We start from the raw sequence: 121,143 nt of genomic DNA, 5'->3' as shown, positions 1-121,143 counted from the left end.
AATCCAGTTTGTACCCACCTGTACTGTATGGCTAGTGTTCCAGCTAGTCTCCACCTAGAGATGAAATATGGTGTTACTGAGTTACTGTAACGTCTGAGGTGCAACCCCTGAGGCAGAGTCAGATGGACTGAACACAACGTCCCAGCAGTGTTCTATTGGATTTATTGGATTTATGTAGTAAGTCAGTGGCATCAACACCTTCATCTTCCAGGAACTGCCTGCATGCTCTCGCCACATGCAGGTGAACATGTTTCAAGCATGTAGAGTGTATGGGTGTGTGTGTTCCTGCACGGATATGCCTCCCCAGATTGTGACTCACTCACCACCAAACCAGTCATGAATGATGATTCTGGCAGCATAATGATTTCCATCACTGCACCAGACCCTTTCACGTCAGTTACATGTGAGCTGGGTAAACCTGCTCTCAACTGTAAAAAAAAAAAGGCCTGACATAAGTAGGGGAGCTGCTAATTCTGGTTTTCCATAGTAAATACGAATCTGGTTCCGCTGTGTTGAGCAGAAACCGGTTTTTTTGAGTGTTAGGTCAGACATTCAGGACTGCTGGAGGTCGTTTTGTAGGGCTGTGACAGCGCTCTACAGCCCGCCTTCTGGAATCTATTCCATGCTGGGAAACACAGCAAACCTCCTGGCAATGGAAACTGTTTTTTGTGAAATCCTGGAAGACCTGTGTAACCTTTGTTGGGTCTATGTGTTGCCTCAGGCTATCAGTAGTGACAATGACCCAAGCCAAATGTAAAACTAGGGGGGAAAAAATGTCAGCGGCCTCCACCTGTAGAGCCATTCCTTATTAGAGGTCGTCTCACTCTTTCCCCTGAAGCAGAACTATTATTGATTTCATTAAGACAAATCTTATTTATACTGACTTAAACCAGTCTGCTGCCATAGATCAGATCATTATCCTGTGTGAAGCTATACTAGGACTCTTAAAGTGTTACCTACATTTATTTCCAAACAGTGAATCCAAATTTACCAGCTGTGTGAACTACCAGAAGTTCAAGTAATCTGTTCTTAATTGCAGCTATTCCTTATTTTATTATCCAGCCATTTTGGATTTACAGTTTGTGTTGGAGTTTTTGGATTCTGACTACTTTTTGGTTCGTGTTTGTTCTTTCTTTATGTTTGGTGACAAAAAACCAACAAAAACAAAACAAATGCAAAACTCAGTTCTTAGTTCTGAAACTTAATTGTGAAAAGGGAGGTGATAGTTAAAAAGTTTGAGAGTCACTGATGTAAATTTTATTTCGAAAGCCATAAAAGTGTGATGTGATGGTCCAGACATCCCTGCAGAAGCCCCGCTGCCACTGAGAAGAAAACAGCAGCAGGAAGGGATTATGATGTGAGATCTAAAGTGGCAGAAACTGTAAAGTCTTCCTGCCTTCATTATCTATACTTCCAGCAGTTTCTGTAAAAAGAAAAAAAAAATCTCTCCATTTACTTTACCACTTTAAGATGAAAAGCCTGGACATTTCTTTCTTCTTTTCTGTTCTCAGATATTGCAGCATGTAAACACATTCACAAATGTGACAAAACATCAAAACTACTGCAGAAACTGCATCATAAAGTTTCAATTTGTCCTTTTCTTCTCATCAGAAATCAAAGTATGTCGAAATTCCTGCAGTGTCTTATCCTAATGAAAAAAATATGTCTTTCTCACCCACTAAAGTCCCACACAACCTGCCTTGAATTTACAATAAGATTGTGTGAAGTGTGAAGCGCCTCTTTGTCAGATAGTTGAAGGGTTTTTTGTGGGGGGGGGATGAGCTGAGCAAAATGCCTCCAGGTGCACATCGGCTTTGAAAACCCAAAAATCAGTAGAGTTATGTAATAGACCCATCATTGTTCAATTACTTTCTAGAAGTTGGTCAAAGTTTCAGGCTGATGAAACAGTGAGCCCATATTAGCACATTATTTCAGACAACCGCGAGGGAAATAAAATGATTTCCATGTTTATTTGTGAATTTGCTGGTAGTTTCACATGAATTTAGTCCGTGCATCACATAAAAGAACAACGATTTAGTCATGTCTTTCATTTAAACTTTAATTCATGCCAGAAAACAAAACAAAAGAAAAAAACAAACAGAAAAAAAAACCAGCCCAAACAGAATCGATATAAAACACAAAAGAAATGATAAACACTCCAAGTAAATGAGTGGCCATGTTTACTCCCCATATTAAACCTCAACTTTCACATACTAATTCAATGTACGTACACCAGAGTTATACCACAGTTACATCAGTCCTACGGCTTTTAGCTACTGTACACAAACTGGGGTTCTTTCTAGCATAATAAGACACAGAACAAGTCCAGCAGTATTCCCAAAATAAAAATTTCTTATTTTTTAACGTCTAAATTCTGTTGGTAACACACTGAGTATGTAGAGTAATGGCTTTTTACTTATTTAACGCTGAGAGTAACGTTTATCTGGTGACTTGTTCTCCACTTGGATATGTCTTAGCTTTTTCATAACAGCGGATTGATTTTACATTTTACAAAGAGACGATCAAAAAATTAAAAAAAATCTCATTCTCCACAATAATGTACATGTTCCATATAGATATATTTATTAAAGTGCAAGAGTGACACAGATGATAGATGTTCAGATACAGGTCATAATTATTCAATAGCTATTGTCCTATGAGATGGCTGTCTGACCTATCTGTATAAAGGAGGAGACAACAACGCACAACAGTACAAGGAGAACACCAAAGCACGAGATTTATTTTTTGTGTGTGTTTTTCTCTTAGTGTGGAGGAAAAAGCAGTGGATGGACTGGTAAGATTTTATTTTTGCGTCTCTTTTTTTCTTTGTTGTGCCATTGCTGTCATATCTATCTACTGCAAGATGCAACTCTGAGAAAAAAAGAAACAAGCGTTCAGAGAAAAAGAAGTCATGCACATCCTATTTTAATCATCTCTCGTTGTGTTTCAAAAAGGTAAGTAGATTGAAATGTGCCAGTGAGTCTGAAATGAGCACTAGGCTTTCGATTGCCCAGTTACACACTGGTTTACCTATTTTTTTGTGGTTGTTTTTGCAAGCTGAGATTGTTGTTTGCGTCATAGTATTGCACATTTTTCTTGGCTGTCCGTTTTTAAAACTGAAAATGTTACAAAAGCAATCCCAGTCATGCCAGAAGGGGGGTAGGGGGTGGGGGCGGGGATTGGTTTCAAACCGAAAGGACGCAGAGGAGGTTCCTTCCTTCTTCTGCTTCCACTGTGTTTTGAGCAGCTGTGTTTGTTCAATTGTTGTTCATGATCCACCAGGAAGCTGGAACATGAAGAAATGTGTTAAACAATAATGAGAAAACACCTTGCAACAGGCAGAACGACAAGCAGAATCTTCTAAAGCTAACCTGTGTACAGTCACCATGATGTTCTACATTATTTGGATATTGGGATAAAAATGGGGAACATGTCCAATTCTGGACATGTTCTTCTGTTTGAGGGAATATCACAAACTACATGTTTATGCTGATTATCTTGAAAACGATCATTCTTCCTGTAAACACTTAACAGCAATTGTGATAAACCTTTATCGGACCATGTCAGAGCTTCTACCTCATCCTCCCTCAATGTGGCAGTGAGTCGTTTTTCCTTGTAATCATGAACAGGCGCTTTGTTTTGCTTGTGACTACCCATAATCCCTGGCGTTGTGTTCACCTGAAGCTTACAAAGACCCGAGTTTTCTTCTTCTAGCCAGAGAAAAGTGCAGTTGCACGTTCACCTTCAATTACAGAAGGCTGGTGTGAATGGGGCTTAAATCAACATACATATCTTTTCGTTTCAGGCATTGGTTTCATGAGTTTATAGTAAAGATCCAAAAAGTTGACTGCCACTGTGATGTCAGTGCCTCACTTGGCGACAGAGGGTCGACTTCAACCACCCTTCACATTTAGGTCCTTTCAGAAAGCCAACGTGACATCTAAGTCCCAACTTGGACTGTGTTTTTTCCACTAGTAGTGATTAGTTGAGTCAACTAATGTAATAATAATTTACTGAACACAAACTATGCATTTTTACCCACAATCTGTATGGTTTCTTTCAGTAGGCAGAGATTTCTTTTGTCAGTTTGTACCTGGGAGAAGCATAGTGGAGACTATTTCTGGCTCTTCCAGCGAGTCGATGATGCAGCGCTGAAAGGTTTTGCTGATGGACGACTGCAGATAGCTGTAAAAAAAAAAAAAAAAAAAAAAAAAAAAGAAGATGAAAACTATCAGTAGTGCACTTCATAGTGAATTTATTAGCAGTTCTGTGCACTTGGCAAATGTTTGTATAGTCCAATTGGAAATAAAAAAAAAAGGGAGCACACAGTACCTCATCCAGGAGAGACGATCCTGCCAGAACTCATACATGATGAAGCATGATCTGTCTGGCAGGTTTTGGACTGAAACGCTGTTGACAACAAGGATAGAAAAACAAAAAGAGAGAATGAGGGCAGTGAGAGTGGTTCTGGGTTGTACATCTTCGAGGACTGGAGCAGTTGGAAATGGACGCATGAAATCACAGAGAGAGATCCTCAGGCGAAAACAGCACAGACGCAGAAAGGAGGACATACTGTAGGTTGTTAAGCTGGCTGCTGGTGGCATCTGTGTAGATTTTGAGAGCTTGCTGGAATTGCTCCACGTCTCTCTCCTTCACAGACATCTGCCTCTGAACCAGAAGAATGTTCTGAGGAGAATATTGAAAAACGATGTCAACAAACAATGAAAGGGGATTAAAAGTGGTAGAAATTGAGAAAATTCTCACTTTAAAAATGACTTTCTCTTTGACGATTGGCAACAATTGAGTTTTCGGTTGTTCTCTTTCTTATTGAGACTTTCTAACCTTCGTTCACAGTTTACCTAAGATATGCTCACATTTTTGTCTGGGTCACCTTTTTGAAGGACAGCTGCTGCACCAGAACCAATATCTTGGGCAAACAGATTTCGGTTTTTCTTCACAATCTTCAATAAGTCATCCATTTCTTTTATTTTGTTTATCTTACAAAGGGAAAATGGCTGGAAATTGCCAGAACTTTCAAAAGCGTTTAACTTTTATTTGGTGCAGCATTAGAAAGCAGTTGGACTTTATTATGAGCAAAAAAAAAAAACAAAACTGCTATATTTAACAGTCTAACAGATCATCATAAACCAAATCAGTCTTACTAGTTAGGAATACCATATGAATCACATCTTTTTATTAAGTCAACAACTAAATTTAGAAAGTAGAAGAGCACATTTCTTCAGTGTTCATAAATATTCAATGTGTGGGAAATCGGTGTGTTAGGAAGGTCAATCGAGAGCCTTAACATTTCCTGATTCATCCATTCCAAAGGCAGCGTTGATCTGTGTTTGGGATTATTTTAAACAATTTGAACTCAAGGATCCGCCTTAGGCAAAAAGAGAGTTTATGTTCAGGAACAACACAGGAGCCACCGAGACTCAAGCCTAATATGAAATGGATGCTGCTGGAACACCAGTTTCACTGTCAAAAGCAAAGCAAATTTTACAACGTCATATTTGACCAAAAAAAGTGGTAACTGCTACGTTTGGGTCACGTTAAAGTATTTGACTCTTGACTCTTGTAAGAAAAGACAAGAGGAGTCAAGGTGAGATTTTAAAATCAAAGATTGCAATCGTAGCTGACAAGAGAAATTACTCAGAAATGACACCAACTATGCAATATTAAGTCTCTATGAAAAACATGCACTGGAAAGCACAAAAATCTTACAATTTAAATAAACTCCCAAGTTTTTTTTTATGAGGAGTTATGAACTATCAAGCCAGTTTCTGTCAGGAGGAACCTATACCATGACTGAAATAAGCAAAGATTTTTGCAGCTTGGTATGGGAAATTTATCCAAATCTTAATGGGTGTCAAGATCAGAGAAACCACAATACATAAAAAGAAAATAACAACAAATGATTGTTCTTAAAACTTGACATTTTTTTGTTGTATCAAAAATAACCTTTTGTATAAATCATTATAAGGCGAGAATTGATGTGACCACAATTTCCACGAAGAGTCCATGCAAATCTGTTAGCTGAAACATTTTGCACAAAATAATCTGCAGATGTTAAAGACTCACCGATTTATATGTTCCTGCCAAAGTGTCTTCATTAAGCGGTTCAAGACGTGGACTCTGAAAACGGAGGACACATTTTTCTTTATGCTGTGTCGCAAAAACACAGATTTCACACAATTCGAGTCAGCCCTCCAGTGAATTATGTTAAAATTCTCCAGGGCATAGCAGAGCTCTGTAATGCCATTATTACCATGCTGGAGGGCGAGCGCAATAAATCTGATATCTGTGCTCTAAAATCTTATCTAAGTTTTAAACAGATGCCTAAAAAGAAGAAAATAAAATAGATCAGCACTGCAAAGCTTTTTTCTCTTAAATCATCAATCTGCTTTTCACTTAATCTCCACACAGTCTGGAGTTCATATACATAAAAAAAAATCAGCCTGTCATGTTTGTATGTGTCATTGTAAATGTATTTTGGCAACATCTCGGATGTCAGATGTTTTGAAGATAAACTGTGCATCTGAAGAAAAATAAAAAGACAAACAGTCGTGCTCAAATAGTTTCTCTAACATTGTTATTGGTAACAACACAGCTCGCATTGAATTTTTTTCTCCTCCAACGCAGCTTTTGGCTGAAACTTAACGTCTTTCTGGCACATTTAACTCTCCGGCTTAATGGAAAAACTCCAGAAACGTTGCAATGAAATGCTCAAGCTGATTTTTATGCGACTGCTTCCTGCCACGTCTCAGTAGCAACATAAAAGATCGACTTATTAGGCGTCTTAAAATAGGATGGCGCTAAATACAGAGTGAAGCTCTTGCTTTGAGACAAGAAAAATACTGCAGTATAAATTCTGAAAAGAGCTGATTTCCCACCAACCTCACAGTCCAGTTTATCCATGAGCTCCTCCAGCTGGTTAATCTGGGAGCCCCAGTGGTTGTCCGGCTCCACGCTTACCCCTGACACCAGAAGTAGAGTATTAGCACAGCAGCGAACCCGTCTTGGTCCGTTTCCTTTCTCTCATATTTCACCTGTGGTGAGCATCCCGGAGTAGGGGTCCGTGGGAGAGAGACACATGTTCTTCTGGATGCGTCGGTTGGGCCGCTTGGCGACCCTCTGGATGGGGAGGTCCTCGGGTTTCTTCACCATCCTCCTCCCTGTGCAGCCGTGGTCATGGACAGCCTCTGTGGCACAATCCAGGGAGGACTGCAGGGACTGAAGCTGGGAGGAGGTTTCCCTCAGCAGGAAGCGAGTGACAAACTGGCCAAGCACTGATGAGCCTTGATACTCCTAAAAAAACAGAGGTAAGGTAACCTTTTATTATTAATAAAATAAATAAAAGAAAAAGTTACAGCCTTGCAACCTTGAATTTGTAAGTTTTATCTTTAAAAATACAATTAATCTGCTTTTTTTTTCTTCTTTTTTTTTTTTTGATGAACCCTAAATGAAAAAGGATTTCTTACATCAATAACACATTTCTGGCTGCTTCTTCTGGCTGCTTCCTGCCATCATCACAAATTGATGTGGGTAAATCAAAGGAATAATTAATTTCAAGGACATTAAGTTAATATTTCAAAGATAACATGCAAACAACTGTTGGAAAGCTACATGTGAAGAAAACGCTTTGAACTGGGCAGCACTGAGTTCTGAACTGATTCCCAGTAAAATCTTTAGAGAGTTTTCATGTTTCAGTGCCAGGGCAAGACAGTTAATGTGATACTTCACTTCAAAAGGAGCGACTGTCCTTCCTTTTCAAGTACTTTAATATTTAACTGATGGAATAAAAAAAAACATAGCTATCACCTAAATGCTTGTATTACGAAAACTATTCAAAAGGACAATAACAGCTCATATATCTAAATACATTTCCACTGGAAACTACTTATATCCACTGAACCTTTGTTAAATATTCCAAAAAATGGAATGTACCTTGGGATTTCATGTAATAGATCACATAAACACAAAGCTTCCAATTAATTGGAAGCAAAATAATGCAAAAGTGCCTTTATTCACCCCTTTACTGTGATGCCTTAATACAAAATCCTGTTCAAACAATTGCTCTAGAAGTCACCAAAAAATGTTTATAGGGTGGATGTCTGTGGGTAATTTAACTTAGAGCACTTTTGTGAACAAACAGCAACATGAACACCAAGGAACACAGAAGACGGGTCGGGGAAAAGATGTGGATACGTTTAAAGATTATTGGTCCAATCCAATAAGCAAAAACAACTTGGCACTACTTTCCTGCCAATGGACATGGCCGACCACCTAACCTGAGAGCATTAATCAGTGAAGAAGCAAAAAGGGCCATGAAAACTCTGAAGGAGCAAGTGTTTGGATAAAAGAACATTTTGTTCTGCGTGCAAAACACTAATTGTGAGAGAAAACCAACACCTCATTTGGGCCTGAAAGCACCATGCCTGACATGAAATATGGTGAGCACGTCACCAATATGGGAATATTTTGTCTTCAGCAAGACATTAGTAAAGAAAATTGGCAGAGCTACAGGGCAATCCTAGAAAAAATACTCAAAGCTGCAAATGACTTGAGACTGAACTCTAACAATGAAATATTTAGCATGTGAATGATGTCCCTTTTTACATTACCCATGATTTAGGAATGCAAAGCCAGCGAGATTTTATAGATTTATTCCATAAAGAGACACAAGATCTCAGCAGGATTTTATGAAGCTCCAGTGAAAAGGCTGTTTCAGTAGATAATACATTTTTCCCAGCACAGTTTTTGTCAAGTAATGAACCCCATCATTCTCACTTGCACCCAGTGGTGCAACAAAATTGAGTTTAAAGGGGGGGAAAAAAAAACAAATGTTGGAGAACTGTTTGAAAAATGATGATTGAGATTGTTAAAACCTATGTACTAGTTTGTCTCAGCAGTGACAAAGCAACAAGACATGAACGACGGACTTTTGTTCTTTCCTGCTTTTCTCCATTATTTCATTTTGAAACAAGTGAGCAGCTGCATGAAGGAGGAAATATCAGCTGTACGCAACAAATAAACGATCATAAAGATTTTATTCTATATATTTTTCCTAAAATGCAAAAATGTCTGGTGGTATCTTAGCACATCTGAAGTTATAAGTTAATTTGTTTATTTTACCAACCAAGTCCATGCAAGTTTGTTGAGCAGATGGCTAATGCCTCCCAGTGCTCAGCTTTAGTACAGGCTTAGCAGCTATTACACTGGTAATAGCTGCAAAAGGTAGGGCATATCCTAGAGGTACCTCAAAGTTTTCTTCAAAAACTTGGACCTCAAAAAGACTAAAAATAAGCTCTTCCCCTCAGGGCTAAAGAAAAAAACAACTTTCTGACCAACTATCAGCAACATGAAAAATGCATGAGATGTAAGACGGACGGAAGAAGAAAAAACGCTGCCAGACAAGGAGACCATGTTGGAAATGTAGAGAGATGGAAGAGGCAAGGAGGGGGGGAGTGAAAAGCACCCTCCAGAGTAAAAAATTAAAAAAAAAGATACAATCAGAATACAAGAGGAGAAGAAAGTTCAGACATGACCACAGGTCTGTGTTCCATTTCTTCAAAGGAAATCTGACGTCAGTTCAGCTGAAGCGTTCGGGCGGGTTGTCTTTGGTAATTATCATCTATAATTCCCTGTTACCCATCATCCTCTGCAGTGAAAATAAACTGCTGCATAACACTGGATGAAAAAACAAAACAGAAGAAATACCTCATTATAACAGCCAAGCATCTGTCTATTCGCCATCCGAACATGACTCTCCTCCTGTGCCAAATACTAAAATTACTCGCTAACTGGCTCTGCACAGAGGGCTGCTGAGCATCAATGCAAACCGGGCTTAGCTATTGATTACGTCTTTAGGAAAAGTTCTCTGATGCTAATCTTTTCTGACTGCACCTTAACCCAGATGATTACAGCCCTCTCAATGGGCAGACGCATAAATCCATCGCTTCATCTCATGGAATACGATGTGTTCGGCTCGACTGCTCCTCAGCAGGATTTCGTGAGAAACTAATTAGCATCGAACAGAAACCGAGGCTGGAGATTTTATTACATACCAAGTCTTGTTATCTGAAAATGCAGATATGTATATAAAAAAAAAAGGTGTTATACCTTGAAAATGAATGGGAAACAACGTTTTCTTGATTTTACAGATGAATGAGAAGTTAAAACAAAGACTGGATAGCAGCAAACACAACTATGTGATGGTGGAGTTCTGATTGGCGGGAAAAAAAGATTTGTTTGTTAGCTAAATAATGATTCATTCGGAATATGTAGAAACCTGCATCAGATTTGATGAACATTTAAACTCAAAGAGGAATGTGCTGATGTCCCTCAGGTCAAATATTGTACCATGTATTTAGCAGTTTTTGTTGTCTGTGTTTTCCCTCTGATGGGCCTGATAACGAGGAGATCTTAAGGTGAGGTCATTTTATTTACATAGCACATTTTCAGCAACAAGGCAATTCACAGTGCTTTACATGAATTAAAAGGAAATACAAACAAAAATAACAAACCAAAGGAAAGAACAAATGAAGAAAAAGAATCTAATAATGTTGATCCAAAGTGTATAAACTAGATACTCTGCACTAGATAAAGCTGAACATTTTGTTAATCATACTATAGCTCATGTTTGAAAGTATTGTCACTTAGGAAAAGAAGTGCAGACTAAATAAGAGATCATGCTAGGCTGCACAAAGTTGACAAGTGGGTCACTAATGAGCAGCTTTCAGAGGAGGAGAATCCTGAAAGCTCTTATGTTATGTTTCTATGAAGATTTGACAGGGAAAATTCAGCTCAACGACCTGACAAAAGCTTTAATCACCTACCTCTTTAGTTTTATCCATGGCCTTTAAAATGGCCACGTTCAGCTTTTCCAGTGCAGACAGGACATTGACATATTCCCCCAGGTGAGGAGTGAAGTACGCTGTGGGACAAAACACTATAATTAGCCTATCTGTGGCATTTCCAACAGGCTTGACTGATTACCTCTCAAATAGAGATTAGCTGACTAGTCATGATCAGCAATACAGTGAAGCTTAAGTTGGCAACATTTAAAATAGTTAGTTAGCAAAGTTGTTATGAGAAGGTGAACAAGCATCATTACCTGAGAGCTTGTCTATGTCCAGGTTGCTGTGGAAAGATCAGGAGGTGAAACTTAAAAACCTGCAACACTTTTTATAAGTTCTGTATTCAGTGAAACGAAGATTAAATGAGGAAGACTTTAAACAGGAAACCTCTCGTCATAAACAATGCCAACTATATATTGATTTATATTTGATGTCTATTTTTGGTACGTTTTATTGTTTTTCTTTTTGTTTTACTTTTGATACTTTGTTTTCTAGTTGGTATGCCCTTTTATAATCCCATGCTTGCTGTGACATTAATTGCCCATTTGGGGACTTGAATAAATCTGAATCTGAAACCCCTCAAAAGAAAGTATGAAATTAATATTTTTGCCACGAGTCTGCATATCAAAAACACAATCGCCATAAAAAGATATTACAGATACCATCATGAAGACTGTTCAAATAAATGTCACATCAGAATCAGTAGGATTAAATATCTCTTTTCTGTGTTCAATAATAAAAAATAAAAAACAATTTTATCTAAATGCTGTGAAACTGTGGTATTTTACTCAGGATTATTGTCAGAATATGCTACCCAAAAGTGTCATGTGAAGAGGAAGTCTCTCTACCACTTTCTAATCGGCCGCTCATCTGTATTTTTGAACATTTCTGTCAAAAATAATGAGCTGCTCCTTGGGTCGTTTCAGGCTGACAGCCAATGGGGCTCCTGCTAATGGTGCTGTGACTCCTGGCATATATCAGGATTTCTGTTTGAAGTGATCTCTCTCAGTCCATTTCCTACTTTGTGCAAACTCACTGTGTCCTCAGTTTTCCTTTATTATTTTAATGTTTCCTCACAGCATCTACTTCAGCAAATGTGGTTTTTTTTATTTATAAGTCATGAGAGAAAACCCTTCTGTGTGTCATCAGGAAGTAGCGATAATGAGCCGATGCAGTCACGTGGCCTTTAACTGGGGTCTAATGACCAATCACTTGCAAACCAGTTTGATAGATTGTTGCACAGTTGGAGCAATAAATTGCTCATCTTGTGCAGTTTTTCTTATTTGCAACAGAGAGTGAAACTGGCAAACACATAAAGTCAACAGTCTGATGAAATGTTGGTATGTTTTTATGTTTTTCATTCTTCACACTGCATTTTAAATAATCATCCAGAATGTAGGCTCTCTGTGGACATTCCTTGCTGAAGTGAGGAATTAAAGTCTTGCAGCCAGGCAGCAAAATAAAAAATAAAAAATAGAGAAGCAAAAAGCAGAAGAGCTGGATGAGATCCAAACAGGAGAGCTGGAAGAGCTTACTCTGTCTGCTGCCTGTCGATGGAGTAATACAACTCCTGCATCTGCTCGTCAGTGAGGACGCCGTCAGCGAAGTAGGACTGGAATTCCTCCATGGACAGCTTGCCATCGTCTGCAAGGAGACCAACAACCAGACTGTCTTTATAATGAGGCCTCAGCAGCTTTACTCGGTTAGCAGTGCCACTTTCTGAGATACACTTGTTAATCCCATCAATCCTTAGCTTGTAAGACATTTTGTATTGGGGGAAAAAAAGGAAGAAAAACAGAGAGCTTAGAACACAATTCAGTTGTGGCGTTGAAAGATTGGATTATGGCGGAACGTTACGCCTGAATCTATAGCTGCAGCTGGGAGACGAACCTATACGAAGAGATTGATCTTAATTTCTCTCATTATTTCATGTTCCACATCATGTAGGAGTAAATACAGTCTGTTGCATCTCTGACTCATCATCTAACTCCTTCAGAGGCAGAACATTGGTTTGGTTTCGCACCCGATAAGACGCCCAAAATACAGAGCAGCTCAGATGGCACGTTACACAAGCGTTCACTGTTTCTTCGATCGGCGCTCCAGCAGAAACCCAGAGCGTAGTGCTGTACATACACACAGCTTATCGGTCAAAACCGGGCAGCCGTGTTCTGTTGAGAAATGTCGCAAAAAAATGTCAAAAACAGTAAATATTAACAAGCGGTTAGTGTGAATGTACAGTCTGTTCTGACCCAAGGGGGCGGGGAAAATTAAGAAGCAGTGTTGATTAACTGTTGGCTCGCCTTAGGATAACTCTTCTTCTTTCTTCGGCTGTAAATTGATCAAAAGTCTTTTTTATAAAATCCAGTTTAGAAGTTTTCTTTTTGTGGAAACAATTTTGGTAATTATTGACTGGACAAAAAATGGCAAAATGTTTAGAAGTTTTAGTTGTTTCTTTTTGAGTTCATCAATGGCAGAAATAGGTTGATAACTTTAGCTAACAGGTATTTGACTGCATAAAGATCTTCTAGGCGAGGAGAGAAAGCAGCTGCACAGCCTCACATTATATGCATTGGTTTTACACAAATGCACTGGGAGCTGTGCAGCTCTTGGAAGATGTAGACTCAACTAAAGAAGACTGGATGTAGAAACAACATTAAAAGGTGATTTAAGGGTTTTTAAGTTTTCTCCTGTCAGTACTGTTATTACAGTGCATCTTAATTTCTGCACACTAATTTTACTAGCTTCTAGCTAGCTATCGGTTTTACAACTGCTTCTATGATTTTAATCTCTTTCCTGGTGATTTTGTGTAAAGAACTGTGGATTGTAACCTTACCCTGCCTTCTGTTTGGATTGGTTTGATTTTCAGTGGAACTGTATAGGGTATGTGTCATATTCAACATATTGGGGGTTGGGTGGGTGGGGAGTTCGGAAATGATTTATCTTGATCTCATTATTATTGCAAAAGCTGAGCCTGTTATCATGGCTGTGTAGACGTTAGAGAGCCAGTCTTTTTTCATGCTAAAATAAGCCAGTGATTCTAAAGAGAGCAGGTGTTGTTGTTGTTTCACAGATAAATATTTTACATCCGAAAAACTCGATATTTTAACAGGGATGCGTAGATTTATATTCACTATGCTGATTTGTATTAATAATGCATCTTAATCACACTTTCTCCACTCTTTTGACATAAAACACGATTTATGTCCACACATTCAGAATGAGTGGAAAACAGTTAGCCAGATGGAGAGACTTGCTCTTTCAAAAACATGCTGATGTTGCTGCAGCTAATCTGAGGGAAGCTTTGTGTCTATGCACCAGCACCTCTTTAGGGAAATTAAAAGTGTTGTCTGCAGCAGCGGCCGTGGTGGGTTACCTACCTGCCTCACATCGCCCTGAATAAAACCTGCAGCTCAAAGTGTGGCCTGAAGGAATAAAAAAGCTCTTTTTGCTATTTTTTCTCAAGGATCTCTTGCGCACTTCCCTTAGGACCTTCTACAAAGGCAGCGCTAACGATTCAGAACATGCATCAGAATAATTCAATAGAATATTAAAAATGTAACACAATAAGGTTCCTGACTTTGAAAGGATGGGATCGGAGTCAGTCAATACTTTATTAGTCTTGAATATTATGAAAAAATATTAAGAGCTTTCTGTGCATGTCGCTAAAGAGTAAAGAAGTCTAAGGCTTTAATGCAAATCGAATGCAGCTTTTGAGTTTGACAAACAGAGTTATTTTTTAAGAATGTTTCCCTTTATAAGTATATTTTATTATGTTTTGTAATAGTCAGTTTAGTTCTTGTAAAAACTTAAGTGGTTTTAAATTGTATCTTCAGTTAGGTGGCTTTCCCCCCACACACATACAAACACGCAGACTTCAGAGAGGAAGAACTGACACTCTACTGCAGCACTGTGCGTTCCTGCAAAGCTAATGGGCAACCAATATAATATGCACATCCTGTCCTGCTAAGCAGAATATAAAAGGCAATGTTTCAGTGCTGATGCATAAAAATTAAAAAAAATCAACAGGCAGAGTAAATCCCGCAGTTAAGATAATGAAGAGTGCAGTCGAGATGTACTTGAGCACGCTGGTTTCAGCAACTCATAGCCAAAATCCTTTCCAATTTATGTCAATCTAAAACCTTAAGAGATTAAAAAAAGCTGAAAGTTTGCATCTAATCGGCTGCCATCTGGAGCTGCAGCATTTCTGCGTCCTGGGAACAACAGGGAAGCAGGAGGATAAAACTGAGACCTCGCATTTGTTGTTCGCTTTTTGCACTGAGATATCTCACCTGTACCGGGAACAAATCTGTTTTCTAAGTGTGCAGTTTTCTCAGCCGTAGTGCTGCGATAAAGCTTTCGCCCCTTTATGTAATTTCTTCTGACATTTTCGACCACGCTTTAATGTCTCACCAAGCCGGAGCTGCACAATGTACAAAACACAATCCACTTTGCCATTTCAGTGGGTGAAACGTTGCAATCGGAAATGCCTGTGAGAGGGCAATACTTTTATTTTTGTCAAGCTGTAATGTTTTAACTGTGATGTATTCAAACTTTGCTGGCCAGTTGGTCAGTTGGACGGGTTTCCACTGACCTTCATGTTCACATGAAGGAAACATAGATTTTGTTTCCTAAAGCCCAGGGAACGGGGTGGGGACATTGGGATAACTTTTTTTAAAGAGGACAGCAATAATCTACACATAATATTGCAATGCCATGTCTTCCTCATATTGTGCAACCCTTGCTTTTGCTTAGGTGTTCCCTCTGATATTTTAGTTGTATATTTTTGAGCTGTATTTTAAGAAAACATCTAAAGCGTTTTGTTGCGTCTCTCACATCTCTCCTCGTTTAGAGATTTTTATGTCAAAGCCTAATCATTGGCTTGTCAATTTTTCATGCCTGTTTTTGTTTTCTCTGGATGATAACTCAGGGCAAGACTGTCAAAATAAATCATAATATCACTCATTACTCTTCTTGCGTATCAGCAAAATAAAAAAATAAAAAAAGACTCATTTCTGTGCAGGATCACCGAGTGGAAGCTTTGTGTTTCCCATGTTGCTGCACTCATACGGTTCACTGTTTCTTTTAAATCCATAATAAAGGCTGCGAGGATATTAGTATGTTAGCCAGTTGTTGTTATATTATAAATGCATGGCACTCCAGGCGTATTATGGCGGCCTACGCAGAAGCTTCTGACTAGAGAGGCTGTTTATTTGCATTCTTTGGGTGCAAGGATCATTGAGTTTAAAAAGAGGAAAACACAGAGCTGAGCTCTGCTGCAGACTGATGATAACAACCTCAAACACGCAGGAACATTTCCCCCTTTTTTTCAACAAGGAATGAAAAACAATAGCTTGGTGTGAGTGCTAAACTTTAAAACCTATTCTTGATTTGCCTAAACTGAAAACTTCGACCACAGAGTGATAATGCAAGGACTCAAATCCATGCAGAGAAAGGAGGAATCCGACCTCCCTCTTCTTTTATCTTGCACACAAAAAGCCCTGGTGAAAAAAAGAAGCAGCTTTTATTGTCTTCATCTATAATTCACAAACGACAGAGTTTTCATCTAACGGCGTATCGCTAAAACGCGAGCCCCAGACGACCCCTGCTCAACGCGTTGCATCGTTATTCTCGCTCTTACGCAGCACACCCAGCATTTCTCTGGAGGAAAAGCGCGCGGAGTTCGTGGATGCCTCACGAGCATTAATCACTTCCCTTCCTTTCTGCGTTTCGCTACAAGTAGGATGCAGCGCATGAATAAAAAATTAAGCGGGAAAAGATTTCTCTGTTTGTCAGCGCGGCTTTTTTTACGGAGAGCTAAACGCCCCGTGTTCCCCTATGAGGAGGAGACGATTCTTTGAAGCAAAGTGGCAACGCTCCAACAAATTATTCCAGCCGAAGAGTGAGATGGGAGAAGGGAAAAGTCTCAGGCGGGTTTCATTAGGAGTTAAAAATTCTGCTGGGACGCCAAATAGTTGTGCATTTAGCGTTGGTGACGATTTGCGTACAGCTCTTTGGCCTTATCTGCTCTATTTCTACATTGCCTTGCGGAAGTATTCGTACGCCCACAGCTGTTTAAGTTTCACACAAACAAGCTTCAAAGGATTTTATCGTGCTTTTTTAATATGTTTTTTTTTTTTTTACAAATAAGTACCCAAACAGCAAGACGTGGTGTGTTGTTGAGAATACTTTTCGTTAGCAGGATATGGAAGACAATGGAAAGATGGATGAAGCTAAATGCCAATAAAGGGCTGTAAAAGTTTTAAAACTGGGTCAGTAGTTCAGCTTGTAGCAGGACAACAAACCTAAAAACACATGTCATTCTCCATCCACTTCAAACGTTCACAAAACGTTGCAGCTCTGCATCTGATATGGAGAGCAAGAGGGAGGGTGCCGAGGGCACATACAGAAGGAATAAAAAGGTTTCACTTCTGAACAAAGTTCTTCTACAGATTTTTAGCATGCAAAATTACTTTTAAATATTATGCATCTCGTTGCCCGTCAGTCCAACTGGGTCAGAACTCACCGTTTTTGTCCGCCCGACAAAAAATCTGCAAGAGGAAATAAAAAAAGGATTAGTAAAATTTGAAGTTGACAAAAAAAACATGCATACCACAGAAAAAGCATCTACATACTTCAACACAGGCTTGAAATGTAAGCTGTGGTCTAAACTGAAGGATGTAGGAGATGGAAGACATGGCCTGCCACCATAAGAGGGAGCGCCACTTATTTAAGAGAAAACCTAAAAAATGTCCGGATTAGTAATCAGCACTGCGATTATCAAACCTTAAGCAACTTTTGGAAATTTCCTTTTTAATTTAGGTATGACACATATTGTCTTGCAGAAACTTAAAAGATACTAGCCCTTTGACAAAGGCATTTTAAAACAGGATTAATCAAACATCTATTGGTTTTATTTGCTGTTTTTATTGCATTCTTTTGATTATTTTCTTTGTTCATGCTGTTATTATTTTTTTGTATTGCGTTGTTTGTTTTGTGGGACTCTGCTACAGTATTTGTAGGTGCATTTACAGCAATATTGTACGCTCATTAATAAGCGCTGCACAAAACAAATAAAATCAATTCAATTTAAAAGCTTCTTGGTGATAGAAGAATACACTTTTTTTTGTTGCCACCACAAACTTTGGGATACTAGTCTAATACGTAGCTCTAAATGAAATTCAGTACTTAAGAAGTCATCTAATTTATAAATGTATTTTTTTTCTTGTGAGTAATTTAATCTCAGTATAAATACAGTAGTTCTGCACAAGCCTTCAACATCCACAGCCCATGTGGGAGGATCTGTTGACATGGTAACCATTAGTCGATGCACTCCACAGAACTGGAGTAGAAGAAGTGGCAAGAAGCATCATGGTGGAAAGAAAGTCAGAAGTCGTCAGCAGACAGATGGTTTATACTTTCTGACCAACTTGCAAAACATTTTCTGAGGGGGGAATAAGTTCACATGGTGGTGGCGGCATTATGCTGTAGGGAGGATTTTCATGGTATTCCTGGAATAAACTCTTTTCGAGGCCGCAAAGGATTTGAGTAGGAGAGCAGATCTAAACATACGGCCAGAGCTGCAGGGAATGGTTTGGATCATAGAGTGGAGTGGTTCGGTCAAAGTCCAGAACTAAATCCGACTGAAAATCAGTGGCGAGACACCAAAATTGAATTTCACAGAGGGTCTCAATATAATCTGAGCTACTTTTTGCAAAGAAAGCCAAGCCAAGATCTCAAGAACTCAACAGCATAAATACTAATTCAACTTCGACACTGTATCATACTTGCATAAACAGAAAATAGGATAATCTCAGTGAGTCAAAAATTCTTCATCTCTAAAATAAGTGAGACATCACAGGAAATGAAAATCTGACATTTTCATACAATGCAGAAGAGCTTCAAACAGATACATCTCACGCTTTCTTCTCTCTCTCGACACTAAAAATGTTCCCACTGCTTCAAAATGTCTCCACAGTTCTATGATCAACCAGTTCAAAAGTGACATTGCTTCATGTTCATTAATCCATGCTATGAACTTGGCCAGAGAAACATCCTCCCTCACACATACCAGGACACTAAATCTAAATAGATGCTAGATTGTAGTGTGTGTGCGTGAATGTGGGCGTGTGTGTGTGTATGAAATGCAAGATCAAAGAGGCTGTTTATTTCCAGCTTTTTTCCTCTCTGCTTAGTGACTTTGAGTGAACCTGAACAGATCAGTGGTGGGTTGATTAATTTCATCATCAAACAGGAGTCCTTCAAAAAGCACGACCCCCTTCAATTTCATCAGTTTCAAGACTAACTTCTGCCTTTTTCCAGTTTCTAGCAATAGCAATATCGTGAATTAAACATGACATAAATGATAAACAAAGAAGATACTTGATGATGTGATCCAGACATCAGCAGTGCGTGTCCATAGGAGTTCATCAGTGGCTCTGTTTAGACTTTGATCAAAAGTGAAAAATAACAGAGCAATATTTAACAAACATAATAATAATAGGGCTGCACAGTGGCTAAGTGGGTAGAATTTTTGCCTTGCAGCAAGAAGGTCCTGGGTTCGATTCCTGGCCCGGGGTCTTTCTGCATGGAGTTTGCATGTTCTCCCTGTGCATGCATGGGTTCTCTCCGGCTACTCCGGCTTCCTCCCACAGTCCAAAAACATGACTGTTAGGTTAATTGGTCTCTCTAAATTGCCCCTAGGTGTGAGTATGTGTGTGTGTGTGCATGGTTGTGTGTCCTGTCTGTTTCTGAGTTGCCCTGCGACAGACTGGAGACCTGACCAGGGTGAACCCCGCCTCTCGCCCGGAACATAAGCTGGAGATAGACACCAGCAGCCCTCCTGAACTCACTAGGGACAAGGATGTAAAGAAAATGGATGGATGGATGTATGGATGTATGGAATAATAATAATAATTTTAAAAATGCCAGGTTTAGGCGTCACATCTTAGAGCCAGCAAGTCTACATAACAACCATTTCTTCTAAGACTTTTATATAAACCATTATCAATAATTGCGAGAGCTGAATTCTGCAAAACATTTTATGCCACTGCACTAAATTACTTTAACTTCTGGCCTACACAAAACTGAGGCTCTTAAAATGTCATAAGCTCTGTCACAGTGAACAATAACGTCAGCTATTAATCTTCCTATTTAATTACAGTTTTTTCTTAATTATCTTGAATATGTTTTGTTAAACTGTTAAATGCAAAAGGTTACTTGCGGTATTATGAACGATAGATTCAACAGAATGGGATCCTAGATAAGAAGCTCTACAAAAGATTAAAGAGTTAAAGATGACGTTCCATTTGAACACATCTGACACAATGTAGGAAATGAAAAGGAGCCAAGATTAAAATTACAATTAGTATCAAGCTTAAACAAAGGAAGGCATGAGATGTTCAATAATAAAAACATTTTATTTGTACTCTTATTTCTTTTGTTTGAAATATAAACAAGGGAAGCACCCATAAAACTTGCGTGTTGGCAGTTTAAACTGAGAAGATGCTTGGTTTGTTCTGCAGGACGTAGCAAACTGGTTCAAAACAATGCACAATGGTCAGCTTGCTTTAAAATTGTAAAAGGATTTACAGTAAGCTAAGCCATGAATGTTTTCAGCCAAATGGGGTTGAGTTATGCTGAAGCACAAGCACAAATTTCAGTTTAGGGTGGCACTACAAAATTGTACCACGTATTAAAAACAAAACGTTTGAGCTATTTTTAAATAAAAAACAACACTAGTTTGTGTTGGTCTCTCACGTTAAATCCCAGTGAAACACGTGAAAAACTGTGAAAAGCTTCAAGCTTTATCAAGACTTTGTTCAAATTCTCCATTTTCAACAAACTACAAAATCAATTAAAACGACCACTGACTTCATCTTTCTCATTCTGACTGAACGTAATCGCTGTGTCACAGTCACAGTAATTACCTACCATAAATGTGGCTCTGTGACAGATTCGGGCTACAGCTGGCAGATGATCTGCAGCTTGCCCTCTGCAGCCTCCTGTGGAGTGACAAGCTGCTATGGTGATGTTTGGGTGAAGGTAGGAAGCCCTATCGCTGTCAGATTCCCCCCCACAGGAGCTCTGAGACCGCATCCCACCCAAGACAGCTGACAGAAAAGCTAACAGGAAGCTTGGACAAGCGAACATGAGCCAGGGAAGAAATCTGGGAGGAAGATTCAATTTCACTGGACTATATTACGCCTGACTCGAGGGATAGACAGACTTCGTGCTTAAACTGTAATTATGAAGAAAAAGTAGCAAAATAGGGGATAGGTTCTCAGATTTATTTATTAGGTTTTCTTCTGCTTTTGTAGAAAATCATATCGTAAAGCACAGAATGCAGAGGCGAAGTATTTTGCCAAAAAAAATCTCATCTCAGGGATGTAAAGAGGATTTATAACAGAATGTTGGTACAACCAATCAATGCTTGCAATTAAAACAAGACAGACTAACAGGTCTTTTCACAAAGAGGATGAAACAACACTAAGAGCTTTTTTTTAATCTCTTTTGGGAGCTCTGGAGAGACTGAAAACCTCACACTTGCCTCAGTTCCCTGTGAAATACTGCAAATATGTGCGTGTGTGAGGGGGCGTGGGGGTGTGTGTGTGTGTGTGTGCTAGGTTGATTTAATATTGGAAATCTATCCAGTGCAGCTCAATTTCATTATTTTTGGAGTGGCAACATAAAGAGCTACATGAAATCAGGTTTCCTTCCATTGAGGATATGTGAAAGTGTCTGTTAAAAGCAACAGGAAAAGCCCATATTCATTAGCAAGTTTAGATGGTTGTGAAGAAATGAAAGGCCGTAGGATGGGGATTGAAAATATACATTTAAACCAAATGCTCACTCACCGCAGACTGATTTTCTTTTCATATGCAGTAATCCGCCTCGAGGGAACTGAATTACATTTACTGCAAGCAAGCAAGTGTCTAAAGATAGGAAATGATGCTGATGATGGACACTTGGCTCTTTGGTGGTGGATCCAGTAACTAAACTGAAATCGGCTTAATTTAAAACAACAGAAGAAGGAAGGAGGTTTTAGCGAGTATAAGGAAAATGCACTGGTAATAGTTGGCTCTCTCATGGTGCATTCTGTAAATTAAAACAAATGAAATCAACTTTACCGAAATAAAATTTGGAAGCCGTGTCATCGGGAAATGAAATAAACTTTACTGCAAGTCAGCTGTTTGAAGATTGATGGCACGGTGCAGATAAACTGTTTCCTCTTCGGTGGTGCATAAAGTAAAATACAATAAAAAAGGTTATGAATGACTACCTTCCAGAGGACTAAGCAGATGAGCAGCAAGACATTTCCTTAGTGGCGATATCCTGTTTATACCCTAATAAATAATTCAAAACGTGTCTGCATTTAAAAAGCAGCTCGGTTGGAGCTTTTTTTGAGGGAGGTTCCTCATAAAACATACATGTTTTACAGGCAGATTTTCTGGTGCAAAATCATCATTAAGATTCTTATTTTCACGTAAATAACCTGACAAGAATAACGATGCTGAAATCGTTAGCACGCCAATAGTTTTCTGCGTGCTAGATGATCCGAGTCGGACGGGCGTTTGTTCTTAATGCACTCACCTTTCTTACGTAAACGTGTCGTGAATGGGCCGTGTTTTAACTCGGCAAGAGCCATTCATAAAGAGAAGAGTGAAGGACAGTGAGTCAGGCGTACTGTACGGTGAGGAAACGACACCTCGACAGACGGACAGAGGCTGAACACGTTTCGATAAAGGACCCAAACATGCACGAGGCTCAACTGAAACCCGTCTGCGTTTCAAACGCTGTGACATCTGATGTGTTTTACTTACATCCTGGAATAAAGCGAAGCCTTGGTTCTGATTGTAGTCGAGCTCCTGCTGCTTTCTTAAGTGTTCGTGCTTGGCGGACTGGAGACACATGGTGATCAGCTCCGTGCAGGCCAGCATCTCGATGCTTCAATATTATGCTTCTGATAATGGAGGGGGGGAAAAAAAAGAAAGAAAGATCGTCCTGTTTCTTGTGCGCCGTCTAGATGAAGAGCTCGTCCTTGTGACAGAGGGTGGTGGGTGATGCTGATGAGGATGATGATGCTGCTGCTGCTTGTCCTGTGTGATCCAGTCAGAAAGAGATGGAACCTTTTGCTGCCCCCTGTCTGCCAGTCGGTAGCAGCAGAATTAAGAAAATTTAAAAAAAAAATAAAACAAAAACTCCGCCTCCGGAGGCAGCATTGATTCAGGAGTCCGAGAAACGCAACATTTGTGGGCGTTCTAACTATCTGTGCTACCCATTCATCCGTCCTACCTTGTGGTAATGCGCATGCGCACATCGATGCTAAGTCACACACTGCTTACTCGGCAGATTTCTTATAAATACATCCTACCTGCGCACCAGCACCGACATAGCTATCTATCCGTGCTACTGTAGGAAAATCTGACGAGAAGCAACTTTGCGCGTGGGCGATTCATTTCCAATGTGGACACAGAATGGGGTTCAGTTCAATTCAATTCAAACTTATTTAATCAAGGACAGCACATTAAACAGTGCTACATGTGGGGGGGGACAGAGAAACTGTTGTTTTGTGCGTAGGTTTTCTAACCTACGCACAAAATTCATTTCTTTTGCACCTTTATTTAAAGACTGTAATAGCAAAAGTTAAAAAATCCTGTCATAGACACAGACACGTGGTGTCCCCCATCTTACTCCTGGGCATATAGATAGAGATAAAAACAGGAGAACCCTGCAAGAAAACTTGATAGTAACAAGTTTGGTAGAGGACTCAAATGCATCAGGACAGAGGCAAACATGGAAAGATTAAGAGTTTAATGAAGAATTGGATGTATTTACTCAGAAAGCCACATGGAAACCAGGATGACAGGAACAGAATATTGGAGGCAATGGCGGTTTCTGATATGGGTGTCCGCCCAGGGCGTCATCTTGTGGGGTCTGAAATATGTACTTTGTGTGAAGGTAAATTAAAGAAAAAGAATGGAATGAATACAGTCTCCGATGTATAAAGAATACACTAGTCATTGCCCTTTTAGTCTTTCTAACAAACAGAAATGATTTGCTCAATATGTTCCGGTATTGATCAGTTTGCTTTTTGTACATGTCCTAAACTTGTTAAAACATCTTTATTTTTAAATCCTAAAAACTATCAAATTAGTTTTTAGCAAGTTGTAGACCATATTTAAAGTGTTTTAAAAAAAAAAACACATACACATTCATCTGTTTTAAATTAGGCTGTTGTGATTAAATGAAGATTACATTAAAAGTCGTCTGAGATTGAGCTTTTCTTTTCAGTGGCATAAAATCCTTCATTATGACATTATCACTTATTGCCAGTCCCAACTGAAACTGGGTAGGTGAACGGCACATATCTGCATCTTTGCACCTCCCACACATACGCTAACAGCTCCCTGCCCGGCCCCTTTCCAGGCTGAGCCCCAGACGGCCCTTCAGAGGAACTCAAGATTGCATAATACTCTTTTTAACGTCTGACGTATAAGAGTCGATCCTCTCTTACTTTCTGCCTATTTGCTGTTCTGAAGTTCGTCCTCAGTGCAGGTCAACAGGTGAGTTCACGTTTGCTTTTTTAAAATTAATTTATTTATTTATTTATTTATTTATTCAGTTAGTTAGTTAGTTAGTTAGTTAGTTAGTGTTTATGTTTTGGTGAATAATTTCAGGAATGTACATATAAATATAAATGTATTTATATGTTATATTTAATTTATTTAGTAATTTAGTAAATATATTTACTTATTTGATGTTTGTTTTTATTTGATAGTAACACGAGTGCATTTAACAGTCATTTATTTATGGTTGGTTTCTTAGATCATTTTACATTTTTATTTATTTACGCATTTGTGTTTTTTATTTTACCCAATAATACCCAAGCATATTTTATTTAATATTCATTTCACATTACAAGTGTCATTTGAAGAAACCATTATTATTATTATTAGTATTATTATTAGCATTTTACCTTTTTGGGGTCTATGTGTACATAGCTGAATATGACTGACACCAATAAAATGTCAGGCATTAAGAAAACAAAACAAACCAAGCAGTTACTAGTTTCGATATTGTTGGAGCGTTTAGGCCTAAACCCAAGGAAAGAAAACATTTGACCACAAGAAAAGGCCACAAATCCCTAGAACTGCTTTATCAGTTGACCACAGCAGATAGGGAGAACCAGCCTTTTATAAAACGAAACAACACACGGACATACTATTTAGAAAATTAAAACATTCATCAATCTTTATATAGTGATAAAGATTGGTCAATCGACTATTGAGTCAGAAACTCATTTGTTCCTGTCTTTATGAAATGTTTTGACAATAGATGGAAAAAGGGGTTTATAATTTAGAAAACTTTGAGTTTTGCCGTGATCAGCTGGCGATATCAGTCAGAACGGCCCTTGAGCATCTGCACCATGCAGATAAGCAGCAGCTGAATGACACACCCTTGATTAGACCCTCCATGCTGAACCATTACACCACTATCATCCCTCTAGGGCTATAGTTTGTCTTCACAAATTCACTAAGACAATAAATTGCCATAACAGATGCAATAACTTCCTGCTTCCTGCCTTTCGTCAGAATAAGAACAGCTCCGGTACGATGGCAGCCTTTCTTCATCACTGCCCCTTCCTGAAGTCTGTCCCACATCCAGCTTTAAGAAGAACTGGAGCTGCTTTGCTGTCCCTGGCAGACCAATGTCCCATCATCGCTCGGCAGATCACCGTGAGCGGCACGTCCTCTCTGGAGGCCAAGCTGAGCTCCTCGCCCACCAAACCCAACGGCCAGCTTCCAACAGTGGAGCAAAAGAGGAAGTTTGCTCAAACCGCAACTCAGGTGGCAGTGTCTGCATCGAAGGGCTGCCCCTTCGTCAGCTCACAGATTGGGATGGTTAAAGCTAGCCCTGAGGTTCAGGAGGATGTCAAAGATGGTAGGGATTACGTGAATGTCACAAGTTTAACTCTTAATGGAAGCCAAGTTCACAAAAATGCACAAATTCCTCTCGCAGGTTTGATGACCTCTCTGTTGAAAGGTATAAAAGAGCCTGTGTTTTCAACTTCTCATCAAACCAGCATGGCCATCCAGCTCAATGACAACATGGGTAAGATTTACCATTTCCAACGTGCTCTTTATTTAACATGATAAATTCCCGTCATATCTTAAAAATACGTTGTTTCTGATGGCTAATTTCATGTCAATGTGACCCACAAACCAGTTGGACCCAGTTATGATTATGATAGCTTCTTCAAGGAAATGATTGAAGAGAAAAAGAAGGACCACACTTACAGAGTGTTTAAGACCGTAAACAGGAGCGCCAAGCAATTCCCCCATGCCGAGGATTACTCCCTTTCTGGAAGAAAGGCCTCTCAGGTCTCAGTGTGGTGCAGCAACGACTATCTGGGAATGAGCCGGCACCCAAAGGTCCTTGGTGCCATCAGGTAGGCAGACAAAGCAACAGGTAAAAATTGTCTGTATTTTAGGTCTGTTTCTCTTACTGTTCACTAATTGTGTACTACTAAAATTCAGAGAAAAACACAGATATTTTAGTAGTTTACGTGGGTCCAGAAACTGCATTTCTTCAGGAATCCATCATCTGTATAACACTGTCTAAATAATTTGAAAATATTAATATTTCAATTAATATGTGTTTTTGTTGCTGATTCTTTTAACGTTCTTTGTGAGTGATAACCCCTTTATGATCCTTTTAACTCTTGCGGTATGGGCTCCCAAATCACAGGCCTCAAAACTTTTCTAAAATAAAACAGACAACAATATGGGCATCCTTCTAAGTGTCAGACCAATCACATCCATGCATCAAAAGGCATGCAGAAAATGCAACAACAAAAATTGACATTTAAATTTGCAATAAAATTGACCTACACAAGGAACAATCGCTTCATTATAAATTTAAGTCCAAGCTTAAATTTATCTTTAAATTTTTGACCAACATGTTTTTTCTGACTTTTATTATTAACAATTTGTAGCATCCCAGACCAAGTCAACTTGAATCTGATAGAGGATTTCTGGAGGGAGCTAAAAATTAGGGAGATGCCAAACAGGTCCTCTTTCTAAAATGTAAAAAAGAAAAAAAGTGTTTTTAATTGATACCTTTTTTTGTCTGTTAAAACAATGTGATCAGTTAACACCCTACAACTATAAACTTATTTCCTAAACCTCAGTTCCTCTAATGAAACTGACAGGTTAATTTCCATAAATTAAAACAAAATATTATAACAGTTACAGATCATCATAGATCTACTTAAAATAAAAAAAAGCACATTTTCTTTGATTAATTCAAAACTACTTTTTTTTTCAAATCCAACGAGAGATTGACGTTGCCCTTACCACATGTTAGCATGAGCTCATCCCTGCTAAAATCTAACAGGGATGCTTAGTACTTGGATTTTGCGTAGGCTTACAACTACAAGTCTTATTGTATTTTAAGTCAGAAGACACACAAACAAAAAAATTGCAAGGACCATTACTGTGGGCAAAAAAACAAATTGCCGTGTTTCATTGAGCCGGCCATTTAGATGAGATCATTTTCCAATCATTGTTCTTGGTTATGGCCGTCCTCAGAGATGCCCTGGAGAATCACGGTGCAGGAGCAGGAGGGACCCGGAACATCTCCGGCACCAGCAACTTCCACGTTTCCATGGAAAACGAGCTCGCCCAGCTGCACAAAAAAGATGCTGCTTTGGTGTTTTCCTCTTGCTTTGTTGCAAATGACTCCACCCTCTTCACTCTGGCAAAAAATCTCCCAGGTCAGTGGAACCCATGAGCTGGATGACTACATTCAGTTGATGACAGGAGGTCTGAGTTGGAGTTGCTTCATAACTGTTTTCGAAAAGCCATGTTTAGGACATAAAATAAATGAGGGATTTTACAACGGAACAACGGTTTTCATGCACACTACACCAATCTCAACCATAGCCCCTGACCCCTAACTGTCCTATCTAGAGTAGCCTCTCATTTCATGAGGTGTTCCCTCTGCCATGCAGGCTGCGAGATCTACTCTGATGCAGGGAACCATGCATCAATGATCCAAGGCATCAGGAACAGCAGGGCCAAGCGCTTCATCTTCCGCCACAACGACAGCCGACACCTGGAAGAACTGCTGCAGCGCTCCGACCCGAAGACTCCAAAGATCGTGGCGTTTGAGACTGTGCACTCTATGGATGGTGAGTCCACTGCAATGACAACAAACTTTATTTTAGTCTATTCTCTACAGTTGTTTTTAGTGTGTGTGCTTTATGGTCGCTGTCTGTGTTTGGATCTGCGTCAGATGTTCACTTAGTCATTTCTTTAACTTGGTGATGTTAACAACAATTTTGATTCCAATAATATGTATTGGCTTGTGGTCTGATTTGAAAACACAAAACTAAAACTTGTTTTGGTTCAGAAAGTTGTGGGATCCCTGCAGGATACTTTGAGATACTGTCTCAATCTTGCGCTAATTCACCCACGTTATGAAGTCTCATGTTTTTAAAGAAAATTCCAAGTGTTTTAATTAGTTAGAAATCTAAGTTTATTATTATATTACTTGAGGTTTTTTTTTTTGGGGTTTTTTTTGCTGCAATGCCGAGTGTAGATCCTGAGGGTCTGATGAACAGGCTTTGCTCTATAATTTATTTATGCCTTATACTTGACTTTTAGGAACTTATAATAAACTAATTATCTGGTACAAAGTCTACTTTTCCTCTTTCCTGGGTCCGTTTTCCAGAAAATTAGCTCATCACACAATCTCAGTCTAATTTCATTCCATGAAAGAAAATGGTGGAACAGCTACAAATTAGCATGTGTGAGTTTTTTTGTTGTTTTTTTGCTAAACTTATTTCCAAACTGAAAGAAGAAATTATACATATTAATTCTCCTTTCTTTGTAAAAAAAAAAAAAAAAAGCAAATAGTGGAGCGTTAGCATTGTGTTGTTCACTATAAAGAAAATAATATTGGAAAATATGCCCGAATCAGTAATCACATTCAGAAATGCATAATTATGACAAGTTTATTTTTGTAATCAAGGTTTTTTTTCTTTCTTCAACACCATCTCCAAAGTGGGAAGAAATTTTTCTCCAGCTTCATTCTCTTTTAGTAATATCGCACATTACTGAGAACTCTATCACACAGGCGAAGTAATTTTCAAACAAAATTCCTTAAAGTCATTTTGAAAAATATATACCAAGACAAAAATACTACCCTGTATTTGTCATATAGTTTAATTTATGCACAGTGATGATATGTGTAGCTACAGGGATCCGCTGTTCACCTACACACATCTAATTTTGTCATGCTTTTCTCAGGGGCCATATGTCCTTTGGAAGAGCTGTGTGACGTCGCTCATCACTATGGGGCCCTGACGTTTGTGGATGAGGTCCACGCCGTGGGTCTGTATGGAGCCCACGGGGCCGGAGTGGGAGAGAGAGACAACGTTATGCACAAGATTGACGTGGTTTCTGGGACCCTAGGTGAGTTCAGTTTGAATGTAGTGTTGTCTGAAATGCAGAAGTTATTAAGTTGCTTTGCTTTTTATTTACTTTGTGTTTTTGCATGAAAATGCTTCAAAAAGGCCCATTTTTGATTTAAAAAAATAAAATAAAATTGTTTCCACACTTGCATCAGCCATCTACTGGCTGTCATCGGTAAATTGTTTGTCTGCTGGGCTTATCTCCCATGTGTAGACACTTGTATACAAACCGACACTGTCCTAAAGCCAAAATAACTGCAACAACTTTCTTCAAATGGCTCCTTTGGCACTGGTCAAATGAGAGCAGGACGGGTGAGCATCCATCGGAGGAGCAGAAGTTTTATCAGCTGGGTGTCGGTCCTCCTCCCTCTCTGGCAGCGATGATAAAGCACGCAGTTCATACTGAGTGTAACCTAAGAACAACTGCAAGTTTTCAGATAAACACCCATATAAACTAATCCTGGATTATACCATATGACCTTTTAATTTCCTTCCTGTTAGTGTGACCCTGTAAGTGGTTTACCTTCAAGCAATCAACTAAAAAAATTAAATACAATTGAAACCAAGATTTTTTTTATTTTTTTTAAAAAACTGCTACATACATTAGCACTGGAGTGCATGCATGCAATACTGAAAATAAGTTTACAAATTATTTGGTAATTAAAATATTAGTGCTGTTAGTTTGAAAGTACTGTGTCTTGGGCTAAAAATGCAAACGTGTTCGTTATTTTACTAATTTATGTAGCTCAGACAAAATCCGTCTTCTCTTTCCGTTTAAGGAAAAGCCTTTGGTTGCGTGGGAGGCTACATTGCCAGCAGCGCCGCCCTGGTGGACACGGTGCGCTCCTACGCAGCCGGCTTCATCTTCACCACCGCTCTACCCCCAATGGTCCTGGCAGGAGCTCTGGAGTCTGTGCGGGTCCTGAAGAGTCCCGAGGGCCAGGTGCTGCGTAGGGCCCACCAGAGGAATGTGAAACTCATGAGGCAGCTGCTCATGGACAAAGGCCTGCCTGTCGTCAATTGCCCCAGCCACATCATCCCCATTCGGGTAGGAAGCGTTCCCTAACATTTAGGAATTGCAACATACAGCGTTTTAAGCTTCAGTAACTTTCCTCATAGATTTCACGTTTTGCCAGGTTTGTCCCTCTTATTACAACACATTTCCTGTGATTACACACCACCTCTTCAAGGTTTTTACACTCTGTCACTTTAGAACAACCAATTGAAGTATATTGGATTTTGTGTGAAAGACCAATAAAAACAATCACATTTGAGAAATGGAAGAAAAAGAATACACAAATTTAACAATTACGGGTATACAGAGTTTTACATTATTTATTAGGATTAATGAGCTACAGTACGGCTTCCCACAAAACACAGTTTAACTTGGAGATCAAGCATCCAAAGTCTATTAATTAATTCCAAGTCATTACCACTCAGACCCTTACAGACAAAAGCTGAATCTGCCGGACCAGTCGCTTAATTAAAGTGTTTCTGTTCTGTTTTCCAGGTTGGCAATGCTGAGCTGAACACCAAGGTGAGCGACATTTTGCTGGAGAGACACAACATCTACATCCAGGCCATTAACTTCCCCACGGTGCCTCGTGGGGAGGAGCTGCTGCGCCTGGCTCCGTCTCCCCACCACAACCCCAGCATGATGGAGGACTTTGTGGGTGAGTGAGTGTGGATCTCTGCCACAGTGAGGTCAGAGACATACGAGTTCAATAAGCTTAAGAAAAGACACAACGATTGACGATGTAAATTGGGAGTATTTTTACAGGCCTATGGTTAGGTATGCAAACTAACCCAAAAAAAACAACACTATTGTTGCAAAACTTGCTTTAGGTTAATCGTAGAAGTAAAATAGCTAAAAAAATATTTTTTTGTACTGTCTGTTTTGTGTTCACAGGGAAACTCATGGAGGTTTGGCAGGAAGTGGGTCTGCCACTCAACAGCCTAGGCACGGCTTCCTGCAACTTCTGCGACCGCCCACTACACTTTGACCTCATGAGCGAGTGGGAGAAATCTTACTTCGGCAATATGGAGCCCCAGTACATCACTGTGTCTGCTTAAAAACAAAGTCTATGCTCTGTCTCGTCACAAGCTGCGCAGTCGAAGCATAACTTTAATGAGTGCTACCGGGTTTTCGCAGACGGGCATATTAACGCACAGGCAAAATTAAACTAAAACTAAAACCCAGTATTTATTTTTTGGGCTTTTCTGTATTTTATTTTTACATATATATATATATATTTTTTGGCTTTTTAATGAGTGTTTTCTGCCGTGAATATGATTAAAGAAACGCCTCCAGCATTTTAAAAACATGAAACCTGCACATTTGGCACTTTCTTAAATCTCCTGTGTTAAGTGTTAAGACAGTTTGAAATAAATATTCAGGTTTGCAGTCTTGCCTTCAGTAAAATAAGCATCTATTGTTTGTTACAACAATGTCTTTGCTAGTGCTCTATGGTACATGTATGTACAATAACAACATTATCTGACTGTGCTGTTTGGTATCTAAAAAATAATACATTTGCATCATATTAAACATTATTCCGTCATGAAGACACTGATTCTAAAATTAGGCTGAACTTGGAAGACACAGGGTGCTTTGAATTGCCATGACTTGTCCTATAAGGACTTAGATGATGCTTTATCAGTTTTATCCTTCCTCCAGCAGGTAAATACCATAAAGGCTTCTGTGTCCACCTGAATCTTTTCTATCAGAACTAGTTGACATTGCACGGGCTGGCCACCTCTCGTTTGACCCTTGCTCTCAGCCTGCGTAGCTCTGCGTTTTCACTGTCCACAACCAGGCCGCCTTCAATCAGAGTCCAGGCCTTATCGAGCTGCTGCTCCCCGTACTGCTGCAGAGCCGCTCGCATGAAGCACTCAGCCAATCGCTGCCTTCCCAGACCTGCCTCTACACACTGAAGGGCCTGCTCCCTGTGGAGGCCCAAAGCTTGGGTGAAGTCTTCCAGAGCTGCTCCCTCTCTGGAGCAAAGCACCAAACTGTGGCCTCGCCGACACAGATCCTCCACGCAGATTCTGGGGTCGTCTGAGCAGCTAGGCGTGTTTCTGGATAACGCCGTCCAGGTCAGCTACCGCCAACTCATGAAAGGCGAGCTGCGCGAAGCAGGTGGCCCGCTGGCGAAGGTACTGTAACCTGCGGTGTCCCGTCGCTTGTACTGCTACTGTCAGGAGAGCGAGAGCCTGATTCCACTGGCCAGCCGATGACAAAACGCCGGCTTCCAGAGCTGCTGCCTGTTATAAAAACAGAGAAATTATTTCTCTCTAACCTTGTAAAGTTCATCAAATGAAAAACTAACTGCAATGATTTTAAAACAAATCATTGCAGTTAGTTACAGTGCAAAGCTATTCACGCCTGTAGAACTTTTCCACATTTTCTCACAAATGATGCTTGACTATAGAGCTTAATTCTGCTTTTCTAAGGAGGCTTCTAAAGCTAATCATTTATTATTAGGTGTCAGATTAGAAGGGGCTGATCATAAACACATTGCACTTTCATTTGCCTTTCACTTTACATTTATGCAAAGTTATGGTGAAAAAAATGTTTAAGAAAAAGTTCAACGATATGAATTATTTTCCAAGTCAGCGTATATGAATAAAAGCTTTGCTGCAGTTTCCCTCAAGTTTCTTGCACAAAGGCTTACCTGTGCCATGCATTTTCGCTGATTAAATGGGATCAGAGCCAGCAAGAAGTCCAGAGTAGATGAATCTTTCTCAGTGACTTTGCTGAGCCTGTAGGCTGCGCTACTCCTGTCCTTCTGCTGCCAGGTCTCCACCACTCCCAGCCTGGCCTGGGCTGCTGCATCCCTCGGTTCCTTGGCCAAAAACCTGGCAGAGGTGGCTGGAAGCTGCCTTAACATCACCTGAAGGAAACAGACAAAAGCAGAGAGTTACAACGTATCTTATTATTAACATCAAACTTGCCAGGAAATTCTGATTGATATCACCAAGCTCCACTATTCTCTGCACAATTTGTCAAAGATGCTGTCCCACCTTTGGCTAAAAGTGTGTCCACATAGAGAAGATGCCATCTGGGGTCTCTGCTGTCTGTCCTCATCAAAGCGCCACCAATTATGAAAGCCTCCCTCAGCTGCTCATCGTGGCAGGGGACCGACTGGGTGATCACGGTGTTTGACAAACTGGTGCGACAGAACTGATGCAGCCAGTCACAGATCAGCTTCCGGGCTTTGTCTTTGAGTGACAGGATCTCTTTGACGACCGTGTCGGCTTTTATCTGAAGAGCAGTGAGGATGTCGTGAACACATTCCTTGGTGAGAGGAGGAGACAATTGTGACACTGTCAGTTGATTGCGTTAAGACAAATATATTTTATTATTTCCCACAAATGTTGATGTCATGAATGAGCATTGTCGAGCCACTGATAACTTTTTAGTAGCTTTTTATAAATAATTGCCATTATTTCAGCTGAAAAATACCTTTTGCTGGTTGAGCATGAGGTACGTGAAGCCCCTTCCACAGAGAGCCGGAACGTGTTTCTGATGCTCCTTCAAAATGGCACTGAAGTCGAAGATGGCCGTCTTTCTCTGGCCCAGTAACACGTAACACCTCGCTCTTTCCAACAGCGAATCTTCTGCCTCCCCACCTAAAAAAAAAGGAGTGCATAATTTTCAAATTGTATTAATTTATGCTACTAATTTAAAACAAATCATGATTTTAATTCACGTGTCGCCGAAAATGTATTTGGTCGACAATATCAAACGGACTACTACAAAATATCAAGAACTCTTTAGCAGAGCTGATCACCAGAGGCCATGATAGCAATAGAGAGGTACGCCACAGCTTCCCTGACAGAGCTCTCCTCTGTCGAGGCGTCCAGGACGCGTTTAGCCGCTGTGTGGCAGTGTCCCTGCAGCAGCGCTCGGTCCTTCGGTTGTGCCACAGCCAGCAGGCTGCGCAGGCAGCTGGTCTCCCCGCATGCAAGGAGCTTTTTGAGCAGCTGAAGAAGAAAAGGATAAACAGTAAATGTAGAAATAAACGTTGTAGTAATTTGATGAGAATAGATCCTGGGATAGAATTTCGAGGTGTGTTTTTAGTTGGATGGCACCCTCAGCAATCTCTCCCATCCCTCAAGACTTAGAATGGCTGGGAGTTAGAGACAATATATAAAATTAACAAAAAAGCTACAAATATTTAGCCGGTGCCTTACAGCTTCCCAGAAACAGAATTACAGACGACTGGACTGACTAAGAACCTCCTGCTGCTAATTTGGAGGTGTAGGAAGGTGAAATGAAACAGGAAGAGATTTAGTTTATTTTTCTGCCGAGTAACCAGATTTGATCAACTTCTTATAAATTGGGAAATCTAATTAGAGTGTAAATGACTTCTTGTGGGGCTCCATTTTATGAATCATTTGAGACAGTGTATAGGAAGCTGTTTGGGCAAAATTAAAGGATAAAGGATTGAATTTCCTTGCCCAACAGCAAAAAAATTACAAAATTAACTTCTGTACCTGATTGGCGTCATAGTGAAAGCCCCTGTGGAGCTGCAGGAGTGCGAGGCGAGCCAGGAGAGGAGCCCGAGGATTGGGGGAACCCACAGACAGCAGTAACCTGTAGGCCTCCTCCACTCGCCCAAGCTGGTACAATACATCTGCTGTGAGGATGTGAGGCCCGTCAGCATGGGGCTGAAGGTCCATGAGCAACCCGGCCAGAGAATGGACACCAGTAGGAGTTCTAGAGTGCAAGGCAACCAATGATGCAGCATAACTATGAAGACATCGCACTAAAAACATGATTATAAAACACTGTTTTACGAGAAGGTTTGACCTGCTATATTTACATTCATGATCTTGTCTAGGGCTGAAACGGTTAATCAAATTTATTGTGATGAAATGATTATTGAAATAGTAATTGATTAATTGTTAACTGGCGTATACAGACTAAAAAAAAAGGCAATTTGCATGAAAGAACAACACTCAGAGCTGTGATTAAGCTAAAACTGTTGTTACATCTTGCATTTAAGATAAAAAAAAAAACTTTCTCTGCAAACATGTTCTACCCTTAACTCTTCAAGTGGCAGTTTTAGCTTCACCTGGTTCAAATTCTGTTTAAAAACAACTTTTGCTATCAATTAATCAGAAAGAAAATCACAAAATCAGTCCCCACACTATATTGACATCAACTCAAGCACAAGGAGTGAAATTTTTACATGTTAATGTTAGAAGTATTTTGTAGCTGCAGATGCATCCATTGCTTCAAATGATCAAGCATGTGATAAAGAAATGTAATGTTATTGCATTTTAGGCAATAAAATGTGTATTTTCTTACTTTAAAAAGGTATTCAATTATTTGTTTATTTGCCTTTTTAATGTATTTCTAATACTGAACAAGATCAAAATGCTGTTGGTAAATGATAAATCTGCAGAGGGGGCAATTTTTATTATCCGATTATTCGTCCGAATTATTGATAGAATAAGGTATTACGAAAATAATTGTTAGTTGCAGCCCTAATATCATAAGAGTTTGTACCAAGATATTTACGAATATCTACGAAGCTACTATCATGATATTACTTCTCTTTTTCTTCCTCAAAACGTGTGTGAACCAATCACCCTGTCAGTGGGACAAATGTCATACCCTGCTGCTGTGGTTTTCTCTCTTTGATGGCACCTGAAGTTGCCCCTTATGTTTTGGATGCTGTGGATCTTCACTTGAACCGGACTCGGACTTGTCCTTTACGCACCCCTCCAGCATGACTCCGCCCTGCTCGAGCAGGACTGTAAACAGCAGACCCCTAAAGTTCCACGGCACCAAGCAGCGGACTGTCAGAGCCGTTTCCCGGGGATGCAGCCTGCTGGCTGTCATGTAGTCCAGAGCTGTGAGGTAATTTGACCCAGCCATCATGCGCAGCAGCCCCCTGCCACAAAGTGCCCGCACGCAGCTGGACGGGTGCGGCGTGTTGTGCTCTAACACAGCTTGAAAATCTTCTAAGGCCCCCTTGTGGTCCCCAGAAAGAAGCCGGGCGTATCCACAAAGAACTTGGACTGTGTTTTGATAGCTCTGTTGTCCCTGGGCAGCAGCTAGTTGGCTGCAGATCGAGAGAGCCTCTTTGTGCTCCCCTCTGAGGAGCAGACAGTCAGCCAGCCTCACCCGCAGCTCTCTGCCTCCTCCATCAGGCTCCAAATGGCACAGAGTGCGTAGGGAAGTGATCACAGGGTCCAGAAGCTCTACTCCCTCTGTAGATCTTAGGTCGGCGCGGATAAGGACCCTCTCTCTGAAGCCAGACAAACCCCTCTCAGCCTGCTGACGCAGATGGTTGCGAGCTGCCATCCCTGTCCCGTAATCGGTGAAGAGCTTTTTGAAGTAGGTTCTGGCAGTGGCAGGGTGGATCTCAAACGCCTCTCCCAGATCTGTGCACTCCTCTGCCGTTTTGCCACCTACTGAGAGACAAGCAGCTGCTCGACAGGTTAAGAGTCTGGCTTTCCTCTCTGGACCACCCTCAGGTAATTCGTCTGCAGGCTGTGGTGACAATTTCTGATGTAAAAGAGAAGTGTAGATCTCTGCACTTTCCACGAACCTGCCCGTCAAGAACAAATCTGCTGCTTGAAGTTCCTGTATTTCTCTGTCATCAGGGGAAACGGCCATTAAAAACTCAACCGCTATAGAAGCATCCTTTACATTTATTGCATTCTTCTCCATTGGGGTCGCTGACCTCTTGTTATCTAATGCAACATAGGGGACCTATAGGCATTACTTGATCTTTGAAGGCTTTTACTATTTTGGGTAGGTGTGCAGCTTGTCTGCTACGGACCAGAGAGGCTGTTTCTAATTTGTTATACCGATAAGCTGCTAGGTAAAGCCGTAGTCCCTTCAAACTGTGAGGCTGTGAAAAGAGGCAGGCCAGCGCTCGCGTTATCTCCAGCAGCACCTGAGTCGAACCTTCCTGATGAAGATTACGTTTGCCTTCGAGCAGAGCTGTGCAGCGTGCAAAAATCTCCTCACAGCCAAGCCCACCACTCTGGAGGAAGGGATTCCATTTTAAAAATGGTGGCAGACAAATTGTTGGGGCACAGCGTTGACAGGAAAACAGCCGCAAGACCCTTATTGATACCCTCGGCTGACTGATTGTCCCCATGACCGTTCAGCCAGCCTTCTAGAGTAGAGATGACCTTAACCAGACTGGGCCTTTCCAGTTTCCTCATGTGGGATACAGCAGAGGTGGCATGAGTCCTGAAGGCAGACATGTACAGCTGTCGTGGCCTTCCCCGTGTTTCCACTTTGAAGGAACCTGTCTCCATCTGCACACAGCTCCGAAACATTGACTCGAGGACAAACCAAAGCAGTCATGCTCAGATGTCAGTCCCTTTCTCTTCTCTCCTCTCTTCAGCTGTTCATACAGTAAAGTCCTGCGAAATCCCACTGCGAAAGGGAGAAAAAGACTACTTTTAATAGTGCACTGATTTGAGAACTTCACCAAGTATCAATTACAAGATATATTTGTGTGTGACTGTGTATAGGCATTTCTGAATACAGCACCGCTTTTGAACTGTTGCACATTCAACCCCATCTACTCTGATAAGTCTGAATAAATCCTGAGCATCCTGTTCGTTCTACAAATGCGCTGTAACACAGACTGCTACAGGAGATCCTTCCTGCCCACAGCCATAGATCTGCATCAAGTCCTTGAAGAACCATGAATAATATGAGTTACAACAAAAATGTAATTTCCCTTTGAGATCAATAAAGTATTTTTTTTATTTGAATTGATTTAAAAATGATGCTGAAAATAAAAAGGAAAAAGTCTGCTTCTAATCTGACTTTAAAAAAAAAAAACATCTTAGAGCGCCCCCGTGTGGGGTCTTTGGCTTACATTAACCCTCTTAAGACATTTTGTTTCACCACCAAAAGCCAACAAAAGTTTGTACTTTCATAGTGAGCAAAACCACCAACCCACCTCTGTGGTAGCCTTAGCCTTGTTTTGATTTTTTTATTTTTGTTCTCTTTCACTCGGGTTGTAAACAACCCGAGTGCAGGGAACTCCCGGCCCCACTTATGAAACTGAATCGCTGTGGGTGCGTGGTTGCCACGACAACGCGAGCGAGTCCGAATAACAGGGACTCCAGTGTTTATTTTTTCGAAGATTTAGCAATTAGACGATAGACAGAAAGTGGGCGAAGACAGAAATGAACTGACCGCGATAAGCTTCGCATATCGGTGAAGCATTTCCTCGCTTTGACTCCTCTCTCTTCTCGGAACGGGTCAGTTCTCCGCGGCAGTCGTTTTCAGGAGCTCGGCTCGTGGTTGCCATTGGAAACCACAGACGCCCGCTCTCAGACTATGATAGGCCGTGGGGTTTGCGAGTGGACTGGAACCTCTCTGTGGTACGCTTATCTCAGAGCTAAAGCTGGTGTAAAAATAGGAAGAGTTGCAGAGAAAGCAAAACATAAACTAAAAGATCATCAGTTTCCTTACTGCAGAAAATATAGAAAACATATATTTTGTGTTGGCATTAGTATTTAAGCACATGTTGGACCCATTTAATGACCTCTAGCAGTTAGAATTGGTTTAATTCAGAAACATTGAGGGGTCATGCCACAGCATCTTAATCAGATCTTAAAGTCTTACATTTAAGGCCACTTTAAAACCATTTAATTCTTCCTCCTTCTCTTCTTTTTTCTGTTCTGAATCATTCAGAGGTGGACTTACTGGTGTGCTTTGATAAACTGCATAACTGCATAGTCCAAATGTACTCTAACTCAAGGTTAAAATTGTCAGCTTTCAAGATTTTAGCTGGAGAGCAGAATTCATGGTTTCATACCTTGAGGCAGTAAAGCTGCCCCAGACAATCACGCTATTATAATTGTTCTTTAGTTATCACCTGGTTGACTCTTCATTCCTCTCTGAGTAATCTTAGTCGACTGGTCGCTCATGAAAAAGCTTCTCCAATGTTCAACTTTCTTCTCACTGTAAATCACTGATGTCCCAAATGGTTAGAAACAGCTTTGTAACCCCTCTGTCTACAATAATTATAAATGACTTTGTTTCTCAACTTTTCATGAATTTCTTTACATTGAAACATGACGTGTTTTTAGCCCTACTTCGTTCGCCAGACTGTTTCTATTTTAGCGACACATTACGTTTGGCAGTAAATATTGACCTGAGTGGGGCGAGGAAAAACTCAGCCTTCCAAAAATGATTCATGCTTAATTTTCTGAACAAAACATATTTCATTGCCATGATAGCCAGGCGGATTTTTTTTTTTTTTTTAACTGATTGTGACAACAGTTCCTCCATGCAGCTATAAATATATAGACAATCACCATCTTGCATGTAATTTCCAGATCAGCAGTATATTCTCAAAAGCGTGAATGATGTCAGAGGTGTTCAATTGAAAAGCTTTTTTTTTTGTCACTTTTTCCTTTAGCTACATATTAGTGTTTTAAATATACCGCATCCTGTGTAAAGAATACAAAGACTGTAGTGCAGCTGTTACTCATACTGAGGGAGAATTTGCAATTCATGAGATTTAACTACAAAAATAAAAGCCCTTCCAAATTCCTGCCCAAATTCTTTTGACAGGGTTCTATTAAACAAGTCTAGTCCACAAAGCTGCTGCAATCCAAGTGTACTCACTCCACACACCAAGCTTGGCTTCAGCTTTTTTTATTCTTTACACATCACACGTAACCATGTGCACATGGTTTATTACAGTACCGCTTTGTTTTATAAATCTATCAACAAGACCAGTGAGCATTCAAATAAAAAGAAAAACACTCAAGATAACATTCATAAATAGTTTCATAAAATTAAGAAAAGGAATATCTACAACACAAATTATAGGTTCCGAGATCAAACACAAATACTTGTTATTAACCTCCTAAAAACTGGAAAGTCCAAGTCCTTTCCTGTCAGTGAACTGAACTGACACATACAAAAAACAAAAAAAAACCTCTCAAAGTGAGATACTTGAACACCACAAGCCAAAACTATCATTTTGAATGGAATAAGTGTGGTGAGGAAAAACCCAGCCTACTGCACACTGACACCGTTTTGCTTGCAGGAAACTGAAAATCTGACGTCCTTTGGGGATTTCAGTCGTCTCCTTCTTGAAAAGGTGAGTAACCAGAATCAGAATCAGTGGCTGAGTTGTACTGTCAGACTTTTATGCTGAAGGAGACCATGGGCAGCTGGCCTGCTCAAGCATCACAGATGTACTTAAAGTCTCCATTCAGCGTAGTCTTTATTTAACTAGTCGAATAGAAACAGATAAAACTGGAGGGTCAACTCCCGGAGCTAAACGAACACAGGAAGTGCAAACACGATGCGAGTCTTACTCATATTTAAACGTCAGTGCACCGCTGTGAAACCACAACTCTCTACTGTTGAACTATAAACGATGCCCACATGAGAGAAAAAGAGGTAGAGTGGTGTTTTCTTGGAGGTTTCAAGACAGAAGGTTAACAGTTGACAGAGAGGCATTACCCTTGTTTATATAACTTTTTTTTTTCAATGCCCTCAACGGGTTACTAGGATGGAGAACACACCTAAAGAAACAGAAAGTGCTTCTGAGAATTGTTACCGTTGGTGCCTTCATTCACATGATGAAGTCTTCCTCATGTGATCTCTGACTGACTGGCCTGGATCAAACCTACATCCAGTGTGTACAGTGTATATCTTTGGTTAGATAACACAAAAAATACATGTTGTGAGCAAGCCTATAAAGAAATCACACTGCTCTCCATGATGGTATTCACCTCCACAATTCAAGAAATACATGATGTCGTTGCAGTAGTCTGTTGGTGTTAAACTTTAGTTGCCAGTGTTCACGAACACCCAGGAACAAACTGAGAATTTATATTTCCTATCCCGCCTGTATCACAGACGGCTTTGTACTCTTTGCGTTTAAAGCTGCAGTCTCAGGAGCCGCCCCTTCCCTTCAGTAGCCTCGTCAGGCTGTGAGCGCCTGCTTCGCTTCGCACCTCCACTGCAGCCTCTCCAGGTTCTCCTGCAGCTGCTGGACGCAGCCCGACAACTCCATGAGGTGCAGAGAGTAGTAAACTTCATTCAGGCTCGCCGAGGAGCGCTGGCTCCACAGCCTCAGCATCTGGTACTGCTTCTCCATGGACCCGAGACCGGCCTCCATCTCCACGCGCTCCATCTGCTGGTCGGGCACGGACAGCAGTCGGAGGAACTCCTTCCATCTGCGAAGAGGCACTTCCTTGATGATCGCGTAGAGCACGATGGCCGGCCAGCGGTCACAGTGCTCATATCGTCTTGCATCTGGGGGGGGGGAAAGATTTTGCAAGTTTTCACTTTGCATCTTCAGCAAGTCCAACTTCTGGTTCAGGCTTATTTCCATTAACTTGAGGTAGTATTGAGGCTTCTTCTACTTGCTCTACTTTAATCTTAATATTTTATTGGGATTTTATGTGGTAGACCAATGAAAAATAGCACTGCAGTTACCTTTAGTAGCTCCCTTTAGCTCCCTAAATAGAATTCACTCGTTTTTAATCTAATCTCAGTATAAATGCAGCTGTTCTATGAAGGCCTCTGAGATTTTCTAGAATATCAGAATGAACAAAATGTATCGTGAAGATGAAAGAACATAGCAGGATAATAAATGGATGAAGTTGTGGGAAAGCTTAAAGCAGGGAAAGGTGATAATAAAAGTCGTGAAAGCCGATTGTGGAAAGAAAGCGACACAGTAGAGGAAAGATGTGAAAACTGTACTCTGGTCAGATAGGTGGAAAAAAATTAACTTTTGGCCTACTAAACTAAATGTCATTAAAAAAAAACTAACAGCACATCATCAAAACACCACCGTGTGGAACACGGTGACAGCATCATCTTGTGGCGAATGCTTTCCTCAGCAGCGACAGAAAAGCTAGATCAGAGATGATTAAAAGATGAATAGGACTACATTCTGAAAAGAAAACTTCTTAAGACTTGCGTCAGGGACAGACGTTTACCTACAGAGAAGATATCAGCTCTAAACATACAGTAAAGAGCTACAATGAGATGGTTTTTAATCAGAGCGTGTTCATATGTCAGAATGGTCCAAAGTCCAGACATAAATCCAACTGAGGATTTGTCTTCTGAAGACATTCTCCAAAATCTACTTCAGTAGAAATGCTAAAATTGTAGCTGGATTTGAGGCGCTCCTTTTGAAGCTTGATAGGAGGATGTTTCACATTTGTCGTATTAGCCTATTCTTTATAGTTTATCCTGTGACTGTCATACAGTCTAAGGTTAATTTCCTACAAGAAAAAAACCAAAAAAACCTAACCTGATAAACTAAGTGCCTGAGCTGGTGTTTAGCAAGCATGCAAAACAAAGATATGCATTGATTATCTGATTTCCCTTCACCTAAACTCTTGACTGACAGGCAAGAGACAGGGCGTCCCGTTTCCTCCTTTCCACTTAAACAGCGAATGACTGATTACAGATAAATTTTGTGTTGAGCAAGCACAGTTGAAAATGTGAGAGGACCAAACATTGAGATAGTGCAACATGAAAACAATAAGACGTGCAAAGCACTGCCAGATGCTCGATCTCACACACATCAGACATCCTACCAACCTTGTGAAGGTGACGTTCATCCAGACAGATAAAATGGTTATATTATCTTTGATCATGACAGTGAAATCTTCATGAGTTCATACAAAATATTAATAAAACAACACAGCATGATATTATTTCTGCGGTTTTATAAAGAGCTGCAGCTGGAACCGTGCAAAGCGATTCCTTATTTCCTTTCATTTTGCCTTCAAGTTAGGAGATTTTGTCCTGATTTATTGTTTTAATCTGGATGTTGTTTGCACTTTTAACTGTTTGATCGTTTTTTTTTCTACAGTTGTTTTGTTGTTTGTCCTAACTCTGACCTATGATTCATCCAGCCTGTTGAATCAGTCAGCAGCTTTAATCTCAAAAGTAAGGCAGCCATTTCTATTCTGCCTCATTTTCAGTCCGAATGAATGTCTTCAGAAGTCACACAGGTGAGCTGGTGCCTATCTCCAGCTAACGTTCCGGGCGAGAGGCGGGGTACACCCTGGACAGGTCGCCAGGACTGTCGCAGGGCGTGCATGTACATGTGGAAGAACGTCCTCTGGTGAAACTGGTGTAACATTGAGCTTTTTTTGCCCTACCTACGTATCACCATGTGGCGGAAAACTCACAATGCGCGTCACCCTGACCACACCGTGCCCACAGTGAAACTTGGTGGTTGCGTCAGTATGCTGTCAGAATAAGTTTCTTTAGCGTGGCCAGCGAGAGTTGACGGGGAAAAAGATGGGACTACCAACAGGAGAAAAGCTGTTGGAGGCTGCCAAGGATTTCAGCTCCAGTAACAACCATAAACATAAGCCAGAGCATATCCGTGTGTTCAGATTCATTCGTTTCCTTCCAGTTTAGCTGAGTTTGAGGTATTTTGCAAAGGCGAAGAAGGGGGGAGTGGAGGGGGAAACTGTTCTCTAAATTTGTTAGAGACACTCCTCAAAAATGTGCAGCTGCAGCAAAAGATGGTTCTGTACAGCATTGATTCAGGGGAGCTAATTACAAAACCATGGCAAACTTTGAAAAAAAAAAAAAAAAAGAAAATCGTGTAATTTTCATCCCACTGCTATGCACTATCTTAAAACTAGTCTATCAAGTAAAATCCCAATAAAATACATTAAAGTTTGTGGTTGCTTTTTAACAAAATGTAAAAAAAAAAATTTAAAGGGGTCAGAATGCTTTATAAGGCAATGTGGACATAGTTACTTCTATTTTCTGCTGCATATTAAAACAGTTTCAAAATCCTTCAAGGAATTTGATCTGTTTTGGAGAAACTCTCTTTAGTACTTCAAGGAGAAAGTAACTTTTTCTCGTTGACGAGGCTAAAGATCACCATAATTATGTGGCCAGCTTCATAGAGAGTAAAACTGAAAGGGGGCCGACTTCCTTAAGCGGCTTCCTTTCTTTTAGATGTGTTGCTTTTGTGTTATTCTGTGACTCATTTAGCATTTTTTGGTGGTTAAAACCCTCGTAGTAACACAGACACACGTCATGAGATAACGCCTGATAGGTTCCCACCTGGTGGGTGTCATCTGTACTTATTTTTTGTTTTCATTAGTAAAACAAACAGTAAGTAAACCAGTTTCTCTCTGGTCTTCTGGGATGCGTCATGGCACTAAAGTCGTCCTCCGACGTCCAGGTTATTTGGTCGGGGCTACAGTACGCGGAGAACAACAAAGTTCCGTAGAAGTGAACTAGTGTTGGGAACCAAATGATGAACTTTACCCGTGTGAAGACTGTGCCGCACGTGGCCGCCGATGTGAGCAGGTGGTTCCTGACAGAGCGACATCATGGGAGTTTCCTCAAAAACTGTAAATGTCTGTAAAGAACAAATAGCAACGAGTAAAACACAACTCCCCCGGCGTTCTCTCCGAATAGCAAAATTCCTCTGTAATTTTTCAATACAGGCAAATTATCTTTGGCCTTTGTCGCAAATGTTCGGTAACTACACCAGAGAGATGCTTATCGGCATTTCACTTTTGTTTCTTTTGACCTTTCTGAGTGTGCGCCTGTGTATGTGTGTGAGTGAGTGGTTTTAAGATCAGTCTTCCTCCACCTACAGTGCTGCAACTGTATGTGTTGTACTGTTAGGTGAACAGAGGATAAAGATCATGAGAGAGAGCACAAACCTGTGTGGTTGGGCTGCTACAGTGATGACTACGTTGTTCTGTAAGGAGAAAAGCCGATGATATCAGTTAGTTTCCTGCATATATCTAGTCACATTTAATACAAATTTTAAAAAAGTATTAAAAACAAGAAATAATGCTACCAGTGTCTGAAATCTCATTCTTCTTTTGTTGTGGTTAGTATTTTTAAGTATTTGTTCAGAATTATGAAATGACGCATTATTATTCATAAAACAGTCAAGCTAAATGGAAGGGCATGAATGTTTTGACATTTCCATTGCAACTATGACATGCTTAGATTATCAAAGGGCACATTTCATCACATTTTAGCCCCAGATAAGTCACACATTTTCACAGCACATGCATTCAAAGTTGGTCTAGTTTTTATTTTATTTTTCTGAAAGAAGGCAGTTCATTTGAAAATGCACTTCAGTTTGAAGCATAGTGTTGTTTAAGATGAAGTCTAACTGCATGTAAGGACTTTAACTTCCGTGCAGATTCAACTCAAAGAGAGTTTTAATGTTTAATGTTGTGAGAAAAGCAAATGTAGACAGGCCTTCAGGAGTTCGAGTGGGATGGCAGACATTGTTCTTGGAAGAACGTTTTGACGCTTCACCCTCACAAGTAAAACACAGACTGTTTATGTGTAAAAATGTGAGACCACAAGTCTCTGGATGAATTATCCTTGATGAATAAATTACCGTATCAATATTCGCTTTCTGAACTCTCACCGACACTGGAGACTTTGTTGTCACTCTTTTTTTAGAGGTGCTCACTATGTTATCAGCTGATGTTTGAGTTTTGTGTGTTTACTGAGAGCGTCACACTTAGAAAACTTCTGACATGTTCCTAGCTGCCTTGTTTTCTTCTCCTTCTTTCACACTTTTTGAAAAAATTTCTAGGTTTTGGAATAGTGAGATCCAAGTCCAAATAGAAAAGGAAGAAATTTATAGTTCATCAAAGCAATGTTAGAATTAAGTTGTCATACAATGTCGGGGGATAAATAGTGAAATTATCACGATATTGCTGCGTTTGATTCAGTTGGTTGAATTAGAATCGCCGTGTAGTTACCGTCCAATTTTGGTTCCTGAGGAAGTCTTTGCAGTTTTTTTTGTTTGTTCCAGCAGGGAAGAACAGCTTCCTTTCTGAGCAGGTTCCTGCAGAAGAGCAGCAGGAACCAAAAGAGCAACAGAGATGTAACAATCCCCACAAAAGAAAGCCAGAAGAGTGTATCTGCTGGAAAAGGAACAAAACAAAACAAAACACTGGCATGAGTTCTTTAATCCCAGCCACTAACATACAGGCGAAAAGTTAAGGCTACATCAATCTCATTAAAACTACGGCCACAGAGTTAGCTAATGCTGCAAATTAAGCTCAGATATAATGAAATTTATGGTTGAAATACATAGTTATAACTAACATTGACTTGGCACTTTCTCGATAGTTGGACTTGATGTTTTCAGTGTGGTGGGAGGAGTCGGTCTTCCTGACGGTGAAGCCGGGCTGGCAGTCGAAGCTTTAGCAAGAAAAAGAGAGGCACAGAATTGCAATCATAGTGCAAAGATAAAAAGGTGCAGTGCCATAAAAATACAGCACGTGTTCCTGAAAAAACGGCTTTAAAACTCTCACATGAACCTCACTTAAACATGCAGAAGAACTTCCTTTCCAATAGGAAAAAAAAACTCCTAATGTTTTTTAGTTGTACATTAAAAGAATTTCTGAAGATATGCAGAAAATAATAGATGTTTCTGGAGTGTTCACCTAATGTCCCCGCTCGAACTTCAGATGGAGCTGAACTGGGACTTGTCTTGCATCTTGGGTGCTTCATACAGTGCCCGCTAAAATAGAAATTAAATTAGTCTTTATTGCTTTATTCCACAGAGGAGGAAATTCAATTTTAACATGTCACATATGTTCCCATATTTATATATATATATATATATAAGATAAAATAAGTAAATATGGACATCTTCACTTCGATTTGCATTCAAATTACAGTTATTGTGCGCAGTACTTTCTTTTGTTTACAGGACCTTTCTCACTATGTATTCAGTATGAATGGTCAAGAGTCAAAAGCAGCACATGTTTTTAACCAGATATATTAAATACATTCTGAAGCTAGTGAGGTTTGAACAGAGTAAAGCAAGCGAATCTCTCCAGCATTAATTAAATACTAGAATTAAGTTCCATTTTCGACTTTGAATCGTTTCCCACTAAGTAAAGTAACAAAAACATATAGAATAAGGTGAGACGGCTACCAAATTTACCCAGTTCAAACATTTGAAGCCTAGTGTCGGCAAAAGGAAACTTTTTTGACAAATATAAAAGCAGCCTGCGCAAAGGAACGATGCTGTCATGTTTGACATTTTATTTTTAAAGCTATCAACACATTCTGTTGAAGTACAGAGTTAGAATAGTTTTCTTGAGTGTGAATCCTTATCAACCTTATCAAAGCTTCCTGCATACCGAGACATTTGCAGTAAACGGTGTGCAACCCAGGCAGCGCAGGGCCTCAGCTAAACCACAGAAACTGGTTGTCCTCAAAGAGATGAGCTATATATACGAGTATGATATATGTCTACTTACTAAGTATATAATTTGACTTCAATCATCACAAACTGTTTTCATGAATTATTAAACTGTTATACAATTGTATTGATTTATTTACTTTTATAAACAGCATTTCTAAAAACTAGAATGGTAACATATAACATTTCAAATTTAAGGCATTGCCAGCTCTGCTTATTTTTTATGGCTGTCATGACAAAGCAATTGCATGACATTTAAAGTAATTGAGTGTCTTTATGTTCTCCTATTTTCTGATTGGCCGAAGGCTGTTAACAAGCAGATAACTGGACAACTAAGATAAATGCCACCATGTCTGAATGTCCCTAAATGCACCGTCTCTTACCTTTGGCAGGTCTGGCACATATCACAATAATCTTCATTGATGTCGTTGATGGAACCTGAAAAATATATGATCAGACTTTTTTTTCTGATTTGGTTCTGTTTTTTTTTTTTTTTAGAAGAGTTGATTTTGATCAAATGGAAGGGGCCCTGAACATTTGGTCTGGCTTGACTCACTGTTTTCGGAGCATTTCTTGCAGTCGCCATCCTTTGAATAGTGTCCAGAAGGGCAGATGCACACCTCATCGCTTCTAGCTGTGCATGGTTTTTTAACTCCCCCCCCATCAGAAAAAAATAGACAGGTTATTTTTTATATAGCAGACATTAAATGCCCTTTTTTGACCATACTGTCCATCTGATTCATTTAAAATATTCTTACATTTCATGCGTTTTCCTAATGTCTTACAAAATGACTGAAGATACTTACTACCACAACTACTGCACCGAAGACAGAACGTAAGAGAATGGCTTCTGTCTGTATATGTGCCCTCTGGGCATAGCTTGCAGGAATGATTTTTAGCATCTTTATAATATCCTGAGAACACGCCAAAAGAAGCAGAAGAAATGTTAGCTGAACTTGTACAGATTGGTAACTTGTGTACAGAAGGCTAGACTTGCATTTTGCTGTAACAACCTACCAGCTTCGCAGTTTGAGTCTTGCCCTGTCGCCTCAAGGAGACTCACTCTGGTGGACATGAAGGCTAGTATCAGTGAAACAACCTGGAACAAAATTGAATGTGAGATTTCAGGGTTGATTTTTCTCATAAGCAACGTTGACTCAAACACAAATTCTGTCGGTCTATTACATCATTGAGCCTCAGGAAATTAGGAAGATCACGCACGAGGATTTATGATGACCAAGAAATCCAAATTAATGCATTAAAACCCGCTTTTATTGCTTTTCAATTCAGTCAAAGCCAAATGTTTTCACTTATATTTGACGACTGATGACCTCCAGGTCTTTGAGGTTGGAAGGACTCATTTCCATCACCATAAGATTGTCCACCAGCTTCAGGACTCTGACTCGGATGCTCCAAAATGTTTATATTGCTTCCAGTCAGGAGAAACATGTTTAAAAAAAATGGCTAGGTTTAATTATGTTTTTTAACTGTGACTGAGATTTTTATATCAAGGTGTCCATCACTGTGAGTAACTTTTATCACAGTAGGTTTGTGTAATCTCTGGAGGTGGTGTAAAAGCCACCAAGTACTCAGATAACTTGCTGCAGATAGTCCCAGTCAACAAGACATGTAGCTCTATTGTATCCTAGAAGAGTAAAGAGAAGTAAGAATTACCTTAAGGCAGTTTTTGGGCAGACATGAAAGAGACTTCACAAAGAGGCAAGTAGCCGAGTCTGTGGGCAGCAAGTTGAATCAGTACTGGTGGGTTGTGATTATTAAAGACGAGCTCATTTGTTAATGATTTACTGGAACATCAACAGAACTCCCCAGTCAGTTTCTGGAAGCATTTCAAAACAAAGAGTCTTCACTGCACACATTAAAACACTCCTCTTTGGGCTGCTACTACCTAATAAACCTCTACTGGTATCTACACAAGTACACGCATAGTTTAACAGCAACCTGAACCAACATCTTGTTTGACTTCATGCTTCCGAGGAAACAATTACGTAGTAAATGGCTTGGGTGATTCTCACAGTATGGAAAGGTCAAGTAAAAACACAAGTTCATGCTTTCTTATCTAAACTTAGTTTTTTAGGTAATTGTTGCACAGAACACTGAATTATATCTTCTCTGGGGCGCTGTGTGGTGCAGGGTAAAGCACAACCCACATATGGAGGCCGTAGTGCTTGGCGTGGACGTCAGAGGTTCGACTCCTAGCCTGATGACCTTTGTCGCATATCTTCCCCCTCTCTTCGTTACCCTCCTTCCTGTCAATTCACTATCAAAAATAGGCCACCAGAGCTATTAAAACGTTTGAATATATATGTCTTCTCTCAATAGAGAAAGTGAGGGAGTCTGTGAACTTCATAAAAGTTCATATCAGCTGGATAATTAGTCTTGCTCTCTGCTCTGGTAGCCAGCCTGCATTCAGCTGATTATAGCTTGCCATCTTCTACTTATATAAAATTGTTCTATGAAGACCCATGGTGTTTTTGTGCTTTGGTTAAAAAAATAAAGATCATAAACTTTTAAGAGAATGAATACATTCTCTTTTATTCATGAACATAGAGAAAAACAAAAAGCAGTCTGTAGCTTGACTGTAAAATGACAAAAAAAAATGTTTTCCTTTCCTATTTGTGCCATTCTGTTTTGGAAATTCAGCCCAGGTATTGTTTAAAACATTACCTATAAAATCTATTAAATATATATTGTATTGCTTTTCTATCAAAAACCAGTGCTGAGTTCAATTCTGGTTCCAGACCCACAGGTTGGCGACCAGGGGTTGGATCCAGGAAAAACTTAACTTGAAGGTAACTTAATAACTACTCAATCATTAGACTGTTAAAAAGACAATAACAAAAATAACAACAATAGATACATAAATAAAACATAAATAACTAATTAATAGGGTAGATTGAACAGCAGACTTTATTTTATTGATTAATGAAAAGGGAATAAATCATTTTTAATTTGCCATTTCTGTCACAATGTAAATAAAAATACATTAATTTTTTCCTCTTTTAACTTATACTCCCATTACATTCTTGTACATATTTTTGGGAGATACTTCATTCATTTATCATCTCAAACTAAATTCTTGGTTAAATGAAAACAATGTTACATCTACATCTGTCGAGGACGCAAACAGTTTTGGTCTGAATGTTATCAAGAACCAAACTGGAGAGGGTAGTACATTAAAACACTCTAAAGAGCCAAATGTTGCTCTGGAGACGCACATTTCAGATCACTGCCCTCAAAATACATCTCACACTTCTTAACGAGTCAGCTATCCAATGAATGAATCAGAAAAGTGTTAACTTCAGAGGATATTCTAAAATCCGATTAATCGCAAAAGGACTTCTAAAGACATATTTATGCAAAACCTGTCAAAAAGGACAGTTAATATAAATAGCAAAAACTAGTTTATCAACAAAAAGGTCAGGACTGTTTGAGTTATAACTTTTTAACTGGTATAGTTGGGCTGTACAAATCTCCACTACTGTGATTTTTCTTTTCAGTGAAAAAGTGAAAAGATGGTAACCACTGACCTAGATTCTAAAAGCGAAATTCAACACCTTGCCCAACTACATTCAGTCTAACAAGTCAGATTAAGTCACACCATCTTGAAATTAAAATGAAGTACTTAACTTTTCACACTTTTTTTTAATCACAACTCAAAACCAAGCCGCATCAGTGTATTTCATGCTATCTTGTGAATCATCACCGTTCAAGAACGCTTATCGCATTTCCTAAAACTCTAGAAAAAGACAGCCAAGCACAAAAAATAAAATAAAATCATCCTTCTTATCCAACCAGCAAACGATCCAAATAATTCAAAGTCTGGATTACTTACCCACACAATGTCCATATCAGGAGCCCAGAGTGTAAGAAAGTTTGTTTTTTTTTCTTTTTAAATGAAAATAATAAATAAATAAAAAATGGGGGTATCTAGTCGTCACTGCGTGTTGGTCCCACCGCGTCAACTAACAGGATGAGGCATTCTGACTGTAACTCATCAGATTTCCTGAATCTGACTCCAACAGACTGCTAAAGCTGGACTGTTGTTGCATATTTGTGTGTAAGGGCTGTCACTTCTTTGGAGAGATGTGGTGTGAAAAAACAGGAAACGTAATGAGATCACTCACCTCCTCTCCCCCTCCTCCCCACTCGCACACAGACACACAACAGCGTTCAGAGCAACACACCGGTTCCTCCAACCAGTGGCTTCTCACAGTTCCAGCGAATCTTCAATTGCTGACATATGTAGGAATAATGTGTGAAAGATACAAAGTGGTTAGTCTAGCAGATGTTGGTTGAAGTGCAAAGGGAGGAATGACACACTGTAGAACTTTAGCAGCTTTGATGTAAATCTGTTAGCTGGACTCAAGCCAAGAAGAAGAAAAGTACTTTAAAGAGGGCTCACTGTAAGAATCAAAAGAAGCTCGTTTAAAACTAAGATGCAAATGCAAACAGAGAGATCTTACCTTAGTTTCAGAACACTTTAATACAAATTATGTGAAAGTATTGTAAAGTATTGTAAAGTATTCATTCTTGGCAAACTTTTCCACATTTTGTCAAATTAAAACCAGAACCTTCAGTTAATTTTGGGGATGATTTTACATTATAGACCTATTACAAAATAATGCATAATTTAAGGTTGTTGTTTGTTTTTTTTTCAAATGTTTTTTACAAACTAAAACCTAACCTTTTTAATCCAGATCAATTTTCTAGTATTATCTCAGGTTCTCAGTTGTCTGGACTTTGACTGGGCCGTTTTAGTGCATGAAGACACTTTGATTTATGTCATTCTGTTGAAGATGTGTGTATGTTTAATGTTGTCCTGCTCAAATATTACCCTCTGCCCCAGTTTTTCTAATCTTTTGCAGCTTCTAGGAGGATTTCTTGCAGGACTACACTTTATTCATCTCCATCCACCTTCCTATCAACTCTGACTAGAGTCCCTGTCGCTGCAGAAGAAAATGCTGTAAGTGTTAATTTTCTGCCGTGCCTAAGTCATAAAGTTCTCTTTTGGTCTCACCAGAAAACCTTCCTCTCAAAGTTTGCTGTATGTCTCATATGGCTTGTGAAAAACGTTTTGTAATTCCAAAGAAGAAGGGCAGATTTGTGTGTTGAAACAAACTTCTCCTGATGACAAATTGTCCCAACTGAGCTCTGGATCTCTGCAGCTCCTCCAGAGCTACCACAAGCCTTTTTGGCTGCATGCTTTCGTTGAGCGGACTGTTGTGTATTGGTGGAGTTTTGCAGTTTCTCATGCTCGCTTCATTTCCAGATTAGGGATTGAACAACTTCAGATGTTCTCTGAGAAAACCTCACAGAGCAACTTGACTTTTGTAAAATTAAATTACAAATGAACGGGACTCCATTCACTAACTGTTTACTGCTGAAGGCCATTTTGAATGGATTTTAATACATGGGAATCAAAGTAATGGAGTTTGAAAATAGTTTTTAAACCATGTATCCTCCTCAAAATAAATTGTGTCGGCTTATCACAACAAATCAGTTTGCATTTCTAACATGCCAAAATGTGTAAAACTGCATTATATGATTAAAACTGAAATCACGAAGTAATTAGCACAAATCCATTCCCAGGGCTGCGAATGGCCCCTAGTAGGACATCTCTGTTCAAACTGTTTATCTTCCACATCCAGCATGGCCTAGATACTCCTCTAAATTTCAGATGTAATTTCCCCCACCCCCAATGTATTCTCGTTTTATTTTTTTTTATTTTTTTTATTCTTAAAGCACGAATGAAACTTAACATTACTTTGCATTTGCAAATGTAATATTGCACTGTTTTTTTTTAAATTTCTTTTCTATTTTATTTATTTTTTTCTAAATAAAAGAAGCACAGTAAAATCTCTATAGTGATATTTTCTCTGGTTTATGTTGAAGTTCCACCACTGTCTCCTAGGCTGTCCTGCTCTCTAATCTCAAGGCATTGTGCAAATTCACTTGCGAATGTGAAATCCGTATTTTATTGCAGCATAATTTAGCACGCCATACATTTTGTTGTAGTGGAGTGCTCCATGTTGTAGCGTCCGGGGATATTGCAGTGCGTATGTGGTGGATAAATACGCCTTAAAATATCGCAACGTTATTCACCTGGCAAGCACTGCACAGTAAACATGAATAAGGTGAGCTGTGAGGTTAAAAAAAAAAACAACACACACACACAACATCCAAAGCAACATTAGCAGATTTCCTTTCTGTAGCCGCTGTGTGTGAGCCTTGCAGCAGCACCCAGAAGTGAACAAAGCGACCCGGAAGCGGTGGTCCGACTGGAGGCAGACAGAACATCAACCTTTTATATTATAGCTGTTCTCGCAAGACAATATCTGCAGCCAGGACACAAGGTAATTTGTGCATGTCTCATTTCGGTGTGTGTGCGTGTTTTGCCCTGCTAAAGCGTTTGCTCTGTTGGAGGATCGCGTCCCGGACGCGTTACAATTGTGCACAAAATGTGATTTCCCTCCTTTGATTCGCCCAAAAGTTACAGAATGTGGGGGGGAAAAGAAAAGTGAAATTTTCTTAACACGGCTAAGCGTTTTTACGGGATGTGGAGGGCTTGTTCGCTTTTAGTATTCGCACCTTAGCGGCATCAATGTGCTCTTTGAATCGGCGTGATGAGTCCAGCTTGTCCGTTTCCGTGCTGTTTTTTTTTTTTTTTTTTTTTTTTTTTTTTTTTTTTCGCAGGGCATGGTTGTTGTAGGAAGTGTCAGTTTTTTTAAGAGGTGGGGAGGCCGGGCTATTCAAACCTGCAATTCGCCGTAAACAATCATTCACGCCTTTGACGTGATAAACACACCTTTGTGTCCTGCTCCCTTTTTTTTTAAGGGGGGAAAAAAAAAACCGCAGCACCTTATTATGGTACAGGCTCCTAAAAAAAAAAAAATTGGGGTCTGCAGAATATGGCGTCCCGCCTTATAAAAATAAGGCTGCCATTTTTGTTTCTCTTTTGTCTGGAAATGTTTTAAGAAAACTGTCTGAGAATGTCTGGGCAGGAGCGGGAGGGTTCCGGGGGTGAACAGTCCTCCTCCGTCGGCCCGAGTCCGGAGCTGCTCCCCGGGCGGGCAGGACGGCATGTCCGAAAAGTCCAAGAAGGCAAAGTTTAGTTTGGTTCGGCCGAGCTTTTAAAGCGACGGACGCGTAGTTCCCACAAATTCAGACAAAAGGGGCCGAGGACAGCTGCAAGCTACACGGCTACGGCTCTCCGTGTCTTTTTATAGGCGTCCACACATTCTCAGCTGACATTTAGACGCTGGAGCTGAGCAAATATAAATGTGTCGGCGTGGTTTTAAAAAGGCAGTTTTGTCTGCAGGCCCAAACTCACACTCAGACATGCCTGTGTTTGCTAAACAGTTGTACCGCTTTAGTACTGGATTGACAGTGCTTAAATATTACTTTATTTTGTACGCAGAATGTTGAAGCTTAAATCGTACTACTTCTTAAAAAAAAGAAGTAACTTATATTGTTTTCATACCCATCATCTGCGTCTTCCTCCCGGCCATATGACCTCATGGGGATGTTACTGATTTGAGTAGACCTGGGATAAAGACGTGAGATGTTGCTAATTGATGTCTTGATCTATTTACACCACTTTGCAAAAAAATAAAAAAAATATTCACACTCCTTGAACGTTTTCACGTTTCGTCACAACCAAGTATTTAATGTAATTTGTGTGATACAGAACAACACAGAGTATGACTGTGAAGTGAAGGGAAAGTGAAATGGAAAATCAGATGGACAGCACCTGAACATTGGGCTTAAACTCTTGCCCCAGTTGAACTGAGTTAGGGACTTTGACTAGGCCAGTTCAAAACATGGATACATTTTGTTTAAACTATGGGTGTCCAACTACAGTCCTCAATGGCTGGTGTCCCGTATGTTTTAGATGTATCCCTTGTCAATAAAGCCAAATAAGCTCCTCGGCGTGTCATCAGGAGGAGCTAGCTTCTAGCTTCTTTTCTATAGTGATGTACTGTGTTATTTTTCTAACATGCATTGTATTTTGCATGGAAACCAAAATGTTTAAATGCCCTCTTGATACTCTTTGTTTACTTATGTTGTCTAACAGAACCTCCGCGGTAGCGCTGCATTTATACTGTGATTAAATTAATATATATAGCTAAACTTTTTCTCATGAATTACATTAATACTGAAGGCAACGGCTGCTGTTAGATTTTATTCAGGGGCATAAAAGTTAAAAGAATTGATACGCACTCTTAAATTTTCAGATTTGATTTTGCTGAACAATTATGAACACTATCATCTTCCTTCTTCTTAATGATTATATACTACTTTGTGTCAGTCTGTCTTATGGAATCTCAGTTAAATACATCAATGTATGTGGTGCCCTTGAAAGGGTTCAAGTTGCGTATTACATGGCACTGTATTCTCGTCACAAATAATAATGTGCAAGAGATTTGAGTCATGCCTTTTCTTTTCCGTTCCGTTAAATGAACAAGACTTCTCTGTGATTTTTAAAATGGGTCTTATAAGCAATATTTCATCAGGCTTTCTGAAGCTCTACTTGACCGTTTTCAGAAGAATGTTTTCTGTTGCCCTGGATGACTGGTGAGTCATCCAGGGCATGAAGGGGCTCCTGTGAACCAGCATTGACTCTAAACAGGAAACTTAGATGTAAGCCTGTTTCAAGTGTAATCTTTCAAACTGTTTTTTTTTTTTTTTGCAGATTGTGAAAAACACAAAGAAAGTGTTGGTATCAGCAAGGCACAGACTGCCTTGAGATTCTCAATGTATGATATTAAATAAAAATTGCAACAGCATTTACATCAAACCTAGCACCAAAATGAACTGTGTAATTGAATTTCTTTTATTTGGAACAGAAAGCAAGTATTATCCCTGGTGCTTCTAACATTTATTGTTATTTTGATGTAGAAACTAAAGCTAAAATTGAGGAATAAAACACTCTCTAAATTTAATTGGCATTTTCAAGTAAAGGTTTTGACAGTGCGGTGGTTTTATGGCAATCTGTATTTTGTTGGGTGACACTGGGAATCTGACGGGCTAATTTTAACCGGCTAAATAGTTGGACTATCATCTAGCCTGCAGTCAACATGCTGTTTGTAGTTTGCTAACTATGTCCAATTTTGCAATACTTTTAGGCGAATCAAAAGTGTAGTTCCTAGATTTTATTTATATCTGAAGTCAGAACCTAGTTCTGTGAATATTAATCTGAACCATGTAATAGTTGCAGATTCAGAAACCAAAGGGATTTACCAGTTATTGAATTCAGTGACCAGGCTAATTACTTTTAGCAAGTGCAAGCTAAAAGTCTATTCAGACACTAAATTTATGTCTAGTCAGAGCACAAGGTTATACATTTATTTAAGGATGTGATAGATTTAAATACACAAAAACTGCCTGGTATTGTAAATAAACAATTTATTTCAGCACAGCTCTCTATGTTGGCAAGGTGACATGTTGGATTTTTGGGCCATGCTTGGAAAGAAACCTTTCTCTTTTTCAATTTGGGGAATGGCGAGGAAGGAAGCTTCCCGCTTATTTTTTACCTCATGGAGCCTGAAAATTTTTACTTAAACTTGCAGTGGGAAAAGTTTTTTAAATTATATTTATTTAAATAATATGACAATACATAGCAAATACAAAAAGTCCAGCTGCTGTGAGATGGCTTTCCTTATAAAAAGCTAGAGAACCACTGCTCTGGGTTTAGTTCATGCTATGAAAAACACCAGTGATAACAATTTGACTCATAAAATAGTTTTTTTTAGCAACAACTAGGTGATTTCCAAAGAACTGTCTCTTTGCATGATTACCAATTCTCAGGTTCTGTGACTTCTGCATTTTTTCAGGATTTTCTCCCGTATAAAGACATCATTTGTTTCCCATGTCCTCATTTTTAAGCACATGGCTTCTATATGCTGCCATGGCCTTTTGCAAGCACTGGACTGAAAGGGAGAGAAAAGAAAGGCACTAAGAAGTGCAACAAAAATACAAAGTATAAAGAAGTGAGCATAATGAAGGTGGTTTAAAACTTCTGTGTACCTTCTGAAGATATTAGTATTTATCAAAAGGGGAAATATGTGGGGTGATGGTGATCATATTTCACAATCAAACGAATGAATCTTTGTGGAGCCGTTCCTTGACTCAGCTCTGCTGCTACGCATGCACCATGCATGATCTGCTACATGGACTGCAAACTTTGCTGCAAAAGTATGATTAAATGTCAAAGGTGACTGACTAAAGAGACGCATAAACCTTTTTTTTTTAAAAAATCAGACCAACGTCTCTTGCTTCAGGTCAATTAGAATCACCAAACTTATTTCTATTTTCTCAATGCCAAAATAATGAGAGAATATGTCAGAGATTACAAAATCAGACGTTTACCTTTGCAAGATAACTGTCTCTTGAAATAATGAAGGAATGCCCATGTTATTTCATTTCCCTTTCGGATCAATAAAGTTTCTTTGAATTGAATTTGAATTGAATATGATGATGCTTCTGACAGGTTTGAAAGACATACCTGTGGATGCCTTCTTGTTTGATAGGATGGGAAAGTTAAAAAAAATTGGCCAAGATATCAGGAAGAGAATTATGGATTATGTCCAACCATTTTAAGAAGCAGTGTCCGTGTCCCAAAAATTAATATATTTTGGCCATAATGACCATCGTTACATTTGGAGACAGAATGGGGATATCTGTAACATCCTAACTGTGAAGTACTGTATGTGGGCGGCAGAATCAGGTTGTTTTGTTGTTTTAGAAACTGATCTACTTAATTAAATCGGTCATGACCAAAAAAAAAAAAAAAAACACATTATGTAGAAATAATGAAGCAACATCTACAGACATAAGCCAGGAAGTTAAAGCTTGGGTGCAGGTTGGTCTTCCAGATGGACAATAACCCTGAGCATGCAGCCAAAGTGACCTAAGGACTCTGGCTGCATGCTTTGTGATGGCTTTGTGTGGTGCAGCCATCACAAAGCCCTGATCTCAATCCTATGCAGAAGTTGTTTGAAGATCTGAAAAAGACGTGTGTGAGTGAGGCGGTGTGCAAACGTGTTCCATCAGTTCTGTCAGGAGGAATGGGCCAAAACTTCAGCAAGCTATTGTGAGCAGCTTGAGAAAGGAAACACAAAAGGTTTGACCCAAGTCATAGAGTTTAAAGGATAATTATCCCTGACACTGACCAAATGCATGTAAACGTATGAATTTTAAAAGTTACAAAAAATCTAGAAAAAAAAAAGTTTTTGGTAATTTTTCTGGCATTTAGCAAATAGAATTATTCTAATCTTAAACACAACAATAAGTATGGTGTGTTTTAACCTGAAACAGTGAGAAATGAATGTGTATCTTTGTTCTGGTTTAAACTCTTCCTAACCTCTAAATTTAGAGGTTAGGAAGACCATGCTACTCTATCTAAATTTAGATAGAGTAGCATGGTGTCTACTTTTGGTTATGAAAAGCTTCAAATTGGACCAAATTTAGCTAAATTATACAATTATACTAAATTACACTATAGGTTTTCCCATGCTCTGATACAATCAGGAAATAATCCTGTTTGGAAAATAAATTTTTAAAGTTGATCAAATATCAGTGTAGAGTGTCGTGTCTCCTTAGAGATGTTTTCTGCTTTTTATTCAAGTTGCCAAATGGGTTCTATTTAAAAGTGATTTGTTGGTAGTACAGTTGTGCCAGTAATCACATCTGGGTGTAGCATGCAACATTATACTAAGCTTTTTAAAAAGTAGTGATTTATCAAAACAGATGAACTGTGTAAGGGGGTAAATATAGGCCTGTGATTCTCATTACAGTATCCTGTAATAATAAATTGTTTTTCAGTATATTAGAAGCAAGTAAGAACGATGACTGTCATTCAGCAAAGACATGTACGCTTTTGGCTGGTGAGGTAGTTTTTACGTGTTTGGAGTTCAGCTTCAGACCCCTTTGCCCACATGTTGTGTTTGTGATCATTCTGGTGATTCAGCAGCTCGCCAAGTACCACTTCTGATCATGACTACGTGTCTCTTGTTTCAGGATGGCAGAGCCTCGATTTAACAACCCCTATTTTTGGCCACCACCTCCCTCCATGCCAGGCCAGGTAAGTCCATCCACAACACGTCACAACGGCAGCATTTCCAGCCTAATTGCCGCATTTGTGTCCATGTGTGAATGTCATTTCCAGCCTTCACTGAAAAGCAGAACCCGGGTTGTGAAACTCCCACAGGTCACTGAAGTAGCTGTAGTAGAACTGAAGCTCTTTAGTTTACGCTTGTTTGGGGTTTTTTTGGCAGGGGGGCCTACAAATGACATTCACACAGGGTGGCTGTTTTCTGTTGAGCATGACCCGTTAACCCTTTCAGCTGGATAACCTGGTCCTCATTAACAAGATCAAGGAGCAGCTGATGGCGGAGAAGATTAGACCTCTGCACCTGCCGCCTACCTCCACCCCGTCCCAGCAGCCGCTGCTGGTGCCCACCTCGTCGCCGGACGGCGGCGCTCCGCACGGCATGTCGGTCCCAAAATCTCAGTCGCAGCAGGTGCCGGCCCACCACTCGCAGCCGCAGGGCTCTGGGCAGCTAGACATCACTCTGCACGCTCGACCCGCCTCCAGCTCTGGTCCAGGTAGTTTTCACTTTCGTTGTTTGCCTCATCTGAAGTTTAAATAAAAATCTTTAAAAATATATATATATATATGCAGTATATATATATATATATATATAAATTCTGGTGCCTAGCAAACATACTGGTCATTTATTGAGACATATAGTTCTAACATATAGTTCTAAAAATACTTCAGAAAAAGAAAAAAAACTTTAAGAGTGGTTTGCATTTGTTTTCCATTAAATATGTTATGTATAAGTCGTGGGGTGTGAATACTTTCCTAAGGCACTGTATGGTTGTTGCAGTTAGTAGTAGAACTTTTCAATGGATCCAACTTTCTAATTCTGGTTCTTTTTCATTATAGAACAAAACTAGCAGTTTTGCAGGTTGAGAGTAAAAACTGGCCGACTAATGCTGTTGCACTATCTCTCAACTCTAAGATGGAAATCTGGATGACAAGTCATCGGTAAAAGCCAAAGGATTATGGGAGGACTGGCACATGAGACAGCTCACCTGAGCAATCGGGCCGGGTCAACCATCGTTCAGGTACGCCCATCCCGACAACAACGCGCCCGAGACGGAGCAGCTTGATTTCAGCTCTGGTTCTCGCCCTCCCCCAGGCCTGGCTCCCTCATCTCGACCCGACAACCACAGCACCTCGGAGGCCCTGACCCCCACCACTCCGACCTCGAGCAGCCAGAACCGAATGGGCGGGGCTCCTTCTGTGAACATCATCTCCGGACTGGCGAGCGGTCCCGGCATGGACCACATGAAGGGCGGACTGGCCGGACTCCTGGGCCCCCCACCCAAGGCACCTCGGGGGAGAAAGAAGATAAAAGCGGAAAACACATCTGGGCCTCTTCTGGTGGTGCCCTACCCCATCCTGGCGGACCAAGGCTGCGTCACTGTGGCACCTAAAGAGGGCAAAACCTACAGGTTAGGCATTTAGAGTTACTATACATCTCTTATTTACAGGCTTATAAGCATTCTTTTGGTGGTTTACAGTTTTTTCATGCCTCTATTTCCTTCTCTTTTCAATCTTTCTGTCGTCAAGATGCAAAGTCTGCCCGCTCACCTTCTTAACCAAGTCAGAGATGCAGATTCATTCCAAGTCCCACACAGAGGCCAAGCCACACAAGTGTCCCCACTGCTCCAAGACATTCGCCAACGCCTCCTACCTTTCCCAGCACCTGCGCATCCACCTCGGGATCAAACCCTACCACTGCTCCTACTGCGAGAACTCGTTCCGCCAGCTGTCGCACCTGCAGCAGCACACCAGGTTCATATCACTGTGTACACAAGCATCGGGTGGTGATAGGCTGGACGGACCCAGCAGGCCTCATATGTAGAAATGTCTTATTCGAGAGTAGCTAGACAGAAGTAGGAGAAGGGGGAAAGACATGCATGAAAAGGCCAGGGAATCGAACCTGTGACCTCAGCGTCGAGGAGGTTGTGCTGTACCCCTGCTCCACCACAGCACCCCAATGTTTTATCAGATTTAACAATAATAAGGTTTTTGTATAACTTTTGTGAAGCTGATAAGCTTAACGCAGGAAAATCAGTCGCATCAAGCCTCACGACTTTAGACTAGAGACGGATCTCGGAAGAGATCGATGTTTTAGGAATACTTTTTCATAGCATTTGCAGGGTTTCTGTAAATTCAATACTTTCATGTTTAATACATTTCTGATTTAAACTTAAGACATACATGAATAAAATAAAACTTGAACTTATTACCGCATAGACTTACATGTTAGATACTGGACCCAGTTCAGCACTTAGAACCAGGACCAATCCTCTAGAGAGTCTAAAACATCACAGTGGTCATCATCACAGGCCAGGAAATCGCTGAGATCCCTGAAAACGTGTTACTTCCTGAAGTACTTCCAAAACAAGGGTACGTGTGGATCAGAGATTGCGTGAGGGGACCAGCACATTCTCCCGTCCATTTTGCCTTCGTAGATCACAATCTGCGTTTAAAGTGACACATGCCAGTTTCAGGTCCTGTTTTTTGCGCACGCCATATTTAGAAAGTAGAACCCAGAACGGTCCACAGTAATAACCTCAGGAATACCGGTGAGTGGATTTTGATTTGGTGTTTCGCAAAAACAAAATGCGGCTCAATCTGTTTTTAGATCACATTTATGTTTGTAACCCTTACACAAAATGAGAAATTTGGGTTCTACAGAGGAAACTCTGTTGCAAATTCACTTTGACCTGTTTAGACACATTTTCATTTTCTGTTTAGGGGTTGTTTATTAACATACCCCTTTTGCAGTGACTGATATTTGAAATATGGAAGTAGGGAAGCTACTAAAACAGGCCTGCATGGACTTGGTTTAGGAATCTCTCTGATGGCTTAGCTGCTGCTATTTCCATCTTTACAATGTTTTGTATTCAATTTGTTCCAGAATCCATACTGGCGATCGGCCTTACAAATGTGCTCATCCTGGATGTGAAAAAGCTTTTACTCAGCTGTCTAACCTTCAGGTGAGTCTTTAATTATCCTAACAGGTTCACACCTTGAACAGAGCGGGGTCACTGTAGTATCACACGTTAGAGGTGTTATTATTCTGAAGAAGCTAATTATGCTAAAAGCAGGAGTCGTTAAGAGTGTTTAATTTGACTTGAACATTGTCCAACTCTGGATGACAAGAAAAAAATGTAACAGTGTTAGAAGAAAAACGTTTTAAAACTTTCTTACTTTTTACCTTATTTGGAGAGATGATATAAATTATAATATCAGGAATAATTTGTTTGCCCCGTACAACTTGGGGTTTGGTCCAACTCATTGATCATTTTGGAACCTGACCAGCTCACAATCACCCGACTGCACCGTGAGTTCTGCTGGCATTCATATGTGAAACATTTCTAAATGAAGAACTGATGTACAATCCAGAGTTCCTAAAAATCATTCAGTCAAAAATAAAAAAAATAATGTTTGGACTTTTTATGGCTGATGTGGTTTCTCCCCCCGACGCTCTCCACGGTTGCGACAGCTGGCCGACAAATTGTAACGCATTCATTCCCTCTGCACACTTGGACGTTTGAAGTGGACTGCTTAGCAACCTTTCTCCTTGTCTCTCCTCCACCCTACAGTCTCACCAGAGGCAGCACAATAAAGACAAGCCGTACAAATGTCCCAACTGCTACCGTGCCTACTCAGACTCCGCATCGTTGCAGATCCACTTGTCGGCGCACGCCATCAAAAACGCTAAGGCCTACTGCTGCAGCATGTGCGGCCGGGCATACACCTCAGTGAGTAGAAAAAAGGAGAGAGAAAAAAGAGCCACAGTTCTTTCTTTCCCCAGAATGCGTGTTTACAAAGACTGTTTATAGCTTATTGCTGATAAGATTGTGACATTTGATGATGTTCTGCCTTCCTCTGACAAAGAGAAGTCACGTTTCCTGTTTGTGATAGCTAACAATCCGGAGTGCGCTAACGTTTGCTCAAACGAGCGGGGAGGAAGTGGCATTTTGGAGCTCAGGGATCTTCCAAGTAGTCCTTTTCACTTAGAATGAGAGCTGTATTACACAACGGGAACAATGACTTGGCTACAATGGCTGGTCCAAAGATTTAAATGTCAGCTAAAGTGGGTGGGTTGTTGGCCAAATAGCTGAGGTAAAAAAAAAACAACCACACAGACAGCAGAAAATCTGCTTTGGTGTAGATTCTGTTCAGAGTTTTGGACTCAAATAGCAGTTTTACACTTCCTATGATATCACTGAAGGCTAAATTGTGGTTTCACATTAAGACAGTTATGGAGCAGTGGCTTTGATAAAGGATAAACATGATAAGCTTGCAAAGAAATCTATGTAAACATACACTGGGTGACCAAACGTCACAGCAGACAGATGAAAAACTCTACAGACCTGGAGTTTATTAGAGCTATAGGTTACTAGAAATAGAAATTCTACTTAGATTTTAGTTTTAAAACTGCTGACTTCCAACATATCAAAAAAGTACTTATTCTGAATTCCTTTGACCAAAAAACCTCACCTACAGTGTTAGTTTGTGACATTATGCCTTACATATAGGATAATATCAGGAGAAATTAAAGAAAAACTTTCATTATAAAAAGTCTATATCCATTAATTAATTTTTAGAGGCTTGTTAAGAGGAAATAAATACTGGAAGTACATGGTCAGGTAAGTCTGGTAAGATGTTGCATTTACATTCAAAGAACAACATAAGAGTAAATCCGTAAAGAAGTATTGTCTCAATTTTGACTGTTTGGGGCTGAATTTGAATGTCAAATCTGATTGAATTCGAACAACACCTGTCATGTGAAAACGTCTCCGCACAGCTGGAGTCAGCAGATGAAAGTCTTTGATGACGTCTAACAGAAACGCTCCACCTTTTGGGTTTGCTTCGTGTTGCTCACCTGCAGGTCTCGCGAGGAATGATTCGAATCCAACTCCAAAATAAATGTGTGTGCTTTCCAACCTTTTCTAGGAGACCTACCTTATGAAGCACATGTCCAAACACACAGTCGTGGAGCACCTAGTGAGCCACCAATCGCCGCAGAGGACCGAGTCCCCCAGCATCCCCATCCGGATCTCCCTCATCTGAGCTCGGCGGGCGTCCACCAGCAGGATTTCTCGGTCTGGGTCGGGCCGGACGTCCGGAGGCCCTGCACCCCACGTTCACCTACATAAGGCTTACATTAGCGTTGTGACAGCTGACACAAGCATTCGGTGTTAAGATTCAGTAAACGGACTGCCTCCATCCGTCTCCACCTGGGCTGTCTGGCGGTAAAAAAAAAAAATTAATATATATATATAAACAAATCAAATCAAATAAGAGCACAGCGTTGTTTCGTGAATGTAACAGTACAGCTTGACGTTGATCTGGCGGTCCGAGCGGCAAAGAATGTCTTGGGTCAGATTCAGTAAGCACTTTGGTAAGCATCATGTAAACCGTTGGACGCATCGGCCTGTTAAATATATTTTAGATACTTTTTTTTTTTTTACCCCCTTCAGTTTAGATTATTTTGTCCCCCCCCTTTTCCATAAAATGGGTTTTCAAAACTTGGCCTTTTTAAAGTATTGAGAGAGGATGTATGTGGGGGGGGGGGGGATATTTACTGGGTGTATTTGGAAAACATCCAAAGATGATCTTAAAGCACTTTTTGGCACTGTGGTTTTGGCTCAAACTGTTTTAATCAAGTTGGAGGGAAAATGCCAAAAAAAAAAAAAAAGGGGGGCATTACTTCTGGCAGCTAGGAGTACAGACAAATGACAGTTCTCTGTGCTGCTCTCTTCATTTTTTTTTTTCTGCACAAGTCCACGGCCATCCAAACCTGATGACAGGCAATCGGTCGATGACAATTCAAATGATTGTATTAGGAGGTGGAGTTATTGGCAGAAGTGGAGCAACATTAAATGGAATATATTTTTCTTGTTTTAGCGCTCTCAAATTCTGTGACAACCGTATTTGAATTTTTTTCAAATTAAAGGCACCTTTTGGAAATGTCGCATTTGTGTACCCATTTCCCGCATCCCTTTTCCACACCACACACACACACAATCACTGACACACTCTATTTTTATGCTCGTGCAAGTGATCAGTGCCATACTTGACCTTTGAGAACTGAAGAGGAAGCCAATCTTAAACAGTTTATGAAGGCTTGACGATTCCTTTTTTATAAGGTTTTGACACGTTTGTCAGAACTTAAGTAAATATTTTTTTTTAAATCAGCTCAAATTCCAGCTGAAATAGTTTTTTCTTTTTTGTTTTTTTTTGAAGTGGGTAATTTTAAATCCAACCACTGGACCAAAATGTGAAGTTAATGTACAGCTACTCTCACCTAGTCGACCCCCGCCCCTTTTTTTTTTTTTTTTAGTTCTCTTTAAAATAAGCTTTACTCATCTTGAAGAAACTGCAGTAATACGTCCTACTCGGTAGGATTGCGAGTGTGTGCCGAGGTAAATCCTCAGCTTTTTCCTCCTCGCTCTCTCTTTCTCTAGTATTATTTTTACTGTACACAGTATTGTTTGTTGTATTTTTACTGTAACCTCCGAACGGTACTCGTAGGGTTCCCTGTATTCTTCAGGGCGCTTCAGAAGATAACGGTGCTGCGGCTCGTCGTTAGCTCGGAGAAGGAACTGAGAATAATGTAAAATACATATACAGTATATAGTATGTTTTCAAAAAGAATAAGAACCTATTACTCAAGCCACTGGCCTGAAAAACGGACATTTACGCCAACAACAGACCCTGCCTCTTCAACGTACTCTCTCTAACTCTCTCAATCTTTTTATTTTTTTGAGATAATGGAAAAATGTACATGTTCCTGTACTGTAAAACATGTTACTCATATAGTACCTACTTTTTGGTTTCCATCGATATGTTCTGTTTGGAATTTGGAAAAGTTCAATATGAATTTACTGTAATTATTTTAGTCTACCTGTATGTTATTAATATTCATCTTTTATATCAGTTCTATACATGTAAGCCTTAACTGTTTATCATCCCAGATCCATTACTCTGTATTGTGTTCGACAGTATTCAGTCGTGTAAGCATTTTATTCTTGTTTTGTTCTTTTTGTTTTATTCCGCATGGAGTTCTTGAGCTGTAATCTGTATAACTGTTTAACCCATGTTCTCTATGAAAAAAGATATTCAGTAGATTTATTACACTTTTTTTCCTGTCTTGCATTGTGGTTTCATATACGGTTTCTAGACGACTAAATATGCACACCCAAGACTGAGGAGTTTAACTAAGGTTATCAATGTTTAAAAAAAAAAAAAAGGAAAATAGAAAAAAAAAAAAAAAGCTTTGTATCTTTACCTTGTTTAATAAACAGACTGTTATAAATTAGTCCGTTTCTTAAGTTGAACTTTGAAAACGGAGCACGCGGACATTTTTGTTCATAAAATTTTTATTTTAGAAAAATAATTTAAAATTTGAAAACAAAAAATGCTCTCATACAAATGCGACGAAACTTGAACCAATTTCCACAATTCTTTCAAAAAAAAAAGCAAAGTTAGAAACACCAACGTTTCAGGCACAATGGAAATAGTAACAGATTATTTTGTGTAAAAATGTAGCTAATACAAAAATAGTGGCTTACAATTTGAAAATATATACAAATGTGATGCATTCATGATTATTAAAACCTATGGTAGCTAATATTTGGGTCTAAAGTGCAGCTAATATTTGAAGGCATTTGTTTGCGTCAGCCACATCTATTGGTACCTCTGGAAGATGTGAGAAAAAAATAAAAAATAAAGCCATTATTGCAGTATCATAATTAACAAATGTAGAAAAATTCACATTTAAATTAAGAGCATTATAAAGAAAAAAACTGCATTAACATAGCATGCCAACGAATCCTATGGGCTTTACAAAGACCAAGATTTACACTCACATAATGAGGATGCTGAGCAAGATACAAAAAAAATAAAAACAAATCTCTAAAGATCACTCAAGCAAAGAGTGGCATCTTAGAATATCCATAGCAACCAAAATAAGTAGGCTTATTTTAAAGATGCTGTTTTCATGCTAACCTGGATGAATGTGTAGAAAAGCACCAGGTGCTCTATCTGTTATGCTGTGGGCCTGTTTCTCCTCCAGCAGCTCTGGGAGCTTTGTAAGATTAACAGCATCATGAGCTGTTTTGGAATAACAGGAAATACGGAGCATAAATCTCAGTGTTTTCGTCCAGAAAAGCGAAAATGAGTCATCTTTGAGTATTCTAGCAACATCGCCGAGATAGTTCAACAGAAATCTAAATTTCTCCATGAACCGCTCTCTTTTGATACTTAAATAATATTGGGTAGACAGAAATGGGCATTAAGCCCGACGCAGCTCCCTCTGTGCACTCCAACCTAGAATAATGCTATAGAAGATCTATCCCGTTGACAAAAAGGAACTTTCGGAGTACAATCAACTATTGTGTCACTGTTGAGTTCAGAGTTTCAAACGGACAGCCGAGCATGTGAGATGATAATCGCAGATGTGGCCACGCGACGCAGCTTTAAAACCGCAGGAGGAAACTTTTTATGTGGACAACAATGAAAGAAAAAAAAACACAACCAGAGGAAACTTGAATTAGGCCAAGAAGAGAAAAAAAAGGACAGAATTGGTTTTGTTTAAAGTACCAGATTATCTCCTATTAGACAGAAGATGGGTGAAACATTCAGAACTGTAAACTGGTAAAAATTCACTCAATTTAGATGTTTTTTCCTTTTAAGTACAAACGTAGCCAACACTTTAGGCGTCATTAGGCATCAAAACACTGCAAAATCGAACCAGGAAAAGTTAATATCCCAAAATTTGCACAGCATTGCTAAAACATCTTGAATGTAAACATCTGTATAAAAAACATGTTAAAGTGCTTCAATTCAAATAGGATCATTAAAATAACTTTGATAAAAATGTATTTCCCATTGAAGGCAGTGGTGTGTGGTGCTTTTCATAATGTTATATTACAAACAGTATCAGTCTTTCAAACTTTAAGTGATGCTCATAAGCGTTGGTGTGCAAAGGCAAACAAACCAAAGAAACATAATAAACTTTTAGAAAACCATTTGCACGTGTTTGCATTCCAAATAAACAGGCTGGACTTCTATCCCAATGGACACTGTTGTCTTTAAGAACAGAGTATGTTGAAAAATTCTTGGTTAATAAAGGCTTTGTAAAAAAAAAAAAAAAGAATCACTTTCAGTAAGCTGCTGGGACAAACACAGTACTTATGAGGCAAACAAGAATCTGCTTTTCAAATACGACCCTATGTAAGCAGATTACGTTGTATGGCAGTGACATCACTAAACTCCCATCGCCTCTCACCCCTGGTCTTTGCCATCTGAGGTCTCTCCTCTACCCTTAGTGGAAGTTGGAGTGACCATTGGGGAGGTGAGGTTCAGGTATCCCTGCTCAGGCGGCTGCTGCGTAGAGACGGAAGTCCTCGTGCCGTCCAGCACCAAGTGCTTGTTCACCGTCGCACGGCAGATCGCGTCCAGGATGTCGGCGTGATCACAGGGACCTGAGGTCAGACTGACATCAATAACAAGCTCTGTTATTAGCAAGTGTGGTCGGCCTGTGGTCGGGACGAAAGCTGCTTTTAGCAGTTTTTTTTTTTTCTCCCCTCCAGGGGGTCTTTTGTGGGCTCTACTGTCCCTTATATGAAAGTAGGCTGACAGGAAAGGGGAAGGAGAGGGGGGAAGACATGCGGCAAATGTCCGGGAATCGAACCCGCGTCGAGGACTCAAGGCCTCCAAATGTGGGTCGCGCTATCCGCTATGCCACCACAGCACGCCTGCTTTTAGCAGTTTGAGCAGCAGCTGAAGCTTCCCCTTCGCCTGACTGCAAAGCGCTAGTTTTATCTGCGTCAATCCACCAACACTTCGGACACAATACATCAAGTTCTTATCAGAAACTTTACAAATGATTCATCCTAGGAATAAAGTATGTTGTAGCTGAAACTAAGAATCATACAGACTGCACTTTTCTGAAACTAAATAAGAAGAAAAGAGGGTTTTTCAGATGCTTCCATTCACTAGTGAAATGTTTTACAGAACTACTTCATGCATTGCTGTGCAACATGAAGAGTTTTGGTTAGAAGATGTGTTAATGAGAGAAAATTTCACAATATATAGGATGTTGTAAATAAACTTCACTTAATTTTATGTTTCATCTTTTTGTCTGTAACAAGTAAACTGACGCAGTAAATTTCCAAATGACATTTTGTTGTATTTCTGACTGGAAAGTTATAAAATGAACGCTTTAAAAACAGAGAGAAGCATATTTTACATTGTCATAACATAACATATTTTTCCCGTCCTTGTATCAATATGCGGGTTCACATTTTGTCAGGCTTACCTCAGAGCTGATGAATGCATGACGCCTTCTGTGAAACCATCAGAGGGGAGCGCTCTCTTGACATTCTGTTAGAAAATTTGACCAATTTGCACGTTAGACTATGTGAAAGCGTCTGTTAACTTAAACAAAACACATATTTAAACGTTTTCAACAAAACTAAAGAAAAATTAAATTAAATTTTTCCTCATAACTGTTTCACAGTTAAGGACAGCCACTGTGGGCCCGACGGTAAATGGTGTTTGAACTTCTCTACAATTTCAGAACAGGACAAAATAATAACACGGTCCACTCAAAATAAAATTAAAAAAAGGTTGTCCATGTTTCTACCTCCATACTATAGAATGACTCGGCGTTCCTCAGGGCACGCTCCAGGGACCTGACTTGATTGGAGAGCTTCATGGTTCTGTCCTGCAGCTGTTTGTTTTCCACCTCTAAGACATTAGCCCTTAAACAGATAAATCCCCACACTCAAAAGCAAGTTATGAAATAACAAGACAATGGCACTAATATTTTTTAATAGGCACTGATTAAAAATATTCTTTGTTCCTGGTACATCTAAGATGGATATTATTTGATTATTAATTAAGAGCTGACATTCGACAGGCTGAGATTTTGAATAACAAGGACTTACAAACAGATTTCTGATGAATAAATGAGGACCATACATCTGGATACATTATTTCATCAAAGCATGTAAAAGTATTTTTTTGTAAAAAAAAAAAAAAAAAGAAAGAAAAAAACAGAACCTTTTCTGTCCAAGAACACCTGATGAAACTTTAAATCCTGTGACCTTGTGACCTCAAACTTTTGCAAAACTGACTGGACAAATAAGACTTTTATTAAATATCATTTAAAGCTTTCACAAGTGCACAAAAGTGACTGGTCAGTTTTGGGTCTTACATTCAACAAAAAAAAAAAACTGCTTCTGCAAACTCCTTTTGCAAATGTTTTTGTCAAAAGTAACTCTGATGAGATCTATGATACAGAGAGCCAACCGGACAATAACTGAAACAAAAATAGCTTTCATGGAGAGAAGTTAGTCGCTGCTGCGGTGACCCCTGCTGTTCAGGAGTAGTAATTGATTGAGCCACCTGTGCTGGACAGTGGAAGCCGTCCTCATGCCTTTGCTGCCAATGTCTTCTGCCTCACTTATCCTCCGCAGCAGCTCCCGCTTCTCCTCCAGCAGCTTCTCGTTTTCTAGCATCACTACATTGATCCGCTCCTTCTCCTAGAAGCAGCGTGGGGCAGAGGGAACAAGACAAAAAAGCGTATCAAGACAAAAACATGTTGGAAAATATCAAACCTTTTAGAAGCAAACACTGAGCAGGAATGAAAACCTTGTAGGAGAGACTGGAGGCCAGCGCCAGATCGTTCTCCAGTTTCTGGATGGTAGAGTCTCTCTGTGCCGTTGCCTTCATGAAAATCTGTTTGGCCTGACACAGTTTGGTCTTGTGTTGGCTTTGCTTTTCGTTGTACTTCCTGGTCGTTGTAGAAGTGGAGAAGAAACACAAGAGCATCAAACACAGTGCACAAATCTGAAAAGTGTTCCCTCTCCTGGGATGACACCATTTTCAATACTGCTGATTTTGTTGGTTGTTGACCATTATTTGGTCTGAAATTCAGAAAGTGGGCTTTGTTAAGGCAGAAAAGCTTTGCTGCTTTTCCAGCTTATGAGGACATCCCAGGAGTTATGCGCTTCAGTTTCTCATGAATGAACAAAATGTCCTGGACAACAAACTTTATTCTCGCCACCTCAAGTAGAGCTCAGCATATTCAGGCCTTGGATTTATAATCCTCGTCATCATACTAATATTGATAATGACCTGATGTGTGCATCTAGTTGGAGGAGGACCTGCTGCAGCTCCTCCTGTAGCCTCTCACACTCCTGCTGACTGGTAATCAGGTCTTCCTGCAGTTTGTGGTTTGACTTCTGGCTTGTTTTTACCTGAAGAGAAGCAAAAAAATGTTTTTTTTTATATATATATATATATATAAATACACTGAAATAAAAGGTTTAACACTTACTGAAGCAAAGTAACGTTGAAGCATTTCTCACCTCCTCTCTTGTCTTCTTGAGCTCAGCATCCAGGATGGACAGCTGAGTGTCCAGCTGCTGGACGCGGTGGCTGAGTTCCGTGTTTGTCCTGTTGAGGGAAGCTTCCTTCAGCCTAAGCGAGCGTACCTGCTGCTGCAGCTCCTCCTCCCGCTGCTCTAAAAGCTTCCTGGAAAAAAAAAAAAAAAGTTAGAGCAACTTGAAACGATGAGCCGGGCGAAAATAACGTTGTGGTCCCACTCTGTGTCACCTGGTGATGTGGCCCTCCTGCTGCTGGGCCCTGAGGGCCGACAGAGAATCAAACAGATCCCTGCTGTCCCTCTCCAGGCGGCTGCTCTCGCCGGCTCGAGCTTCCTCGACACGTAGCTGGTGCTGGGCGTTCTTTAGCTGCTGCTGGAGCTCCAACACCTGCAGAAAAAAAGAGAAATGACTTCCCAAACGTCTGACCGGATTTCAAAATGCATTCTGGGGTGTTTATAATCAAAGGTTGAATTCGCTCAAACACACAAACAAAATGTTGAAAAGCTCAAATCCATCAGAAGGAGCAGAGCTTGTCTAAAGAAGGGACTGTCATCCTGCAGGTTCATGAGCCAGCAACACCGACCTTCTTGTCGGCAGCAATGAGCCGCGCCCTCTCGGCCTGCAACTCCTCCTGCAGGCCGGCGGTGGCGCTGCAGTTGGTGCTGCTGCGTATCAGCTGCAGCTCTAATTCTCGGACTTTTTGCTGCAGGCGTTCGCACTCGGTGTCTCGAGTTTGGAGTTTCTGCTCCACCTGTGCCAGCTTGGACTGGGCCTGCTTCAGTTCTGCGCCAAGCTGAAGAAACACACGAAAGAACAGAGCCTTCAGAGGAGAGCAAGAACTTTCCTTTTCCATTGTGGTGTAGTTTAACATAACAAAGGAATGGACAAGAATGAGTAAAAACAAGAAGTTAATATCCAACAAAATCAAATTACAGTATAACCTTAGATTATAAAATGTTGAAAAGCTATCTCAGAATAATGAGAAGAATGTTTTTATATTTTTCTTGCTTCTTGATGCACACAGTATACAGCCTGTTTCTTGGTACCGTTTCAGTTTTGCTCACTTACTGTGATTAGCAGCCACAGAAAGTAAAAGAGGCCAGCGAGAGCGACTAAGATGACGATTTGCCGGTGAGGACATTCCAAATGTGATGAAACTGAACGCCAACCTTGAGTTTTTCCTGCTCCAGCAGAGTGTTGTGTCTCTTCAGATCCAGGCTTTTTTCCTTCTCGTAGCGCAGCTCCTTCTCGGCCGAGGTGAACAGGCTCTGGGCTCTCTGCACGTCTTGCTTCATCTGTTTCGCCTCCTGCGCCTTCTGGCCCAGCACCGAGTCTTGCAACTTAAGATGGGGGAAAAAAAAAATAAAAAATTTTGAGTTAGAAAGATCCAAAAAGTTAAACAGATGCAGAGCTAAAATAAACTCATGAATTATTCAACCAGTCAATGTTTTTTAAAGGTTTTATCGGTTATAGTGGCCTTTATATTTAGAATCAGTGTTACACCAAAAATTTGTTGTCTCTTTAATTTTTTGGAATCATTAGCATTTTTTAAATTGATCAGTGCTGAGGGACTTTTTGTTAGATGCTACTGGTTTTCTCTAAGCCACTTTTCATCCAAGTAAGATGTTTGAGTGCTGATCTCCTTAGGTCAGTAAATGCCTGGAAAAGAAAAGTGCGTCAGCTGATTTGTGCCGATCTTTACGAACATTCATTGATTTATTTTTTTTGTCAAGCTCCAACTACAGAAATACAAAATGATATATGATGTAATATATAGGATATATAGGATATATCCATATTATATAGGATATAATATGGAGGTACGCATGTTGTGAGCATGTGTACCTTAATATGTGCCTGGGCTTCACTAATCTGAGCCTGAAGAGCCATTTGGTGCTGAGAGGCCAGCTGCCGCTCCTCCTCCAGCTTATCCTCCAGGTCGTTTATTTCCTTCTTCAAAGATGAAAGCTACCAACATAAAACGGAGAGACATAGAAGCAGCTGAAACAAGATATTTACGCACCCTTCATAAAAAGGCAAAACAAAACTATTTTCTCATGATAAATCAGACTAAATATGACTTGTTTAAGGTCAGCAGAGATTACCAAAAATATTTATATTTTCTAAACGAAAGAATGACATTCTTTAAAATAAGAAGTCTGCAAACATATCCTAAGTATTTGGTAGAACTGTTTTGATTTGAGTCAAGACATTTGAGGTAATCCCTCTACAAGCTTCTCAATGTAGCTTGCTGGAATATTGGCCCATTCCTCCTGACAGAGCTGGTGTAACCGAGTCAGGTTTGTTGACCTTAAAGTACTTAGTAACAAATTTGTAAAAACCCATTTGTACCCCAAGAAAGCAGTTTATCTGAGACTCGCTTAAAATACACGAATAGGTATATAATTTAACTCAAATGTTGTAAATTAACTAACATAACCCTAAGTGATGGAAGTTCATTTATTATCTGGGCTTTTCTAAAATGTTTTAAGGAGTAAAGGGTGTATGTAAATATTTGATTTCAATGAAAAACCTGAAGAGGAAATGTGCTTTCTTCTCGACTTGATTTACTAAGCAGTGAAGCCGATCTTCTCTACATTTAGATGATGTAAGAAGATTTACAGCTGCAAACTGAATTACCTGATCCAAACCTCCAACCTTTACTTTCTCTACCGAATCAGACCCAGATCCTGCAGCTAGCTGTGTCCATTTCGGCCATTCTGGCTGCGACGAAGTGCCTCCTTAGCAGAGGTCAGCTGCTCTTGATGCCACTGAAGCTGCTTATTGAGCCGCTGGACCTCCAGCTCCACTCTCTCTCTTTTCCCTTCAGCCTCGAGCTTCAGATGAACCGCGCCGCTCAGCTCCGCCTGGAGCTCAGCCGTCTTCTGGCGTTCAGAGGTCATCTCCTCCCTGAAAAATATGCATATGTATGCAAACCAAGTAAGCGCCAATATCACCTCTTATCTCTCTGCTGGCTATGAAAAAAAAATTGATTAAGGTACTATTTGCAGCAGGGCTATAGCTCCTGCCCAGACACAGCTATTTTCAATTCAAATGCTTCAGTTGTACCATACAGTTACGAGCTGATGACGTATGTATTCTTGAGCTTCCTACCTCAGACTGTCATGTGAAGACTGCAGGCTGCTGAGCTCGACGTTAAGGCTGTCGACCTGCTTCTGCGTCTGATCAGCCTGGAGTCTGTTTTCCATCATTTTTCCCTGAGTCTGGTTACTGTCCTTGTAGCGCTCCAGCTGACTCTGGAGTCTGCTGTGGGCGCGCTCCATCTGAGCCACCTGAAAGGGCCAGAAATATCAAGATGAGACGCGCCGTAAACTCTCACTCACGTAAACGACCATGTAAAATAATCACGCCACACACTTTATGTATTTGAACTCAAGTGCAACAAAGAACAGGGTAAAAGGTTTTAGTTTCCTGATGTGGAAAGCCCCAAATGCAAGACTTGCAAAATAGTGACTCAGGGAAAATGAATAGAAATGAACATTACAATTTTATACAGATCTTAATGGTAAAAAAAACCAATCTAAACAATTTTCTGACTTCACGATGATGTGCTACTTTATGTTGGTCTATTAAATGAAAGAGTAAGTTAACAGAACTAGGAAATGTCAAAGGAATCTATTAAGGCATTTACGCAAAACCGGAGTCCTTTTTATTTCCATTTCAAACCCAGGCAGCGAGCGAACCTTTTCTTCTAGAACGGCCTTCTCTCCCTTGACCTGGGTCAGACTTTTGATGAGCGTTTTCCCCTGCTGGCATTCGGTCTGAAGACCGCTGACCTCGAGTCTCAGTTTCTTCAGCTCTCGCTCGCCTATCTGCAAAGCCTGTAGCGTGGGGGGAAAAAAACGGAGAAATAAAAACCTGAGCTGGTTTGCAAAAGGCAGTTGGAAAAAGATTTGTTCATATCTGTAGGTAAGACAGAAGTTCCTATCAGTAACCTTAAACAGCCTAGTACCAAATGCAATATAAAAATTTTTTTTACTTATGAGCTGATTTTCAGAAAGTTATGCAGCTGTTGAGTGACTGTTGGTCCCGCAGACAGCATGTGTGAGATCTTTACCTCTTTATCTTTCTTGAGGGCAGCCTGAGCAGCAGTAAGATCCAACTCCAGCTGTTTCCTCCACTCCTTCTCCTCAGTCAGTCGGGCCTCCAGCAGGGACATTCTCTCCTGGGAGCTGTCCCTCAGGTGCTTTATACACAGGGGAGATCAATGTGCATGTCTGATTGGTTGATGTTTAATTTCCAAAAATATCACAACCACAGTTTGTCACCAACTTTGAGGCAGTCTGCTGTGTCACTGCATAATAAGAAAAGTAAATTCTTACGACGTGCAGGTAGGACTCGCTGGCCTTCACCTCGTCGCCATTTTTTGGCGCTTTTTCCTGAGCGTCGTGCTTTCTCAGCTCCGCCTCCAGGTTTCTAATCTACATGGTTAAATTCAGAGATTAGAGGGTTTTAGTGGACACATTTATTTCCCCTTCAAGCTTTCATTTATTTTAACATAATTAAATGCATCATTTCTTTTTAGGGCTCCAACTAATGATCTTACTTATCAATCAGTCGAATAAAAAAACTGGCACATTGTGCAGAGTTTTCATTTAACCCCTCAAGTCTGGTTTATGCAAATTAGAGATACACTAAAAGATGAAAATCAACAAAAAATTCAGTTAGTTTTTAAATAAGAAAATGAACATGTTATTGCTTAAAATGCAACAACACCATGGAATTCCTTTAGTTAATTTAGCAATGCTAAAACTACTTCAGGAACTTTGAGTAAAACATATTTACAAAATGTTTTCATCTTAAATGCAAAAAATATATATGTATATTTACTTTTTTGTGTACAGTTTTGGCTAAAACACTGCTCTGAATATGTAGCTTTTTCAGCAAATGGCCTTTTATCTTTGGTCTGCACACGTCAGTTAACAATTAATCGATTACTAAATTAGCTGACGACTACTTCGATAATCGATCCTTCTCAATTAATCCAATTAATCATTTATTTCTTTCTGTTAAATATTAAATGCTGTTACAGACGAATCCAGCTCTTTCCCCGTACTCTTCTGTGCAGCCCCTCCACCTCTCCCTCATGGCGATGCCTCTCCTCCTTGCTGGAGTTCTGGGTCTCCCCCAGCAGGGCCTCCAGCTCCTCATTCCTCTCCTCCAGCTCCTCCTGCTCCTTGCGTAGCCTCTGGAGTTGCCGCTGCAGCTCTCTCGCCTGCATAAGTCCGTCTTCCACCGCTTCCTGACACCTAACGGGAATAATGGCGACAAAGGACCTATTTGAGCCTTGAAGAAGGAAATGTTGTCGTTTTCCATGAGTTTATATCGTTACCGTTTATGAATCTGATCCTTCTCTTGGGCTGACACAGCAGAGAGACAGTTTTCAGATTCAGTACCTTTGTTCTTCAAGTCTTCTTTTTCTGTATTAGGTTTTGTCATCTGGACAAAAACAAAACAAACAAAAACTTAACTACAGGAAGACTCTTTGCATTTTCATTTATAGAAATGGGAAAAAAACACTCTTCATATTTACCTGATCCAGAAGATCTTTCTTCTCAGACTCCATGACATGTACTCTTTCCCTGAGAGCTCTGTTCTCTGCATCCAGTCTGTCATTTTGCTCTTTGGCTCGCTGCAGCTTCATCATTATCTGCAAAAAGATTGTTGACCTTTTTCACTTTGGAAGTTTTGCTTTCCCATTTTAAAAGCCAAGCTGCAGTTCTTTAAAAGGCCACTGGGGGGTGAGCTCAAAACCCAGCCAATTGTCTGCCTGTGATCATCTTAAAGAAGAGTTGAGGCCAGGATTCAAACCCTGGTCCTTCTTGCAAGGCAACAGTGCCAGGATGTGCTACTGTGAAAGCCATCACAACTTCCACTGTACAACAAAATAACATAAAAACATAGTCTCAGTGCAGCATAGATTAATAAAGCTTTAATACTGTTTTATATTACGGATTACCATACAGGTAATCTGCAAACAGTGAACACCCACGATTTTTGGAGTAGAATTTTTTTGGTGGATAAAAATTTCACCACTTCTGTCTGCTAAATTTTCCAAACGGTCAAATAAAGTTCATTCACGCCATGCCGTCTCACCATTGTGTTTCATTTTGTCCACTTCCTTCCTCAGGTACTCAACTTCCTGGACTGTCCCCTCAAGCTCAGATCCTACAATTGGAAGAACATCCACATTACTTAGAAGCTTACTAAGAATGTTTTTTCCGATATTATCTTTGCATGCTGCCAAAAATATATATAAGAAATACAAATTTAAATTAAAAAGAAAAATACACACAAATGCATGCACCTTAAAAGGTGGGAAGCAGAAAGTTGTGCAGCTTCTGGTTCGGTGTGATAATAACTCTGAATACTAAAAATACATTTGTGATTACTGAGTGAATGTGTCTTCGACATACCACATGGGTCTTGGTTGTTGTTCTTAGCCGCATCAAGCTCACTGTTGAGTCTGCGAATGTCTTGGTGAGCCATGGCCAGCCTCCTGGACGCCTCCTCCAGGTCCCGCTCCAGCCGCTGCCTGCTCAGTTCGCTCCCTGGTGATCTCCTCGCTGTGGGCCTGTCGCAAAATGATCAAGTTTAGGACGGCCAGTGTGGAAGGAGAACAGCAAGAAAGTGGACTGGTAGTTAGACCGGAGACATAGCATGCAGCTGTGAGAATCATGCACTTTCAGTCTGAGATCCGTTATCACTGCAGACCTGTAGCGAGCAAGGGGAGGTAGTCGACTTCAGCATTCTCCTGCTCAGAGGACCAAAAAGGTTTCCTTGCTATCAGTGGGTTTGTGATCAAATTAAAATACTGTTAATGTTTGTTTTTCTTTTTTTCATTTGAGAACCATATTAGAAAGAAAGACAAAATGCACAGCTGGCACAGAGACATCCAACGCCTTGCAAAAGCATTCATGCTGTTAAACCTTTACATATTTTGTCACATAACAACCACAAACTACTACATATTTATTCGGATATTATATGACAGATCAAAACAAAGTAAAACATAATTGTGAAGTGGAAGGAATATGAGGCTTTATTTATATCGTAAGTGCTATTTTTACTCAATTTGTTGCATAAATCTATTCAAATCTTGTTTTCGTAATTAGAGTTGCACAATATATCAAACAGTAATAATCACTGTAAAATCAACATGTGCAAAGTTGCAATTAGAAATTACTAATTGGTTGCAATATTTGTTAGGCTATTCTAATTTAATTGCAATGAAGTAAAATTTTGCTTTCGACTTTCGCTGTCCTTAACTATTGAGTGATGGAGAACCTGAAGCTCAGGAAAAGGGCGGGGACATGATGATGATGGAAAAGAAAGACAGTAGTAAGGTAAATGTGGTTCAGTCATAGCAAACATAATAATATCAAAACATTGGCTTCCAAAAATTACAGAGCCCTAGTTGTAATGTAAGACAATGTGGATAATTCATGAATACTTTTGCAAAGCGCTGTAACATGCAGCGTAGAGCCGTCCCGCAATGAGTCGGGTGTCATGTGGACGAGGAAGTTTAGTTCCTAATCTTTGGACAACCAAACCGCATCAGGTGGTATGCTTCGCAGCATTCATGCGGATAATATCAAAACACGTCCAAACGCTTGTGCGAAATATTTTAAAAACAAATCTCTGTTAAACACCCCAGTGTCGGCCCTCCTGTCGGCCTTCGTCACAACACCAGCGTTAGTTAGAAGGATTAGTATGAGCTGTGAAGTAGAAACCTACAGGGCTCATATTGTGTTTGCTCTGAGCAGACCTGCGCAGGCCAAACAGCTTCTTCCACGGACTCTGGGATGAACACTGCTGACGAAACAAAAAGCCAATGTCCACATGGTGATCGAACTCTTCTGCGCATTCGCTGAAAAACATAAATAAATGGACTATTCTTTCCTCCAGACTTTAAGGAAGAACTTAAGATGACCTCACCTTCGTCATGTGATCTATGGTCTTGCTCATGTCCTCCCTCTGCTGCCTGAGACTCTCTCCCTTTATTTGGATGTGCTCCTGTTAAAATGATGCACACAGATGGAAACTGCATGTGAATGAGGTAGCTACATGTTACATTGATATATGTTTATATTTTAGAATTGAGATTATGTTTGTTGATACAGGCAAAACTCCCTGGATCAGCTTTCCAATCTATTCCTTGACACTCTGTAGTAATTATCAATGTTAGTGGTACCACTTCAAATATAACTTCTCTGTTAGACTCTCACCCCATGGTCGCTGTTGGTAACGGCGAGGGTATGACTTTCCAGCTTCCCCTCGGCAGCCTCCAGCCTTTCCAGCAGAGTGGCCCTCTCCACCAGTAGATAAGCCACCTGCTCACTGGGGCTACTCAAGCCGATCTCCCCCAGGTCTTCCTGTGACAACATCTCCGCCATCTCCTTGCTCTGGATCTCTAAAAAGAAACAATGACTCCTTCGCTTCTTACTGAAAAATGACACTTCACCGAAATAACGCACTGCAATTAGCATAAACACGAGGAAATGTTTCACTGAGGGAGAATAAATTTATAGATGTTCTTTGAAGGTGTTTAGGCGAACTAAGATGTGGTCGCCAGATGATTGTTTAAAATGTCCAAGTATTTCAAAGAGCTAATAAGTGATCTTTACTGCACTGGATAGCATAGCATAACAGTGAGCATGAGATTCTTATCCACATAATCACCCTTTGTTGACCTGGAGTGTTAGTCATCCAACTAAAGCACCCAGTTTTAGTTAAAGTTTAGCAAATCCACACATTTATGTTTATCCTGGCAGGACAGAAACATCTTTTTTTTTTCTGAAAATATTGCATTTTTCAGCGTAAGGATCGAAGTGACTGATTAAAATGCTCTAAAGTTTCTACACATCTCTAACAGGGATGCCAATAAATAATGAGGATGCTGTATGAATGCAAAAACTATAGACAGTAACAGCTTTATTGAGACCACCTTGTTGATGTTTGATTTGGTGAAGCTCATGTCGCAAGTCTTCATTGTCTCTCTCATACTCTGCAGTCAGACACTCGCGCTCTTCCAGCAGCGCTCGAATGTGAGCTACGTAGCTCTCCACCTGAGAGTCAAGCAAAATACAATTCTTAAACTAATTCAAGTAAAACCAGCAATCCACTAAACCTAATATGAAGTTTGCTACAGCTGGTAAACAAAGGCAACACTGGACTACTTCACCTCCTTCATTTCATTGGCCTGCTGCGTACGTAAGGCCTGCAGCTCCTTTGAGACTGACTGAAGCTTTGCCTCGGCGTTGAGCAGCTGCCGCCATAGATGCTGCTGCCGCTCCTCCGCTCCGGCCTCTGGAGGCAAGCCGTCGTCCTGAAGCCTCTTGGTAACCTGGTCCAGCTCCGTCAAGAACTAAAGAGAAAGAGGAGGAAAATAAATGATTTATTAACACACAAGAGATCAAAACCATGTATTATGACTTGCTAAACCACAATTTGCATGAAGAAACTTGCTCAGCAAAACCGATCTTTTTGCATGCTCAGACTACGACGATGGGAACTCGGCGCCAAACACCTGTTCCAGAATTTGGTAACTTGAGCGGAAGCCGTGCAGTATTTGGAATGCTAAAGGAGTTGTTACAGCTCCAACAACATGCACCACATTGTCACAGGCGAAGTATCGAGTCTCACATGCCACCAGCTGGTCTATGTTCATCTGGAACAAATGGCTGAAAGACTGCAAATTGAGAGCGCCCTTCTAATGCTGACAAATGTTAGGTGCTGATGCAAGTTGCGTTCCTTCCATCGAGATTGTATGACAAAAATTTCAATTTTTCTTTCTTCTATGTGCAGTATGTTCAAATTATACTGAAGAAAAACTGCCAGCAAATTCACTAGCCAATGGGGAAGAAAATGTAGATTAGAAAAGCTTTTTAACATGATGTCACTCTGCAGAGAGAAAGGGTTTCCACAGAAGAGCAACACTTTATAGAGAATGTAACCTTTATCCGTCAGAAGCAAAGTTACCTCTCCATGATCCATCAACATTGACTTTGGTGAAGCCATTTCCTCAGCTGAGAAAAATACTTATTTTAAGCTGCAGCTGTTCCTACGTGGTGTCCCATTTTGTGGCAATGAAGAGCAGAACCTCAAGCTCCATTGTCGCTGTAATCCATGCGTACTAGCAGCTCTGTAAAAGATAACATTTCTCAGAACCATTTGACTAAGTCGTGACAAAACCTGTAGTAACAACCTCAGGCACTGCCTACATCAGCTGCAGTTTGACAGCTGACTGCACTGTATCACCTGAAGCTATGCAAAACTTCAGCCTGATCATCTATGTATGATCTGCTTCTCTTATCATTAAGCTTTTGATATAAATAGCAACGATTACAGCTCAAGCAGCTTGCAAGTGCAAGTTTAAATGGAATTTCTAGCAGGAAAACATTGTGTATGTTTTTTTTTTTTGGAAAGTGATCAATAGTTTCTAAGAGAAAGCTGAATTACCTCAGTTCTGAAAGATCCTTCGGTTGTTATGGCTTTCTTCTCAAAATGTCTGACACCGAAGGAGGAGCAAACTATGTTTTCAGTAGAAGCACAGGGTCTTCCGAGCTTTTTAGAAAGACTCGCTGCGTATTGAAGCATAACCAAGAATCGGTTCATGTGACATTGCACGAATGAGCGGGTTTTTACACTAGAACGCCGTGGTAGTAAAGTTACCGAAGTTATTAGGCTGCATACAAAGATAGCGCTGGCGCTAACGGTCCCGCAGTTTATTCCAGAGGCTGATTGTTGGATACTGATTACAGTTTAAATGTTATTACTGGCGAATTTTATCCACGAAACTGTCTGGTTCTGTGCTTCGGGAAGTCATACAGCAGACCATAGTTTACGTTTTACTCACCTCGGGCTAACAAGGATGAGAAAACCCAGCGCCTTGGACAGGCATGGCGGAGTACACTAGCTTCTACTAGCACCTAGGCAACGGACCGTACCAAGATGGAGGGGAGAGTTCAGCAACCCTTAGACATAGGTAATACGCTAAAATCAGACACACTTTGACAAAGCTATTCAACCTATATTGTGTCTTGACATGAGCGCTGTCAAATTCAGATTTTATTTAATGTCTTTAGTAATAATTCACCTTGCTATCTCCGTAGTTCATGAATGTAAACACTAGATGGCGACAAAACAGTTCTGAAGGGCGCGGCGATGGCGGAAGGGTAAATCGCGTGACCCATATATGGAGTAGTCGACGCGGCTGTCACAGGCTGTCACAGGTTGTCCCCGGCCCGTCGACATTTGTCGCATGTCTTTCCCTCTTTCTCTCACGAACCGCTTTTCTGTCTGATCATTGTCAAATAAAGGCCACTACAGCCGGGAAAGAATAAAAATAAATAAACTGTAACGACACCCAGATACAACTTTTAAAAATATTTTTATATTTCTAGTCAAGTTAAAGTAGATAGTAGCCATCCAAGAAATGTTTCAAATAACAGTACAAAAGTATTTTGGTGAGAATCAAAGTATCTGATTCAATATTTCAAAATGACATTATCAGATAGACAAAGATAAAATTGTGCGAATTCTGGCGTTTTAAAGACTAAAGAACTAAACTAAACTAAACTAAACTAAAGAACGTTATTTGGAACAACTGAACCTGCACCTCAGGCATCAAAGTGTGGAAATAAATTGGTCTTTTAATGTACAGTGATACCAAGCTACTTAAACTTCATTGCCGACCAAGGTTTAAAATCTATGTAAACTTCTGAACTGAACGAAAGTTTAAGCAATTATCTGAAATATTATGTCTCTCATTATTTTGTAAAATAGAAATAGTTTGCTTAACTTGCCCAAATAAGGCAAAGTCTGGTCCTATGCATTGTCAAATAGTGAGGTGGAAAAAAATATTTTTGTCTTTCATACAGTGAATGTAAATATCTGTGTTCATAAGGATGTGTAAATAGATTTTTTTTTATATGTGTTCTTTTTAATGTTTTGGTCTTATCATGACTAAGCTGACTTCATTGTGCTAGGTGCAAGTTTTGAACCTAAAGCACCAAATATCAACTACATCTTTGACCTCCTTTTTAGAAGGAGATGGTTAACATTTTTATGCTGAAGGTACAAGACATTACAAGACAAGAAATGTAAAAATCACCAAAATGATCTGCACCCAGAGTAAGCTGAAATATTTGACAAACCACATCAAGGAACGTCTAGACACGTTTATATTGTTTTTAGCTTCTTTATACTGTTCCATGAATTACCAGTAATTTGGGAGACTTAAATACTCTGAGAAACGCAAAAATGTGAACAATGTCACAGCTATATGTTGCATGTGATGAATGGAAAAAGAAATGTGAAACACTCACTATGTAAGAGTGCACTTCTAGTGGACTGTTTACAGAGAGGCGTTAGTTTCATGTGGTTTCACATGCCTCCGCTGCTGATGGGTGGGTCTCATTTGAGACCATGATGATGCACTGACCGATGCCGAGGCAGAGCAGAAGGGAACTCTGTTCTCCACAGAGGAAATGGGCGTTCTCCTTGGAAATTTTGGAGTGGAGAGCCTGCAAACAGTAAATAAATAAAGGGGGTGTGGCGGAGCTGGAAAAAGAGTGTTGACCACCAAAGAGGGCACAGGGTCGCTAAGTACAGGAGCTGCTGCCAAGTTGTTGAGATCTGATTGAGGAGAACGAGAAATATCCAGGGTAGGAAGATAGTTTCCTAACTTTTCAAATTTTGTCACTTAATATATCCAAGTGCTGCTTTCTAACATGACTAAGCTTAAAGACAAAACTGAAGCATTTATTGACTTTTAACTTATTATTTATTTAAAAATTATAGATTTATTTATTTTTTGCTCCTTCTATTAGCAACCTACTCAAGCGTTTTATGTACTGTCCTTCTTATTGATGTTTTAAATTCCACAACCAAATCCAAAACCAATTTCTAACCAAAAGACAACAGGCTCAACTGTCATTTTCATATGATTGATGGGATCTAACATAATAACATAATTTTACAGTAATTTTGTCTCCACCGCCCACACAAACAGGCCGCTCCTACAGATATAGATCTTCACAGACAATTTCATCAGGTTCTTATTTTACTTTGCGTTCTGTTCTGTTTCCTTTTGTCTGACTGTATGTCGCTTTGTTCTATCAGAAGTTACAACAACCACCACTACAGCTATTACAGACTAAACATTGGCTGTAATAGCATGTATAAAATGTCAGAGTTAAATTTGTTAGGGAAAACATGTTTTTTTTTACTTCTGTTTTATACAGTGCTGTGAAAATGAGATTGCCCAGTCAAACAGTAGTTCTGTCTTTGCTCTTTTGTCACACTTAGAATATCAAAACATTTTAACAGCAGACAAAGATAACCAGAATAAACAGAAGACAGTTTTCAAATGCCTTTTGAATGCCTTTGGTTTTTGCAAAATAGTCAAAGTCTGGATTTAAATCTGAATGAGATTCTGTTGTATGACCTGTTTAAAGTGCATGAATGACCTGTGGCTGGATTAAGATCATTCTATAGAAAAGGATGGACCAGTGTAAAATTTTCCAGAAAAGCTGAATGGCAGTTGTTGCCCAGGTTATGAGCTAATTATTTTTTCACTAGGGCTAGCTTTCCTTTTATTTCCCCCATTATAACTTGAAAGCTGCATTTAGTGTTATGCAGGGTACCTTTTCCTGACATTGAAATTAATTTGATCATTTGTTTAAACAAAAAGTAAAAATAAAAATAGTAAAGGCCTGTAAGAGGGCCTATATATATATTTATAACTTTTTACAGTCTTATTGTAGGTTTGACTGGGGTTCCTTATCCAAAATAATAAAAATATGGTTTCCTTCTCTTTCAGACAGGGTTTTGAAGATGGCCTACTTGCTCATTTTTGTTACCACGCTGCATCTCATCACACTAGCAATGCTATTCATTGCAACCATGGAAAAGGTAATACTCATGTTTATGAGAACGTAATTTTTTAAGGACTTATCTAACCATATGCATTGTGTTTTATTTTCTTTAAAAGACCTGGTGGGTGTGGGATTCCACAGAAACATCAGACCTATGGTACAACTGTAGGTTGGACAACTCCACAGGAACTCAGGTGTGTGAAACCATCAAAGAAACAGGTAGGCCTTTAAAAAAGAAATTTACCTGATTTGTAACATTTAAGAGGTAAAAACCAGGGAATCATTAGCATTTAAAAAAAATTTTCTTCCTCTTTAGAATGGCTTCAGGCTGTACAGGTCCTCATGGTCATCTCAGTCGTCTTTTCCTCAGTCTCCTTCTTGGTCTTCTTAGGCCAGCTATTCACTATGTCGAAGGGCGGACTCTTCTACTTCACAGGACTGTGTCAAGTCTTTGCAGGTAAACCTTAGATGATCTGGGACACATGTGAAATTGCATCTTATTCCAGATACACCTTAACAATCCAATTAAGGCTTGTGATTTTTTTTCTCTCCGGTTTGTAAAACATTATAAATATGGAGTTTTGTACAACTACTACTGAAGACATGAGTTTCGTAATGGTATAGCAGACCGGCACAGAATTTGTGGACTTCTGCTAGACGTTCATTTATGCACCTCAGCTGTTTTTTGTGTTTTATAAGCTGTATAAGCTTTTGTTCCTAACAATTGTCTTGTCTGTTTGTTTGTTATAAGGTCTGACAGTCTTTTCTGCTGCACTAATCTACACTCTTCACAAAAAGGAAATCCTCCTGGACTCAAAAAATCTGACTTCAGGGAACTTTGGATACTGCTTTATCTTGGCATGGGTGTGTGTCCCTTTGTTGTTGTGTAGTGGGATTATGTATGTCCACCTGCGTAAGAAAGAATGACCAGGCGAAGAAAATCTAAGTCAGCAGCTTTAAGGTTCACAAAATTGACTGAATTTCGGGAATGCTACTTTTGAAAAAGCAAAATGTATAACATAACCTTAGCTAATGTGATAGTTTTATCTATTTATATATATTTGACAGAACCATCTATCCTAATCGGTGAGTTCTAGATTAATAAGACTCATCTGATTTAATAGAACATTATATGTTTTTGTGTAACATTTTTCCCTCAAACCTTGTATGCATTTCGTAGCATCTTCTAATAAATATCGCAAAAAGACTGACTGAAGTCCATATTAATCGTTTTTATCATAATCAGCAGGATGATAAGAAGCAAAAAAAATAAAAAATCCAGAGTTTACTGCGGACTGCAGGAAACAGTGGCATCTTAGGGTCACCAAGTCTCCACAACAACCATTAGATGCTATCTATCTAGCCAAGCGGTTGTTTGGGTGTTGTGCCAGAAAAGCTTTTTCTCTGGGGACTCTAAGAGGAACTGTGTACTTTACTAATACAGGAATAAGGTGGAGCTTTCTGGCAACACACATTCCAGGTGGGTTTGGTTTAAACAAAGAGTGTAACAGTATAGTGGAAAGGTGAAACCATTTTTAGGATTTTAGGGTTATGCCACAGTAACTCAATCAGATTTAAAACCGGATATTATATTCATATTGGGTTTTTTTTAAGCTATTCAGAGATGGATTTACAGGCTGCATTAATCATTGTCATCCTGTTTTACTAAAGACTGGGTTAGCTTAAGGTCATGAATTGATGGCTGAACATTGTCCTTTAGGATTTTGTGGTAGAGAGCAGAATTTATGATTCTATCGATTACAGCTCGCCATTTACGTCTTGATAAAGTAAAGCAGCACTAGACTACAAAACTACCACTGGCATGCTATAAAATGATCCTCTCATTCTAAAATACTGCTCATTTTAAAAGAGGTGGAACGGGACATACAACTTCCAATATATTACAATTTGTCTAGTCAGTCCACATATTTTTCTTTGTGTTGTTTTTGGACAGTGGTGTTTTCCTCAAGAAGCTGTGCCATGAAAGCTATGTTTGCCCATTCTCACTGTTAACTCTTGACTTTAAATGTTAGTCAGTGTCTTTTGTTGACCTATAGTTAAGAAATTTTGTTAGGCCAACCACTCCTTGAAGGGTTAACCCCCATTCCATGTTTTTATCACTTGTGAAAAAAATATAGTGAATATTATAGTGGGGGGGGGGGTATACTTTTCAACCCTTTATAGCCATTTCTTTAGAGATGTGATTTGTTGCTTTTGAAATCTTTTAGCCTTCTTCATGTTATTAGACAGGCTCTATTTATGAATTTTTTTGGACTACAAGAACAATGTAATAATGCCTGGTTGTATCTAGAAAAATTGAACACACAAAAAAATGCTGATTCAGTAGGCCAGACAATTATATTTTTATATAAATTTAGATCCTACATGTATTTGATTTATTATTACCTGATATTAAAATATATTCAACGATCTAAAGCATTGAAGTGTTACAACAAAATAAAATAAAATTAAATTAAATTAAATAAATAACTGATGTTCAGTGAGGCCTATACCTTTTCACAGTTCATGTTGTAAAAAAGTACCAGTTACCATAATTTTAAGATTTCGTATATCTCTTTAAACAAAAAAGGAATGCAAGCTTTTTGAGACGGCTAAAGTTGTTTCCATAGCAACCGCAAACTGAGGAGCCAACGCTGTTATGAAACTGCAGTGAAGAAGCTTTCTGGTTAAAATGGAGCCTGATGAACCTGGAAGCTTCGGGGGTTGCCACCAAAATAATGCCACTTGCCTTCCCCAAAGGAAAGGAAAAGTATTGTGAACTTTGTCAAAGGGAAGCGTACATACAGTGCACCAAGTGTCAGGTCACTTTCTACTGGTAAGCTCACTTTGTTGGACTGTCTTGTCTTAACATTTTACGTATTCTAATACTGCATGTATAAATGACCCGTGGTTATGGGAGCAGTTTATAAATGCTGCAGTATATTTCATTAATTTGGCAGTGGGAGGGGTACACCATGTCAACGCCAGGTGGCAGTGTACGCTATGCATTGCTACAAAAAAAATATCACGTGTGTTGATGTCATGTGGCTGCTATGAAGGAGAGAAACAGCTGGAAGCTACATTAGTGCAATAATATTTTCGATCACCCTTATTTTAATGCCAGAAAACAGTCTGCTTTTACAAGTTTTTTTTTATATATATATCTCTGCAAACCCTCATTTCGACTTTCTGCTCAGTTGCACAGCACAAGATGGTATTGGCTAAAACCCTCAGTGGCAGAACAGTGAACGGTAGCATGTGGTGGCCCTCCCTGTGGGGATTTATGGGAAGGGATGAGCCACTAAAGCCAGTCTCATGGAGCTTACAGTCACTTACTGTGCATACTTTCCGTTAAGCCTTCATACTGAAAAAGCAAGAGAGAGAAAAAAACATTTTTAGTTAAATTCAAATGGCCATAACAAGGAATTCAAAACAGAAAAGTACTGATAGAACTGGTGCTAATGCATTCGATTACAATATAAAGATGTTTGTCAGACTATTAACATTTTCCTGTTTAATGGTCGATATTAATTTGTAAAACTATTCATTCCTCATATATATATATATATATATATTATTTATTTTTTTTTTTCCTTTACCACATTCCATCTGTAACAACCACAGTATTCAATGTATTTTATTTGGCTCTGTAAGAGAAAGTAATGCACGATTGCTAGCTGAAGGAAAATGAGATGTGGTCGTCAGAAAATCTGAAAAAGGAGGTAAAGAAAGTCTGGTTACCTTCTGAAGTAACTGAATTAGTGAACAAGAATTCATCTGTGTGTAAATGCAGCTGTTCTCTGAAGGCCTCGGAGATTTGGTTGAGAACATCAGTGAACAAGCTGCATCATGAAGACAAAGGAACACAGCAGACATTTCATAGATAAAGTTGTGGAGAACTATGCAAACTGTAAGAACTGCAAACCTACCAAGACATGGCCATCCACCTAAATTACAAAGTAAGGAGAATATTGTGAATGAATTAGCCTCACAATTCATTCACATGTGGACACAGCCTTAACAAGCAGTCCCAAAGGTCAAATGTCATGGAGGCAGCTTATGTTGCAGGATGCTTTCTCGACAAGGAAGCTGATAGAATGACGATGGAGCTAAATTCAGGCCAATCCTAATTAATCCCAGACTAAAGCATTATTGGTTACTAAGGCTTCTGACCAAAGAACCCCACCAATGAACTGTTCGCCCAATCACTAATGAGTCACCGAAGCAGAAGTTTGAACTTTAAATAAGTATTTTAATATTTCTTTTTTGAAGCACAATATTTTTAAGGGTTAAAGACATTTGTTATTTTTAATGTTTTGCTTTGGTTTTATGTAAATGAAAAAAAAAAAAAGCTTTCAATTGCGTTGTGTTCAAAAGGTGATATAAATAAGCCTGCCATATTTTTTAGCAAGACAAAAACCTTATACAACTAGAGCTACTGTGAAGTGGTTTATATTAAACTGGCTAAGTCAAAGTCCTGACCTAAATCCTACTGAGAAAATGATATTCAAAGTTTGCTGTTTGCAGATACTCTGTCCAATCAGGCTAAACTTTTCCTGTGACTTCACAATAATACACTACTTTGTGTTGGTGTCTATCGTATAAAATTCCAAATCAAGTTGGTGGTCATGTGATAACAAAAGTGAACATTTTCAAAGGGTCTATGTAGTTTTGCAAATCCCTTTAGTTGCATACTCCAAAGCCATAACATTGTATTTGAGCGAAATGACCCAACAGGACGTTACATTTTTCTCCCTTTCAGCTGTGCAGTCTTCAGACTTCTGTTTGTGTCATCTTAGTGGTGATGTGGCATGGCCAGATTTCTGCCTGCTTACAAAGACAAAATGCAATATAGAGCAAGCAGACATCCTCAGCAGTAAGAAATATGCACGGAAAGTTCAGTCAGTTTCCACAAGAGTGTGCAGACGAAGGGAACCGGAGGAACCAAATTACAGGCCAGTTATTATAGCTTTCAATTTACTGTGCCTTCCATGAACTCAGATGGCATCTTAGAATGTTTCCAGAACTCAAAAGACTGCAGCTTTTAACAACATTTTATCTCCCTGGTATTTCACAATGTCTTGCACTGATCTACAATGTAACTCGCCGTGAATCAGGATTCATTAGCATAACAGGGGAGGATTTCTTGGAGGTTACAAAGTCAGTTTAACTTCTTGGAACTTAAGGTGTTGGGACAGAGAGAAGAATATCTCTTGGATAACAAATATGTATTTAAATTTTCTCAGTAATGCAGATCACCAGCAGGCTGACTGGGTGGGAATCCATGAAAGAATCTGTCAGATGCTTGTTCCCATACGTACTATGAAAGATATCTACGATCCGTCCGTCCGCAAGAAAAGCCAGTTAAGAAAGGTAAACAAACTGGGGAATATATATGAAAACATATTCAAACAGAATTTATGGCTTTGTTTTGAGTATTACAGCTAAGCAACAATAATAATTTCTCTCCTTTTGTTATGGTCCTTTTGTCTGGCTACTCTATCTTGAAATGACCCATCATTCCAAATTTGTAAAATTCCAAACTAGACGGTGATATCTCAGAAAAAAAGAAACAGCAGTAGTAGTATAAAAGATCATTTCCTTCTGCAAGTCTTGCTTTTGCCTGTCATGTTTAACGATTTGGATACTGAGTATCTTCAGAACCAGCTGAGTCTAGTTCAGTTCTTTCCTGAAAATGATACTTCAGAGAAATGGGATGACGTGTGAGATAACGTTGGGTTGTTTCTGTGAACTGTTATGCAATCAATTCTTGAGGTCTGAAGAGTTGCCATGGAGCAAAGGTAACTATGGATTTGGCTTCTTGCTCAGAGACATCTGATCAAGATTTGCACGTTGGTGGCTCAAAGCAAGCTGTCAGAGGGTAAAGGTGAAGAGGCACTTCCTGCTGCCCACTGCTGCCTGCAAACCTCCATTGACCTATACGGTCCCAATACCATCCAGCTCGTCCCTGCCTATATACTGTTGGCGGAGGCCAACATGGGTAAGAGATGAGCAACAAAAGTGATTCTTCTGCTCAAATTACACAGTTTTTTTTTTTTCTTTCTGATAATTTTATATGCACAAACGGGTTCATTTGTGTCCTTGCTTGTTGATTTTCAGGCCTGGGCAACTTAGCTGTTGTCGCAGAGCTCCTGTCCCAGGCTGAGTGGGCTGTACTGAAGAATCCAGAATTGGGCGCTTCAATCCAACAGCAGCTACATAGGAGCCTGGGCCAATTCTATACAACAACTGGAAACCTGGAAACCGCCCTGTTTCACTTTGCAAATGATGTTTGGATTTTTAAAAACATTTTTTTACTGTTACAGATGAAATGATTAGTTAGCCCTTATACATAACCACTTTTAATCTGCTTCCAAGTTATTTCAATAGACATCAGGTCCATGCTGGTACATTTGTTTGTTCCTTAGCAGCCTTACTTTTCCTTGTAGAAACTTAGCTTAAGTTTATAGAATACCTCCAAATGCTGTTGCCTCTCAAAGTCTACATTGCCCCCCTGGTAGCTAAGAAAAACCATAAATAGTAGCAAAAGAATAAAAGTAATCAAAATAACAAGTATTACAATGTCACTAAACACTGTTTTCCAAGAACTAATATGGGTGCATATGTTTTTATTTACAGATTTACTTTGCCTGTGAGGAGTATGGTTTAGACAGCTCTGCCACCACAAAGGGATACTTTCTAATCGCTGATGTGTTTGCCAGACAGGGGAAGACGCTCATTGTTCACTCCCTGTACTCTGAGGTTTGCCCATGCACACATTTTGTTTTTTCTGTTCTTTTCCCTTTAAACTCTGACTATAAATTCAAAGTATAAAGCCTTCATACTCTGGCATTTCTTTCGCTGTTTCTTAATTTAAAAAAGAAAATGAACAAAACAAACACAGGGCATGGAAAACACAAATAAATAATGTCATTTTAGTTCATTTAAGTGGTCTAGGACGTTTTAGAGCCAGGGAATTGCAAGTACACCTGGATAAATTGGAAAATTGTGGAAGAGTAAATTGGTTTCCATTGTTCAGTTCAGAAAGTGGAACTTGTATGTAAATGTATTTCAGTACTGGTATCAAGTGTTTATTTCTGTTATTTTGGACCAATAGTAAATGAAAAAAACAATAAAACCAATAAAACTAATTTTTTTTTATGACATAATTTTAAGTTTTAGGAATTTTATAATCAACACAAAGGCTGATGACTTGTACGTTTTCTTAAAGACAGTCATTGACACCCTCCAAAAGGAGGCTAAACCACAAAAAGTAAGCTGACTGTTCACTGAATGTTGTGCCTAACCGTTTTAAAGGAAAATTGAGTAGAAGAAAAAATAGGTGCACAAGCAGCCTTACAAAGATTGTAAACCAAAACCCATCAGAAAGTTAAGGAAAGACAATGACAACTACTGTACTCTACAGTGCTTCAAAAGTCACCACACACGTCATTCCTAATTTTATCCACACGAGCCACAAGTAAACAAGTGCGTAGAACTGAACAGTTTTCAGTCAGAATGTAAAAAGCCTTGCTGCATGTACCAGTTCAAAATTATTTCTTGATTTTATTTACTTTGTCTTTACATGGTTCAGGTTTAATCTAGAAATCCCTTTGTTTATTTTCGTAGGTGGCAGAAAGGTGGCACAAACATCTAAGCAGTCTACTAGAGACCCACCAGAAACATGCTGACTCATCTGTTTCCTTTTACGGTGCGTACGGTTTCCTCAACTATGTAAAATAAACATCTAGCATTTAATAACAAAACATTCCGTTAGCTTACTTAGCGACAGCACTCCTGCAGCAAACACAGGAAATGTCACCGTCTGTCCATCTACGTCACACTCCAAACTCCAGCCAGGATCCCCATTAACATATAAGTGAACTAATGAATGAGACTAAGACGAACTGAGAAAAATACAAATAAGGTCAACAGTACTATATTTAGCTGATCTGTCTTGCTGTGCAATCCAAACGCTAAACCCCAGATTTACACTAGCGTGCTTAGGGCTGACTAGAGACCACTGCTAGATACAACTCTGGCTGAGCAGTATCCGTACTACTTGACTCTATCACAGCTGCTGCCCTACTTATAATATAAAGCCTGTTAGCTGCGAAGCAAATTCCCAGCCTTCATGGAATGTTTATTGACAAAAGTAGGTAAGAAAAGTTGCTTAGAAAAACTACAAACAGTTAACACACACATGCCGTAACCAGAACACCTAAGGGTATTCAGGACTATTATAACAGACTACTATTGCTATTAAAGTATTAAGTACGTAATAAAGCATCTTCCGTTCCATGACTCTGAACTAGAAAAGTCCCAGCGAGTTGAAATGGAGGAAATGCTGAGAGTCATGTTGGAGTTCGAACAAAAACAGTCCAGAAGAGACGTCAATCACTATTGCACTTATTGCCCACAACCTCGCCATGTTGTGGTTCGTCAACGGAGACCTTCACAAGGTAAATCACCTGATGGAGTTAGGTATGACTCTGTGACACAGTTTCTTAGATCTTCCCAGCATTGTCTCAAGATTGGATTACCGCTAATTGGTGACGCTGTAAACACAAGTCGCACACTATTGGGAGTGGTGGTGTCGCGACAGTCTGACCCCGGATTTGGCCTGCAGACTTTGCGTACTGTCTCACCTAAAAGATTACACGTGATTTTTGAATGTCGACCTAAATAAAAAAACGTATCTATTCAAAGTATTTACAATTAAGCAGGTCTTGACCACAGAGTGAGGTTAAATGTTAGAGGAAATCTTACAGAAGAGGCAGAAATGCATGCTTTACTCAAGAAGAACTACCATTGCAAGTACTTTTTTGCCAATTGGGTAAATAATTTGTGTCAATAATGTTTTGTGATGTAGAAAGTTTCTTGGGCTGGGACTAGTATTACCAATAATCACTCTAGCCCCAACCAGCAGCCAGTTTTTAGAGAAATAAGAGACCAGGCTCTCATATTTTTTTTAATTAAAATTGTACTTTTTCTCTTTTTACCACTCAAAGTTAAAATGTGGTTAACTATGGAGATTATATCTTCCTCAAAAAGGAAATATCATTCTGAATTTATACTATGCTTTTTATACACTGATTCTGCTGACTTAATACTTTTTATCCAAATTTTCATTACCCATTCGTTTGCCAATTGACAACTGCAAACCTCATTGTGTTTTCTTAGGATTGCACATTAGAGACTAGAACAAAGCAGCACATAACTGTGACGTTGATCAGTCTCAAATCTGTTGTAATCCCCTATCTATGCTGAAGACATGCATCCCAACAGCACCAACAGCACCAACAGCATTGTGAGGAGGGTTTGTGTGGCCCCTGACTGCAGTTCAAGAATGTTACAAAGTTGCCCTCTCAAGCAAATCAAGCCGATACCAACGGCCACGTCTTATAATTTATTAAGACAAGATTTTTGCTGATAAACTTATCTTCAAACTTCTTACACACATTCATTAATTTTTTAATACAGGAAAGATTTTTGAAGAAAGTCCTCCTTGCTTGCTGCTGGGAATAGAATGAAAGCATGTTCCAGTTCTACAACAATTTGTTCTTTTCTACGCAAATCCGACTTTGTGCTACTACAACATTGCATGTTTGGACGCCACTAAGGAGTATGAATATTTTTGCAAGCCACCATTTACGATGCCTTTATAATATCACGTGATGATATCATCTTCAACATTTTAAACAAACAAAATATACTTCCGATGCAACATTAACTGTTTTTGAGTAAAAAAAAGAAACATTTTAGGTGGCAGGCCTCCTCCCACCACCAACATGCGACAGGAACTGAACTGTGGAATGTTGGTGGGACGTCCGTACATGAACAGCTTGTTTCAAGTCCATCTACTACATTCCTGTCGGATTAAGGTCGGGACATTGACTTGGGTCTCGAAAAACAATAACTTTACTCTAATATTTTTGAAAATGCCTCTTGTGATTATGAACGTTCTCTTGTTGCGTGACCCACTTTCTCCTGCAATTCATGTTACAGATAGTGTGGTGATCCTTGTGTACTTCATAATTCATACATAATCTTATAATCAGTCATATCAACTTGATTACAGGTATAAAAGAGCCAGGCACATCAGGTTGTCATTAGGGTATTTAAAGTGGGTTAAATGAGGCTGAATGTGCTGTCCAGTTTCAGTGACATCATTATATAAGTCAGCTTTGCTCTCCCAAGAGACTCTGACAGCTGCTGGGCTTGTGCTTGTTTCCGTGCCAGGCTCAGGATTTTGCCAGCACAGCCCTGCAGGCCAGCCTGCAGATACCAAGACATAAACTGACAGAACCCATCCAGGAGCTGCTGCAGCAGGTGGAGAGTCTGCAGACCGAGCCACAACCTGGTTTTGCTTAGCCAACACTCCTGCCCTGCCTGTTTTATTCTTCTCTAAGATCTGCTCCGTCTGTGTTTAGCCTCACCATTCGTTCACGTGTGGATACAGAAAACAGACAAACAGCTAACAAATAAAATTATTCATGCAGTTATCATTGGTTATTTTATGTGGTTTGTTATTATATTGTACATACACTTCTGTGAAGTAAAGATGCCTTTTTTTTCTTGTTTTTGCTTCTTTTTATTTTGGCGATGCTTAAATGTTTAAGGTCATTAAATAAGCATTAATATTAAAACAAAAACAATCTGAATAAATACAAAAATCAGTTATTAAATATTTAATTTCTTATTAAGAAAATTAATAAGAAATTCATTATTTCTTACTATCATTTCCCAAATGATTACTTTGGATCATGTGGGAAATTATCCAAAGTAACATTTCCCTGTGTGAAACCTTTCTTACATCACGAATAGACTGTGTTTAGCCCTTTTCTGGATCAGTTTCAGTCGCCTCACACAGGTCCAATTACTGTCTAACATGAACTACTAAGAGATCGCTTAACTAGAAACTAAAAGTGTGATACGACGTCTCATTAAGCTACACATTATGCCAGAATCTAAGAAAAATTCAAGGATGAACGAGGAACGAAGTGACAAAGTGATATCAATCTGGAAAAGGTTACGTTATGACAGAGGAGGTAAAGATAATGAAATGCTGCTGTGAGGATCTGGAGTTTATGAACGTGGATAGTAATTATAGCGGACGACTCAACTTCTATAACAACTCTTGATAACTTTTAGGAAATTAATCTGTGGACTGAAGTGAAACTCTTTGGAGTCTGTGCCTCTTCCTACATCCTCACAAAATAACATCATAACTACAGCCAAATAGGATGGTAGGGATTTCACAGTCTGCTTGTCATGACTCATCACAACCTGATGGAGCCATGAATTTAGCTCCCTACTAGTAAATATTGAAGGAGAATATCTGTCAGTTTGTGACCTTCAGCTCAAGCGCATTCAGGTTACACAGAAGAATTTTTAACGTTCTCAACAGTGATGTAAAAGACTCACTTTCAGTTCTGTCAAACGCTTGTTGCCAAACTAGTTAAGTTTATTGGGCTTCTTTTTTTTTTTTTTTAAACAAACACCAAGGTGGTATGGGCTTACTTTTTCCTTCACAATTGACAACTTTTTTAAATCGTGTTCATATTTAGGTTACCTTTATCTGATAAGTGTTTTTGATGATCTGAAATATCTAAATGTGACAAAATAGGAAAACCAGTTTTCCGAGGCATCTAAATGAAATGACAATCATGCCATTTCACCGAGATGAAATGGCATCTATAAACATGTAATAATAAGCAAAAGAGCACATTTTCATTGGTTTGAATAATGACTCTTTATTTTTAATCAAAAAAAAAAAAAAAGAAAGAGCGGGATCTGTATTTACATGATTTTGGACATTTGTGAACAACAATCTTGTGCCAGAAACAAAAAGAAAAAAGGTCAATGACATTTGCTAAGACAGTTTCTATGCAACCGCGGTCATATTTTCCATCTTAGCAATCTTGAACTCCCTAGTAAATAGTTTATGTCTCATGAGCAGAGAGCTGCAGTGAGTCACGTAAGCTCAAATGTAGTTTAGATCTTGCAAATAAAAGTATGCTGGAAATCTTTCAGCAACTAAAACTTCCTTTAAAATGTTTAGATACGATTCTTTGTCAAAACATTCTTTGCTATGTACTCTATTAGTGTTAACTGTACTGACCTACAAAAAAAAAAGGTTACTGTTTTTGGCATTTACATTTTTGTTCAAACAAAAACTTGAATAATTCTAATTTCCCTTTTTAGTTTCACGAGCAAATAGTTATTAAGGATAGAATTGGAAATGTAATAGTAACCTTTTTAAACAGTAGTTCACAGCTTCCCACCCAGTCATACAAGCTCGTTCCAGGCCGTCCACAGAATTTACTTCTGACATTTGTCTTATTTACTGTATTTCTTCAGTAGCTATCCTCTTCATCATGGCAGCTGACCAATAAAGACCAGGCATAACTGAAAACAGCTTATGATACAGCTTTCACCCTGAAAATCAGAGTTAAGACATTCTGACTGCACCATCGGAGCTACCAGGGTAACGCTGACGAGATGTGTTCTGTCATGATATAAATTAATTATCGCACAACAGGATCTGCGTGAGACGAACAAGTGTTTCTTTCCTGTCGATGGCTATTTATGCCTGGGATCTTCACTGATGTACAAATACAAGCTTTAATGCAGAGTCAAAGACAAGACGGGGAATGTTACAGTTCACCCAGCGAAGTGTTCAGGATGTTGTCGGCCACGCTCACTGTCCTCGCGTGTTACCAATGTAGACATGAACAGATTTCACAGCTTTTGATCGTTTTCATCATATAGATACCAAACAACATCACAGTAGTGTTGTAAACGGTGTGGAGCCACTGCGATCACCTGACACAAGAGATCAAAATAAAAGCTGCCCTTTCTCCACCCCTCCCCCCGAGCTCCCGGTTACCATGCCGAACCCTCCACCAGGACGATGTTTGACCCCAGACAGGAAAGTTTGGCCCACGACAAAGGAAAATGGGGGGGAAAAAAAACAAGCTTCACAGAGGTTTCACTTTATTGAGACAATATTAGTGCACACAAACCACTTTTTTTCTTCAAAAATCCCATAAATTAGGAAGAAAACATGGAACAATTATGAAACAAGCAAGGAAAAAAGTGAATGTTAACCATGGTATACACCACGTCATACTGTAGTTTTCAACCTTTTTTCATTGTTGTTGTTTTTTTTTCTTGTTTTTTTGGTCTACGTGTAAGTATGTGTTATGTTTATGACATGTTTTAAGCTTGGATGGATATTCCATACCTTTGTGGAAGGGTCAGGACTGAGATCCAGGCTGCTTCCCTGAGTTGTGTTCAACAGAAAGGGTTGCAAGCCTAAAAAGTCGACTATGTGGACGATTCGGGATTTTTATTTGTGCTTTTGATCAAGTTGGCCTGATAACATTCCCAAGTAATGGACAATACTGTTTCCTACCTTATTCCTCTCCTATAAGGTACACAGAAGATAAAGCCAAAGGAACAAAAGCTGCAAATTATAAAGTTTTGGTTACTGAAATCCCTGGATTTTTCTTTACTCTACAAGGGGGGGGGAACTATTTTAAAAATATATTTAATTTTTTTTCCCTTTTTCTTTACAAGGTGGGCTGATTTTCTTCAACAACTAACAGAGGATTTTTGAAAGCAATACAAATCTATAGAGTTAACATGACTGTGAACTAACTGGATCCACGGCTGTTAGCACCAAATTGCAGCTTTGGAGCCTTTTAAAGCCACAGGTCTGTACAATGTAGTTTGTCCACAGTAACTTATAAAATAAAAAATTAAATAAATAAAAACTAGCAACGTTTTTTCTCTGTCCGGCTGTTCCAGTTTCATCAGCTGCATACTAATAAGCCATGTAGTTAAATTTCGCTATCACTAATATTTACAAAAAAAAAATAAAAAATCTAACATAAACTTAACACACAGTTATATTTTAGGTCCTAGACATGAAAGGAAGGAACACCAGGTCTGTACGGTGTTAGGGCCTACGCTGATATGTACTGTATGTGTCTATGATGTCCTACGGCAGTGAGACATCTCTGCTCTGAGGTATATTTTGCTTTCAGGTGATGACACGATTTAAATATGCTCTCATCCTTCCTAAAAATGTCATCTAAGAAAGAAAAAGACAAAGCTGTTTTAATAAAGTGCTAGGCATTTCGTGGGTTTTTTTGTATTATTATTATTATTATTTTAAAAAAGCAGATAGCTGCTGCTGGTAATACAACAAATAATCTAAAATGTAAACTGAAAAATGCTGTGAAATCATCTCGATGTATGAGTTTTAGCAGAACAGGACGAGTACTTTCTGACATAAAAGTTTGCACACCTGCAGTTTGGTCTCCGTCTTGTTATCTGTCATTTTCAGGAGCGCTTCACTGCTAAATAGGAACGATATGCCTAGCGTGAGGGTACATTCAACCTAAAAATACTTCATTTTGCCCGCCATCGACCAAACCTTGCCACACCATTACAACCTTTATTTGCATTTTTTTTTTTTTGCATTGTGAGGAGGGTTAAAAACATGGCATTTAATAAAATTCTTCACCCATCTCAACATAAAAACAAATATACACCAGAAGAGGCCGGTTTTGGCATCTCATATGCTGTATGCCTTTGTGATTAGTTGACACAATACACTTATTTTACATGCCTCTGTGGGATTTGAAAAAATGCAAAGAAAGGAGAGTCAGGGGAGCAGCCATAGATCTTTTTGCTGAAAAGGAGATGGCTCCAGTTTAGATGTTTGTCTCTGCTGTGTCAGAATGTGTGATCGGTTTCTCTCAGCTGTTTTTATGTTATGAACATCTATTTGAGAGTGATATGTGTGTTGTTTTTTTCTTCTTTATTTTAAATGAATGCTTGTATAAGTGTATGTACTGTACGTGTGTGACTGTGGGGTGTATGCGAATTTGTTCGATTCTCACTCAGTCAATAGCTTGATCTCATTGGCCAGGAGGTTGTTGAAGTTGTACGCTGCGTCGGGGAGGTCGGGGAGATCAGGACAGGGCGGAGGCTGGCGAGCGGCGAGGCGACGACTGCGAGGGCTCGGCCAGCTCGGGGTCACTTTCGCTGGAAGACGAGCCCACGCTCATGTTGCAGACGGCCTCCTGGCAGGGAGCCTCCGCCCGCGTTCACCATACACACCTCGGGCTCGCTGCTAGTCTCGCTGGTGCTGGACACGACAGACAGCAGGGACATCTTCCGAGTCAGGCGGCTAGGAAGCGTGGAGAGGGCAAAGTCAGCGATAATCCCCGCCACGTCGATCCCGCAGGCCTGGTCGAAGGCGATGAAGCCCACGTTGGCGTTGGCCTCGCAGACCACAAACGAGCCGTCGTTGAGCTGGAGGAGGTCGACGCCGCACACGTCCATGCCCAGAATGTTTGACACCTCGATGGCCAGCTGCTTGCCCTGCTCGCTCAGGGGGCACATCATCCCCACACCACCTAAACGGTCAGAGACACGCCAGGTCAGTGAATACACCAAACAAAAAAATTAACTCTGCGACTCTGGACTGATTGTCATCGATGTAGCAGTAAACCATGTGTGATGATGCATAAAAAAATATGAAATCTTTAAATGAAAGATATAACTGAAAAACTGATCTCCTTTCTTCACATCTCGCATATTTTTTCAAAAATCTTGTTCTGCTACATAAATAATCTGCCAACTGATGACCTAATTATGTCACAGAGCATCACGTCTTCATGCAGGCTAGCAGGACTCATGCGCTGACATTGGAAATCAGCCTTATCAACTTGAGTGCTGTGTCACTTTAAGTTCTCAGGGTGAATTAAACACAAGTGGTGATTCTGCACTACCACACATTTGGAGGGATACAGTCTGAAATGTTGTCTCCTATTCACTGATGACAGCAGAAGTGGAGTTAAAGCTTAGAGTAGGAGAAAGCTATTCACACATGAAATCAGGACATAAATTATTTACCTAATGACAGTGCTGGTGAGAAGCTTGACTACACTCATCTGGTTTTACTATTATATTATGAACATTTAGTAAATGCACTCTAACCATCTGTTTCCATGGCTCTTTACAGTTACGATTGGGTGCACAGATAAACACACAAACAAATATTTTGATAAATGCCTTTTGTAGGGTTTGTAGCCATGAGCAAGGTTTTGACTTAATTCTGGTTGGCTGTTTTTCATTGGTCATTGATTCTCCTAAAATGAATTGAGTCCCTGGCACTGATATCACTTTTAAGTATAATCCACAAAATGTCAGCTGGGTTCAGGCCGGAGCCATTTCAGAATAAAAAATATTAGGCTGTTTTTTCTGTTCTAAAATCAAACTTTGGAGTTTTGGTTCTGTTGTGACCTTGAAGGCCTGTTCAGGTCTCAACCACTTAGATGTTGAATTGAGGAGACGTTCAATAATTTAAACCTCCATTTTTACATTCACTTTTAGCAAAACACTAGGATTATCATATTAAAACAGACAGTCAACATATAAAAAAACAAAGTACCTGAGATCTGGTACGTTACTTTCAAGTTTGAAAGCTACTCATTGACTACTCAGAGCACACTTCAGTCATTGTGAAATTAACAGTTTTATGGGGCGTGCTAACCCCTGGTGGCACCAGGGGGTTAGCACGCCCCACGTTTGGAGGCCTTAGTCCTCGACGCGGACGTCGCGGGTTCGACTCCCGGTCCCGACGACCTTTGCCGCATGTCTTCTCCTCACCCTCCTTCCTGTCTGCCTACTGTCAAAAAATACGAGCCACTAGCGCCGCAAAAACTCTTCGGAGAAAAAAATGGAAAAAAAAAAAAAAAGAAATTAACAGTTTTGTTTCAATTGGCCATTAAAATTTTCTTGAGGAGATATTTGACTAATGCATGTGGGCAGCTGTAGATGTGTTTTTGAGCGTTAAGATTGAGACTTAAGATGGAGCCTGGAGTTTCAAACCAATGTCTTTTCATTTGAGGGCGATGGTTAATACTTGGACAGAATCAGGTGTTCTAAAAAAACACTTATTCCAAACACACATTAAAAACTAGTTTTGTGAGTGAATACGGTAGACTAGACTTTACCACAGAAGCTTCTGGAACCCCTTGGGAAATCCAGGGACTATATTTACAAGCCAGTTCTGTGGCAGGAAAAATCTTCCCTTACTGGTCCCAATGGGGGAAAGTGAGGCTTTACATCAGCACAAACACAAATGCCAGTAAATAAAAGACATAATAAAACAGCATAAATAAGAGTAGTTACATTTCTACATACCTATAAAAGTACAAATGCTATAATGTTGCACAATAGTTTAGAGTCCTTTGAAAGTAAACAACACTTTATGGTAGAGGTACTATAAACAATCAAAAACATGCAAAATAATGAAATAAATAAAATAAATAATTGCAACAAATAAATATCCAACAGAATATCTACAGAAGTGTGTGGTTTATCTGAAACTTGCTAAGGGACACTTGAATATTTGAATGTGTGTGTATAGTTTTGATTCAGTGTGGATTAAAGAAAAATGTTTAAAAAGAGACAATTACGATAATGACATTATAAGAAATGCCTCCCAAAAAGGCACAAAAATTACTTTGAGTGTATTTCAGCTTCTCTCTGAAACTGTATGCTATAAAAGCCACCACAATAAAAACACAGAAGTCTGGCAAATTAAAGAACAGTTGAAACGAAGCAGAGCGGCCAACTGTAAGGATGAGGTAGTGAGGCATGCGGGGTAATTAAACGTGTGTGATTGGTGCCTCTCAGCTGTTTCCCTACCCAGGGAGCAGTTGCTCTGCATGCGTCCGTCGGTGGAGCAGCGTAGCATGGAGCCAACAACACGGCCGCCCACCAGCACCACCCGCACGTCACGGCCGTGAGACTCCTTCACATACTCCTGAAACAGGTAGGGGGTATCATGGCGGATCAAGTGACACAGATCTGTCAGGTGGTGTTTGTCGCGTGCCAGGAACACAGCCTTGCCTAAGAGAAGGAAGGAGACACTAAATGAGGAGAAGAAAGGAAAAATGAGCAACTCTTCAGGCTAAGGTCACACACAGACTTGTTAAATAAATATTCATATATTTGCAGGAGTGGTTCATTATGAAGTGCGAGTTCAGGCTGAGCAGCTATTTTGCTTACAAGCAGCTGCTCTCTGGTGAGCAACTCCCATTTCTCAAAGTGCTGACAGTACTCTCACAGCCTCTTCTCACAGAGCATAGAAGATGCCCGTTTTAATTAGCTCTGCCTCTTTACTGGACCGCTGAGCTGTTCCAACAATGATCACTTTATAGCTGTGGGATCATGTATCCAAAAATTGTAATTACTCAGTATTATTATCAGAATATATTGGGAAGAAGCCTCGATGCAAGTCAGAGGTATTGGTGTTGTGACAATTATTATAAGTTTTGAATTAACGCCCCCAAAATGAGATCACATTTTGGTTAGGACATTTTGAATCTGTCTAATGCCAACAAATAATACCCAAACTAGACATTTGTTTACAGGCCTTAGTATCTGAAGGAAGCTGGGTTTCAACCAGTGCAATGGTCAGCTAATAAGGAGACAACAACAAACCATAAAACATGTCACAGTTGTGGCTCAGCAGTGTCAGCTGTCCAGGACAACGCTACGTGATGGAAACCTCGGCTACCAAATACCACGGTCATTTCTTCATCAAGCCTCTAACAAAGCAATAGCTATAAATAGGAATCAGCTAATGGCTCTTCATTAAGAATGAGGGCTTTGTCGTAGAGGCGGTATATTAATGGCTCAAGCCCCTTATGAACTCAGGGAAAATGATGAAACTTAGCGCTCATTTGTTAACTAGAAACACAAATTATTAACCCGTCTTTACAAGAATGGGTTTTGTGTTTGCGGCAGCAGCGGAGTGGTAATCATTTAACACTCTGTCAATGAATTTCATGTCAGGGTGGGCTAAAACCCCTTTCATGTGGACATTTTAAAGTGCATTGTGGTGACCTGGGTGAATGACAGGAAAGTAATGGGCGTATCGCCTTACCTCTGTGGCCACGTGCGTTCTTCACCACCACCGGGTATCCCAGCGGCTCTGCCTCATCGATCATCTTACGGAAGTTGTCGTGGCCCCCTGAGAAATGCCCATCCAAACACGCACACATTAAAGCACATTAGAAGCTGCTCTTCCTCCTGTGACATGGTTCACACATCACAGCCAATCTGGCAGGACGAGCAGGGGGGGAAAGAAGCATGTTGCCATGGAAACAAGAGTTACTCAAAACAGCGATGCTGTAGGAGTGCTGCCTGAGCTTGGATCTGTTGCCTTGGTTTGTAGAACAGAAGAGCAGAGTCACTGACCGATGCATGTCATGTAAGGCAGCCAAGCATATCTGACAGTGATTTATAATGGCGGCTTGTTTTGCGATATGCTTCAGCTTCCTGTTTTGAATTGGGGAGGGAATGCAATAAAAACAGGTTACATAAATGAAGGTTTTCTCATTTTCCACCCCTGATGCGGTCTCAAAGTCTTCATTTTCTTGCCTGCACTTACCTGGCATGCAGTCAAAGCAGCAGATGCAAACAACCCTGTGACTTTGCTCTTTCCTGGTGTGCTAAATCACATGTGTTTTCACTCAGACTAAAACAAAAAAAAAAGTGCCTGAAAGCATGGAGGGAGATAGCAGATAACAAATCAACCAGTGAGCTGCTATGGTAGTCACTGGTAGAGGCAGCAAAGCAATTGCATGTTTTATTTTGGAAAATGAAAGGGCATGGGGAGGTGCTGGTGGGGGGGCTGGTTACATAAGCTCTCCAGCTGCTCTGCATGCATCGCCTGGCCTACTGTGCTCAGAAACACATGGAATGTAGGCCAAACAGCCCCCGCTCATTCTTTTTTTCCCCCGCTGTCTCTATCCTTCCTTTTCTGCTCTCATGAAAACCACAGTAAAGCAGATTTTTTTTTAAACACAAAGAAATGTGCACTGTTAGAAAAATCCACAAAGCACAATAAATAAACACGAGAGGCTCTGCTGTACTCCTCGTCTTCTTTTCATTTATCAAAACTTTGTTAGGTTTGTGGCCTAGGTATTTCCTGTTTAAGCAGGAAATACCTATGCAGGCTTATAAAGTGCCTTCCACAACGGTTCATACATGGTTTTCTCAATTTTTCAAAATTAAAAATCTGAAGAAAAAAATTGCATTAATATTAATTATTATAAATAGGGTTGTTGTTCTGTTCTGTTGGTTCTCTGCATATTTTCTTCTAAACTTTCACAGTACTTAGCTCAATCTTCTACCAACCAACTCTGACCAGCTTCCCTGAGCCTCCCGAAGCAAAGTTTCCTGCAGCATGATGCTGCTTCTGCCATGTTTCACAGTGAATTTAACAAACTCTACAGTGTTGTTTTTTTCTCCTTAATTAGCACTCTGTATCTATAGTCTATTAGATTAAAGCCCAATAACATACAATAAAGCTTATGTTGGTCATTTAATACTGTGACAAAATTTAAGCGGTGTGATTACTTTCTCAAAGCACTGTACATTGAAAATACAAGGTTTCATAATGAAGCTGAAGGAGAAGCTTCATATCATGTTTGTTGAATTTTTACAACTTCTTACAAGAAAACCTGGTGATGGCGCCAGGTTTTATCTAAAGAAACATTTCATACTTTTTCCACAACTCTTGCACAATTTGTTTCTTTAATGGATTTCAGGTTCCGAACATGGTCACCATAATGTTTGTTCTCATACTGGGAAGTGGTAAAAGTGCTTTTTACAACTTGCTTTGCTTGTTGTTGTCAAAAAAGAAGGTCTAAAAAAAACATTTTTACCGTAAGAGTAAGTGTCAGGAAGAGGGACCCCATGGCCAGCCAGTTCCTGAAAGGTCCAGAATTTGTTGACACAGTTGAGTATGGCCTGGGGCCGGTTGATCAGCCGGCAGCCCATCTTCTCCAGGTGGCGCAGCACGGTAATGTCACTGTCCGACTGCACCCAGGGCGTGGGGACTCGCACTAACACCACCTGAGGATAAGATGTCACCAATTCCTGCTCCACCCGCAGACCTAGAGGAGGATCAGGAGGAAGGGTTGATGAATAACGGGTAAAAAAAGACTAATATTAATCAAGAATCGGGCTAAATATTGATGTTTACAGTGGTTGGCTGATTGTTCAAAGGTTTAAATAAAAAAGTCGTTTCACTCAAGCCAATAAATATGCAAGAACTCTTAAGTTTTTGTGCTTTTCCTATTTTATCACAAGAGAGCACATCTCCAGTTGGAAAACACACGAAGCAGAAAACATCAAACTGCACAATCTGCTCAACATCTTTGGTTTTTGTTGCTGTTTGACCCTCTGTTATCTAGAAACTACAGGTGCGAGCAAAATGCATGACTTGTATTCTGTGTTTAGACGTCAAAAGGCCATGCAGCTGTATTTACACGTTTATTTTCCTGCTCACATATGAAGTCTGGAAAAAATGTTCAAGGGCTTGGATGTCTGGCGCAAAAGAAAAGCTGACTCCACCTTTGGAAAAACGCATTCAGACTCAGTTTTCATATGAGTAGAAGGAGTGAGTCGGTCAGAACAGTGCACCAAGCAGAGACATGCAGGGACTGCAACTGAAGACTGCACAACCTGATGATGCATGTCCTGAAAGTCCCTCCTGCCTTAGCTCTCAGAAGTACTGCAATATGCAGCTCATAGACCAATAACTAAACATATTTAGTGATATAATGGATTCACTATTCTGTGGATTCAGTGTACCTCTGAACCGCTGAAATCCCAGGATTGCATGTCTTGATTTTAAAATATGCACTCAAATAAAATATCCATGATATATTGGGCTATAATCAAGTCCAGTCTTCCATTCCTTGTTTAATATGCGGTGCCATTTGTAAACTTACATAGTGAAACACTCAACAGCAATAATTTTGGTTATTTAGCTTATCAAAAAAATGTATTTTATTTTTAAAATAATTTTAAAAAATTATATTTTCACCATGTCATTCATTTATTTATTAATGTCACAGTTTGAAGCTAAATATTTAGAAAGCTAAAAATTTAGCTCCAGACTAAAAATTTTGTTAGCAAGCTACATATTTAGGTTAACAAGCTAAATATTTACTTTCAAGCTAAATATTTATTTAGAGAGCCAAATAGTTAGCTTACAAGCTAAATAATTAGCTCCAAACTGGTTGCTAACCAAATTTGGTTAGCAAGGTAAATAGTTAGCAAGCAAATATTTAGTTGGCTAACTAAATGCTTAGTCTGCTAAATAATATCTTTGAGATAAGTATTTAAATTGAAGCTAAATAAATATTTAGATCGCTCATTAAATATTTAGTTTGAAACTGTGACATTTATAAACGAATGATTAACATGGTGAAAATATCAATTCCCATTGTTTTTCTCTTATGACCAGCTAAATAACACAAATTATTGCTGTTCATTTTTGTCTGTGTAATTTCACAAACGGTACCCCGTAGTTTAACAGTCAAATACTGTCTTAATGGAAATGGTGACCAGGATCTAAAATGTTTAGCTCTGCTCTATTGAAAGTCAAATCGACCTTGGCTTCCAATGCCTCAGCCTGACACCACTTTTTCTCATGCAAATTTGAGCTGAGGAACAAAAGGCTATCTGAGCACGTCTGAACTGGTCACTGATCAACCGTTTCAATTCAGGGCAGAACGAAAACAAGGGGGGAGTACACAATCTTGTGAAGTATATTGCCGGCGAAACAGAAACTACACAGATTTGGCTCAAAAAGCACCTGTAAGCTTCCTTCTAGAAACTACTAGCGCTAACACCCTTCTGAAGCTTCACAACAGAATCACATGAGTGGATCGCTTTGATATTTGCAGCACAGATGGCATATTCATCGGCCATGGCCCACAGTTTGGCAGCATTTCATTGGAAAATTATTGTATTTTTTTAGTTGGCATGCAGGAAGATTTTTCAGCCTGTGATCACAACAACTCGTTTGGACAATTGGAATGAAGATGTGTGTATTTGCAAGTTCTCTGAGTCCAGACAACAGGAGGAGAAGATACATTTGCACAATGCATTCACTATGATGCAAGTTTTAGCTCTCTTCCAAGCTGCAGGCTTTTCAGAGAGAAGAGACAAAGCATGCGGAGATCATTAGAGGTCAAGAGAAACTCAGTGACTGCGGCCCAGACAGTTACTGACATGTTAGCAGATGAATTTGTGTGTGGATTTATTTTTCTACGTATTGATTTATGTAAACAGGTAAAAAGAGGAAATGATTAAAGATGAAATGAACACCAATCAAGAATGTCTTGAAGAAAACAGGAGGGCAGTGTTAGGAGGGAATGTGTCACATTAAAATAGAAGAGCATGATGAAGCCATGAAAAGATCCATGCCCCTCCTGTTTTTCGTCTTCCTCGTCCCCTTCCTCTTGACGATCTCGGCAAAGAAGCGGGAGGATTCATTGCCTCTCTCCATTCAGCACTCTCACAAACACTGGTGGTTTTTGCAGGCACCATGAGTGCTGTTACAGTGGGAAGTGTCAGGGGATGTGCTCTCATGGTTTTTGACAGACAGTATTCACAGCGCTCGTCTCCGTCTCCAGGGGGACCAAACAGAGACCAATGAGCAAGCTGGATGAATCAGCCCTATTCATCGGTGCGAGTGTTTGTGTGCTTTTTGCTGTCTGTCGTGTGACCGTCATAAAAAAAAACTTTGCAATTATTTGGATAATGATTCAAGAATACAGTAGTGTTCTAGGAAATACAGTCGGTTTATACTAAAAACTGAGAGGGCTGTGTTTTATTGTTGGTTCCGCCGATCAAACTGTTTCCACTTTATTCAACGGACTGTGTAGATTCGTCCCATTTCCATCCTGACCAACAAAGCTTTAAAGAATAGCAGGCATTCTATACATGCCACTGTAACGTCACAAAGCAGACTGACAAACGCTGTACTAGTGTGTCTGGCTGGTCAGTACTGTCCATTCTGAAAACACTGTAATTCAGGGTCCAGTCTCACTTAAGCTTACTAAACCCTTTTTCTTTGGTTTGATAGCAAACTAAACAGCTGCCTCTTTTAGCTGCTACATGTGTATATATCTTCATACCAGCAGCAAACATGAGACCAGATTAAATGAAAGAAATCCATGGATTGTTTTAATATTTACATAATTTAAATTAAGGCACTGAAGACATAGTAGATGACTACAAAATGTGACTAAAAATGAGTAATGAGTTACACAAAACCGAAGGAGCCGGGAAGAATATTAATTACTAGATGCTATGCTATGCTAAGGAGATTCTAACACTTTCAAATTGTGATATTTTGATTTAGTAAACCTACTATAACTGATTGCTTTAATAAATGACAGTTTAGGACATGTTTTATACTTTTACAAAGCATTGACTGATCACCAGCGTCAAGTAACAGCAAGCAGCTCAACGTCAAAAAAGGCCTGCTGAAAAGTTGCTAACCTTATGCCTTCGAGCACTTTTTGGTGAAATGCCAGAGTAAGTGTTGCACTAACTAAACTGTTTAGAGGAGCTGCCAGAGGAGAATGCATAATCCCACTCAGAAAGAGTGGGATTAAATATTCGTTTAAAGCTTCACATAAGTGACATTCTGAATGTGTCAGGTAATGGTACATTTTTCCTCCAAACAAAAAGATAAAAGTTTTTTTATCGTTGGATATTTTTCATGACAACTTCATCATGCACATATTTTTGCTTGTGTTTAGTCGTCATTTAATCTTTGTAATTTATAATGTTTAATTATTATGATATTGTTTCTCAAAGTTATATCCTATAGATGCTGTTTTACATCAGGCATAGGGCTTGCTAATAAAAACTACCCTGAAGGTAAACTCTGGTACATTTTTACTGAACTTCTCAGCTGTTTATTAATGAGTGCATTTCTATCATTTACAAGAAGACAAAGAGCAGTACCCACTATTATTAAAAACATATGGCAACATGAAATCTACCAGTTTCAAGGAGGAGCCGATTGCTCCTGCAGACCTGACTTACTAACCTGCTAATATCAGCTTGTTACACTGGCATTGCGCTATAAAAAACAGAATGAGATAAAATATCCTGAATAGCCCTGTTTATTTGAAAATCATTTCTACACTTAGCAAGTATCTATCCTGTAGTTTTTTTTTCATCCTATAAGGTTCTTTTTAAGTTTGTACATAATTGAGATATTATTTAAATGTTATCAATAACATTATAGCTATATTAGTCAAGATGTTTTACATTTTTAAAAGTGGTAAGAATAATTCCATCTTTTTTTGCTTCAAATAAAGCAGTTTAGATCAGTAAACAGTTTTTTGTTCTATATATATATTTTTTTTATTAATGCTGTGATACTTTGTACTGACTTATGCCTTTGCAGCTCTATGTTGTTTAAGATAACGGAAATTCATTTCGTTTCTCACTATTAATATTGTATTGTATTAATAATCAATACAACTTAGATGGAGATTGAGTAAACTATATAGTAAATATGGACTTGTGTTAGCAGACTAACAAACAGAAGAACTTAGTATTAAAAAAGAGTACTGTAAATATTGACCTATAATGTAAGCTTTATTACATTGCAACGTGGCTGGTTGTACAGAAACATCACAAATTACTCGCATTCCAGCTTAAGCAATTATTTTTGTATTAGAAAATATAAAGTTCAAAGGCTTTAAGTCTAGTAATCATTAAGTAAACATTGCTCTATTGTCTACTTGCAACCATACAAATTCCTTATCTAAATGCTTGGTCAAACTTGGATCATATGATCAGAGTAAATAGTGTGATCCTTTTCAGCGATGAGACTTTCAGTTAACGGTGATTTGGCAGCCTACGCTGCCTTTATGATGTCATCATAAACAATTAAATACTGTACACCAACTGAGAAGCATATATATTTAGCTTAGTTTAGTTTAAGCCTATATATGGAAATATGTGGTTTCCGAGAAAATGTATTTTATATCTAGATAAGAAAAACAACAAGATAGGAACTTATTTGCGAAAACCAATAAAATGCAAATGGATTCTTTCTGGGCTCAATGTTATCTTTAGCAAACTGGACTACATTTGCAGCCTGGTTAATAAAATAGGTCAGATCACAGCTCTGCAATGAGACAACACAAAGTAACTTAAACATAACATCTGTTTGAATAGACTGAAGATGTAAAAAAATAAAACAAATACCACTAATAATTCAAGCAACAAATACTCGGTGTTAACCTATTATATCATAGTTGTTACAAGTTGAGACACTACTTCCTGAAAAATAAAGCATTATTTCATGACACTCCTGATGCTCACATAGCTGCCGGTGGTGAACAAAGTTCACAATATCTCTGTCTTCCATGTTCACTGGCACAGACATGCTGCATTTATCATCAGTGGGTAATGCTACGCCCACTGCCACGCACCAGGAACACAGAGGCTTATGAAAATCATTCATGTCAGGGCTTTAAATATATCCAATCATGGGATGTGAAATGCTGCTCGCAGACTGGGCTGCTGGGTTCAGCTGTTTTATGCCAGCGGAGGTTATTTGTCATCAAAAACAACTAGTGTTTTCGCTATTAGAGATGCCTCCATCTACAGACACACTGAAACCATTAAACTGGGCCAGACTTGGATTGTAAGCTGGTCCTGTCTAATTTGTAACACTAATAAATCTTTGTTAATTCTGCTCTTTGCTCTGGTTTTGCATCCCAATCCACGTGTATTTTCATGCAGTGTCGTAGAATCCAAAAAGTCCTTTTTTTCCGATCTAAGTTTAAACAGTTGATCTGTACGATCTATAGTTAACCAATTCATATAACACATGCATTTTGTGACTTCCCATGTAGGACGCCTTCGTCACAGACAATCTGTCCACTCGTTCTTAATCTGTGATGTCAAGCCAAGGCTCAAGAGACATTTGTACAGACACTTAAGCCAGTATGGATTACCAGCCAAACTAAGAACCCTGTTCGTGAGTATCCCACTAAGCCACAGATCTAGACAGTGATCCACCTAGAAAAGGTGAATTAACTCATGTGATCTCTCAATGGGTATTTAGGATATTTAAACATTCCTATTTATGCACAGATTAGCCTAGTTGTTGGGTTAGATTGCTTTGTGGCTGCCTCTCTTTCCACTTTTAAAGATGCCTGGTAATTGCATGCGTACATCGTCAACATGGCTGACAAATGCAACAAGCTCGTTCGGCAGGACTATGTGTGAGACCCATCCCAACCCATCCTGCATTTTCTCCCATCTATTCACCCTTTGCTAATTTCAAACTGCAGCATTTATGTGCTAATTTAGACCCTCACACCTCTCATCCAGTGACCCAGCCCCACTTCACACCATACTCACAAATTCCATGTGAATCTGTTTATTTTAGAGTTGCTCCTTGTCACTATCAGTTTACCAAGGCCTTCTGCTCCATATGAAATGTTTTGATCCCAGATACAGAATCCACATTGGCAGTACAGACATACCAGTCAGCAATCAACAACAATTGACAGTCAAAATATAGTTCTGACTGTTCTTCTACCAAAGGGCTTTCAAAACTGTTTCAGTTTGATACATTTTAACTAGGATCAAATTAGACTGTACTAAATTTGAATCTGTCCATGTGACCGGATTGTACTGGACTGGCTACATTTCAACTCAATGAACTGGAGCCGTTTATCTCGAAAAGTCCTTGAGATGACATTTGTTGTTGATTAACTTTAGCTGTGCATACTAACTGAAGTAAATTATAAGCAAAAGCCCTGAAAATAATCAACATATGGTGATGCTATAGCTGCATTGAGGTAGGGTGCATTGCCTGATTATACATCTGAAATAATTGCTTGAATTAAGAACGCTACATTCCAGCAAATGTAAAATCCCCAAAAAACAGAGTGACGTAAATATAATAAAATAAAAAAATAACCAAAGCTACGTTTCCCACGCATGGATTACCTTGTAAGTATCAAATATATGTTTAAGCATATCCAGCTGATTAGCTTATATGAGCGGGAAATGCAGCACATTCAGCAGAATTAAATCAAGCGTCATCTCTTCCGTCAATCAGCAGGCAGTCTAGCTTGAAAGTGGGTTAGGCGGTCACTGCTGTGCTGCTCCTCTTCCTCTCTACAAGGCAGACCGGGCAAGCCCTACTTGGCACCGGCCTGGTAGCAAAACAATAACTAGTCCGCCTTTAAGTTCGAGCAAAAAACGTAAACACGTAGCAATCCGTATCAAAACGCATAATCCACTTAAAACATGAGTTAGCTCGGTGATACTTGCCTAGCTGCCCTTGGCTGATCGTCAGCACGATCTGATCCATGAGAAGGTAGCGGAATTCAACATCCTCGTCGGCGCAGCGCTCCTTCAGAGCCCGGTGGATCTGGACCTGAGGGTACTCCTGGCTGATACGCCGGTCGGTCACGAACCAAACCCGAGAGCACATTGTTTGTAGTGTGGATTTGCTAGCGAAACAGCTGAAAAATACGCCGTGGAGTGAAGAGAGGTGGTGGTGGGGGTGGTGGTGGCAGGCAGGTGTGTGGTGGGAGCGCGGGATCCGGGCGGCAGAGATGCTCTCACAATGGAGGCGAGCGGCGAGAGCTGGCTGAAAATGTGGCTCAAAAACAAGACCACTTGCTCAACCGCTGTCTGGACCGAACCGGCTCGGGTGAAAACTGTTCAGTATATCACCTTTGTTTTCCGTTGCTTCCGGCCATTTAGTCTGGTCGTGGATTGGATCGTCGAACTCCAAGAGAGAGGGCGAGAGAGAGAAAAAAAGAAAGAAAGTAGTTCGAGACAAGAGACGAAGAAAACGAGGGTGTTTTCGCCTCCCTTTCAACCGAGACGCAGCTTTCCTGCCACCGAGGCAAACAAAGCTAGAGCCTCGCCGCTTCGGGTTCCCGGCTGAGGAGTCGAAACCGCTACAAAAAAAAAAAAAAGTTTCTCTTTCAACGTAACAGCGACTATCAAATCGGCAAAACTGAAACAAGCTAACTGATGCAACAACTATCTTTCTGGTCCGTTTGGCTGCTATCCACGCGGTATTGGTGCTGAAAAGTGCACGCGCTTTAGTTTACAACTCCACTCCTCCGCGTCTCGTGCCCTGCCCCAAAACAAAGGCTCGGACGGTAGGCGGCCAATCACAACTCGTGGAGAGTCTCGGTGTCCACGCAGCAGCCGGAAAAGGTGGGCGAGTCTCGATCACTTGAACCAATGAGGGAAGAGAAAACGTAACGAGTGGGGGAGAACAGAAGGGGCCGAGACTATTGGTGGCGCGCGGAATGCAGCGAGAAACACTGCGAGACGTCTGCAGGGCGCACGAGACCGCGCATTCTCCGAACCGGTTCAGACCAGCCCTGTGAGGAGCTTTTGGCTAACCACGGCGTTCTCCCCAAAGCGCCGGAAATGAACTAAGGTCATTACATGCCAGAAATACCACAACCTCGCGCCTTTTCTAATGTTATGTATTAATTTCTGGAGGCAAAAAGTGGTTTATTTAAAAAATAAGTTGCATTTTGATTTGGCTATTGTTTACCAACGCCATCTAGGGACAGATGTGTCGACTGGGAGAAATTATGCCACTGACCCACTTCTCCCTCCCTCCCCTCTTTTTGTGTAGACGAACTACTTGGTTACTGCTATTGGATAGAGCAAGATCTCTAAAAGCAGGACACTGCATGCATATATTTGAATTAACTTTTTAATAACACCAGTGTCCTACACAGGGTATAACTCGGAAGCTGTTCAGTTGTCAAGTTACCCCAGTCCACAACAAATGTCATTTTGAGGCACTTTAGAAGACAAACAGCTCTATTGTGGTGGATATAAAAAGTATACACCCTTATTAAAATGGCAGGTTTCTGAGGCTTTGTGCATTATTTATTTATGAGATTTATCCTGTATTACTCAGCAAATCTGTCGGGTGGGGGAATAAAAAAAAAATAAAAGAGCTACAATAATCTGGTTGCATAAAGTGCATAACTCTTTGCTGAACCACATTTTGATTAACTTCCAGGATGCAGGCTTACGATTCATTAAGCAGATATAATATTGTAATGGAAAATTTTATAATGTGCTCCTCACCCCTCTTCTGCTTTAGGTATTTCTACATAATCTTATCATGAGATTGGTCAAGCTGCTCTCACATAAACGTCTACAGTGTCATATAACAGCAGGGGAGAGCTCCTTGATCCTGGAGACTATCTAAGTGTTACTTCCCAACGTAGAACTTATCTACCCTCTTTAGCATGGAAGAACAATCCCCTTTCCTTAACAATAGACAAATGGCAAGACCATCTGTGTTGGGCTCCACAGAATCCCTGGTACATCACAATCAGGGATTCACGCGTCTGGTCCAATCAAGTCTCTCTTCTCTGACCAGAACTTGTAAAAGGAAGCCAGATCCACTGTTGGTCAGAGCAGACTTGACAGACTCCTTTGACTCTGTATTTCTGTTCTCACCTTGCTAGGTTTTTAATAAATTTCTTATTTCTTCTCATCCAGACTCTTGTTAAAGTAATTTCTTCCATGACAAATATAAAAAATATGACTTTAAAAATCATCCATCAATTGTCTATCTTAGTGTTGCGGCATTGCAGGAGTGCTGTTGCCTATCTTCAGTGGTTACTGGGCAAAAGGCGGCGTAAACCCTGTACAAGTCATCAGTCCAACACAAAGACACACAGCCATGCACAAACTCATACCTAAGGGCAATTTAGAGTATTCAATTGACCTACCGGTCGTCATGCTTTTTGGACTGTGGGAGGAAGCTGGAATACCTTGAGAGAACCCACCCATGAACAGGGAGAACATTTAAACTTCATGCTCAAAGACCCTATGTCGCATGGATTTGAACCCAGGACCTTGCTGCAAAGCAACAATGCTACCATCTGAACCACTGTTCATGCTGACCATGTTTTTGCATGTTTCCTCTGGGGTTTTGAACATTTGTCTTTGGTGATAAACTCCATGTCAAAGGTTGGAAGGCCTCCCACACTGAAGAGGGAGTTGATTATTTAATAGCAGTCTAAATATAAAAATCAACAGAATGGCCAGAAAATTTATGGTTTGGAATGGCCACAGTCCAGAGTTTAATTTGATTGAAAATCTGTGGAGCCATATTGAGATATTGAAGCATGATTATTTAGGTATTTATATGTAAGATGGAGAATTTAAAATTGTATACTGGATTTGACAGGTGAGCCAGTGAAAATATGCTATAATGGAAGAAATATTATTTCTCCTTTTAGTTCTCATCAATACTCTCACTGAAGTGTTTTGGATGAATCGATGGCTTCTTACTTTTTTTTTTTTTTGGAGCTTCTTGATGATGAATCATTGCCCAATCTTATAGAAATGCAAGGACTAGTTCTTCTCCCAGTTGAAGAAATTTTACAAAATCACCAAGTGGAATTTTATAGCAACATCTCTTATCTTTACACTTAATTTCCAATAGGAATTATTTTTGTTATTTAGGGGCACTTCTCTAAAGGGACTATAGGCTGAAAACATCAACAGTACAAGTCATCAGTCTTGTGACAACACTAGAAAAAGGACAACATTGCTCATAAACAATTACAATAAAAACAGAAAGTGGGAATGCCCCAATAGACAGATTGCATTGATCATAAATAACTGGTATTTGGAATATGTTTTTTTTTTGTTAAATGTATCAGGAGTGCGCTGCTTCAGCTTGACACACATGGCATAATCCATGTGTGTCAAGTATTTTACTATTTTTTCTGTTGGACCTTCTCATAGTGTATATTTTGTGAACATAACAATTGAATAAACATGAAATATGAACACGAAATCTAATTTATTTGAGACAGAAACTTGCTTTCAAACACTGCATGGCAGCTCGATTTGAACAGCAACTAAATGAACGGAAAAAGACCTCATAAACCTTCTGTGCCATGTCGGGGCAGCACTGCGAATTCACAGCAGTATCGCGAGATTTCATGATGATGCATGGTGCCAGCCTCCTGGCATCATGCAGCATCGTGACCATAAAAGCATTACACAATAAATGCATGTCAAAATCTTAAAGTAGTTATATTTAGGTGTAGTATTTTGCAAATAACACGTTATTGCAGTATATATTTGCGCTAGGTTATGGTGGATTTTTTAAAATTATATGTTCCGTTTTTATATTAAAAAGTAGTATTTATTTAATGGTTCCCTGCTGTAATACAAAAGCTACGGTGTTTTTGTATCTTTTCCCCCCCCCACAGAAATAGCTACTATGTTTCGGTCTACTTTGCTGCATTCTCCACACTACACGTTGCAGTGCCGTAGACGAAACAGGATCAAACCGGGTCGAACCGGTCCGCCTGCAGGTTCAGCAGCAATAGTTAGAAGAAGGCTGTGACAGGACATGCTCCTTTTAGCATCCCGCAGTCAAGCATACTTCTGGTTTTAAAATAAGCCGAGGCTTCCCCCTTGTTTTATCAGATTCAGAACATAGACAATTGTGAGGAAATGTTCGCTAACAGCTGGTGGAAGTACAGCTCATCTTTCAGGAATCGTGTCAGCTCGCTTGATGCTGACGTGGTTCGTGCAGCTGTTAACCAGCTTTGCGCTACAAAATGACACGTTAGATGACGTTGTAAAAAAATGCCCACAAAGAAGTGTTTCTATATTTCCAATACACATCAGAAATCAGCTCTATTGTCCCAACATTGCTCCCAGAATTGGTTAACGTGGTTTAAAAGTAAAATAATATGAACAAACAAATGGAAATAGCCTATAATATTTTGTCGAAGAAGTGTTTGGTGGTGTTAGCGATCTATATATTAATCTACTTTTAATTTGAAAATAAATGTGAGATTTTTTAACGGAGTTATTTACTACAAGTTTCATTACTTGTGAACACATATAGTCCACTTCCCATGCCTACAGGGACCTCTAGTGGCAGATCGATAAATTACATTCTCTCTTTCTCTGTCTCTCTGCTCTCTATGCTTCACATATTTTGACATTGGAAAATCTCAGTTTTAGATAAATAAAAAGTCTAATGGAAACTATGTTTTGATGTATGACATCTTGCTCATATGTCAAAATGTATGTGTATTACATACATTTTTGTATGTAAAGACTTATATGACAAACCTATGCTTAAATGTTGTGGTTGAGACTATATAACAAAATCCCATATTATACATTCTGATCATCATGATATAAGCAGCTGAAAATGTAGGAAAAAATAAAGAATTGTATATAATCACTTGCATGGATTTACAAAAGCGTTGGCAACATGGTCACAGAAATATGAAATAGCTTTTTGTCAGCTGGATGAAAGAAGGCTACCACACTTTTCCTCTTTCTTACAGTGACTCTCAAATATAAACATACCCTGGATTAAATACCAGGGTTATTTATCAGACCATGATAAATAACTGAAAAACTCTTTCAATTTGACCTTGTGAATAATGATACTGAAAAGCAAATAAATCTGTTTGGGGGGAAAAGGTGCATGAGATGCAAATGCTGCAAAAGCCTTGTTGCAGTGGTGTGCACTGCATTATAGTAGAGCTTTGTTGAGTCACCATCTGACTGAGCTCAGCATTCAATATTTGTTCTGTTCACTTTAGACCTGCCATCAATGAAAAAAGCTCAGCTGTTCTAGTTTGATTTATTCGTAACATTTGAATCTTCGGCCTAAAGCTGCTGTTTGTAGAGATGAAACAAATTATCAAAAGGTTTTCAATACACTAAGACTCAAGCAGAAATGCCCAGGGGGAATATGAACCCAGGACTTTAAAGGTAGTAGTCATAAAAACTCCACAGAAGAGCAATACATCTCATTGCATTGCTCACAAATGCATGCCCTGCAGTGCAGTGACAAATGCTATGCAATTGTAAATGCATAACATAGGCAATTGCAATAAGACAAGACTAAATCTGGGCAAACAAGTTGTCAAGATGTCGAGACAGGCATTAAAGGAGTTACTGGTTGTGTTCTACATTCGATGACAATTGACTTTACATGTTTGGAGTAGGGTTAAAACACAGTTATTTTCTCCCAAAGAAAATATCCAGTCTTAAAAGAAAAATCTTGTTGGAAAATGTATTAAGGACAATAAAACCAAGCTTCAAATAATTCTATCTCTGACTTCCACGGATTTTGTATGGCACAAAAACAGCACTGCAAATCACTAAAAGAACACCCTACACACAGTGAAACATGTTGCTGTCTGCATTGTAAGGTTACATTTTCACATGAAGCTGAAGTTTTTTTGTCAAGGTGGGTGAGGCTATGACTAGTTCAAAAAATATTATTTGGTTTTAACGAACAGTCCTCAATTTTCTGTTGGAAAGCAAGCACAGAGTAGATAAAAACTATCAAACACATCATAAACTGCTTATTTAGAGACATTATTTCTGAAGGTGCCATTGACACAAAATTGCCACCAGATGTCAGTAACAATCCACGTAGTCCATGCATGTTAAGAAATCAAACAGTGGAGGTCTTAAAATTAAGTGACGCACAAAAAGATGGAATGACAGAGAAAATACATTGAACACATAGAGAAATTGAGACGCAAAAAGACATAAAATGTCACAATAGCAGCTGAAATATATTAGTAATTATGAAGTGGTCCTACCACTTAGTGCAAATTAAAGTCAGCTGGTTCAGGCCTAATGGATGGCCTACAAAAAGGTCTCTCATTACTAAGTTGACATTCAAGGAACATCTCAAATCCAATAAACACTCTTAAGACTCATGCAAACTTATTGTTGTGAAATATAGTGGTAGCATTAGTTACAAAAAAAAAAAAAAACTAAACCCCTGAAGGTTCCTGTGAGCCTTCAGGGCCCCTGTTGGGGCCAAAATCTGAACGTGAATAAAACATCATTGCACCAGAAACATAATATCATGACAGGTCCTCCATGTTGGATTTTAACAGAAGAGTGAAAGGTACCAAAAGAGTTGTCCAAGAGCCAGGGACAACTTGTGGAGAGTTTCAGAGAGACATGGATTTTGTGAGCACACCTGTTTCAAAGAAAATAATAGGTAATGGACACCGCTTGATTGCTGGGCAACTTCATGGGAGAACATCTGCCAGGCTGAAAAGCCTCTAAGTGGACGCAGAAAAATCTGCCAAACTTACTCATACATTTGTCACGCAAACGTCGATTGCTGCAGCAGGTTCAGGGCCAGAAAAGGTGGGAGAGTTAGCTATTCAGCGGGATTCACTGGAGGATGAAGAGGTCAGATTAACTCCTGTCAGCCTAGTAAAAAGTGACCAAAAATGTTAACTGAGAGGGATGTTTCA

The 121,143-nt window shown here is 39.6% G+C and overlaps 9 protein-coding genes across 13 annotated transcripts; 4 read left to right on the top strand and 5 right to left on the bottom strand.

Annotated features, from left to right (window-relative positions):
* Positions 1-1,951: 1,951 nt before the first annotated feature.
* On the bottom strand, positions 1,952-23,131 carry LOC116725724 (N-terminal EF-hand calcium-binding protein 1-like). Of its 2 annotated transcripts, none has more exons than XM_032572024.1 (12): positions 22,682-23,131; positions 17,386-17,410; positions 12,398-12,506; positions 11,120-11,145; positions 10,842-10,939; positions 7,053-7,311; positions 6,901-6,980; positions 6,085-6,138; positions 4,574-4,686; positions 4,333-4,410; positions 4,094-4,185; positions 1,952-3,286 (listed from the first exon to the last, which is right to left on the bottom strand). In XM_032572024.1, the coding sequence occupies exons 1-12, from the start codon at positions 22,796-22,798 to the stop codon at positions 3,258-3,260; spliced, it is 1,080 nt and encodes a 359-aa protein (XP_032427915.1). In that variant the 5' UTR covers positions 22,799-23,131; the 3' UTR covers positions 1,952-3,257. The 2 variants fall into 2 exon arrangements, with proteins under 2 accessions (XP_032427915.1, XP_032427925.1); XM_032572034.1 differs by lacking the exon at positions 22,682-23,131 and adding an exon at positions 17,495-17,738.
* A 1,126-nt stretch (positions 23,132-24,257) lies between these two features.
* Positions 24,258-31,741, top strand: LOC116725717 (aminolevulinate, delta-, synthase 2). Its single transcript, XM_032572012.1, has 10 exons — positions 24,258-24,424; positions 25,454-25,802; positions 25,881-25,973; positions 26,088-26,310; positions 27,452-27,636; positions 27,874-28,053; positions 29,174-29,338; positions 30,117-30,385; positions 30,848-31,010; positions 31,247-31,741. The coding sequence occupies exons 2-10, from the start codon at positions 25,475-25,477 to the stop codon at positions 31,408-31,410; spliced, it is 1,770 nt and encodes a 589-aa protein (XP_032427903.1). The 5' UTR covers positions 24,258-24,424; positions 25,454-25,474; the 3' UTR covers positions 31,411-31,741.
* On the bottom strand, positions 31,590-38,831 carry ttc34 (tetratricopeptide repeat domain 34). Its single transcript, XM_032562586.1, has 9 exons — positions 38,519-38,831; positions 35,963-37,744; positions 35,899-35,912; positions 34,837-35,185; positions 34,131-34,323; positions 33,803-33,969; positions 33,353-33,634; positions 33,012-33,230; positions 31,590-32,438 (listed from the first exon to the last, which is right to left on the bottom strand). The coding sequence occupies exons 2-9, from the start codon at positions 37,022-37,024 to the stop codon at positions 32,067-32,069; spliced, it is 2,658 nt and encodes an 885-aa protein (XP_032418477.1). The 5' UTR covers positions 37,025-37,744; positions 38,519-38,831; the 3' UTR covers positions 31,590-32,066.
* Positions 38,832-39,972: 1,141 nt separating this feature from the next.
* Positions 39,973-51,654, bottom strand: LOC116725703 (tumor necrosis factor receptor superfamily member 25). Of its 3 annotated transcripts, none has more exons than XM_032571948.1 (11): positions 51,385-51,654; positions 48,549-48,630; positions 48,338-48,445; positions 48,088-48,192; positions 47,915-47,969; positions 46,765-46,841; positions 46,424-46,519; positions 46,075-46,236; positions 45,007-45,044; positions 44,603-44,696; positions 39,973-41,605 (listed from the first exon to the last, which is right to left on the bottom strand). In XM_032571948.1, exons 1-11 carry the CDS (start codon positions 51,397-51,399, stop codon positions 41,274-41,276), a joined length of 1,164 nt encoding a protein of 387 aa, XP_032427839.1. In that variant the 5' UTR covers positions 51,400-51,654; the 3' UTR covers positions 39,973-41,273. The 3 variants fall into 3 exon arrangements, with proteins under 3 accessions (XP_032427839.1, XP_032427828.1, XP_032427850.1); XM_032571937.1 differs by having other exon boundaries at positions 46,075-46,239; positions 51,385-51,650; XM_032571959.1 differs by lacking the exon at positions 51,385-51,654 and adding an exon at positions 49,206-50,404 and having other exon boundaries at positions 46,075-46,239.
* A 1,743-nt stretch (positions 51,655-53,397) lies between these two features.
* znf362b (zinc finger protein 362b) lies at positions 53,398-66,796 on the top strand. The gene is given in 10 exon segments (XM_032571925.1): positions 53,398-53,905; positions 59,571-59,634; positions 59,897-60,158; positions 60,578-60,651; positions 60,653-60,683; positions 60,758-61,073; positions 61,192-61,416; positions 62,549-62,627; positions 63,237-63,395; positions 64,594-66,796. Coding segments are annotated over 9 exon segments (1,326 nt in total). The 5' UTR covers positions 53,398-53,905; position 59,571; the 3' UTR covers positions 64,711-66,796.
* A 1,343-nt stretch (positions 66,797-68,139) lies between these two features.
* On the bottom strand, positions 68,140-83,042 carry ccdc30 (coiled-coil domain containing 30). The gene is given in 31 exon segments (XM_032572000.1): positions 68,140-69,139; positions 69,965-70,029; positions 70,292-70,409; positions 71,056-71,192; positions 71,302-71,443; positions 71,788-71,909; positions 72,021-72,186; positions 72,268-72,425; positions 72,622-72,831; positions 73,208-73,378; positions 73,884-74,006; positions 74,679-74,732; positions 74,734-74,754; positions 74,756-74,948; positions 75,153-75,331; positions 75,743-75,880; positions 76,117-76,245; positions 76,382-76,480; positions 77,116-77,308; positions 77,392-77,498; positions 77,593-77,709; positions 78,148-78,227; positions 78,476-78,596; positions 78,598-78,633; positions 79,828-79,929; positions 79,998-80,075; positions 80,288-80,472; positions 81,007-81,127; positions 81,244-81,426; positions 82,041-82,203; positions 82,918-83,042. Coding segments are annotated over 30 exon segments (3,798 nt in total). The 5' UTR covers positions 82,080-82,203; positions 82,918-83,042; the 3' UTR covers positions 68,140-68,928.
* Positions 83,043-84,556: 1,514 nt separating this feature from the next.
* emp3b (epithelial membrane protein 3b (MAM blood group)) lies at positions 84,557-87,148 on the top strand. 2 transcript variants are annotated; one of them, XM_032571985.1, is made up of 5 exons: positions 84,557-84,727; positions 85,889-85,976; positions 86,056-86,158; positions 86,256-86,396; positions 86,691-87,148. In XM_032571985.1, exons 2-5 carry the CDS (start codon positions 85,899-85,901, stop codon positions 86,864-86,866), a joined length of 498 nt encoding a protein of 165 aa, XP_032427876.1. In that variant the 5' UTR covers positions 84,557-84,727; positions 85,889-85,898; the 3' UTR covers positions 86,867-87,148. The 2 variants fall into 2 exon arrangements, with proteins under 2 accessions (XP_032427876.1, XP_032427865.1); XM_032571974.1 differs by having other exon boundaries at positions 84,560-84,727; positions 85,885-85,976.
* Positions 87,149-88,616: 1,468 nt separating this feature from the next.
* zmynd12 (zinc finger, MYND-type containing 12) lies at positions 88,617-96,445 on the top strand. Its single transcript, XM_032571913.1, is given in 10 exon segments — positions 88,617-88,655; positions 88,657-88,775; positions 91,186-91,312; positions 91,769-91,940; positions 92,060-92,229; positions 92,579-92,701; positions 93,569-93,650; positions 94,255-94,331; positions 94,333-94,401; positions 96,182-96,445. Coding segments are annotated over 10 exon segments (1,095 nt in total). The 5' UTR covers positions 88,617-88,631; the 3' UTR covers positions 96,314-96,445.
* Positions 96,446-97,708: 1,263 nt separating this feature from the next.
* Positions 97,709-115,095, bottom strand: rimkla (ribosomal modification protein rimK-like family member A). The gene is given in 7 exon segments (XM_032571901.1): positions 97,709-100,928; positions 100,930-101,037; positions 101,039-101,373; positions 103,673-103,876; positions 104,916-105,002; positions 106,702-106,932; positions 114,149-115,095. Coding segments are annotated over 7 exon segments (1,206 nt in total). The 5' UTR covers positions 114,312-115,095; the 3' UTR covers positions 97,709-100,850.
* Between the last annotated feature and the right edge of the window lie 6,048 nt (positions 115,096-121,143).

Source organism: Xiphophorus hellerii, chromosome 1 (genome assembly GCF_003331165.1).
Source record: "Xiphophorus hellerii strain 12219 chromosome 1, Xiphophorus_hellerii-4.1, whole genome shotgun sequence".
In the NCBI taxonomy this organism is placed as follows: Eukaryota; Metazoa; Chordata; class Actinopteri; order Cyprinodontiformes; family Poeciliidae; genus Xiphophorus; species Xiphophorus hellerii.
This window is presented reverse-complemented; position numbering and strand designations above follow the sequence as displayed.

Bases quoted from the DNA above. Each gene is read 5' to 3' on its own strand.
- LOC116725724 (XM_032572024.1), bottom strand. From the start codon at position 22,798: ATGCTGGCCTGCACGGAGCTGATCACCATGTGTCTCCAGTCCGCCAAG. The intron at 10,940-11,119 runs GTAATGATGCTT...TTTGTCCCACAG, and splicing joins GGACATAGACAAGCTCTCAG to CGTACTTCACTCCTCACCTG. The intron at 6,139-6,900 runs GTTGGTGGGAAA...CTCCGTTTTCAG, and splicing joins TGGATAAACTGGACTGTGAG to AGTCCACGTCTTGAACCGCT.
- LOC116725717 (XM_032572012.1), top strand. From the start codon at position 25,475: ATGGCAGCCTTTCTTCATCACTGCCCCTTCCTGAAGTCTGTCCCACAT. The intron at 27,637-27,873 runs GTCAGTGGAACC...TCTGCCATGCAG, and splicing joins TCTGGCAAAAAATCTCCCAG to GCTGCGAGATCTACTCTGAT. The intron at 29,339-30,116 runs GTGAGTTCAGTT...TTTCCGTTTAAG, and splicing joins CGTGGTTTCTGGGACCCTAG to GAAAAGCCTTTGGTTGCGTG.
- ttc34 (XM_032562586.1), bottom strand. From the start codon at position 37,024: ATGGAGAAGAATGCAATAAATGTAAAGGATGCTTCTATAGCGGTTGAG. The intron at 33,635-33,802 runs GTATTTTTCAGC...CCTCTCACCAAG, and splicing joins TCATGCTCAACCAGCAAAAG to GAATGTGTTCACGACATCCT. The intron at 33,231-33,352 runs GCATCTTTGACA...TGTTTCCTTCAG, and splicing joins TTTTAGCCAAAGGTGGGACA to GTGATGTTAAGGCAGCTTCC.
- LOC116725703 (XM_032571937.1), bottom strand. The intron at 46,240-46,423 runs GTTAGTTATAAC...TTCCTTTTCCAG, and splicing joins CGAGAAAGTGCCAAGTCAAT to CAGATACACTCTTCTGGCTT. The intron at 44,697-45,006 runs GTTTGTGCTCTC...TGTTCTTTACAG, and splicing joins GTAGCAGCCCAACCACACAG to ACATTTACAGTTTTTGAGGA.
- emp3b (XM_032571985.1), top strand. From the start codon at position 85,899: ATGGCCTACTTGCTCATTTTTGTTACCACGCTGCATCTCATCACACTA. The intron at 85,977-86,055 runs GTAATACTCATG...TTTCTTTAAAAG, and splicing joins TCATTGCAACCATGGAAAAG to ACCTGGTGGGTGTGGGATTC. The intron at 86,397-86,690 runs GTAAACCTTAGA...GTTTGTTATAAG, and splicing joins ACTGTGTCAAGTCTTTGCAG to GTCTGACAGTCTTTTCTGCT.